This window comes from Cnephaeus nilssonii (assembly GCF_951640355.1).
Source record: "Cnephaeus nilssonii genome assembly, chromosome: 19".
Classification (NCBI taxonomy): domain Eukaryota; kingdom Metazoa; phylum Chordata; class Mammalia; order Chiroptera; family Vespertilionidae; genus Cnephaeus; species Cnephaeus nilssonii.
This window is the reverse complement of record NC_137090.1, coordinates 36,286,851-36,431,029: the sequence shown is the minus strand read 5'-3', so window position 1 is coordinate 36,431,029 and position 144,179 is coordinate 36,286,851. Positions and strand designations below refer to the sequence as shown.

Sequence of the window (144,179 nt, the reverse complement as noted above, 5' to 3'; positions counted from 1 at the left end):
CAGGCAGGCAGGGGAGAGCAGTTAGGGCGACAGGCCAGCAGGGGAGAGCAGTTAGGGCAAACAGGCTGTCAGGGGAGAGCAGTTAGGGGGATCAGGCTGGGAGGGAGGTGAGCGGTTAGGAGCCAGAGGTCCTGAGGGGTCCCAGATTGGAGAGAGCGCAGGCCGAGCTGAAGGGACCCCCTTCCCATGCACGAATTTCATGCACTGGGCCTCTAGTTGTTTAATAACATGCTATTTAGCCTCTATGTATTTGAATGTTTTTCAGTGTTTTTACTGTAGTTGATTTCTAATTTCACTCCATTGTGATCTGAGAAGATGCTTGATATTATTTCAATCTTCTTGAACTTGTAGAGACTTGTTTTGTGTCCTAATATGTGGTCGATCTTTGTGGTCTATTTTTGAGAAGAATGTACATTCTGCCACGTTGGGGTGAAATGTTCTATAACTGTCAATTAAACCCATCTGATTCAGTGTGTCCTTTAGAGTCGCTGTTTCCTTGCTATGTTTTTGTCTGGAAGATCTATCCAGTGAAATCAGTGGGGTGTTAAAGTCCTCTACTATGACTGTATTGTTGTTGATCTCTCTTTTAAAATCCTCTAGTATATATTTTTTAATATAATTAGGTGCTCCTATATTGGATGCATATATGCTTACCAGGGTTATATCCTCTTGTTGGATCTATCCCTTTAGTATTATGTAGTGACCTTTGTTGTCTCTTGTGATGACCTTCATTTTGAAGTCTACTTTGTCAGATATGAGTATTACTACTACAGCTTTTTTTTCCCTTTCCATTTGCATGGAAAGTTTTTTTTCCCATTCCTTCACTCTCATCCTGTGTGTGTCTTTAGTTCTGTGGTGGGTCTCTTGTAGACAGTATATAGGTGGGTCATATTTTTGTATCCATTCAGCTACCCTATGCCTTTTGATTGGAGCATTTAATCCATTTACATTTAGGGTTATTATTGATAGGTATTGCCATTTTAATTCTGTATGCCTAGATTTCTCTCTCTGTTTGTTCTTCTCATTACAGCAGTCCCTTTAGCATTTCTTGTAATGCAGGCTTGGTGGTGATATAATCCTTTAACCTTTTTTTTTTTTTTTTTGTCTTGGAAGCTCTTTATTTGACTATGTATTTTGAATGATAGCCTTGCGGGGGGCAGGAGGGCATAATCTTGGTTTCAGATCCTTGCTTTCCATTACCATGAGTACTTCATGCCATTCTCTTCTGGCTCAATGAGAAATCAGGTGTTGGCCTTATGGGAGTTCCTTGCCAGGTTGTCTTTAAGATTCTCTCTTTGTCTTTAATTTTTGGCATTTTAATTATGATGTGTCTGTGTGTGGGCCTGTTTGGGTTCTTCTTTTTTGGAGTTTCTCTGTGCCATCTGAACTTGTGTGACTTTTTCCTTTACCAGGTTAGGGAAGTTTTCTGACATTATTTCTTCAAACACATTCTCTTTCCCTTTTTCCCTTTTTTCCTCTTCTGGCACACCTGCTATCTTAATATTGTTATGTTTCACATTGTCCCACAGTTCCCTTAAGCTGTCCTCCTGTTTTTTAATTATTTTCTTTCTTTTTAGTTCTTTGATTGAGTGTTTTTTCAACTGTGTCTTCTAATTCACTGATTTGATCCTCAGCTTCCCCTAATCTGCTGTGTATTACTTCCAATGTGTTCTTTATTTGTGTTATGTCATTCTTTAATTCCAACTGTTCTTTTTTCATAGTTACTATATATTTTTTCATGTTGTTGAGCATCTTTACCATCATTACTCTGAACTCTGTTTCAGACAAATTTCTTATCTCTGCTTTATTTATCTCTTCTTCTGGAGAATTGTCTTGTTTTTTCATTTGAAATGTTCTTTCATTTGGGGGTTGTTTCTTTGTCTCCTCATTTTGGCTGTCTGTTTGGGTTTGTGACTATGTATTAGGTAGATCCTCTGCACCTCTCAATCTTTAGTGCAGGACAGTGTCAAACTCTGTTTTATACTAATTAGATCAGGCAAAGACTCAAAGCCTCCAGAGACAGTCTCTGCTTATAGACTGATAGGATTCCAACTTGGATGGCCTCAGGTAATCGTCTCCAAGTGTGGGGAAAGTTTTTTTGAACTGTTGCTTCTGCCTGGAGGCTAATTGTTATTTTTAGTTTCTTAAGTGGCCTCAGGGCAAGGTGTTTTTCAATAGGGTGAGTCAGCTGTCTTCCCCCCAGGCAAGGCAAATGTCAGTGTGGGAAATATGTCCTCTGCTGTGAGGGAATGACTCAGCACAGGAAACTGGAGGTGTCTGCCTTCTGAGCTCTAACCCCCAAGTCCCCAATCCTTCCTCCTTCTCACACAACTCCAGTACATTCCACACTCCCTCTCAGAGCATGGGGATGGGGGAAGAGAGGGGTCTCCACAGGGAATTTTGTGTGTTGGCCCTTAAAGAGGGGGCCTGAACTTTCTGCTGTCATTCCCTGGCAGACAGCAACCCTGCTGCTTTTCACAGCCAGGTGTTATGTGGGTATTCCTCTCAGTTGTGTTGCTCTCTGGTGGGGGTCGAACTTGGGGATTAGATCCCAGAATATTTAGTGGCAACCCCCCACAGCTGAGATATCTCTCTGAAACATCAATTGCTGTCTGTGGGTGCCCAGTCAGCTCTTTAGTGCCTCTGCCCCTCCTACCAGTCTCTATGCAGTCTCCACTTTCAGTCCTTGGGTATCAGGGTTCTCTCCTGTGAGTCTTCCACTGATTATTCAGGAAATTTTTCTGTATTTTAGTTGTAATTCCAGTTTGTTCCTGGGATCATGTCTGTGCAGCATCCACTTATTCTGCTGTCATTTTTAAACTCTCCCATATATTAAGTTTTATTCTATACGTAAATATAAAAATATTAACACATGACAATTTATATTAATATCAACTAGTAATGAAGTTGTAGAAAGTGAAGAAACACTTTAAAGTACCATTTACTAAAGCACTAAACAATTAAATTCTTAGCTATAAATATCACACAGTATGTGCAAAGATTTATATCTTGACAATCACAAAACACTGATTAAAGAAATCACAGATGATCTGAAGAAATGGAAAAATATAATGGGAGATATTGGAAGATTCAATACTATTATTAAGACTAGAGGCCCGGTGTATGAAATTCGTGCATGGGGGGGCGTGTCCCTCAGCCCAGCCTGCACTCTCCAATCTGGGACCCCTTGAAGGATGTCCAACTGCCCGTTTAGGCCCAATTGGGATCGGGCCTAAACGGGCAGTTGGACATCCCTCTCACAATCCAGGACTGCTGGCTCTCAACTGCTCGCTTGCCTGCCTTCCTGATTGCCCTTAACCACTTCTGCCTGCCGGTGTGATCAACCCCTAACCACTCCCCTGCCAGCCCGATTGAGACCTAACTGCTCCCCTGCCAGCCTGTTTGCTCCTAACTGCTCTCCCCTGCAGGCCTGGGTCCCTCCCAACTGCCTTTCCCTGCAGGCCTGGTCGCCCCCAATTTCCCTCCTCTGTCGGCTTGGTCACCCCTAACTTCCCTCCCCTCCAGGCTTGATCACCCACAACTGCCCTCCCTTGCAGAACTGGTCCCTCCCAACTGCCCTCCTCTGCTGGCCATCTTGTGTCCACATGGGGGCAGGATCTTTGACCACATGGGGGAAGCCATCTTGTGTGTTGGAGTGATGGTCAATCTGCATATTACTCTTTTATTAGATAGGATAGAGGCCTGGTTTATGGGTGGGGGCCAGCTGGTTTGCCCTGAAGGGTGTTCCAGATCAGGGTGGGTGTTCCCTTAGGGCATGGGGCAGCCTGGGCGAGGGGCCTGTGGTGGTTTGCAGGCTGGCCACACCCCCTGGAAACTCAAGCGGAGGCCCTGGTATCTGGGGTTTATTTATCTTCTACAATTGATACTTTGTAGCCTGGAGGGGAACCATGCCTTCAGCTTGCTCCGTGGCAGCAGTCATTTCTGTTGGGATTTATGTATATTCTATAATTGAAACTTTGTAGCCTTGAGTGGAGGCCTGGGCTGGCCAGGGTGTGTGAAAAGCTTGGCTTCCTTCATCGCTGGGGCAACCCTAGCCTCCTGCTCTTTCCAGCTCCGTTGCTGCCGCCATTTCTTTTTGGATTTATGTATCTTCTATCATTGAAACTTTGTAGCCTTGAGTGGAGGCCTAGGCTGGCAAGGGAAAGTGGAAAGCTTGGCTTCCTCCATTGCCAAGAAAACCCAAGCCTCCCTCCTGCTGTCTGTGGCTGTAGCCATCTTGATTGGGTTTATTTGCATATTTGCTTCTGATTAGCTGGTGGGTGTGACTGGTAGGCGTGGCTTGTTGGTGTAGCGGAGTGATGGTTAATTTGCATATTATTCTTTTGTTAGATAGGATATGGCCATTTCTGAAACTAATCTAGAGATTCAACACAATTGCATTAGAGTTCCAATGAGGGGTACAAATAGACAATCTGATTATAAAATTTATATGTGAAGGAAAGAAACTAAAAAAGCAAAGTGGATTTTGGAAACAAAAGGACTCATATTGCCCTGGTTTCCAGATGTTAAGTTAAAGCTGGAAATATAGATAGGTATAGAGACTATAGAATAACTTATAGAGTCCAGAAATAGATCCACTCATGTATCATTCATTGGTCACTGACAAAAATCTAAAGACAATTCAATGGAAGATAGTCTTTTTAATCATTGGTACTTGAGAGATTGAATTTCCATATGCAAGAAAGAATCAAAATCCATACCTCACACTGAACATGGGGCAGATACTTAAAGATTTTAATGTGAACTGAGGAAGTTCCCCCAGGACATCCTGTGTCACAGAGTCAGAGAAGTCTGAGAACAGGAAGTCAGGAGCATGTAGAGCATAAATGAGGTGAAGTGGTTTTAAGTTGCATCCTCTAAAGCTAGTCAAAGTCAGTGTAGAGTTGGTTACTGTACCTGTGGCTGGAAGAAGAGATGAGGATGAGAGAATTAAAAATGGCACACAAGAAGTGTTTCATATAGTTCTCAAGGGAAATATGCTTATAACAATGGTTTCCTTGACAGAGAAGTTGAGCCTACCACCTGGACATTTTGAAGTTCTTATGTGAACCAATAGACAAAGAGCAATATTGTTATTCAGCTTAGGGTGACAATAATTATTGCAGATGGAAAACTAGGATGCTTTACACAACTGGATCAGAGAAGACCGTGTCTGAAATACTGTGAAATTCTTCTGTTATAGCTTACTATTGTCATGTCTAATAATGAATATTATGAAGATTATAGCAACCCAATAAAAGCAGGATCAACGAGGATGCAGATATTTCAGAAATGAAGGTCTGCATAACATCACTATGTAAAGAACTCCATCCAGCTGAGATGATGGTCAAAGAGAACATGGAATGTGTGATGAAAGAAGGAGTTATAAAAGTCAACCATGGTCTTGTGATCAATTGCAACAAAGGGAAGATGTGGAGACTAGGAGTTAATCTGACATACTTGTAGAGTAGTAGAGATAATGATAGTGGCCAGTGTATTAAGGTTTTCTTAAACAAGTAAGGAGATGCAGGTACCTCAATGGGATTAAAACTAGTTTTCCTTTGCAATATTTGATTGAGGAAGATTGAACATGATCTGGTAGAGTTTATCTTCTCTCTTACTCTATGTTTTCCACATACTTCCATATGGTTGGGTTATAGAGATCTAATGCGTGTTAGCTGTTGATATAATTTTCCCCTTGGATATGCTTATGAGGACGTGGGGTGTAGTGAAAGATTCTACCACCCTGAGAATCTTTCCAATATATGTATCTTTCATGGCATTTTGCTCAAAGAACATTGATTGCTTCTAATTGTCCACCAAGTCAAGCCTCCTACACTCCTAAGATATTTTAAGATATTCACACTCTGGTCCATGCTAGTTGGCTTCTCCAACCATTTTCTTTCACCTCTGAAAATGTAGGCTTCAGCCCCACAGGCCTAATGTCCATTAAACAGATAGTGTTAAGTCGTCCATACATGAGCTTCTCTCCTTTCTCAGCTTCCCCCAAACTATAGTCAGGTGTGATCAGTGACTATAAACAGTCGCTGTTCCAGGACTCTGAGAGCATGGTGCTAGAGCAGTCCTAGGTAATTACTTTGTACTTAATGAGTTCCTCTAGGATCTAGATTCCTCTGGGATCCAGGGCCTTTTCTTTTGGTCTAGGGATGTATAGGATGGGAGATGTGAGAAGGGATGTTGCAGGCACAGGTGATGACTACAGAGGCTGTTACTTCACATGCCTTAGTGTATAAAGAGGAGCAGAATCTCAGCCAAGTAATCACTCCCAGAAAAACTGGTTAAGTTGGGCAGTGGATGAACGGATGAATGACTTGGTTTCTTAGGGGCCTTCTAACAGGACGGTCTTGATTTCTCAGGTTGTGTGATGTTCTGCTGCGGTATTTTCAGGTATGATGACCCTCCTCTTCTCCACCTCTTAGCCTCTAAAACTTCCCCAAATTCTAAAATATTTTGATGAATGTCTACCAGTTACAATCCCTTTTTACAATAATAGCATCCATTACTTCCTATGGAATGTATTCCCACAATGTAATATAATTTTAATATAATGGCAACTTTTGAGGCAGGCTTTAATGAAATAGTTCTAGCACTTGATTTATTTTAGAATTACCTTGAGTTTTAAAAACCTTGGCACAGGACCCCTCTCATATATTGTGATTAAATCTGTCTTAGGGAGACCAGTGATCTTTATTTTTAATAGCATCATAGTTACTTGCAGTTTACTGTGTATTTGGTGGACAAGGATGGGCATCATCAGAATGCTAATTTACAAAGTATCTGCTTTCCTACTGAGTCAGAATCAGAGTTTTATTAGAACTCCCAGGTGATTTGCATGGACAATAATTTCAGAAGCATTGCTCTAGGAGATTTTTAGGTGCAATCCAAGCTGAGAGCTACTGACTAAGTGGGTGAAGAAGATGAGAGGCTCATTGCGTCATCAGTGGTAGCATCTGAAAGTTCTGTCTCTTGTTTGTCATCCCAGTTGTATGACTGACATAAGAGTCAGGTCCCATTAATTTACCTGGGAAACAAAATTCAGAGAAACCAGGTGTGTGATTCACCTGATATTCCCCCCTGCCCCCCGCCACTGTATTGTCAGTGCATAGTGTCCAAGTGTAAAAACTGTTAATGTGGCTGGATCAAACAGCATCAAGGCGTGGAAATCCCAGGAATTGGACTCATTGATGTCATTATTGAAGGAGTTTCCCACATCTCTTAATGTTTCTCCTCTGCTTTGTTTGTCTGCTTTGGAGGCACATTAAGGTGTCTTAGTCAGGATGCTCCAGAAAAATAGAACCAATAGTAGATCCTTCTTTCCTTTCTTTCTTTCTTTCTTTCTTTCTTTCTTTCTTTCTTTCTTTCTTTCTTTCTTTCTTTCTTCCTTCCTTCCTTCCTTTCTTTCTTTCTTTCTTTCTTTCTTTCTTTCTTTCTTTCTTTCTTTCTTTCTTTCTTCTTTCTTTCTTTCTCTTTCTTTATCTATCATCAATCTAACTATCATCTATCTCTATAAATAGATAGGTATGTATCTCTATTACCTTTATCATCTGTATTAGTGACAAGAGTAGTGAATCTCAGGTACCCTAACATTGTCCATGGGCACAAAAATCACATGCATAAATTATATAATAAAGTGTGATATTCAGTGTTAAATGGTTGAGGTTAGAGACTTCTCACTCTGTGAAAACTTAGTAGGAGTAGTGACTCTTACTTAAAGGACTTCTGCTGTCTTTAAAGTTGGAGGAATGCATGTCTCAGCCTGAAACACAAACCATAAATATTCATGAAACATCAGCCACATGGAAGACAGCTATAAAGCATTAATATCAAAGGCTCTGAGTGCTATGGAGACAAGCACAGCAGCAGTGGTCCTCACCTGGTCTGGAGAGACAGGGAAGGTTTAGCTGAATAAGTGACAGAGTAAGTGACATGTAATATACCTGGGGGATAAGTAAGGGCAAGCCCATTGAAGAGAGCGCAGAGGGAGGAAAATGTTAAGCAAGAGGAACAGCAAGTGCAAAAGGCTGGAGGCAAGAAGTTGTGACATTGACGTCCAGCATTGATGGAGAGAGGAATGGAAGTGCAATTGTGGGTTCAGATGAAACTGTGGAGGTAGAAAGAGTCAGGATTTGAGCACTTCTTAATTTAAATATATGTGGCATAAAATATTATATTAGTTCCAGGTGTACAATATAGTGATTTGACATTTATATACCTTACAATGTGATCACCACACTACCTCTAGTTAAGCACCTGTCACCATGCACAGTTATCCCAGTGTTATTGCCTTTATTTCCCTTTAATGGATGGGTGAAAAAGATGAAGCATTTTTTGGAAAGGAATCTTGCATTTATCTTAAGAACAATGGGGATCCATGAAGATTTTAGGGAGAATGATGATCAGATTTTCAGTGAGACTGAAAGATATTGTCAGAAGCAGGGATGGGAATTAAGAGGCTGATTCAATAGTATAAACAAGATAAGAGGTCAGTTGGTTTAGGGTAGTGAAAGTAGAGAAAAGGAATGGATGAATGCGAATTAAGTGGCAGAATCTATCAGACTTGTGGAAGGAGTGGATGTTGATGATGGGAGAAAGGTGGGAATGAAGGAAAACCCTCAGGTTTATGGCAGGAGAGCCTGGACCTCTTTTAATGAGATGTGGGGAATCAGAGGAGGAAGAGAATGGAAGAAGAGCAGGGTAGGGTCATGATTTGCTTTTGGGATCTATTGAGTTTAAAATGCTGTGATACATCTAAGGAAAGAAAATCATTGCATATACTCCTTTATAGATTAGAGCAGTGATGGCGAACCTCTGACATGCATGTCAGTGCCATTTCTGATGACACGCGGCCGCTGAGGCGGCCGCATGCCGAGGATGAAACATTTATGTTATTTAAACTATAAATATCGCGAAATAATGTCTTTTCCTCAAAGTGACACACTACCCGAGTTATGCTCAGTTTTTTGGCGAAGTTTGACATAGCAAGCTCAAAAGGTTGCCCATCACTGGATTAGAGAGACATATATATCTGAAGTTTAAATGGTAATCAAAGCCTTTGAAGTAGATAAGTGTTTCATGCTAATGTATGTAGAATTATAAGAGTACAGTGTTTAGGAAAAAGCCCTGAGGAACATCTCATGTAAGATTTTAACTGAGCCCTAGCCAGTTTGGCTCAGTGGATAGAGCATCAGCCTGTGGACTGAAGGGTCCCAGGTGAAATTCCAGTCAAGGACACATGCCCGGGTTGCAGGCTCAATCGCCAGTAAGGGGTGTGCAGGAGGCAGTTGATCAATGATTCTTCCTCATCGTTGATGTTTCTATCTCTCTCCCTCTCTCTTCCTCTCTGAAATCAATAAAAATTATATATTAAAATAAACACGATTTCGAATTAGCAGAAGACAATTACAGTTACTGAGGCTTTCTGGTCAGGCTGGTATGAGGAAAACTGATACATTATGTGTCTCAGATGCTAATGGATGAGAGTGTTTTAGAAAAGGTGGAACTTTATTATGTATTGAAGAGAAGTAAACAAAAATAAGTCATTTTTTTTATCATAGAGGTTCTCAGTATAGAGTTTTGAAATGCAGAGATTGTAATTATTGTGAAAAGTTGATGTAAAATATTTTTGTAAAGTACCTACAATATCATGTATTATAGAAATGTGTTCATTTTTAAATTCAGGTGTTAATGGATACTATTATTTCTTCCTCAAAGTACTGCAGACAGATATGACTGGAAGGAATCAAACTGCCATCACAGAGTTCCTCCTCCAGGGCCTGCCCATCAAGTCAGAGCAGCAAAACCTGTTCTATGCCCTGTTCCTGGTCATGTATGTTACCACTGTCCTGGGGAACCTCCTGATCATTTTCCTGATTCGCCTGCACTCTCAGCTCCACACGCCCATGTATTTGTTTCTCAGTAACTTGTCCTTCTCTGACCTCTGCTTCTCCTCTGTCACAATGCCCAAGTTGCTGCAGAACATGCAGAGCCAAGTCCCATCCATCCCCTATGCAGGCTGCCTGACCCAGATGTACTTCTTCCTGTTTTTTGGAGACCTGGAGAGCTTCCTCCTTGTGGCCATGGCCTATGACCGCTATGTGGCCATCTGCTTCCCCCTGCACTACACCACCATCATGAGCCCCAAGCTCTGCCTGTCCATGTTGGCGCTGGCCTGGGGAGTGACCACATTCCAAGCCATGTTACACACTCTGCTCATGGCCAGGTTATGTTTTTGTGCCGACAATGTGATTCCTCACTTTTTCTGTGACTTGTCTGCTCTGCTGAAGCTGTCCTGCTCTGACACTCAAGTCAATGACTTGGTGATATTTACCATTGGAGGGCTCATTGTTGTCATCCCATTCTCACTTATCATCACCTCCTATGTACGGATTGTGTTGTCCATCCTCAAGGTCCCTTCTGCTAGAGGTATGAGCAAGGCCTTCTCCACCTGTGGCTCCCACCTGGCTGTGGTGTCACTGTTTTATGGGTCAATTATTGCTCTTTATTTATGCCCATCAGCTGATAATTCTACCGTGAAGGAGATGGTCCTGGCTATGATGTACATTGTGGTGACGCCCATGCTGAACCCCTTCATCTACAGCCTGAGGAACAGACACATAAAGGGAGCCCTGGGAAGAGTCTTTTCAAAAAGAAGTCTTCTATTTCTGTATGATGGTAAAGTTTAGTATTTTTGAATTACTTTTTCCAGTAGACATATTGATATTAATATGTGGATATCAAGCCACACTTTTTTTCTTACTAATGATGTTTTAAAAATTACATTCTAAACAATTGTATCTTAAATACAGAGATGAATTGGAGGTGCATAGTTAAACTCGGAAAGGGGATCTCAGTTTCTTGTTAGCAAAGTCTTCCTCTTTATTATCCCATGTGATACTGAACCAAAGTTTTAAAATCTTTGAACCAATCTATATGTCTCCAGTTATTAAAAAAGTAATTTGTCATGTGTTTTTTTGAATCAAACTATTCTTTAAAAATACTTGCCACTATGGAATAAAGTTCAAATTTCTCACTTTCTTGATTACCTCTGCTGAACTGGACTTTTTCTTGTTGACTACAAATTCTTAACTTATGTCTTCCTCAGCAAGTGTTCACAATACCCTGTCTTTTAAACATGAGTCATCTGATTTACTTTCCTTTCTTTTGAATTGAAGCTAACATAAATGGGTTTTCTATATCCCGTGCCACATAGTTTAGTTTGTCTTTACCTGGGAGCTAGCTCATACCTCGAATCCTAAATGTTTCTTCCTCAGTTCTGGGGAAGGAGGCTAGTGTTTAAGGATGCCTCACTCTTGTTTAATATTTTGGAATTTATCAACAACTTTTATATCCATGACCTTAATCTACTCTTGTGATGAATTCTGCTCCTTTTAATGGAATTTACCACCATTTAAAAGATTTAAAAATGGAATTTGATGACTTGCTAGGGTCCCAGAGTGGGTTACTATTGAGCTTATTTAATATCCCAGTATATCTGAATTTAGGGTTTCTTATTTCCTCCCACCTCAGAAATAAGGGGAGCAGGCCTTCATTTTTCAACTTGAGCTCCATGTATGACACTGTCTAGGTTTACAACTGGTTCTATTTTTCTGTATTCTCTCCTCTAAGTGGTAGCATCTAAACCCATACTTTGAATCCTCTCATGTATTCTTACCTCCACATCTCTATCTGCAATCTAGACCTTCACATTTCTTAATTTTTATTTTCATCTTCATAGTAGATATCTCCACTTCAAGTACACTATTAATATCTTAATCTTAATATGCTAAAATGAACTCTTTATATTTCACCAATTTTGTTTTTTATAGTCTATTTTCAGCTTTATTAAGGTAAAGTTTATAAAAATTTTACACATTAAATTATACATCTTAATGAATGTGGACATATACTGTACATACACCCAAGATATAGCACCACAACCAAACATATTTGTCACTTCCAAGAATTTTCTTGTATACTTTTGTGGGTCTTTCTTTATTTTTTAAGAATACTTAACATGAGTTCTATCCTTTTAACATATTTTAGAGTGCACAATACCGTAATATTTGCCATAGGTACTATATTGTACAACAGATCTTAGAAGTTACTCATCTTAACCAAAAGAATCTTTATTTTGTTACCTATTGATAAATCTTTCTAATTTCCCCCTTTTTTCATTCCTTGACACCCACCACTTTATTCTGTCCTTTTATGATTTTGATTAATTTAAATACCTCATATAGGTGGAATCTATATTAATTTAAATACCTCATATAGGCAGTATGTTTTCTGTAATAGGGTTATTTCACTTAACATAATGTTCATCCATGTTGTCACAGATGTCAAGGTCATTTTTAAAATGATGGGCAATATTCCACTGTCTGCATGCATATGCCACATTATTTTATTCATTCATGTATTGATGGGCATTTGGGTTGTTTCCACATCTTGGCTATTGTGAACACAGGAGTGCAGATATCTCTTTGAGATCACGATTGCATTTTCTTTGGATATATACACTGAGTGGCCAGATTATTATGATCTCTGAACGCATAATAATCTGGCCACTCAGTGTACTTCTCTTGAGTACCTCATTTATTTGATATCAAAGATACTATAAATCGTGCATCTAATCAGTTTTCCTCTTTGCACTGGCTGATAGAAAGCTCAGGGCAAATAGGTGGTTGATCTCTAGCAAAAGTCTAGAATACTTTTGGTACCCATTTGAGATACAAATACACTGAGTGGCCAGATTATTATGCGTTCAGAGATCATAATAATATGGCCACTCAGTGTATATACTCATCCCAGAACTGAGATTTTTGGATCATATGGTAGTTTTGTTTTTATTTTTTGAGAAACTTCCCTACTGTTTTACATAGTGACTACACCATTCTATGTTCCCACCACCAGTGTATATGTGTTTACTTTCCCCCACATGTTCTCCCGCACTCATCTTTTAAAAATAATATCAATCCATCCAAACAGGTGTAAGGTTATATCTCATTGTGATTTTGATTTGCATCTCTTAAGATTGGTAATATTTAGCTTCTTTTTCAAATATCTGGAGACCTATGTATGTCTTCTTTGGAGAAGCACTATCCCCTTTGTAAAGAGGGATAATTATTTTTTTGCTATTGAGTTCTGGGAGAATCTCCTACGTTTTGAACGTTACCTCCTCATCAGGTAGATGGTTTGCAAATATTTTTCTCTTATTCTGCAGGAGACCTTTTCACTGTATTGTTTTCTTTGCTGTACAGAAGCTCTTAAGTTTGATGTAGCACCAATTAGTACTTAGGAATAAACCTAACCAAGATGTGAAAGACTTGTATACTGCAGAAAGAATTGAAAGCAGACATAAATAAATGTACAAACATGACATGTTCGTGGATTTGGAAAATTAATATACTAAAACATCCATATTCCCAAAGTGATATATAGATTCACTGCCATCCTTATCACAATCCTAATTACATTTTTTAAAACAAAATAGAAAAAATTCTAAAATTCTTATGGAACCACATTATACACCACAACGCCAAAGAATTCTTGAGGAAGAAAACAAAACCATAAGCATCACACTGCCTTATTTCAAACTACAGGGTGGGGCAAATGTAGGTTTACAGTTGTGAGTATGTGAGTTTATTCTTGTATTATTGTTTATTTATTATTTCATTATTTCCCATATAAACAACTATAAACCTACTTTTGCCCCACCCTGCATATTAAAAAGTTATAGTAATTAAAACTGTAAGATACTGGTATATAGATGGACATATAGACAATGGAACAGAATAGAGAACCCAGAAATACATGCATGTATATATGCGATCAACTGATATTTGACAAAGGTGCCAAGAACATGCATTCGGGAAAGGAAAGTCTCTTCAACAAATGCAGCTGGGAAAACTTGGTATCTACAAGAAAAAGAATGAAGCTGGACCCCTATCTTTTACCATACACAAAAATCAATTAAAAATAGATTAAGGACTTAAAGGCAAGGTCTGAAACTGTAGAATTCTTTGAAGAAAACATAGGGAGAAAACTTAAAAAAATATATTTGGTGACAGTGGTTAATAAAATTATATAGCCTTCAAGGGTATAATTCTATGACACATCATCTGAATATTGCATTGTGTGCTCATCACTCAGAGTCAGATTTTCTTCCGTCACCATATATTTGACCCTCTGTACCCTTTACTATCCCCAGCCCAGTTCCCTCTTAACAACCATACTGTTATCTGCATCTATGAGTTGTTGTTTTTTTTCTTGTTTGTTCATTTGTTGCTTTTATTGTTATACCCCCCCATAACCATATGGAGGGGTATAACACTAAAAGTAAAATCATATGGTTCTTGACTTTTTCTGCCTGACTATTGATTTTAGCATTATATTGTAAAGATCCATCCATATTGTTGAAAGTGGCAGTATTTCATCTTTTCTTATGGCTGAGTAGTATTCTATTGTACATACAGTATGTACCATATCTTCTTTATTCAGTCCTCTATTGAAGGACACTTTGGTTGTCTCCATGTCTTGGCCACTGTGAATAATGCTACAATGAACATAGGGGTGCATATATCTTTGCCAATAAATGTAAATTTTTTGGGTAGATGCCAGAAGAGGGGTTACTGGGTCATATGGTAACTTTATTCTTAATTTTTTGAGGAGCCTTCATACTGTTTTCCATAGTGGCAGCACCAGTTTACATTCCCACCAATAGTGAACGAGGGTTTGTTTTTCTCCACAACCTCTTCAACAGTTATTATTGTCTCATTGATACGGAATCTCATTGTAGTTTTGATTCTCATTTCCTTAATAGCTAGTGAAGTTGATCATCTTTTCATATACGTATATGTTGCTCTTTTGTATGTTTTCTTGGAAAGAAGAGTCTATTCAGGTCCTCTACCCATTTTTTAATTGGAGTGTTTATTTTTTTTGGTGTTGAGTTGTATGAGTTCTTTATATATTTTGGATATTAACCCCTTTTCAAAGTCGTTTGAAAATATTTTCTCCCATTAAATTTTTGGCCTTTTTGTTTGGTTTTGTTTGTTTGTTTGTTTTTTGCTGTGCTGAAGCTTTTTGGTTTGATAAAGTGACATTCATTTATTTTTGCCTTTACTTTAGGATCAAAGTAATAAAAACCTCTCTAAGATCAAGGTACACAAATTTAAGAAAGTTTTATTCTGTATTAAATATTAATACATTAAAATTTATATTAATATCAACTAACAATGAAGAAACACTTTGAAGTACCATTTACAACAGCACTACACAAATACTTAGGTATATATCTTACACAATATATGCAAAGATTTATATCTTGACAATCAGAAAACACTGATTAAAGAAATCACAGATGATCTGAAGAAATGGATAAATATAATGGGAGATATTGGAAGATTCCATACTATTGTTAAGATATGGATATTTGCCTGGCTAGTGTGGCTTAGTGGTTGAGCATCACCTATGAAGCAGGAGGTCATGGTTCAATTCCTGCTAAGGACACATGGTCAGATTTTGGGCTCTATCCCCAGTAGGAGGTGAGCAGGAGGCAGCTGATCAATGATATTCATCATTGATGTTTCTCTCTCCCTCTCCCATCCTCTCTGATATTAATAAAAACATATTTTAAAAAAGAATATGAAACTTTCTGATACTGATCTAGAGATTCAACACAATTCCATTACAATTTTTACTAATAGACAATCTGATGATACAATTTATATGTGAAGGCAAATACAATTTATATGTGAAGGCAAGAAACTAAAAAAGCAAAGTTGGTTTTAGAAACAATGAGCAAAGTAAGAGGACTCATATTACCCTGGTTTCCAGACTTACTGTTAAGCTTAAACCATCAGGAAATTGTGGTATTAGAGAAAACAGGAAAAATAGTTAGCTATAGAGAATATAGAAGAGCATATGGAGCTCAGAAATAGATTGACTCATGTATCATCCATTGATCACTGACAAAAATGTAAAGACAAGTCAGTGGAAAATAGTCTTTTCAACCATTAGTACTTGAAAGATTGGACTTTCATATGCAAAAAAGAATATCAATTCGTATCTCACACTCTATACAATTCACTCAACATGGATCAGATACCAAAATATTTTTATGTGTACGTGTACCTAGCAAGTTCTCCATGACATCCTGTTTCATGTTGTCAGAGAAGTCTGAGAGCAGGAAGTCAGGAGGGTGTAGAGCAAAAAGGAGGTGAAGTGCTCTTAGATTGCATCCTCTAAAGCTAGTCAAAGTCAGTGCAGAGTTGGCTACTGCAGCTGTGGCTGGAAGAAAAGATAAGTCTGAGAGAATTAAAAATGGCACACAAGAAGTGTCTCATATATTTATCAAGGGAGAAGTGCTTAAAACAATGGTTTCATTGATAGAGAAGTTGAGCCTACCACCTGGACATTTTGCAGTTCTTATGTGAACCAATAGATAAAGACCAGGGTGGTGATATTTATTATGGATGAAAAACAAGGATGCTCTACACAAATGAATCAGAGAGCACCATATCTGAAATTATGAGATATGCTATGGGTGACACTTCATATTTTCATGTCTAATAATACATGTTAATGAAAACTATAACAACCTAATAAAGGTACAATTAATGAGGATTCATATTCCCTGAGAATGAAGGTTTATATGACATCACTATGTAAAGAACCCCATCCAGCTTAGATTATGGCCAAGGAGAACATGGAAGGTGTGGTGAAAGAAGGAGTTATAAATGTCAAACATGCTGTAGTGATCAATTGCAATATAGGAAGGAACTGGAGACTAGGAGTTAATCTGACACATTTGTAGAGTAGTAAAGATGATGGTGGTGGTGGATGCATTAAGGTTTTCTTAGAGAGGTAAGGAGATGGAGGTACCTCAATGGGATTCAAACTGGATTTCTTTTTCAATATTGGGTTGAGGAAGATTGAACATGATTTGGGAGAGTTTATCTTTTCTCTTATTCCAGTCTTTGCCATATATGGGCATATAGTTGGGCCATAGAGATCTAATGTTTGTTAGCTGCAGATGTATCTCTCCCCTTGGTTATGTTTATGGGTAATTGGGTTATAGTGAGAGATTCTACCACCCTGATAATATTTTCAAAATATGTTTTCAGGGTACTTTGCTCTGATTGTGCACCAGGTAAAGCCTCCTACACTCCTAAGATATTTTAGGATATTCACTCTCTGGTCCCTGCTAGTTGGCTTCTCCAACCATTTTTCTTCACCTGTGAAAATGTAGGCTTCAGCCCCACAGGCCTAATGTCCATTAAACAGATAGTGTTGAATCGTCCATACATGAGCTTCTCTCCTTTCTCAGCTTCCCCCAAAGTATAGTCATGTATAATCAGTGACTTAAGCAGTCACTCTTCCAGGACTCTGACATCATCGTCCTAGAACCATCCCGGATAATTACTTTGCCTTTAATGAGTTCCTCCAGGATCTAGATTCCTCTGGGATCCAGGGCTCCTTTGGTGTAGGGTTGTATAGAATAGGAGATGTGGGAAGGGCTGTTGCAGGCACAGTTGATGACTACAGAGGCTGTTACTTGACATGGCTTAGTGAATAAAGGGGGAGCAGAATCTCAGACAAGGGCCTGAAATAAATCACCCTCAGACAGTCTAAGTTGGGCAGCAGATGAATGAGCTGGTCTCTTGGGGCCCTTCTAACAGGATGGTCTTGACTTCTCAGGTTGTGTGATGTTCTGCTGCAGTATTTCCAGGTATGATGACCTTCCTCTTCTCCACTTCTCAGCCTCCAAGACTTCCCCAAATCCTAAAACGTTTTGTTGAATGTCCACCAGTTACAATCTTTTTTATTAATAATAGTGTCCATAAATATTACTTCCTATGTAATGTATTCCACAGTGCAATATAATGTTAATATGATGACAGGTTTTAATTCAATAGTTCTAACCCTTGCTATATTTTAGAGCACCTTGAGTTTGAAAAACCTTGGCATAGGACCCTTCTCTAAATTTGTCTTAGGGAGACCAGGGTTCTTTATTTTTAATAACATCATAGTGACTTGCAGTTCACTGTGTCATTAGTGGACAAGGATTGGCATCATCAGAATGCTAATTTACAAAATAGGTGTTTTCCTACTGAGTCAGAATCAGTGTTTTACTTGAAGTCCAGATGATTTGCATGGACATTCATTTCAGAAGCACTCCCTTCAGAGATTTTTATGTGCAATCCAGGCTGAGAACTACTGACTTAGTGGGTGAAGAAGATGAGAGGCTTATTGCATCATCGGCGGTAGCATCTGCAAGTTCTGTTCCCTATGTGTCATCTCTAGTACACAATTGGCACAAGAGTCAGGTCCCATTAATTTACCTGAGCAACAAAATTCAGAGAAACCAGGTGTGCGATTCACCTGATGTTTACCTCCACTGTATTGTCAGTGCATAGTGTTAAAGTGTAAAAACTTTCTGTGTGGCTGGATCAAACAGCATCAAGGGGTGGAAATGACAGCAACTGGAGATTCCCATATCGTGTAGTACTTCTCTGCTTTCTTTGTCTGCTCTGAGGCACCGTAAGGTGTCTTAGTCAAGGTGCTTCAGAGAGATAACATCAAAAAGTGATTATCTATCTATCTACATATATATCTAGCTAGCTATATAGCTCTATTCCCTTTATTATCTATATTAATGGCAAGAGTAGTGAATCTGTGGTACCCTAACATTTTCCATGGGCACAAAATCACATTCATAAATTCTATCATAAAGTGTCATATCCAGTGTTAAATGCTTGAGGCTCTGGAAAATTTAATACATGTAGTCACTCTTAAAAGGACTCCTGCTACCTTTAAAGTTGGATACATGTCTCAGCCTCAGTCATGAGTAGATATGGCCTTTCCTGTATGGATCTTACTATCTAGCAAGGATCAGGTATAAACCAACAATTCAACGGCTTTGAGGGCTATGGGAGCAAACACAGTGTGATGTGAATCATAGCAGTGGTTCTCATCTGGTCTGGGAGACAGGAAAGGTTTAGCTGAGCAAGAGACATGTAATATACCCGAAGGGTAAGTAAGGGCTAGACAGGTGAAGAGAGAGCAGAGGGAGGAAAATGTTAAGCAAGAGAAACAGCAAGTGCAAAAGGCTGGAGGCAAGAAATTGTGACATTGAGGTCCAGCATTGCTGAAGAGAAGAATGTGAGTGCAATTGGGGGGGCAGATGAAAATATGTTGGCAGAAAGGGTCACTTCATAATTTAAATATATGTGGCATAAAATATTATATTAGTTTCAGGTGTACAATATAGTAATTTGACATTTTATATACCTTAGTGAGAGATTCTACCACCTTTCAATGTGGTCACCACACTACCTCTAGTTAAGCATCTGTCACCATGCACAGTTATCCCAATATTATTGGCTATATTCTCCTTTACTGGATGGGTGAAAAAGATGAAGCATTATTTGAAAGGAATTTTGCCTTTATCTTAAGGACAATGAGGAGCCATTGTTCTTATGGACTGTAGGAAGCATGATGATCGGATTTTCGGAGTGGATGTTGATGATGAGAGAAACGTGGGAATGAAAGAAAATCCTCAGGTTTATGGCTGGAGATCCTGGAACTCTTTTAATGAGATGTGGGGAATCAGAGGAGGTGGTGAGGGGAAGAGGAGCAAGGTTAGGTCATGATTTGCTTCTGGGATCTATTGAGCTTCAATAGATCCCAGCCAACGGAAGAAAATCATTAAGCAACTGTATATACTCTTATAGATTAGAGAGACATATACATCTAAAGTTTAAATGGTAATCGAAGTCTTTGAAGTAGAACAGTGTTTAGGAAAAAGCCCTGAGGAACATCATCATGTAAGATTTTGACTGAGCAGAAGACAATTACAGTTACTGAGGATGCCTGGCCAGGCAGGTATGAGCAAAACTGATACATTATGTGTCTTGGAAGCTAATGGATGAGAGTGTTTCAGGAAAGTTAGAACATTATTATGTATTAAAGCAAAGTCAAAAAATGAGTCATTTTCAATCAGAGTTTCTGATTATAGAGATTTGAAATATAGAAATTGTAATAATTGTGAAAAGATGATGTAAAATATTTTTGCAGAGTACCTACAACATCATGTATCATACAAATGTGTTCAGTTTTAAATTCGGGTGTTAATGGACACTATTATTTCTTCCTCAAGGTACTGGAGACAGATATGACTGGAAGGAATGAATCAAACTGCCATCACAGAGTTCCTCCTCCAGGGCCTGTCTATGGAGTCAGAGCGGAAAAACCTGTTCTATGCCCTGTTCCTGGTCATGTATGTTACCACCGTGCTGGGGAACCTCCTCATCATTTTCCTGATTCGCCTGGACTCTCAGCTCCACACGCCCATGTATTTGTTTCTCAGTAACTTGTCCTTCTCTGACCTCTGCTTCTCCTCTGTCACAATGCCCAAGTTGCTGCAGAACATGCAGAGCCAAGTCCCATCTATTCCCTATGCCGGCTGCCTGACCCAGATGTACTTCTTTCTGTTTTTTGGAGACCTGGAGAGCTTTCTCCTTGTGGCCATGGCCTATGACCGTTATGTGGCCATCTGCTTCCCCCTGCACTACACCACCATCATGAGCCCCAAGCTCTGTTTCTCTCTGGTGGCGCTGTCCTGGGTGCTGACCACGTTCCATGCCATGTTACACACTCTGCTCATGGCCAGGTTATGTTTTTGTGCCGACAATGTGATTCCTCACTTTTTCTGTGACTTGTCTGCTCTGCTGAAGCTGTCCTGCTCTGACACTCAAGTCAATGACTTGGTGATATTTACCATTGGAGGGCTCGTTGTTGTCATCCCATTCCTACTCATCATCACCTCCTATGTACGGATTGTGTTGTCTATCCTCAAGGTCCCTTCTGCTAGAGGTATGCGCAAGGCCTTCTCCACCTGTGGCTCCCACCTGGCTGTGGTGTCACTGTTCTTTGGGTCAATTATTGCTCTTTATTTATGCCCATCAGCTGATAATTCTACCGTGAAGGAGATGGCCATGGCCATGATGTACACTGTGGTGACGCCCATGCTGAACCCCTTCATCTACAGCCTGAGGAACAGAGACATAAAGGGAGCCCTGGGAAGAGTCTTTTGTAGAAAGATATTTTCTCGTTCTTTATGATTGTAACACTTGATAATTTTTTCATATTTTTATTTCTTAGATATATTAATTTTGGATTATTATTCCAGATATTTTCCCTCACCATGTTAACTTCAATTAAAATGACATGCTTCACAATTGCTCAGTTTATAAAAGAGATAAATTGGAGCTGTGCAGGTGAACTGGGTAAGCGAGTCTTTGTGACATCTTTGTCTTCCCAAACCCAGGCAACCTTAGCAAAGCACATGTTAAGAAGTACCATTTTAAGTGATCTATATGACTTACATTCTTAACTATTCATTACAGTATATTATTTTTAAAATCAGAACTCTGCTTTGATGGCAGTAGCATCCTATGTAATAAAAGAGAAACATGTGAATTGACTGTACCTCCACTACGCTCACCAGCCAATCAGGATTGAGTATGCAAAATAATCTAACAAAGATGGCGGGTTAATTTGCATGCACAGGCGATGGGCAGAGAGCAGAGGGGAGAGCAGGTGGAGAGTGGAGCAGCTTGGGGAACTTGGCTCCCCAGCCGCCAGACAGAGAGCAGAGAGGGAGAGCTGCCAGCTTGGAGGACTTGGCAGAGCAGGAGGCTGTGGGATGGAGAAAGAGCAGAAAGGGAAAACTAAGAGTGCGGGGAGCACCAGGAAATCTGGGAATAGTAGTTTTTGTGGCAGCCTCAGGACCGTAAGTGGAAGCCCAGGGAGGAGGGGGCACCAGGAATGCTGGGAATGGTAATCTGGTGGCAGAAGGATCTCCTAGACACTAGAGCAAAGTGAGCCTGGAGCAAGTTACTGTTGCAGTGGGGGATGTAGGGAAAGCAAAGGTGAGAGACATAAGTAAAATCAGAGTGTCTAGGAAAAATTAATGGGAAGATATCCTAAAACTTCCAGGAAATCTCCACCAATAAAACAAAGAAAAAAATAAGCCTCTATAATTCTGTGAGCAATAAACCAAACTGGGTTGGGGTCTCAGAAAATTCGCTCATATGATTGCAAAGACAGACAGAAACTCCCGGGTTGGAGAGGGTTCCCCTGAGGGCACCCAGGTTGGAGAGGGTGCAGATCGGGCTGAGGGACCCACCCCCTATGAACGAATCTTTGTGCACCGGGCCCCTGGTTTAAAAATAATTCTCTATACTCTTAGGTCTATACTCAATATTTCAGCTCCTAGTTTCCCTCCAAATGCCTCCTACATACCTCTCCCAGCACAGGTCACATAGTTTATCTGTTAACGGTTTTCCCCCCTCTGATTTATTTTTGTGTCTACCTTGTGTTTTCTAATCTGAAATTGATATTTATAACCCTTTTACGGCATGAGTAGATTTTGTCTTTACATGGGAATAATGAATTCTAGGAGCCCTAAAATTTATTTCCCTAGGAATGTGAAAAGATGGTAGAAACTAGTATACAAATTCAGAGTGGAAGGATGCATCTCTTCTGTTTGGTAGTTTGGACCTCATAAAAGAACTTTTCATCTATATCTTTATTCTACCCTTATGGCATTTCTACTAAGTATAGATGATACTATCACTATTTTGAAGATGGAAAAATATGGCATTCAATTACTAGTACTTGCCAAGTCACACTGTGTGTCAATTGTTGAATTTATGTAAGATCCCAGACTATGTGATTCTATGGGTTCTTCTCATTTTCTTCCACTTCAATGAGAAGGGGAGCAGGACATCTGTAATAGTGCCAACAATTTAAACAAAACAAAAACCTCCTAGCTCTGTTTGTGGCATGGACTAGGTTTCCAAACTTGGTCCATTTGTATCCTTAGTTGTTCCCTCTAAGTGATGGCATCCAAACCCACCACTTTAACCTTCTGGTATATTCTGGCAACCTCCACATCTCCATCTGAAGCCCAGACCTTTCTCCAGAACTTCCAGGTGTTATTCTCATCTGCCCGTGGGTATCTCCACCTGAGGGTCTATGAACAGTTCAATCTCAACATGCACATCATTGACCTCTTTATGTTCCCCCAAGTGTGCTCTTTGTCCTTTATTCTATACTTTGATTTTTTTAAAACTAATTTTTTTGGATGACAATGGTTAATAGGATCATATTTTTATTAATACCTTTGTTGGATTACATCTTCAAGTCATTTTTTCACTTTATTTTTATTGTTGACACTATTACAGATCTTCCCCTCCCCCCCCCCCTTTTACTTGCCTCCACCCATTCCCTAACCCCCTTCCCTCTGGCCATCTTCAAGTCATTTTAAAAATAAAAATGTTACCTGAATACTGTATTTATTGAATTTTCACCTATTTTAGATTTTCCTTTTGTATTTGTGTTTCCATCTGAAGGACAACTTGGCTAGGAATAGACTTTTGAGGACATTTGCTTTCCCGCTTAACCTCCATTTTCCAAAGTAACTATGGAAAACTCTGAGGTAAGGCTGACTACTCCCTCTCCCCTCCACCCCTTATCTGGCCATCTTCTTCCCCCCTTGAAACTTGTAGGATTATTTCTCCAAACATGAAGTTTAATAATTTCATCAGATTTTGTTTGTGTATCAATTTTCTTTTGTTACAATTTTCTAATAACACATCAAATGCCTTTTTTTTTAGGTTGGTATTATAACATTTATTAAAATAATGCCATGGGTTAATAGAAACAGCAAAGAACCAAAGAATTAAAATGCAAGCTATGTAAAATCCCATCAAATACCTTTTGAATTACAAGTCTTTCATCTTTCTTCATTTCAAAAGAGATTTCTACTATCATATCTTGGAATATTATTATTGACCCATTTTTTCCATTCTCTAGTAAGACCAATAAATTTGTTGTTGTTAATCCTCACCTGAGGATATTTTTTTTGCATTGATTTTTAGAGAGAGTGGAAGGGAGGAGGAGGGACACAGAGAGAGAGACATTGATGTGAGAGAGAGACACATCTATTGGTTACCTCCCACAGCCTGCAACCGAGGTAGGTGCCCTTGACCAAAATCGAACTTGAGACCCTTCAGTCCATAGACCAATGCTCTATCTACTGAGCAAAACTGGCCAGGACAAGATCAAATAATTTTTATAGCAGGTCTTAAAGGTATGCACTACAATCTATCTACATATAAAAAGGATTATTTTATACAAATTAAAAAGTAAAATATAATTTATAATATTACGCTTCTGTGAATATTATTAGTGTAGAAATAAGATTTATATTTGAATTCATAGACTGAAAAAAGGGAAAAATGTCATAACACATACACAAAAGTAAAAAATAAAATACTATATCAATCAACCTATGACATTCAAAAGAAAAGTTACAATTTCAAATTAGCTTGTCTTTCTTATACTGTATTAATTGCTCAAGTCTGTCCACATTTCATTTGCTCATATTTATATCACTTATCAACCTCTCTCTCTCCCTCTCTCACGGCCTCTCTTCCTCTTTCTTCTCTTTTTCCTTCTTTTTTTAAAAGTGGCTGAGTCATTTGAGATAGTTTTCAGACATCAAGACACATAGCCTCTAAATTCAGCATTCAGAATCTCCTAGGTTCCTCATATATAATCACAGTGTTATTATTGCAAACAAAAATGTAACATTAGTCCAAATAGCTCCAATGATAAAGCCTTCTTTGTATGAGAGATTTGTTAACATATGGTTTCCCTACCATACTATTTATTTAAAATATACAATTAAGTAGTTTTTTGTATATTTACTGAGTTGTGCAACCATCACCATAATCAATGTTATAACATTTCATTACCCCTAGAGAAAAAACATGTCCATTAACAATCACTACCCATTTCCCTCTATCAATCACCAATCTATGTCTCTATGGATTTGCCTTTTCTTGAAACTTCATGTAAATAGAATCATATAATAGGTGGATTTTGTTACTAGCTCTTTCAATTGGCATAATGTTTTCATTATATGTTGTAATATGTAACATTATTTCATTTATTTTTACTGATGAATAATAGTCCATTGTATGGTTACATCACATTTTATTTTTTATTTTATTTATTTATTTTAAATAATTCTTTATTGTTGAAAGTATTACATATGCCCCCTTTCCCCCCATTGACATCCTCTAGGCAGCCCCCATCCCTGCCCCAGGCCTTCACCACCCTATTGTTTGTGTTTACGGATTATGCATATATGCATATAAGGCCTTTGGTTGATTACCTCCCACCCAGCCACCCTCCACCCTGTTTCTTCCAAGTTTCCACACTCTGTTCCATGCTTCCATGTCTCTGGATCCATTCCGTTCATCAGTTTATTTTGTTACTTAGATTCCACATATGAGTGAGATCATGTGATACTTGTCTTTCTCTGACTGACTTATTTCACTTAACATAATACTCTTCAGATCCCTCCATGCAGTCTCAGAGGACAAGATATTCTTCTTTTTTAGTGCTGTATAGTATTCCAGGGTATACATGTACCACAGCTTTTTTATCCACTCATCTACTGATGGGCACTTGGACTATTTCTAGATCTTAGCTATTGTAAATTGTGCTGCTATGAACATAGGGGTGCATGCATTCTTTCTGATTGGTGTTTCGGGTCTCTCAGGATATATTCCTAGAAGTGTAATCACTGGGTCAAATGGCAGATGCACATTTAACTTTTTTTTTGAGGAAACTCCATACTGTTTTCCATAATGGCTTCACCAGTCAGCATGCCCACCAGCAGTACACGAGGGTTCCCTTTTCTCCACACCCTCTCCAGCACTTGTCATTTGTTGATTTGTTGATGGTAGCCATTCTGACAGTACACCACATTTTATTTATCCAGTCATCAATGGATGTTTATTTGCTCTTTGGGCCTATTGTGAATAGTGCTGCTATGAATATTCATGTACAAATATTTGTTGAGCACCTCTGTGTTGTTGTTTTTTAGGGGTGTACCTAGGGGTGGAATTGCTGAGCGATAAGGTAATCCTATGTTTCCCTTTTTGGGGAATCACTAAACTATATAGTTCACCTTCCCCCGTCTCCCAATGACCCTCCCCCCATCCTCTGCCCTCCTTCCAGAACTCGTGAAAAGCTCAGGCTCCCTCACCTCTGGCTTTTCCATATACTCTTTCTTCTCTCTGGACACTTTCATTCTCCTTTCCTAGAAGACTCCTTAGGTTCCTCTTAAACTTTATTGAGGGGAAAAAAAGGATGTTTTGCCTTCTATAGAAGGCATGGGCCCCATGCTCCTCACTCTCTTTCTGCCACCTTCCTGGTTCCACTTCCCTGCACAAAGTGCCCAGTAAGCTGCAGAAGCCAGCCCTGCTACAGAGCAGGAGTTGCTGGCCCCAGGCTGAGCCAGGGTCCGGACCAGAATCTGACAGTGAGGAAGCAGCACCAGAGCTGCAGGAACAAGATTCCACACAGGCCACTGCAGCAGGCCCAGCTGGCAGCCGCAGCTGAAATTGATGCAGAACCAGTCAGTAAAGCAAAACAGCGGGAGTGAAAAGAGGGCGTGGAAGGCTGTGTCCAAACTGGGTCTTTGACAGTTTACAGGGGTTTCTAGGGTCACTATCCGGAAATTTAAGAATATTGTCTTTGCCAGCACAAAAGCAGATGTGTATAAGAGCCCAGCTTCAGATACCTACCTAGTTTTTGGAGAAGGCAAGATTAAGGATTTATCTCAGCAAGCACAGTTAGCATCTGCTGAGAAATTCAAAAGTTCAAGGTGAAGCTGTCTCAAACCTTCAAGAAAACACACAGACTCCAACTGTACCAGAGCAGAGTGAAGAGGAAGAGGCTGATGAAACAGGCATGAAAATGAAGGACATAGAATTGGTCAAGGCACAAGCAAATGACCTTTCATTCTACAGGTTGACACTCTATCCACTGAGCCAAACCGGTTAGGCAATGATGGCAACTTTTGAGATAGACTTTCATGCAATGGTTCTGATCCCTTGCTTTATTTTAGAACCACATGGGAGCTTTATAGAATTTTGCACAGCACCCCTCTCAGAGATTGTGATTAATTTATCTGAGGGCCTCAGTAATCCTCATTTTTAAAAGTATCATACATCCTTGCAAATCCTTGTATAGTCTATGGACAATAGCACTGGTATTAGCTGAGTGAGTACTGAATTAAAAGTAGCTGTCTTCCTACTGAATCATAGTGTTTTACTTGAACTCCAGGGTAATTGCATAAACATTCATTTCAGAAGCACTTCCCTAGGTTTTTTTTTAAATGTGAAGTCCAAGATGAGAACTACAGACTTAATTGGCGAGGAATCTGAGAGGCTTATTGCATTATCAGTGGTAGCATCTGCAAGTTCTGTCTCCTATTTGTCATCTCCAGCATACTATCAGCACAAGAGTCAGGTCCCACTCATTAACCTGGGAAACAAAATTCCAAGAAACCAGCTGTGTGATTCACATGATGTTTTCCCTCACTGTGCTGTCAGTGCAGTGTCCAAGTGTAAAACTGTATATGTGGCTGGATCAAACAGCATCAGGGGGCAACAATCCCAGCAACTGGACTCAGTTTTGTCTTTATGAAGGAGCTTCCCCTGTCTCTTAGTGCTTCTTCTCTGCTTTCTTTCTTTGCTTTTAGGCACATTAAGGTGTCTTAGGGTGCTCGAGAGAAATAGAACCAATAGATTATCTATCTATCTATCTATCTATCTATCTATCTATCTATCTATCTATCTATTTATCTATCATCTATCTATCTAAATAGCTATATATCTCTGTTATCTTTATAATCTTTACTAGAGGCCCGGTGCACGAAATTCGTGCATGAGGGGGGGTGCCTCAGGCCAGTCAGCACCATTCAGACACCCTCGAGGGATGTCTGAATGCCCGTTTAGGCCCGATCCCACCAGGACTGTTGGCTCCCAACTGCTCGCCTGCCTGCCTTCCTGATTGCCCCTAACTGCTTCTGCCTGCCAGCCTGATCACCCCCTAAGCACTCCCCTGCCAGCCTGATTGATGCCTAACTGCTCCCCTGCCAGCGTGTTTGCCCCTAACTGCCCTCCCCTTTAGGCCTGGTCACCCCTAACTTCCCTCCCCTGCAGGCCTGGTCCCCCGCAACTGCACTCCCCTGCAGGCCTGGGTCCCACCCAACTGCCCTTCTCTGAAGGCCTGGTCACCCCAAACTTCCCTCCTCTGCTGGCCTTGTCACCCCTAACTGCCCTCCTCTGCAGGCTTGATTGCCCCCAACTGCCCTCCCTTGCAGGCCTGGTCCCTCCCAACTGCCCTCCCCTGCTGGCCATCTTGTGCCAGCCATCTTGTGTCCACATGGGGGCAGGATCTTTGACCAGATGGGGGCAGCTATCTTGATCTTGTGTGTTGCAGTGATGATTAGTCTGCATATTACTCTTTTATTAGATAGGATAGAGGCCTGGTGCATGGGTGGGGCCAGCTGGTTTGCCCTGAAGGGTATCCCAGATCAGGGTGGGGGTTCCCTTGGGGTGTGGGGTGGCCTGGGTGAAGGGCCTGTGGTGGTATGCAGGCTGGCCACGGCCCCCGGCGACCCAAGCGGAGGCCCTGGTATCTGGAATTTATTTACCTTCTACAATTGAAACTTGGTAGTCTGGAGCGGAGCCAAGCCTCCTGCTCGCTCTGTGGCCGGCAGCCATTTCCTTTGGGACTTATGTTTCTTCTATAATTGAAATTTTGTAGCCTGGAGCGGAGGCCTAGGCCAGCCAGGGCTGCAGAAGCTTTACTTCCTCCATTGCCAGGGCCAACCCTTGCCTCCTGCTCTTTCTAGCTCAGTGGCTGCTGCCATTTCTGTTTGGATTTGTTTACTTTCTATAATTGAAACTTTGTAGCCTTGAGTGGAGGCTTAGGCCGGCAACTGCAGGTGGAAAGCTTGGCTTCCTTTGTTACCGGGGAAACCCAAGCCTCCCTCCTGCTCTCTGTGGCTATAGCCATCTTGGTTGGGTTTATTTGCATATTTGCTCCTGATTGGCTTGTGGGTGTGGCTTGTGAGTGTAGCTGAGTTAGGGTCAATTTGCATATTACTCTTTTATTAGGTAGAATAATATTAGTGACAAATGTGGTGAATCTGAGGTACCCTGACATTTTCTATGGGCACAACATTACACCCATATATTCTGTAGTAAATTGTCATATTTAGTGTGAAAGGGTTGAGGCCAGTGAGTTCTTGTTCTGGGAAAATTTAGTAGGAGCAGTGACAGTCACTTAAAAGAACTTGTGCTGACTTTGAAGTTGGAGAAATGCATGTCTCAGCCTGAAGCACAGCCGATAAATATTTATGAAACATCAGCTTCATTGAGGCACTGTGCCAGGTGCTAGCCCTTTGGCACTCATGGCCTTTTCTGCATGGACTTTACTATTTAGTAGGAAAGACAGCTATAAACAAATAACCTCCATGGGACTGAGTGCTGCGGGGATAAGCACAGGATGCTGTGGAAACATAGCATTGGGTTCTCATCTGGTCTGGGGAGAGAGGGACTAAAAGAGGGCAAACCAGGGGAAGAAGCAGAGGGTGGAACAAATGTTTTTGTTTGTTTGTTTGTTTTGTTTTGTTTTAAAAGAATTTTGCCTGTATGTTCAGGGCAATGAGAATCCATGAAAACTTAAGGCAGAATGAGGATCTGTTTTTTATTTTAGAATTCCACAGTGTCAAAGAAGTGCATCAAAAGAAAGTGTCCAAGTATGAAAACAGGGAGATGAATTAAAAGGCTGTTCCAATGGTACAGAAAAGTTATGATGCCATCCTGGTCTAGGTTAGTGACAATTGAGATAAGGAGTTGACGAGAAGCAGAAAATCTATAGGACAGTTGGCAGATTGTATGATGGTGAGAGTAAAGAATGAAAACTCTCCAGTTTCTGACTGGAGAACCTGGATCTCTCTTACTGAGATATAGGAAATTAGAGGAGGTCAAGACTGGAAGAGAGAGGGGCAAGATGAGATCATGAATCTGCTTAATTTAAAATGTGTGTGATACATCCCAGGAAAGATAATCATTAAGCAAATGAGTATAAAGTTTTATAAGTTAGAGAGTCATCTACAACTGAATTTTAAATAGTAATCATAGCCTTTGGAATTGTTGAGTTTCCCTTGGTGGTATGTGTGGAATTCTAAGAGAACAATCCTCTCTAATAAAATTGTAATATGCAAATTAACCATCACTCCGCTACATAGGTCACGCCCACCAGCCAAGCCACGCCCACCAGCCAATCAGGGCGAGTATGCAAATTAACCCCAATCCAAGATGGCTACAGCCACAGAGAGCAAGGTTTCCCAGGTAACAGCAAGCCAAGCTTTCCATAGCCGTTGCAGGCCTAAGCCTCCACTCAAGCTACAAAGTTTCAATTATAGAAGGTAAACAAATTCAAACAAATGGCGGCAGAATGGAGCTTGAGAGAGCAGGCCAGGGTTGCCGGCGGCAACAGGGGAAGCAAAGCTTTCCGCACACCCTGGCAAGGCTCACCCGCTTAAGGCTACAAAGTTTCAATTGTAGAAGGTGAATTAACTGCCACAGAAATTGCTGCCGGAGCCCCAGGCTTGGCTCCGCTCCAGGCTACAAAGTTTCAATTGTAGAAGGAAAATAAATTCCAGATACCAGGGCCTCCCCTTGGGTTGTCAGGGGGCGTGGCCGGCCTGCAAACCACCACAGGCCCCTCGCTCAGGCCGCCCCACGCCCCAAGGGAACCCCCACCCTGATCTGTGACACCCTTCAGGGCAAACCAGCTGGCCCCCACCCGTGCACCAGGCCTCTATCCTATCTAATAAAAGAGTAATATTCAGATTGATCATCACTGCAACACACAATATAGCTGCCCCCATCTGGTCAAAGATCCTGCCCCCATGTAGACACAAGATGGCCACCACAAGATGGCCAGCAGGGGAGGGCAGTTGGGAGGCACCTGGCCTGCAAGGGAGGGCAGTTGTGAGGGACCAGGCTTGCAAGGGAGGGCAGTTGGAGGTGATCAACCCTGCAGGAGAGGGCATTTAGGGGTGACCAGGCTGGCAGAGGAGGGAAGTTGGGGGCAAACAGGCTGGCAGGGGAGCAGTTAAGCATCAACCAGGCTGGCAGCGGAGTGGTTAGGGGGTGATCAGGCTGGCAGGCAGAAGCGGTTAGGGGCAATCAGGAAGGCAGGCAGGCAAGCAGTTGGGAGCCAGCAGTCCTGGATTGTGAGAGGGCAGTCGGACATCCCTCCAGGAGTCCCAGATTGGAGAGGGTACAGGCTGGGCTGAGGGACAACCCCCCGCCGTGCACGAATTTCGTGCACCGGGCTTCTAGTGTTTATGAAAAGCCCTGGTACCTCAACATGTAAGAAATTGACAGAGCAGAAGCCAATTACAGTTACTGTGGCTTTCTGAGCAGGCAGATAAGAGGAAAAGCAATACCTTTTATGTTAAAGGAAATAGATAAGAGTGTTTTAGAAAGGCTGGAATATTGTTACCTGTTAAAGAGAATTGAAGAAAATAAGGCTTTTCCATCATAGGATTCTGATTATAGCGATTTGGGATCTAGAGATTATATTATTGTGATGAAAGTGACATAACATATTTTTGCAGACCATCTAATAGACCATATTGTACAACATATGTTTTATTTAAATTCAGATTTTAATGAGCACTGTTATCTCTACTTAAAGGCACTGAAGAAGTATATGGCAGGACGGAATCAAACTTCCATCACAGATTTCCTCCTCCAGGGCCTGCCCATCGAGTCAGAGCAGAAAAACCTGTTCTATGCCGTGTTCCTGTTCATGTGTCTTCCACCATCCTGGGGAACCTTCTCATCATTTTCCTGATTCGCCTGGACTCTCAGCTCCACATGCCCATGTATTTGTTTCTCAGTAACTTGTCCTTCTCTGACCTCTGCTTCTCCTCTGTCACAATGCCCAAGTTGCTGCAGAACATGCAGAACCAAGTCCCATCCATCCCCTATGCAGGCTGCCTGGCCCAGATGTACTTATTCCTGCTTATTGGAAGCATGGAGAGCTTCCTCCTTGTGGTCATGGCCTCTGACTGCTATGTGGCCACCTGCTTCCCCCTGCACTATACCTTCATCATGAGCCCCAAGCTCTGTCTCTCTCTGGTGGCGCTGTCCTGGGGGCTGACCCCGTTGGATGCCATGTTACACACTCTGCTCATGGCAGGTTGTGTTTGTGTGCCGAAAATATGATACTCACTTTTTCTGTGACATGCCTGCTCTGCTGAAGCTGTCCTGCTCTGACACTCGAGTCAATGAGTTGGCGATATTTATCATGGGAGGGCTCATTCACCTTATTCCATTTCTACTCCTCGCCATGTCCTATGCATGAATTGTATCATCCATCCTCAAGGTCCCTTCTGCTAGAGGTATTCACAAAGCCTTCTCCACTTGTGGCTCCCACCTGGCTGTGGTGTCACTGTTCTATGGGACAGTTATTGGCCTATATTTATGCCCATCAGCTGATAATTCTACTGTGAAGGAGATGGTCATGGCTATGATGTACGCTATGGTGACACCCATGCTGAACCCTTTCATGTACAGCCTGAGGAACAGAGACATGAAGGGAGCCCTGGGGAAAGTGTTTTTCAAAAAGAAAACTTCTATTTCTGTATGATGGTAAAACTTAGTATTTTTGCATAATTTTATTCAGTAGACATATTAGATTTAATATTGGGATAATAATCCACTCCTTTTTTAGTGTTGATGTTTTTAAAATAAATTACATTCTAAACAATTGTACAGTAAGTAAAAGAGACCAGGTGCGTAGTTGCACTCAGAAACAGGATCTCAGTGACTTGGTAGCAAAGTCTTTCGTTTTATTATTCCAGGTGATCCCGAGGAAGCATTATTTAAAATCTTTGAACTGATCTATGTGTCTCCAGTTATTAAAGCTATAATTTATCATGTGTTTTTTAACCAAAACTCTGCTTTAAAAATATTTGTTCTTTCAAGTCAATATTGAATAAAACACAAACTTCACACTCTCTTGATTACCTCTGCTAAACTGGCCTTTTTTGTTGTAGAGTACAAATTCTTAACTTACGTCTTCCTCTGCAAGTGTTCACAATGCTGTCTATCAGGATTGATTTTGCTGTGTCCAGTGATTTCGGGTTGTTGTCTGTTCATTTTCATTTGTTTCGAGGAAGTTTTTTTTTTTTTTAATTTCTTTCTTGATCTTGTTTGTAACCCATTCATTAAGAACATGCTATTTATCCTCCATGTGTTTGAATGTTTTTCAGTGTTTTTACTGTAGTTGATTTCTAATTTCACTCCACTGTGATCTGAGAAGATGCTTGATATGATTTTAATCTTCTTGAACTTGTAGAGACTTGTTTTGTGTCCTAATATGTGGTCTATCTTTGTGAATGATCCATGTGCATTTGAGAAGAATGTACCTTCTGCCACGTTGGGGTGAAATGTTCTATAACTGTCAATCAAACCCATCTGATTCAGTGTGTCCTTTAGAGTCGCTGTTTCCTTGTTAAGTTTTTGTCTGGAAGATCTATCCAGTGAAGTCAGTAGGGTGTTAAAATCCTCTACTATAACTGTATTGTTGTCGATCTCTCTTTTAAAATCCTCTAAAAGTTTTTTTTATATACTTAGGTGCTCCTATATTGGATGCATATATGCTTACCAGGGTTAAATCCTCTTCTTGGATCTATTGCTTTAGTATTATATAGTGACCTGTGTTGTCTCTTGTGATGACCTTCATTTTGAAGTCTACTTTGTCAGATATGAGTATTGCTATTCCAGCTCTTTTTTCTTCTTCATTTGCATGGAAAGTTTTTTCCATCCCTTCATTCTCATCCTGTGTGTGTCTTCAGTTCTGTGATGAGTCTCTTGTAGACAGCATATAGTTGGGTCATATTTTTGTATCCATTCAGCTACCCTATGCTTTCTGATTGGAGCATTTAATCCATTTACATTTAGGGTTATTATTGATAGGTACTTATTTATTGCCATTTTAATTATGTATGCCTAGATTTCTCTCTCTGTTCTTCTCATTACAGCAGTCCCTTTAGCATTTCTTGTAACCCAGGCTTGGTGGTGATATAATCCTTTAAACTTTTATTTTGTCTTGGAAGTTCTTTATTTGACTATCTATTTTGAATGATAGACTTGTGGGGGGAGTAATCTTGTTTTCAGATCCTTGCTTTCCATTACCTTGAGTACTTCATGCCATTCTTTTCTGGCCCAATGAGAAATCAGGTGTTGGCCTTATGGGAATTCCTTGCCAGGTAACAGTTTGATTTTCTCTTGCTGCCTTTAAGATTCTCTCTTTGTCTTTAATTTTTGGCATTTTAATTATGATGTGTCTGTGTGTGGGCCTGTTTGGGTTCTTCTTTTTTGGAGTTTCTCTGTGCCTCCTGAACTTGTGTGACTTTTTCCTTTACCAGGTTAGGGAAGTTTTCTGACATTATTTCTTCAAACACATTCTCTTTCCCTTTTCCCCTTTTTTCCTCTTCTGGCACACTTGCTATCTTAATATTGTTATGTTTCACATTGTCCCACAGTTCCCTTAAGCTGTCCTCCTGTTTTTTAATTATTTTCTTTCTTTTTAGTTCTTTGATTGAGTGATTTTTTTCAACTGTGTCTTCTAATTCACTGATTTGATCCTCAGCTTCCCCTAATCTGCTGTGTATTCCTTCCAATGTGTTCTTTATTTTTAAAATATATTTTTATTGATTTTTTACAGAGAGGAAGAGAGAGGGATAGAGAGTTAGAAACATCGATGAGAGAGAAACATCGATCAGCTGCCTCTTGCACATGCCCTACTGGGGATGTGCCCACAACCAAGGTACATGCCCTTGACCGGAATCGAACCTGGGACCCTTGAGTCTGCAGGCCGATGCTCTATCCACTGAGCCAAACTGGTTTCGGCTCAATGTGTTCTTTATTTGTGTTATATCATTCTTTAATTCCAACTGTTCTTTTTTCATAGTTACTATATATTTTTTCATGTTGTTGAGCATCTTTACCATCATTACTCTGAACTCTGTTTCAGACAAATTTCTTATCTCTGCTTTATTTATCTCTTCTTCTGGAGAATTGTCTTGTTTTTTCATTTGAAATGTTCTTTCATTTGGGGGTTGTTTCTTTGTCTCCTCATTTTGGCTGTCTGTTTGGGTTTGTGACTATGTATTAGGTAGATCCTCTGCACCTCTCAATCTTTAGTGCAGGACAGTGTCAAACTCTGTTTTATACTAATTAGATCAGGCAAAGACTCAAAGCCTCCAGAGACAGCCTCTGCTTATAGACTGATAGGATTCCAACTTGGATGGCCTCAGGTAAATGTCTCCAAGTGTGGGGAGAGTTTTTTAAACTGGTGCTTCTGCCTGGAGGCTAATTGTTATTTTTAGTTTCTTAAGTGGCCTCAGGTCAAGGTGTTTTTCAATAGGGTGGGTCAGCTGTCTTCCCCCCAGGCAAGGCAAATGTCAGTGTGGGAAATATGTCCTCTGCTGTGAGGGAATGACTCAGCACAGGAAACTGGAGGTGTCTACCTTCTGAGCTCTAACCCCCAAGTCCCCAATCCTTCCTCCTTCTCACACAACTCCAGTACATTCCACACTCCCTCTCAGAGCATGGGGATGGGGGAAGAGAGGGGTCTCCACAGGGAATTTTGTGTGTTGGCCCTTAAAGAGGGGGCCTGAACTTTCTGCTGTCATTCCCTGGCAGACAGCAACCCTGCTGCTTTTCACAGCCAGGTGTTATGTGGGTATTCCTCTCAGTTGTGTTGCTCTCTGTTGGGGTCCAACTTGCAGATTAGATCCCAGAGTATTTAGTGGCAACCCCCCACAGCTGACATATCTCTCTGAAACTTCAATTGCTGTCTGTGGGTGCCCAGCCAACCCTTTAGTGCCTCTGCCCCTCCTACCAGTCTCTATTCAGTCTCCACTTTCGGTCCTTGGTATCAGGGTTCTCTCCTACAAGTCTTCCATTGATTATTCAGGAAGTTTTCTGTATTTTAGTTGTAATTCCAATTTGTTCCTGGGAGCATGTCCATGCAGCATCTACTTACTCTGCCATCAGTTTTAAACTTTCCCATATATTAAGTTTGTATTCTGTATGTAAATATAAAAATATTAACACATTATAATTTATATTAATATCAACTAGTAATGAAGATGTAAAAAGTGAAAAAACACTTTAAAGTACCATTTACTATAGTACTAAACAATTAAATTCTTAGCTATAAATCTCACACAATATGTGCAAAGATTTATATCTTGATAATCACAAAACACTGATCAAAGAAATTACAGATGATCTGAAGAAATGGATAAATATAATGGGAGATATTGGAAGGTTCAATACTATTTTTAAGTTATGGTCATTTCTGAAACTAATCTAGAGATTCAACACAATTCCATTAGAATTTCAAGGGGGTCACAAATAGACAATCTAATTATAAAATTTATATGTGAAGGAAAGAAAATAAAAAAGCAATGTTGATTTTGGAAACAAAGTAGGAGGACTCATGTTGCCCTGGTTTCCAGATTTTAAGTTAAACCTGGAAATATAGATAGGTATAGAGACTATAGAATAGCTTATAGAGTCCAGAAATAGATCCACTCATGTATCATTCATTGATCACTGACAAAAATCTAAAGACAATTCAATGGAAGATAGTCTTTTTAATCATTGGTACTTGAGAGATTGAATTTCCATATGCAAAAAAGAATCAAAATCCATAGCTCGCACTCAATAAATTCACTCAACATGGGGCAGATACTTAAAGATTTTAATGTGAACTGAGGAAGTTCCTCCAGGACATCCTGGGTCATGGAGTCAGAGAAGTCAGAGAGCAGGAAGTCAGGATCATGTAGAGCATAAATGAGGTGAAGTGGTTTTAGGTTGCATCCTCTAAAGCTAGTCAAAGTCAGTGTAGAGTTGGTTACTGCACCTGTGGCTGGAAGAAGAGATGAGGCTGAGAGAATTAAAAATGGCACACAAGAAGTGTTTCATATAGCTCTCAAGAGAAAAGTGCTTATAACAATGGTTTCATTGATTGAGAAGTTGAGCCTACCACCTGGACATTTTGAAGTTCTTATGTGAACCAATAGACAAAGAGCAGTATTGTTATTCTGCTTAGGGTGACAATAATTATTGCAGATGGAAAACTAGGAAAATTTACACAAATGGATCAGAGAAGACCATGTCTGAAATACTGTGAAATTCTTTTGTTATAGCTTACTATTGTCATGTCTAATAATGAATGTTATGAAGATTATAGCAACCCAATAAAAGCAGGATCAATGAGGATGCAGATATCCCAGAAATGAAGGTCTGCATAACATCACTATGTAAAGAACCCCATCCAGCTTTTATGATAGTCAAGGAGAACATGGAATGTGTGATGAAAGAAGGAGTTATAAAAGTCAACCATGGTCTTGTGATCAATTGCAACAAAGGGAAGATGTGGAGACTAGGAGTTAATCTGACACCTGTGGCTGGAAGAAGAAATGTAGAGTAGTAGAGTTAACGATAGTGGCTGGTGTATTAAGGTTTTCTTAAAGAAGTAAGGAGATACAGGTACCTCAGTGGGATTAAAACTAGATTTCCTTTTCAATCTTGGTTGAGGAAGATTGAAGAAGATCTGGTAGAGTTTATCTTTTCTCTTACTCTATGTTTTCCACATACTTGCATATGGTTGGGTCATAGAGATCTAATGCGTGTTAGCTGCTGATATATTTCTCCCATTGGGTATGCTTATGAGGACTTGGGGTGTAGTGGAAGATTCTACCACCCTGAGAATCTTTCCAAAATATGTATCTTTCATGGCATTTAGCTTAAAGAATATTGATTACTTCTAATTGTCCACCAAGTCAAGCCTCCTACACTACTAATATATTTTAGGATATTCACACTCTGGTCCCTGCTAGTTGGCTTCTCCAACCATTTTCCTTCACCTCTGAAAATGTAGGCTTCAGCCCCATAGGCCTAATGTCCATTAAACAGATAGTGTTAAGTCGTCCACACATGAGCTTCTCTCCTTTCTCAGCTTCCCCCAAACTATAGTCAGGTGTGATCAGTGGCTATAAACAGTCACTGTTCCAGGATTCTGAGAGCATGGTGCTAGAGCAGTCTTAGGTAATTACTTTGTACTTAATGAGTTCCTCTAGGATCTAGATTCCTCTGGGATCCAGGGCCTTTTCTTTTGGTCTAGGGATGTATAGGATGGGAGATGTGAGAAGGGATGTTGCAGGCACAGGTGATGACTACAGAGGCTGTTACTTCACATGTCTTAGTGTATAAAGAGGAGCAAAATCTCAGCCAAGCAATCACTCTCACACAAACTGGTTAAGTTGGGCAGCGGATGAACGGAGGAATGACTTGGTTTCTTAGAGCCCTTCTAACAGGACGGTCTTGATTTCTCAGGTTGTGTGATGTTCTGCTGCAGTATTTTCAGGTATGATGACTCTCCTCTTCTCCACCTCTCAGCCTCCAAGACTTCCTCAAATTCTAAAATATTTTGATGAATGTCTACCAGTTACAATCCCTTTTTACAATAATAGCATCCATTACTTCCTATGGAATATATTCCCACAATGTAATATAATTTTAATATAATGACAACTTTTGAGGCAGGCTTTAATGAAATAGTTCTAGCACTTGATTGATTTTAGAATTACCTTGAGTTTTACAAACCTTGGCACAGGACCCCTCTCAGATATTGTGATTAAATCTGTCTTAGGGAGACCAGTGATCTTTATTTTTAATAGCATCATAGTTACTTGCAGTTTACTGTGTATTTGGTGGACAAGGATGGGCATCATCAGAATGCTAATTTACAAAGTATCTGCTTTCCTACTGAGTCAGAATCAGAGTTTTATTAGAACTCCCAGGTGATTTGCATGGACATTAATTTCAGAAGCATTGCTCTAGGAGATTTTTAGGTGCAATCCAAGCTGAGAGCTACTGATTAAGTGGGTGAAGAAGATGAGAGGCTTATTGTGTCACCAGTGGTATCATCTGAAAGCTCTGTCTCTTGTTTGTCATCCCAGCTGTACGATTGACATAAGAGTCAGGTCCCATTAATTTACCTGGGAAACAAAATTCAGAGAAACCAGGTGTGTGATTTACCTGATATCCACCCCGCCCCCTTCCACTGTATTGTCAGTGCATAGTGTCCAAGTGTAAAAACTGTTAATGTGGCTGGATCAAACAGCATCAAAGGGTGGAAATCCCAGGAATTGGACTCATTGATGTCATTATGGAAGGAGTTTCCCACATCTCTTAATGTTTCTCCTCTGCTTTCTTTGTCTGCTTTGGAGGCACATTAAGGTGTCTCAGTCAGGATACTCCAGAGAAATAGAACCAATAGTAGATCTATCTATCTATCTATCTATCTATCTATCTATCTATCTATCTATCATCTATCTATCTATCATCTATCTATCTATCTATCTATTTATCTATCTATCTATCATCTGTCTCTATAAATAGATAGGTATGTATCTCTATTACCTTTATCATCTGTATTAGTGACAAGAGTAGTGAATCTCAGGTACCCTAACATTGTCCATGGGCACAAAAATCACATTCATAAATTATATAATAAAGTGTCATATTTAGTGTTAAATGGTTGAGGTTAGAGACTTCTCACTCTGTGAAAATTTAGTAGGAGTAGTGACTCTTACTTAAAGGACTTCTGCTGTCTTTAAAGTTGGAAGAATGCATGTCTCAGCCTGAAACACAAACCATAAATATTCATGAAACATCAGCCACATGGAAGACAGCTATAAAGCATTAATATCAAAGGCTCTGAGTGCTATGGAGACAAGCACAGTGTGCTGTGAAACACAGCAGTGGTCCTCACCTGGTCTGGAGAGACAGGGAAGGTTTAGCTGAATAAGTGACAGAGTAAGAGACATGTAATATACCTGGAGGGTAATTAAGGGCTAGCCAGGTGAAGAGAGAGCAGAGGGAGGAAAATGTTAAGCATGAGGAACAGCAAGTGCAAAAGGCTGGAGGCAAGAAGTTGTGACATTGACGTCCAGCATTGATGGAGAGAGGAATGGAAGTGCAATTGTGGGTCCAGATGAAACCGTGGAGGTAGAAAGGGTCAGGATGTGAGCACTTCTTAATTTAAATATATGTGGCATAAAATATTATATTAGTTTCAGGTGTACAATATAGTGATTTGACATTTATATACCTTACAATGTGATCACCACAATACCTCTAGTTAAGCATCTGTCACCATGCACAGTTATCCCAGTGTTATTGCCTATATTTCCCTTTAATGGATGGGTGAAAAAGATGAAGCATTTTTTGGAAAGAAATCTTGCATTTATCTTAAGAACAATGGGGATCCATGAAGATTTTAGGGAGAATGATGATCAGATTTTCAGTGAGACTGAAAGACATTGTCAGAAGCAGGGATGGGAATTAAGAGGCTGATTCAATAGTATAAACAAGGTAAGAGGTCAGTTGGTTTAGGGGAGTGAAAGTGGAGAAAAGGAATGGATGAATGGGAATTAAGTGGCAGAATCTATCAGACTTGTGGAAGGAGTGGATGTTGATGATGGGAGAAAGGTGGGAATGAAAGAAAACCCTCAGGTTTATGGCAGGAGAGCCTGGACCTCTTTTAATGAGATGTGGGGAATCAGAGGAGGAAGAAAATGGAAGAAGAGCAGGGTAGGGTCATGATTTGCTTTTGGGATCTATTGAGTTTAAAATTCTGTGATACATCTAAGGAAAGAAAATCATTGCATATACTGCTTTATAGATTAGAGAGACATATATATCTGAAGTTTAAATGGTAATCAAAGCCTTTGAAGTAGATAAGTGTTTCATGCTAATGTATGTAGAATTATAAGAGTACAGTGTTTAGGAAAAAGCCCTGAGGAACATCTCGTGTAAGATTTTAACTGAGCCCTAGCCAGTTTGGCTCAGTGGATAGACCCAGACTGAAGGGTCCCAGGTTAAATTCCAGTCAAGGACACATGCCCGGGTTGCAGGCTCAATCGCCAGTAAGGGGTGTGCAGGAGGCAGTTGATCAATGATTCTCGCTCATCGTTGATGTTTCTATCTCTCTTCCTCTCTGAAATCAATAAAAATTATATATTAAAATAAACACGATTTCGATTTAGCAGGAGACGGTTACAGTTACTGAGGCTGTCTGGCCAGGCAGGTATGAGGAAAACTGATACATTATGTGTCTCAGACGCTAATGGATGAGAGTGTTTTAGAAAAGTCGGAACATTATTATGTATTGAAGAGAAGTAAAAAAAAAAAAGTCATTTTTTTTTTTTATCATAGAGGTTCTCAATAGAGTTTTGGAATGCAGAGATTGTAATTATTGTGAAAAGGTAATATAAAATAGTTTTGTAAAGTACCTACAACATCATGTATTATAAAAATGTGTTCATTTTTAAATTCAGGTGTTAATGGATACTATTATTTCTTCCTCAAAGTACTGCAGACAGATATGACTGGAAGGAATCAAACTGCCATCACAGAGTTCCTCCTCCAGGGCCTGCCCATCGAGTCAGAGCGGAAAAACCTGTTCTATGCCCTGTTCCTGGTCATGTATCTTACCACCGTCCTTGGGAACCTCCTCATCATTTTCCTGATTCGCCTGGACTCTCAGCTCCACACGCCCATGTATTTGTTTCTCAGTAACTTGTCCTTCTCTGACCTCTGCTTCTCCTCTGTCACAATGCCCAAGTTGCTGCAGAACATGCAGAGCCAAGTCCCATCCATCCCCTACGCAGGCTGCCTGACACAGATGTACTTCTTCCTATTTTTTGGAAGCATGGAGAGCTTCCTCCTTGTGGCCATGGCCTATGACCGCTATGTGGCCATCTGCTTCCCCCTGCACTACACCTTCATCATGAGCCCCAAGCTCTGTCTCTCCCTGGTGGCGCTGTCCTGGGGGCTGACCACGTTCCATGCCATGTTACACACTCTGCTCATGGCCAGGTTATGTTTTTGTGCTGACAATGTGATTCCTCACTTTTTCTGTGACATGTCTGCTCTGCTGAAGCTGTCCTGCTCTGACACTCGAGTCAATGACTTGGTAATATTTATCATGGGAGGCCTTACTGTCATCATCCCGTTCCTACTCATCATCATGTCCTATGCACGAATTGTGTCATCTAGTCTCAAGGTCCCTTCTGCTAGAGGTATCCGCAAGGCCTTCTCCACCTGTGGCTCCCACCTGTCTGTGGTGTCGCTGTTCTATGGGACAGTTATTGGCCTATATTTATGCCCATCAGCTGACAATTCTACTGTGAAGGAGATGGTCATGGCTATGATGTACACTGTGGTGACTCCCATGCTGAACCCCTTCATCTACAGCCTGAGGAACAGAGACATAAAGGGAGCCCTGGGAAGAGTCTTTTGTAAAAGGAAAACTCCCTTTTCTGTATGATGGTAAAACTTAATATTTTTGAATTACTTTATTTAGTAGTCATATTGATATTAATATGTGGATATCAAGTCACACTTTCTTTTCTTCCTATTGATCTTTTAAAAATTACATTCTAAACACTTGTATAGTACAGTGGTCGGCAAACTCATTAGTCAACAGAGCCAAATATCAACAGTACAAGGATTGAAATTTCTTTTGAGAGCCAAATTTTTTAAACTAAAACTATATTGGTAGGTACATTGTTATTAACTTAATTAGGGTACTCCTAAGCTGGCCTTTGCTAAAAACTCAAGGGGCCAAAAGCCGCATGTGGTTCGCGAGCCGCAGTTTGCCGACCACTGGTATAGTAAGTGGAAGAGATGAAGTGGAGGTGCATAGTTAAACTCGGAAAGGGAATCTCAGTTACTTGTTAGCAAAGTCTTCCTCTTTATTATCCCATGTGATACTGAACCAAAGTTTTAAAAACTTTGAACCAATCTATATGTCTCCAGTTATTAAAAAAGTAATTTGTCATGTGTTTTTTTGAACCAAACTATTCTTTAAAAATACTTGCCACTATGGAATAAAGTTCAAATTTCTTACTTTCTTGATTACCTCTGCTGAACTGGACTTTTTCTTGTTGACTACAAATTCTTAACTTATGTCTTCCTCAGCAAGTGTTCACAATATCCTGTCTTTTAAACATGAGTCATCTGATTTACTTTCCTTTCTTTTGAATTGAAGCTAACATAAATGGATTATCTATATCCCGTGCTACATAGTTAAGTTTGTCTTTACCTGGGAGCTAGCTCATACCTCGAATCCTAAATGTTCCTTCCTCAGTTCTGGGGAAGGAGGTTAGTATTTAAGGATACCTCACTCTTGTTTAATATTTTGGAATTTATCAACAACTTTTATATCCATGATCTTAATCTACGCTTGTGATGAATTCTGCTCCTTTTAATGGAACTTACCACCATTTAAAAGATTTAAAAATGGAATTTGATGACTTGCTAGGGTCCCAGAGTGGGTTAGTATTGAGCTTATTTAATATCCCAGTATATCTGAATTTAGGGTTTCTTATTTCCTCCCACCTCAGAAATAAGGGGAGCAGGCCTTCATTTTTCAACCAGGTATGGCACTGTCTAGGTTTACAACTGGGTCTATTTTTCTGTATTCTCTCCTCTAAGTGGTAGCATCTAAACCCATAATTTGAATCCTCTCATGTATTCTTTTTTTTAAAAAATATATTTTATTGATTTTTTACAGAGAGGAAGGGAGAGGGACAGAGAGTCAGAAACATCGATGAGAGAGAAACACTGATCAGCCGCCTCCTGCACACCCCCAACTGGGGATGTGCCGGCAACCAAGGTACATGCCCTTGACCGGAATCGAACCCGGGACCCTTGAGTCCGCAGGCCGACGCTCTATCCACTGAGCCAAACCGGTTAGGGCCTCTCATGTATTCTTACTTCCACATCTCTATCTGCAGTCTAGACCTTCCCATTTCTTAATTTTTATTTTCATCTTCATAGTAGTTATTTCCACTTCAAGTACTCTAGAAACACCTTAATCTTAATATGCTAAAATGAATTCTTTATATTTCATCAATTTTGTTTTTTATATTCCATTTTCAGCTTTATTAAGGTAAAGTTTATAAAAATTTTACACATTAAAGTATACATCTTAATGAATTTGGATATATAATGTACATTCACCCAATATATAGCACAACTAAACATATCCATCACTTCCAAGAATTTTCCTGTATACTTTTGTGGGTCTTTCTTTATTTTTGAAGAATACTTAACATGAGTTCTATCCTTTTAACATATTTTAGAGTGCACAATAACGTAATATTAACCATAGGTACTATATTGTACAACAGATCTTGGAAGTTACTCATCTTAACCAAAAGAATCTTTATTTTGTTACCTATTGATAAATCTTTCTAATTTCCCCCTTATTTCAGTCCCTGACACCCAGCACTTTATTCTGTCCTTTTATGATTTTGATTAATTTAAATACCTCATATAGGTGGAATCATGTAGTATCTGTTTTCTGTAAAAGGGTTATTTTACTTAACATAATATTCATCCATGTTGTCACAGATGTCAAGGTCATTTTTAAAATGATGGGCAATATTCCACTGTCTGCATGCATATGCCACATTATTTTATTCATTCATGTATTGATGGGCATTTGGGTTGTTTCCACATCTTGGCTATTGTGAACACAGGACTGCAGCTATCTCTTTGAGATCACGATTGCATTTTCTTTGGATATATACACTGAGTGGCCAGATTATTATGATCTCTGAACGCATAATAATCTGGCCACTCAGTGTACTTCTCTTGAGTACCTCATTTATTTGATATCAAAGATACTATAAATCATGCACCTGATCAGTTTTCCCCCTTGCACTGGCTGATAGAAAGCTCAGGGCAAATAGGTGGTTGATCTCTAGCAAAAGTCTAGAATACTTTTGGTACCCATTTGAGATACAAATACACTGAGTGGCCAGATTATTATGCGTTCAGAGATCATAATAATCTAGCCACTCAGTATATATACTCATCCCAGAATTGAGATTTTTGGATCATATGGCAGTTTTGTTTTTATTTTTTGAGAAACTTCCCTACTGTTTTCCATAGTGACTACACCATTCTATGTTCCCACCATCAGTGTATATGTGTTTACTTTCCCCCACACGTTCTCCCGTACTCATCTTTTAAAAATAATATCAATCCATCCAAACAGGTGTAAGGTTATATCTCATTGTGATTTTGATTTGCATCTCTTAAGATTGGTAATATTTAGCTTCTTTTTCAAATATCTGGAGACCTATGTATGTCTTCTTTGGAGAAGCACTTTTCCCTTTTTTAAGAGGGATAATTATTTTTTTGCTATTGAGTTCTGGGAGAATCTCCTATGTTTTGAACATTACCTCCTCATCAGGTAGATGGTTTGCAAATATTTTTCTCTTAGTCTGCAGGAGACCTTTTCACTGTATTGTTTTCTTTGCTGTACAGAAGCTCTTAAGTTTGATGTAGCACCAATTAGTACTTAGGAATAAACCTAACCAAGATGTGAAAGACTTGTATACTGCAGAAAGAATTTAAAGCAGACATAAATAAATGTAAAAACATGACATGTTCATGGATTTGGAAAATTAATATACTAAAACATCCATATTCCCAAAGTAATATATAGATTCACTGCCATCCTTATCACAATCCCAATTACATTTCTTAAACAAAATAGAAAAAAATTCTAAAATTCATATGGAACCACATTAGACATCACAAAGCCAAGGATTCTTGAGGAAGAAAACAAAACCACAGCCATCACACTGCCTTATTTCAAACTACAGGGTGGGGCAAATGTAGGTTTATAGTTGTGAGTATGTGAGTTTATTCTTGTATTATTATTTATTTATTATTCTGTTATTTCCCATATAAACAACTATAAACCTACTTTTGCCCCACCCTGCATATTACAAAGTTATAGTAATTAGAACTGTAAGATACTGGCATAGAGATGGACATATAGACAATGGAACAGAATAGAGAACCCAGAAATACATGCACATATATATGCGATCAACTGATCTTTGACAAAGGTGCCAAGAACATGCACTGGGGAAAGGAAAGTCTCTTCAACAAATGCAGCTGGGAAAACTTGGTATCTACAAGAAAAAGAATGAAGCTGGACCCCTATCTTTTACCATATACAAAAATCAATTAAAAAATAGATTAAGGAAAAGGCAAGATCTGTAACTGTAGAATTCTTTGAAGAAAACAGAGAGAAAACTTAAAAAAATAAATTTATTGGGTGACATTGGTTAATAAAATTATATAGCCTTTAAGGGTATAATTCTATGATACATCATCTGAATATTGCATTGTGTGCCCATCACCCAGAGTCAGATTTTCTTCCGTCACCATATATTTGACCCTCTGTACCCTTTACTATCCCCAGCCCAGTTCCCTCTTAACAACCATACTGTTGTCTGCATCTATGAGTTGTTTTTTTTTTCTTGTTTGTTCATTTGTTGCTTTTAGTGTTATACCCCACATATGAGTAAAATCATATGGTTCTTGACTTTTTCTGCCTGACTTATTGATTTTAGCATGGTATTGTAAAGATCCCTCCGTATTGTTGAAAGTGGCAGTATTTCATCTTTTCTTATGGCTGAGTAGTATTCTATTGTACATACAGTGTGTACCACATCTTCTTTATCCAGTCCTCTATTGAAGGACACTTTGGTTGTCTCCATGTCTTGGCCACTGTGAATAATGCTACAATGAACATAGGGGTGCATGTATCTTTGCCAATAAATGTAAAATTTTTGGGGTAGATGCCAGAAGAGGGGTTACTGGGTCATATGGTAACTTTATTCTTAATTTTTTGAGGAGTCTTCATACTGTTTTCCATAGTGGCAGCACCAGTTTACATTCCCACCAATAGTGAACGAGGGTTTGTTTTTCTCCACAACCTCTTCAACAGTTATTATTGTCTCATTGATATGGAATCTCATTGTAGTTTTGATTCTCATTTCCCTAATAGCTAGTGAAGTTGAGCATCTTTTCATATACGTATATGTTGCTCTTTTGTATGTCTTCTTGGAAAAAAGAGTCTATTCAGGTCCGCTGCTCATTTTTTAATTGGATTGTTTATTTGATTGGTGTTGAATTGTATGAGTTCTTTATATATTTTGGATATTAACCCCTTTTCAAAGTCATTGTTTGAAAATATTTTCTCCCATTCAGTTTTTGGCCCTTTTGTTTGTTTTTTGTTGTTGTTTGTTTGTTGTTGTTGTTGTTGTTTTTGCTGTGCAGAAGCTTCTTAGTTTGATAAAGTGACATTCATTATTTTTGCCTTTACTTTAGGATCAAAGTAATAAAAACCTCTCTAAGATCAAGGTCCACAAATTTATGAAAGTTTTTATTCTGTATATAAATATTAACACATTAAAATTTATATTAATATCAACTAACAATGAATAAACACTTTAAAGTACCATTTACAACAGCACTACACAAATACTTAGGTATATATCATACACAATATATGCAAAGATTTATATCTTGACAATCACAAAACATTGATTAAAGAAATCACAGATGATCTGAAAAATTGATAAATATAATGGGAGATATTGGAAGATTCCATACAATTGTTAACATATGGATATTTGCCTGGCCAGTGTGGCTTAGTGGTTGAGCATCACCTATGAACCAGGAGGTTATGGTTCAATTCCTGCTAAGGACACATGGTTAGATTTTGGGCTCAATCCCCAAATAGGAGGAGAGCAGGGGGCAGCTGTTCATTGATATTCATCATTGATGTTTCTCCCTTCCTCTCCCTTCCTCTCTGATATTAATAAAAACATATTTTAAAAAAGAATATGGAAATTTCTGACCTCAGGCCTCACCCCTGCCTGGGTGCCAGGCTGGGGACCTCAGGCCATGACCCCCGCCCTGGCGCCAGGGCAGGGGACCTGAGGCTGTGCCCCCCCTGCCTGGCGGGGCTTGACAGGGGACCTCAGGCCATGCCCCCCACCCAGTCTGGGCTGGGAGACCTCAGGCCACACCTCCCGTCCTGGTGCCGGGCCAGGGGACCTGAAGCTACATCCCCTGCCTGGCGGGGCTTGACAAGGGTGGGACTGGCCGGTCTGGATCTAGCCCAATGTGTGTGTGTGTGGGGGGGGGGGGCACCAGCCGGGTCTGGGTCTCACATGATTTTGAGGCACATGTGGGTGGGCAAGGACTTGACTCTGGGTCCTGTGGTACGCCCCAGACTCTGACAAGAGGAAGGTTTTCATATACATTTTACTGATTTTCTTTCATCCCTGACACTTCTATTATAGAGAAAGGGCAAATAGCAATATTAAATTATTTCCTCTAATTAATCCCCTTTTAATGTGCACGCATTTCATGCACCGGGCCACTAGTGATATTATAAACGCTGTTATGAAATTAAAAATGTACAAAAGAGTACTGCAGCTTGGTTTGAAATTTGTACTGTTTCTAAGAGGTAATATGCTAATTGGTCCTAACAGTGTCACAGTCACGACCGCTAAGGAGGAGGCTGCCTGCATGTGTGTAGCGGGGCGTTGCTCCTGGACTTGGGGTGGAAGCGGGGAGGTGCCCGGAGATAGTCCCATGCCTGGAAGGGAGGGGGTGAGAGCCTGTAGTGCCCACCTCACCAGTCCTTCGCCACCCACCGCTCACACTCAGAGCACCCCGCCGCTCACCTACCTGAGGAAGGAGCACAGCACAGCAGGTTTCCACACTCCCCTCCAGTGCCATGACAGGGCAGAGCCACCGCATTGCTCCAGAGATGGGGCAGAAGTGGGGAGGCACCCGTAGAAGGCAGGACCAGCCCGAGGTTACTCGAGGGACTGAGGGCAGGGCTTGAAGCGGCCAGAGAAGGCCAGAGGGGTTGGGGGGCTGGGCCAGGCATGCTGGAGGCCTGCATGGAGATGTTCAGGTGTCAAGGCAGGGCGACGGGTGGGTAGGCGGGTCGCGCGATTTCGTGCACTGGGCTCCTAGTTATTAATAAAATTATAGCTTCTTATGGGATAAAAAAAATGTCTGACCTTTTGGATGAGGTTAGGTGTTCTTACTCTTATCACATCCTGCATTTCCCCTCAGACAGCATTTGTGATACTTGGTAGTAGCTTATCTAGTTGTCATGTGTTCCAGTTAGATTGTAAGCTATCTGAGGGCAGGGACCATATCTACCTAACCATAGTTTTCCCACAGCACATGGTAGTTGCTCATTAAATATTTCTTGAAGGAATGCATTAATGAACTAATGGATTATGTATTTTTTGGGTGAATTGATCAACACATTACTTGCTATCATAGGGCTTAAAGTCCCAGTGAGGAGAAATGATTGGCATATATAGAAGCAATCATTGGACAGCATAAGGCAATGGTGATCAAGTGCTATAGTATTTGGTTCTGATAACTGCACATGGTAGTTGCTCATTAAATATTGAAGGCCAGAGCCGGGCCGGCGTGGCTCAGTGGTTGAGCGCCGACCTATGAACCAGGAGGTCACGGTTCAATTCCTGGTCAGGGCACATGTCCAGGTTGCGCATTCGATCCCCAGTAGGGGGAGTGCAGGAGGCAGCTGATCAATGATTCCCTCTCATCATTGATGTTCCTCTCTCTCCCTCTCCCTTTCTCTCTGAAGTCAGTAAAAATATATGTATTAAAAAAATATTGAAGGCCAGACACTGCAGAAGATGGAGAAGGGGGATATTAGCATGGGCTGTGATGGTCAGGGAAAGCTTCCCTGTGAAGGTCAGACTTGGGGTGAATCCAGAATTCTGTCTCTGGACATGATTCATTCAGAAACGTGAGTGAGGAAGGCAGGGTTGGGGGAAAGCACTGGGTTTGTACTAATAGATTTCTTTGGGACCCAGGGATCCCAGGGGGCAGGTCCTTGTAGAAGAAAAGAGCCAAAACACAATGGCAGGGACTCCGGTTGGAAATGTATGACATGGAAGTAGCAAACAGGAGGCAAGCTCTGAAGCCACGCTCAGACAATCTAGGTAAGCTGGGAGGAAGTTCAGAAGAGATAGTTATTCTAAAATCCTCTTTAACAGATATTAGGTTTCTATAAATCTATAGTGCAACTCTCTGTAGGATAATTTAGAAGTCCTCATCCTCGCAGTTCTAATAATATAAATTTCTAGGTATAGGTTCAGCTTATCATAAGTTGAGAGGAGATCCTCACTATTGGGTTCTAGTCTGTTCCTTCAGGGCCAGGAGCTTCTTCCAACTTGACAGTGCTCCTCCACACCTTCCCCACTGGCACTAAGTGCAGGGCTCATTGAAGGGGTGCGGAGTTGGGCAGGAGTACTTGGGAAAATACTGCCTCTTCATCACAGAATGAAATGATGGCAATACTAAGTCTGATTAATGCCATACTTTGTCTCACATATGGCAAGTTTTTTTTACATGTACTGTTTAATTTTTTGCCTTCCTTTGATGTGAAAAATTAGATACTTATATTCCTATTTAGCTGATGAAAGAATTCACATGAAGGAAAGTTAAGTTCCTTGGCCGAGTTCATGAAGCTGCTGTAGGTGTAGTAAGGTAAACCCAGGCTGACTGGCTCCAGGGTCCTAGCACTTAAATACTGTGTATGCCACACCAGGGTCATCCCATCTCAGCTGCTTATCCTGAATGTTCGCATTATTTCCTCTAATTAATGGAGGAAATAATTAGAGGAAATGTCTCCAGAATGTTCACCTCAATTCTATTCCCCTCTAACTCTTACTTCCCTGACTAATGTTCCCTGGGTCAATAAAGTCTTAAAAGAGAAAAAAGACAAGATTTTTCTGTGTGTTGGGATAGTATTAATTTAAGTAACAAAGAAATAAAAGTGGAGGAGCTATATTCCCAGTAGTTCCAGTGTCAGAAAGTGGATCCAGAGCTTTGGGGCTGGGCTTTAGTGCCTGTAGATGGTGAGAGAATTTCTGCTGCCTTCTAATCTTCAGCAACTCAGGCCTTCATGTTGTCCTGCAGTTTGAGCAGCCCCTGTGGGTCTAAACAGCCTCCAGGCATGGAACATGGGCTAGAACCAGTTTTGGGCTCACCATCATCACGTCCCCATATCCTCTGAGGTGGGTGGCTGACGGATGCAATAAGCTGGGTGGGTAGATAAGTAGATGGGCATACTTTCATTCTCTAGATTGTAGTGAAATGGAAATCACAGGACTCATAAAGATTTAAAGGATTTTGCTCTCCCTTTAATCTCCATTAACTATAATAGCAGACATGACCCACACTGCTCCCAGCAAGAAATTTCCAACTGTTCAAACAGCTTCAGGGCCTCGGAACTCAACAGTAGGTTGATTGTGCGAGATCTACCATCACCTGAGGGGGTATGTTTTTATTTATTGTTTAGAGAGAGAGGAAAGGAGAGAAACATCAGTTGGTTTACTCTTTCTTATACGTATATCATTAATGTTTTTTTATATTGATTATGTGTTGCAATGATGGTGCCACAAATATATTGACTTAAATAAAATCCAATTAACATTAATTTCACCTTTTCTTTTGGCCTTTTCAAGTATGCTTATTAAAAATTAAAAATTACACATGTGGCTCACTTCCATGGCTTGTATTTTATTGCTAGTGGATAGTGCTGTCTTAGACTAATCAACATGCTTCATTTTGATAGCCTCCAAAATTTTGATAGTTTAAATTTTTCACCACTATGTGTAATGTTGACTCTTGGTAAGATAGTTCTTTTTATTATGCCTATTGGGAAATTTTCAGAAAAAAAGCCCTCTGTGGGGCCTGAGACACCCTCCTTAATTATGATGCTTTTTCTTAAATTAGTCAGAACTGATCAGCGATCGTAATTACATGAGGTCACCAATGTCTCCATGCCTCCTCCAAGGACTAGGCTTCATATCTGCAATGAGGCAGGACACTAGGCAGAGTGCACATCCCTTGTTCAAACTTCCTTTGGTTTAAATGACATTTACCGACTTGTCCTATCAGTGTCCTAAGCAAGGTAAAAGGAGAGGATGTTGGGATGCCCATAAGGTCTGCTGTGAGTGAAGCTGTCCCAATGCCAACAGCCACCCAGTGTTGTTAGTGTAATTTCAAATATGATAAGCTGGAATTATTAATGTTTGACCCTAGATTTTCATATTGACTTCCATAGGTGGAATTGGTCTATAATTTTATGCTTTATGTCTTTTTTCCTTTTTCAGTAAGTTATGTAGCTTTTTAAAAATTTAATTTTAGGTTCTAGAATGCCTTAAGCAGAACCTAGGGATTATTTGTTTTTTGAAAGTTTACAAATCTAGAAAGTTCCCTGGTCCAAGGATTTTTTAAAATTGCACTATAATTTGCATATAGTACACAAATCTTAAGTGTACAGCTCACTGAATGTTACACCCATGTGTACACACTGCACAGATCAAGATGTAGGGCATTTATATTACTGCGGAAATTTCCCTTATGCCCTCTCTAGTCAATAACCCATATGTGTCTAGAGGTAACCACTATTCTGGTTTCTATCACCATAGATTAGATTTGTTGGCTCATTAACTTTATATGGATGCAATCATACAGCACTTTTCGAATTTCAGTTCTTTTTACTCAACATACAGATTTTTGAGATTTATCCATGTGGTTGTTTGAATCATTATAGTTCATTCTTTTTCATTGCTATATAGTATGTCATTGAAATGAATATGCCACAATTTGTTTATCCATTCTTCTGCTGATAAACATTTGGGTTTTTCAATTTTAGCTACTATGACTAAAACTTCTGTGGAAAATCCTATGATACACCACTTTGGGGACATTTGTTTTTATTTAGTTTGAGTATTTTGGAAGTGAATTTTCTGCAGGTAAATGTTAAACTTTAAGAAACTGCATTCTTACCATTGTATATTCTTACTAGTGATGTATGAGAGTGTTAGTTGCTCCACATCCTTGCTAACATTTGATATTGTCACTTTTTCATTTTAGCCAATCTAGTGGGTGTGTAGTGGTATCTTAAAATTTTAATTTGCATTTCCCTGATGGATAATAATGTTGACCATTTTCTAATATACTTGTTGTTGACCTAAGGACTTTTATTAGAGATAATTTTTATTTTTAAGTTTATTTCATATTTATTGCTCTTCAATGTTTTCTACTTTTAAAATATTTATTTTAATTATCTATATCATTGAGCTTTTTTTCAATTTGTTTTTGCTTAGAAAATGTCTTATCCAGATTTTCAAATTTATTTGAGAAGTTTTAGGAAGATTTAAAAATTTGTCTTTACAATATCCTTTTGTTACTATATCCCTTCCCCCCATTTTTCTTTTCTTTGATTTTGTTAATCCTCACCCGAGGATATTTTTCCAATGATCTTTTAGAGAGAGTAGAAGAGAGAGGGAAAGACAGAGAGAAAGATCAATGTGAAAGAAACACACACATCGATTGGTTGCCTCCTGCATTCGCCCCAACCTGGGCCTGGGCCAGGGAGGAACTTGCAACCAGGGTATGTATGTGCCCTTGACTGGAATGGAGATCTAGACCCTTCAGTCTGCAGGCCGACACTCAATCCACTGAACCAAGCCAGGCAGGGCTATATCCTTTTTCTTATTCCTAATGTTCTAATACTTAGTTTTATCTTTTAAAAATTAAATTGGCCAGTTTTGTCTATTTTGTTCATCTTTTGAAAACAGAACTCAAATAATTTTTATGATTTTACAGCTTTTATATTTTCCAATTTTTTAGTATATGCTTCTAGCTCTATCAGTCATTTAGTCCCATTAATTTGAATTTTTGCCACTTTTTTTCTTCCCTTTTCAGTTTAATACTTTATTCATTTATTTTCATTTTTTTCTAGTTTATTAGTAAAGACTAGCATCGATTTTTCTTCTTCTATGATGCAATCCGAAGCTAGAGGGATATGGAAGTGTTAGACTGCTTCCTGCTTACTTTCATGGGTGGCCATGGTGCAATTATGGAACATTCTTATAGAATTATGAAATATAATTGAGTTTGACCTACAACTTCACATGCTTTTATAGGTTTTTAAATTTTTATACTAGAGGCCTGCTGCACGAAATTGTGCACAGGTGGGGTCCCTTGACCTGGCTGGTGATCGGGACCCATAGGGGCTGTGAGAGGTTGGCTGGGGGGAGGGGTTAAGGGAGGTTGGCTGTGGGAGTGCACTGACCACCAGGGGGCAGCTCCTGCATTGAGCGTCTTTCCCTTGGTGATCAGTGCGCATCATAGCGACTGCTCCACCGGTTGCTTAGGCTTTCATATATACACTAAAGGCCCGGTGCATGAAATTTGTGCAGGAGAGGGGGGATCCCTCAGCCCGGCCTGCACCCTCTCCAATCTGGGACCCCTTGAAGGATGTCCTACTGCCGGTTTACAGGGATTGGTCCTAAACCGGCAGTTGGACATCCCTCTCGCAATCTGGGACCGTTGGCTCCTAACTGCTCACCTGCCTGCCTGCCTGATAGCCCCTAACCACACTGCCTGCCTGCCTGATTGCCCCTAACTGCTCCCCTGGCAGCCTGATCACCCCTAACCACCTCTGCCTTGGCCCCTGCCACTGTGGCTTTGTTCAGAAGGACTACCAGAAGATGTCCAGTCAACCCAGTCTAATTAGCATATTACTCTTTTATTAGTGTAGATATATAGGTATATATCTACACTAATAAAAGAGAAATATGCAAATTAACCATCACTCCACTACACCCACCAGCCAATCAGGAGCTAGTATGAAAATCAACCCAACGAAGATGGCGGTGGCCATGGAACTGGAGTGAGCAAGAGGCTTGGGTTGCCCCCGGCGATGGAGGAAGCCAAGCTTCCCACACACCCTGACTGGCCCTGGCCTCCGCTCAAGGCTACAAAGTTTCAATTATAGAAGTTAAATAAATCCCAGATACCTGCTTCCAGTTGGCCCTGGCCTCTGCTCAAGGAGGCGCTGAAAAAAAAAAAAAAAAAAAAGCCCCTTACCCAGGCTGACCACACCCCCATGGGGTGAGGGTCCCTGCTAGGGGGCGTGGCCAGCCTGCAAACAGCCATCAGCCCCTCACCCAGGCTTGCCAGGCACCCCAGTGGGAACTCCCACCCTGAATGGGGGTGTGGCTAGCCTGAAAATGGCCCTCAGCCCCTCACCCAGGCTGACCATGCACCCATAGAGTAAGAGTCCCTGCTGGGGGGCGTGGCCAGCCTGCAAACAGCCATCAGCCCCTCATCCAGGCTGGCCATGTCCCCCTAGCGAGGACCCTCACCCCATGGGGGCATGGCTAGCCTGCAAACCACCACAGGCCCCTTGCCCAGGCCACCCCACACCCCAAGGAAACCCCCACCCTGATCCGGGACACCCTTCAGGGCAAACCAGCCGGCCCCACCCATGCACCAGGCCTCTATCTATACTAATAAAAGGGTAATATACTAATTAGACTGGGAGACCTTCCAGGAGACCTTCCCGACATTCTTCTGGACAAAGCCATGGTGGCGGGGCCAAGGTAGAGGTGGTTAGAGGCCAAGAGGGGAGGGAAGTTGTGGGTGATCAAGCCAGGATGGGATGGCAGTTGTGTGTGACCAGGCCAATGGGGGGGGGGGGAGGCATTGGGGTGATCAGGCCTGTGGGGTGTGCAGTTAGGGGTGAGCAGACCAGCATGGGGGCCAGTTGGGGGCAAGCAGGCCGTCAGTGGGGGTCAGTTGGGGGTGATCAAGACAGCGGGGGGAGGGGCAGTTTGGAGTGAGCAGGCCAGCAGGGGGGCAGTTGGGGGTGAGCAGGCCAGTGTGGGGGGAAGGTGGGGGCAAGCAGGCCAGCAGGGGGCACACTGGCACGGGGGACAGTTGGGGGTGATCAGGCTGGCGAGGGTTATTTGGGGGTGAGCAGGCCAGCAGGCAGAGTGGTTAGGGACAATCAGGCAGGCAGGCAGTCAGGGGAGTGGTTAGGAGCCAGCAGTCACGGATTGCGAGAGGGATGTCCAACTGCCGGTTTAGGACCGATCCCTGTAAACTGCAGTAGGACATCCTTTGAGGGGTCCCAGATTGGAGAGGGTGCAGGCTGGGCTGAGGAACACCCCCTGTGCACGAATTTCTTGCACTGGGCCTCTAGTATATATATATATATATATATATATATATATATATATATATATATATATTTGGGAGAGGACAAATAAAATACTCAACCTTATGACTTTTGGGGTATTTGATTTAAAAAATATGTTTTTGAAAGTACTGAAATCTATATAAATATTCATACTGTAATACAAATTATTCTTAATTTTGAAAAGGTAAAACAAATGCAACATGAAAATGGGAAACCAAAGTATCATTTCAGAATTCCTCCTCCTGGGCCTGCCCATTGAAGCAGATCAACAAGTCCTGTTCTATGTCCTGTTCCTGGCCATGTATCTTACCACCGTCCTGGGGAACCTCCTCATCATCGTGCTCATTCACTTGGACTCCCACCTCCACACACCCATGTATTTGTTTCTCAGCAATTTATCTTTCTCTGACCTCTGCTTCTCTTCAGTGACCATTCCCAAATTTTTGCACAACATGCAGAGCCAAGTCCCATCCATCCCCTATGCAGGCTGCCTGACCCAGATGTACTTCTTCCTGCTTTTTGCAGACCTGGAGAGCTTCCTCCTTGTGGCCATGGCCTATGACCGTTATGTGGCCATCTGCTTCCCCCTGCACTACACCACCATCATGAGCCCCAAGCTCTGTCTCTCCCTGGTGGTACTGTCCTGGGTGCTGACGACTTCCATCTCTTTGTTGCACACCTTGCTTATGGCTCGGCTGTCTTTCTGTGCTGACAATGTGATCCCTCACTTTTTCTGTGACATGTCAACTTTGCTAAAGTTGGCCTGCTCTGACATTCATATAAATGAAATGATGATATTTATCTTGGGAGGGCTTGTTATTATTGTTCCATTCCTGTTGATCTTTTCATCCTATGCACGAATTGTGTCATCCATCCTCAAAGTCCCTTCTGCTAGAGGTATCCGCAAGGCCTTCTCCACCTGTGGCTCCCACCTCTCCGTGGTGTCACTGTTCTATGGGACGATCATTGGCCTCTACTTGTGCCCTTCAGCCAGCAATTCTACTGTGAAGGAGACTATCATGGCTGTGATGTACACTGTGGTGACACCCATGCTGAACCCCTTCATCTATAGCCTGAGGAATCAGGACATAAAGGGGGCCTTGCAAAGAATCTTTACTAAGTGGACAATTCATTTTTCTTTGAGACAGCGACTCTAAAGATTAAAGTATGTTTTCAAACAGTAGGTGTAATAATGACAAGGACTAGTATTCTAAAGTTCTAGCAGCACTCAAGTGTGGCACTGCTAACGCAACTCATAGAGCGCTTCTGGAGAGGAGTTCCCCCACATGTCACTAGGGGCGGGTCATTGTGCCTCTTGGGTTTATCACTGTATCCTACTTGTGATGTAGCACAAGGCTTGATGTGTAGCAGATGCTCAGTGGTTATTATTCAATCTTGAAGAAATACCACTCAACCTTGGTATTTATTGTACTTAAAAATTGTACAGTCATTCCTAATTCTCCAATAAATCCAAATGACTCTGACACTTCGGTACCTCGCTTCTGCCAAACATATCTATTCCCTGAAGAATATCTTCCAATTTATTATGTGCATGCTTTTTAAATTTTCACTCTCCAGAATAATCATTTCTCCTCTTACTAATCTACTTGGTTCTTAATTTTCTTAATTCACCTATTTATTGATCACATTCTAAAATGATCTTTTTTCTTTAACTGCACCAATCATTTGCCAGTTAATAACAAATTACTTCTTTTGATAATATCTATATTTTTGGAAGAGAATTCCTCTTTTGAATTAAAATAATATGCTATGGAATGGACCATTACATTTTGTTATGAATTGCTTAAGTTATAGACATTAAATGGTAGCCCCTATATAGGCTAAGGTAAAACAAATAATGACAGAAGGATTAGTATCTCTTATGACTCCCAGATAGATTATTTCCCCTCTGGAACATGATGCTGAAATTATTTGGTGCTTCATTTATTTCTTTTCTTACCAAGTGCTCTCTGATCTCTACAGTGCCTTGTGTAGTACACTGTGTCAGCTGGATGTAGAATAAATATTTATTGATTTGATTTGAATGCATTTTCAAGTTTTTAAAAATTAATTTATACCTTAAAAAGCTCACCTTTTACAAGGTTTCCTAATAATGACAAAATTGGCTTAATTTATTCTTCAAAAATTGTTTCTATTACAAAAATAATACATTCTCACTGGGAAATATCCAAACAATAAAGAAATAATAATAAGACAGAATGTGAGGGTCCTTCATGAATTTGAGGACTCTGTTTCCTCTCATGAGGCACCCCCACCCCCACCCCCACCCCCGTGCACGAATTTCATGCACCAGGCCTCTAGTATGAAATAAGTCTCTAAAACCAACTTCTATAACTTCCCCAACATCATTCACATTATGTGGAGATCTTTTTAAAATACAGATGTTGATTTAGTAGGTCTGGGGAAGACTTGTGATTCTGACTTTCCAACAAGCTTTCACATAAAGCAGATGCTGCTGCTTTGCAACCATACTTTGAGTAGCAAGGTTCTAGAAAATTTGTAGGAAAGATTTCAGAAAAAAAAATTAGAAATAATTTATTAAAAAATATAAAGAAGACTATACTGGATACCCCTTACTTATCATTCATTCTCCCTTAATTCTCTACCTATTTCCTTTTTTTGGAATTTTTCTCCCTTCCTTTGTGGATAGGTTTGATGGATCTGAATCCCAGTGTGAGGTTCTCCCTAGCTAAGGAGTGGGCCCAGGATCCAAGACAGGCCAGTTGGACACCCACTCCTGAGGTCCACATGTATATGGAGTTCACATCATCTATATATTCTCTTTGCCTTAAAATTATGCATTGAGATTCTTCCAAGTATTCAGGTGTTGCTTAAGTGCATGCTCATTACTGTATGACATTCTCTCATATTAATATACCACAGTATATTTTCATATTCTAACGATGATGGAATTTGTGTTTTCATGTGCTATTATGAATAATACTCTATGAATATTCTTTATATGTGCCCATTGGTATTGATTTAAATGAGTTTCTGTGATCATATTTTACATTCTCAAGAGCTCTTTTCTGGTATCTAACTATTCCTTTTTAAGGCCTCTTGTTTTTATTTCATAGGTTCAAAATCTCCTTTGTTTTATAAGGATGTTTATTATAGTTTTCTTTTTCTTCTTCCCCCACCCCACGTTACTTCTTTTTGTTTTTCCCCTTTTGCTTGCACTTTCTGTCTTGTTATTCCTTTCTCACACATGATATTGACTGTCCTCATTACTTAAGGCAGAGACCCCCAAAAGATGATTGGAAGCTCTGTGACAGGGTGAGGCAGTGGGACAATAGACATGACTGGACTATTTAATTGGTTGATCTCTAACTATTGGTATAGGAATGCATTTATCTTGTCCTTGTCCTTGGAGCTTCCTGAGAAATAAATCTAATGAGTTGCCTGTGCCTACATCTTTCCACTGAATTTATCATCCCATTTGAGAAAGGAAGTGGTGCTTCAGCTTCCCTGACTCAATCAGTGACCAAGAGAGAACAATGAGCTCTCCTAAATGTTCTTACTGAGGCACAAACCATGTCTATCTGCTACAGTTTCAACACTGCAGGTCAGAGACTACAGATAACAGCACCTGTGTCACTGGTCCAAAGTCTGTGTTCCCTAAGCTTCAAAAACGCCCAAACTCAAAATGTCAGAGTTTGGAGTAAGGAAAGGTTGTTTGATTGAGAAGGCATCACCTGAGAAGATGGGAGGTCTAGTGGTTTCTCAGATCCATTTGAATAAACTATAGAGTTCAGGCTTATTTTATGCCAAGAGAAGGGGAAATGGGAGGGGCAAAAGGTGATTGACCACCACAGACATCTGGGTGCCAGCAGGGATCCAAGAAGACTGTGCTAGTCAATGTGAGTCTGAGTCACGAAGTTCTTGCAAATCTTTAACAACATACTTCCTTTATCTCCTCAAGCCACAAGCAGAATTCCTCTAATGATTAGCATGTCTATATGCAAGACTAAGCAGAAGCTATTAGCCTGAGGCCATGGGAACAAAGCAGGCTTGAACAAGATGGAATCAGAGAAATCAAGTTTTTCATTCTACATCCTGACAAAAATCACCTCAACGAGTCTGAAGTAATTTTATTGTTTCCAGACCCTAATTAAAATTTCCCGACACAGCGGGGTTTGGCAACTCAACTTTATCTTTCTATTCCTTCCTTCCATTTGATGTAAAACTATTCATCACTGAACTGTATGAACCCTAACTGAAACTTTTAACACACCACTAGGCGGACTTTTTGCTTACTCCTCTGCCTATATAAGCATCCCCGTCCCCTTTGTGAAGTTAGAGCACTGTTTCACAGCTTCTTGAAGCTCTGCTCCCAAGCTAATAGTCCTCAGCAAAGCCCGTAAATAAAAATTTTTCTAATATTTTCAAATATTCAGGTTTTTTTTTCATTGACACTATCTATATCAACACCATGGCATCTTCCCTCCCTCCCTCCTTCCTTCCCTTCCTTCCTCCTGTCCTTCCTCCTTTTCTTCCTTCCTTCCTTCTTTCCTTCCTGGCATCCACCTCTCTACCTATTGTCTGGATTTTATCCTCCCTTGCCTGCCTTTTAGAGACAGTTCACTCTTGTGAAGAATGAGGAAATCCTTTTTTAAAGTCCATTTGAGGATGAAGTCAAAATAGAAAAAGGCAGTTTTAAGACCTAGAGAGAAACTGAGTTCTAGAAACTTTGATCCCTCGGACCTGTGAGAGGCTTTCTCCTCGGGATGGCAAGATGGCTGCTGCAGCAACTCTCCCTATTTTGTCTCTTGGGAGACAAGGAACCTTTCCCTCTACTTGGCTCAGCTTGAGGTCTAGGACTCACCCTGGTTGGACCAACCTGGGTCACATGCCCTTCCCTAAACCGATAACCTTGGAGGATTGAGGACACTGCTTGGCCATATTTGAGCTGGGATGCAGCCCAACCCAATACTCATGGGTTGGAAATCCATGGGAAACGCAAGGGAAATCAAGTGTGGTTATTTGGAGGATTTGAGGGATTTCGGGACTGAGCAAGGGAAAAGATCTAACCACAAGGTGGCAGTAGCACATGTAAATTCACTTGGGCAAAATTGACAGGTTTGCATGCATGGTCATCCCTCACAACAGCAGGCTGGACAGAGGCTACAGCCCCAGCCCCAGAGTTGCTGCTCAGAAGGGTAGGAGGGCAAGGCAACTCCCAGGGGAGAGAGTCATCTTTATTTTAAAAATAATTGGATGTGTAAAAATTTGAGTTTGATGTCGGGGGCTTTTGAACAAACAGGTCTCAGCCTGCAGTGAAGACAGAGCAAACAACCCAGAGGGCAACACCGAGAGGTCATATTTGTCTCATTTATCTAACAGGTCACCAAAAGAAACAGCCCCCAATCAAGCTGCATACGTGCCCATATGGCAAGATCTCCTATATATTAAGTGGGAAAACAAAACAAAAGGACAAGGAAAGAAACACCGAGATGTATTTTAAATCATGACTAAGGATGAGAAAAGGTCCCTAGACAAAGTAGGATCAGAAACCTCTCCTCGGCTCCTTTGATTATATAGGTTGCCAGTGGTGATGGGAGAGAGTTTCAAGTGCTGAGTGGTTACCTGGACCAATCGTGAGGCAAGGGGGCTGGGTGGGGCTGGGCTCATCTTCTGCTGAAGCATATGGGCTGCATCAGGGTGGGTGAGCTACGATGAATATAAGATTGCTGTTAAGAAAGGGAGAAGGGCGACATGGACAGAGAGCAAGCTTTGACCAAATGAACGCTGTAGTGTCTGAAACAGTACGAACAACTGGAATACTCTCTTCCCGCTCTTTCTTTATCCCATTTTCCTCACCTTCAACTCGGGTTATTGAGTGCATGTCTTAGTTTTCCTCATGACATGTGATTGGAAGGCAGAGAGGAGCCATGGTTTTTATTTCTTTTTATCTATCATGCATGGCAATGAAAGCCAGAAGAAGCACAATTAAAAGCTTAGCATTCTTGCCCAGCCAGCGTAGCTCAGCATAGCATCATGTAATAATATGCATCCAGGAGGATGTTTCGATTCCCGGTCAGGGCACATGCCTGGGTTGAGGGCTTGATCCCCTGTGTGGGACGTGCAGGACGCAGCCAATCAATGATTCTCTCTCATCATTGATGTTTCTCTCTCTCCCTCTCCCTTCCTCTCTAAAATCAATAAAAAGATATATATTTTTTTAAAGTGTGGCATTCTTCAAAACGAATCATTGGGTAGGGCATACTGAGTTTATTTTGGTAAGTTAAATTTTTATGGTTTTTGTAAATCTCTTGGTCAAAGGTAGGTCAGCATTGGCAAGGAGAGTTTAAAAATTTCCGCTGGAAATATACTGGAGTGCTCTGTGTATTTCAGCAGGGATGGGCAGTGAGTTTGTATTTTTCCAGTTGTGAAGGGAGTTGGGTGAGGGAATATGGTGACAGTTTAGTGTTTACTATGCATTGCCCCCTCTGGCAGCTCTTCTGCTGACCTGGCCCCTGACCCATTTAAGAGGTGTAGCAGGAAAGGCAGTGTGGGTATTCTTGAGGGTGCCTAGTAAGATCAATTGGGATTGAGAGAAGCCAGGTGATGTACCCTTAAACAAACTGGAAACAAATTAAGACAATATTACAATGTATTTTCTATCAGAATTCCACCCCTCCGGGGCTTTTGACATTTGTAAAATAAAAATTCTAACTATAAGAATTAAATGAGATAATATCTGTAAAGCCTAGTCTCTGGTTAGTTACTAAATAAATGGAAATAAATAGAGGTGGTTATTATTATTATTATTAACAACAATAAAACATACCGAAACTTATTTAGAAATATGCAATTGATGGAGTGGAGGACATATACCATAAATACATTTTTTGATTTAAATTAATTTAATATGTGCTGAAATTGAGCATTACAAATCAGTGGGGCAGGGAATGGAATATTTAATAAATAGTGTTGAAGCAATTGATTGTTCATTTGAAAAATAAAGACCTCTTAGGCCCTGGCCAGATAGCTGAATTGGTTAGAGCATTGTCCTGATACACCAAAGTTGCGGGTTCAATTCTTGGTCAGGGCACATATAAGAATCAACTAATGAATGCATAAATAAGTGGAACAACATATCTCTCTCTCCCCCCCCCCCCCCCGCATCCTCTCTTTCTAAAAATATAAAAAATTAAAAATTTAAATAAAAGAAAAAGAAAGACCTCTTGGATGCATATATTACACGATGTGCCAAAACAAATTCAGCATGGATTTAAGAGTTAAATACAATTGAAAAGACTAAGGGAACATATAAGTGAATATTTATCATAACTATTAATGAATGATAAGTTTGAGATCTTGTTTCCACTACCAAACCATGTCTTTAGCTCCTTGCAACTTTGCCTTTAAAAACTTAATTCTACCTCCCACTCCAGAAAGTGTCTTCAGTTCATACTGAAGGCTGCGTCCTTGATTTGCAGATCATATATTAATAAAACTCTCTTTTAATTTCTTCTGTAATTTTATTAACAGTAGATAGTTTAGCAATATGTATTGTTTTTTATGTCTATTTTTTATTGTTGATAGCATTACAGATACCTCCCATCCCCCCCCCCCATTTATTCCCCTCCTCCTCGCCCCTCCCCTCCCCACCAGATCTTCACAATCCTATTGCCAGAGTCCATGGGATATATATATATATATATATATATATGCCTAAGCGACCAGCCAGTAGGTATGACACACACTGACTACCAGGGGAAGATGCTCAACACAGGAGCTGCAGAGCAACAGCAACTTTGCAGAGTGCCCTCTCGCACTCTGGGACCCCTCAGGGGATGTCGAACTGCTGGTTTTGGCCTGATCCCTGCAGGCTAGGCTGAGGGACCCCACCTGCCAGAGGGACCCTGCTCACAGCAGATGTCCCTTGAGCCCCAGTGCCGCTTCAGGTGCAGCCTGCTGGGGAGGGACAGTGGGAGTTTGGCTCCAGGGCATGTCCAGCCCTTCTCGCCCAGTCCCACCCCACTGGCCACCTTCTAATTAATTTTCTTTCAATGTGCATGAACCCGTGCACCGGGCCTCTAGTAGGTATATAAGTTCTTTGGTTTATCTCTTCTGATTCTCCCACCCCCACATCAACAATGTATATTATTGATGAATAAAGATTCAACACAGTACAAAGGGGACATAAATGGGGATGGAAAGAGACTTTGTTTTGGGCGATGGGCATACGATTCAGTGTGATATTTTGTTGAGTTGTACACTTGAAATCTGTATGGTTTTGTGAACCAATGTCACCCCAATAAATTCAATTAAAAAAAGATTCAATCTAGTAAATTTAAAGATCTAATTGACTTTAATGAATGAATGAAGTCAATTATTAGGCAAGCATCCCACCTAGTAAATAGAGGTGCTCTGAGAAGCTGTATAAAATGGAAGGTTTTTATGAGCAGAACTGGGTGGGACTAGAGTTATTAGCAAAAAAAGAGAGAGGACTGTTTCAGGCAAGGTCACTTCCTTTGGGCAAGGGTCTTGTCACACAGATTATCTCACCAGCATTGATCAGAAAGTTCCAGACTGACTGCTTCAAGTCTCATTCCTGTGAGCAGCTGAAACTACAATCGTCTTAGTTTGCTGTCCTGGGGCAGTGACTCTGAAGCAGAATTTTTGGACTGGAACCCCGATTCTTTGTCTGCCAGAGTCTAAGAATGAATCCATGGACAGAAGGTGTTATAGCAAAGGTGGAGATTTATTGAGGAACAAGTACAGACTCCTACGTGGGGAGAGGGAAAGAGTGCCACAGAATAGACTCCCATGTAGGGAGGGGAAAAGGGTCCCACTGAGTTCCTTTCCCCTATGGCTTATAAAGGCTACAGATCTTGGTACCTTGATACCCCCTTTGATTGGTCACTATTCCCTTAGACTTGTTATTGTAGTAACTCCTGAGCTCAAAGATTGAACCTCACATGGGTTTTCCCCCACTCCTTCCTTATTGTTTTCATAATCCCTTTGGGCTTTCTTCTTCTGGATGAAGGGCTTCCTTCTCTTTATTTTGTAAATATAGACCTTTTGCTGTCCCCAGCTCCCTCATTCTATGGAAATGTACCTGTTGCAGCCTTTCAGCTCCCCTATTCTATGGAAATATAGACCATGTTTCCTTCATGGTCCCCTTAATTTATAAAATTTCCTAAACCTGTCCTATTTTACCTCTAAAATTCCCATTTAAACTCCACCAGGGGCTGTTGTTTCTTAAAAAAAAACAAGTACTTAGAGTCCTAAAATACTTATATCTCACATTAAAATATCTACTTCAGCCTGGCCGGCTTGCGGTTGAGCATCAACCTATGAACCAGGAGGTCATGGTTCCATTCCTGGTCAGGGCACATGCCTGGGTTGTGGGCTCAATCCCCAGAAGGAGGCAGTCAATCAATGATTCTCTCTCATCATTGATGTTTCTATCTCTCTCTCTCTCTCCCTTCCTCCCAGAAATAAAGAAAAATATTTTTAAAAATCTACTTCATAGTAGTAAAAATACCCCTATTATATACGTAAAAATAAATTTAATAAAAAGGTAGAAATCTAGTGAAGGCAAGTGGAGGGCAGGGATGGCTGGATGGAGGTGGACAAAGATAGTGGGAATGGGGGACATCTGTAATAGTATCAACAATAAAAATAATAATAAAAACAAAATAAAAGAAACGCATTGGGGAAATGTTATAATAATGTAACCCTCTAATGTATAAATAATTATTGTGTGAAATGTTTGCTGTATGGAAACCCCCAATACTCTGTAACTTCCAAAATTAATGAACACCCCACTATCTTGATGTAAAAGCTCTGAGCCCTTAAAGTGTAAACGCCCTGCTCCCAGCATAAGGCACACCGTCTGGCCCACACTGATAAGGACACAAGTTTTTTTTTACCACTGTCTATATAACCCTGAGACCATCTTCAGTTGAGATCTCCTGCCCGATAAGAGAAGGACTCCACGTGGCTCCGAGAGACAAGCCCCTGACTGCTCTGCTGTGTGAGCCTGAACTAACTGTGGCCGCCTGCTTGTCTCTGTTTTCGCTGTCTGTCCTTCAGTGTGCATCGCCGGGTGGCCTTTGCTGGAGCCTAGGACCCACTAGGAATAGGTAAATAAACCCGGTGTGATTGCATACTAATTCTGTCTTGTGTGTCATGTGTTCCGGTTCGGCTCAGCTGTCTAGACATTGAAGTACCAGGGGATAGGCCGTTATTGCTGACTCCTGGGACAGGAAAAAAAGGTGGAAACTCTCTTTTTCAAAGCCTATAAAACTCTTCCCTGGAAGTAATACTTGAATAAATGGACAGACCATACCACGTCCTTATCTGGAAGGATCTGATATTGTAAAGCTGTCAATTATTCTCAAATTATCTATAAATTTAATGCATTCTCATTAAAATTCCCTTGGTAGACGATTTTAATCAGAAAAATGAGTCTATAGTTAAAAAGTCAGGGAAAACATGTGAGACTAGTCAAGTACATGTGGGAGAAAAGAGAGTGGTGATGAGATTGTGAGGATGGGATGTGAATAGAATATTCCAGAATGAAATGTGAATACTTACTCTAAAGCTCCAGTGGCTGAAGCACTGTGGTACCAACACAGAAAGGCGCAACAGAATATAAAGTTCAGAAACAGACACAAGTATATAAAAACACTTCATGTTTGACAAAAGGAGGTACTTCAAATGACTGGGAATGGTCTTGGGACACAAGCTCTAGAGCTATAAACACAATGTTGTATTCCTTGTCACTTCATGCGCTAAAATGAATTTTGGATGTCAAAAATGTAAAGCATAACATAAAATCAGAAAATGAGCAGTAGAAAAAATATATGAGTATTTATATAGTTGCGATGGGGGAAATAATTTCAAGTGTCACAGCAAAGACAGAAGTCATAAAGTAAAATACTTTGGTACTTGGATACATAAAATAAAACAGTGAGGATGTCAAAAACAGCATTAGTATTAATGAGACACAAATACACAGAAGGAAAATCTTTGCAGTATATATGAAAAAGAGTTAACACTTGCATCAACATAAGAAAAGCTCAGTCTTCTTACAATCAAAGAAATGCAAAAAAAACAGCAATAGAAATAGTGATTCACATTGTAAAGATTTTTTAGAGATGATAATAACTAAGGTTGGTTGGGGTTAGGCAATTGTTCAATCTGTCTAGCTGATAATTTGTCAATATTCATAATGAGAAGGAAAACTCCTATTTTGTAAAACTACTGTTTGGAATTAAAAAAAAAAAAACTTTGCTTTAGCCTGCTTGAATAATGAGAAAGATAAACTTAGCTGCCTGACCTTGTAGGCCAGACACTAAATATGCCCATAATCTCAATGCAATGCCAGGTGTACTTTTTAATTGGATAGAACTGTGTTGTTTTCAAGGCCAGCAGCGAGATAACCACTAATGCACATAGGGATGGCTCTTTAATAAAAAAGGAAATTCTGCTTATAGCTTTGCTTAGAATTTGAATTCATTTTCTCTAAGCCCACCGCGGTGAATAAAGTGAGTCTCTCCAAACTCTCCTCCTGCATTGTTTGATTGTTCCGAATCTCTGTAACAATAAAAGTCTTGAAAATATATACATGCATATGTATATATTTGGTCCATTCAAGGAAATAGCTATGCAAAGACATATCAAAGCTTTGCCTTTAATAGTGAAACCTGGGAACAACCTGAAGGTTCCAGATGGAGGGCTTGATTAAAGAAATGTTGATGCAGTTATAGTGATAGAGCCACACAAACAAGGAAGCAGGTGCATTTATTTAATATGGAATTGAAGAAAGGCTAGGCTGGGATGGGAGGAGGTGTGGGAGAACAGGAGGGTTCTGGGGTGTGAAGAAGGGTGGAAGAACACAAAGCCAAAAATCAGACACAGAGTGAAGAAATGGGAGCCCAGTGTTTGCTGGGAGGCTGAGACGCATGCTCATATTCCCTCACTTCACAAGTTTGCTAATGAGTCTGCTAAGGATGCTATTAAAACCACTCATCACTAATTGGCCTCCTACACTCTCCTCTCTAAGGTCTAGTTCCTTTCTGTCTAAAGGACCAAAAAGAAAGCAATTTTCTTCCCCCTGGCATCCCTTCCCTCTGGCCTTATTAGCAAAGATGCCAAAGTCAATTAGCAAATCCCCAGTCTCCCCAGCCCCTAGACCAATTATCCTGAACTCACGTTTGGAAGCTAATTAGAGGATTCTGTTTGTGGAACTTGCAAGGACTTCATTCCCCAATCCTGGCCCTGGCTGTTACTGAGGGAACCTTCATTAGAAAAGTTTCCGGAGGCACGTGCCTCCTGAGACCCTGTGGAGCTGTGGAAGTTAGCAAAGTTTATCACATAGCAGCCTCTTGTCTAACAGACCAAAAGTTACTGAAGTGTTTGGGGGCTCAAGAGATTAATTATGGGAGGGAGGGGTGGGGCAGCAGCTTCTACAGATCTGAGTCTTTTACTGGCTAATGGTAAGGAAAGTTTTTGAGGGCCAGTGTGATTCAAAGGGCATAATGCTGGCCGGGAAGGGTGGAGTTTTGGGTGGGTGGGTGGGTGGGTGTGTGGGGGGGTGTAAATTAATGCTTTGGTCTTTATTAGAGAGAGAGCACAAACTCCAGAATATGGCAAATCTTATTTGAAATCCAACATAATTTTAACATCTTTTACATTATACTTGTCCACTCAATAATTCTGCATTTCAATTCATTTAATCCTCAGAATAATCATTTGAAATATTATGATTCCCATTTTATAGATCAGAAAACTGAACTCACAGAGAGGAAATGCCTGCCCAGTGTCACACAGTTAGCCAGTAGCATTGGTAGCCCACAAGCCAGGTCTGCCGGTTCTTCAGTCCAATGCCATCTGCACTTGACCACAGCTGCTTTAATGCATGGGCTTCTCAGCTCGCTGCCTGGCACATAGGAGATGCTTGATTCGTATTTGCTTTTCCTTATATCCTGGCTGAGACAACTACCTGTAAATACCAAATAAAGGTTTAGACTTTTAAGGCCTTGCTATTATTTCCTCAGATCCTACAAACATAAACTCTGAAAACAAGGGTAGATATTTTCTGGCTGATGTTCCGAGTTTCCTTCTCAAGCTCACTTCTTTCAATTTATTATTATTACCTCCCAGGCCTTCACATCTCTGCCTGGGTCACTGCTACCACCTCCAATCTGGGCATCTCTCCAGTTGCCAAAGCCCAAGAGCCCACTTTTCCCCATCAGAGATCCACTGTGCATGAATCGTTCCTGGGTTTAAACCTGTTCGCAACCTTATTGCCTGTCCATTTAATTGCCCATGGCCCATTATTTCCCTCCAGCCTTCTGTATCCTGTGTGATTGAGTATTAACTATGTAGTTGGTGAATGAAAAAAAGCTCAAGATAGCCCTAACCAGTTTGGCTCAGGGGATAGAGCGTCGGCCTGCGGACTGAAGGGTCCCGGTCAAGGGCATGTACCTTGGTTGCATGCACATTCCCAGTAAGGGGTGTGCAGGAGGCAGCTGGTCGATGTTTCTCTCTCATCAATGTTTCTAACTCTCTATTCCTCTCCCTTCCTCTCTGTAAAAAATCAATAAAATATATTTTAAGAAAAGCTCAAGATACACGCAAGGGACTAGTTTTATGGTTAAAGGCATTTAATACTTAGAGAAAATGATCATGTAGACTTACTAGTAAGTAGAAGAGACTGGTTAGAACTCAGGTCTCCAGATGTCCTGTCCAAGGCCCTCTTCACTCAACTGTGTTGCATTTCTACTTTCAGAGTTTTGTTTCTGAGACTTATTGCATCCAGAGTCAGTATTGATTGCTCTGTTAGTTTAGAATTCTTTGGCGATTTACTAGAGACAGGCAGGCAGGGAGGCAAAAATACTGGACTAGGACTCAGCCCTTGGAGGCTGTCCTATCTGCTAACTCTATAGACTTTGAAAAATCATTCAGCCTCTCTGTACCTCTGCTTTTTTAACTGCAAAGTGAGGACAATAAAAGCTGGCCTTCTTACTGTCTCATCCTGGCCCTGGTTGTGGGTGGCACTCAGCTGTGCAGTTGCAATATTCAAATGAGAACATAGATGTGAAAGTGCTTTGTAAATACTAATGGAATAGCAAGAGAAATCGTACTTAGTTATAATTATCTTCATTCATAAGAGTGCCTTTCTCTGTGCTGAACACGTGTAAGCCTGCAGCTGGTAGAATGGATGTGGGGGTAGGAGGCATTGTTGAGATGTGTATGAGGGCATCTCCAAGCAGACATATGCAGGTGTCTACTGAACTTGACAGATGAAGCCTGGATGTCCTCAAAGGTTCACAGGTGTGTTGGGGGGCGAGGAATCACTTTTTAAGTTATGTAATTGTCTAACCACTCTGCTGTATCCATAAAACTAATATAATATTGAATGTCAACTGTAATTGAAAATTTAAAATAAATTTTATTAAAAGTTCACAGGTGTGTTGAAGACTGATACAACACATTGGACACATGTTTTTGTTTTGTTTTGTTTTGTTTTGTTTTTTTACCAGTTATCTGAAGTCAGGGTGGCTGGACCAGAATATCGCTGGAAATTTCTTTTAGTGCCAGGAGGCCACAAACCTATGTTTGAGACACAGGGAATTGTAAAAAGTCTACATCAGTCCTCACCAAGATTAGTCACTACTGTTAACTGGAATTACATAAAAAAAGATTCAAAATCAAGCAACAGTGGCAAAGGTGTTGGGGGCAGAGATGTTGCAGGTGGTTCAGGATGAGGGTTGGTGTGGAAGGGAGGCTGGAATTAGTACTTTCAGGGCCAGGGGAGGAAGGAGGGGGATGGGTCCACTGGGAGAATTTCTTAGATGGCTCAGTTTGGGTCATAACTCAGAAGAGAGGGGGTGGACAAGATGACCAGTGACAGCTTTATATCTCTCCCAAGCCTCTGATTCTTGATCAAGTGAACCCAGCAGCCTTCTATTGGATGGACAGGACAACTTACTATTTGCCTCAAAGATGAGGGTGACAGAGGACACTTTGAGGGCTGGAGAGAAAACACTACAGTCAAGTCACCTTACCCCCACCCTCCATATGTTCACCATTAACACTTGTTAAAATTTATTCTTTGTTTTTAAAATTACAGAGTTCAGTGAAAGACTTCAAATAAGAGGGAATGAAGTAGAAACCAAAATACCTTCTCCATTTCCCATCTTCCCAGTGCCATTCCCCTCCACAGAGAATCACCATCCATCCACAGTTTGGGGTTGATCTGGGGACCTTCTCTCCCCACACATATACATGCCACATTATCATCACTTTCTAAAGGTAGCAATATGTGCTATACACCTTTTCATGTCAACACTTTAATTCTTTTTAAACAAAAATATACCTTTTACTAAAGTTATTTACATGAAACATGAGTTACTCATATTCGCATAGCAGAGTTAAAAACCATTCACTTCAGAACACGACCTAAGGAAAGACGAACACCTTTTGGTGACTTGTGACCACTCAGTTATTCTTAGGTACCACCTCTGCAGTGTGCTTCACGTGAATGGCTCCCAGCCTTTGGAGATTAGAGGATTTGCACCCTGGTGCTCTATGCTTAGCCTTTGTTAGCAGAAGACTCTTTGCAAGAAGATTCTTTGCAAGAAGGAGACATGTCTTTGGCTTTGGCTTCAGGCAGCCTTAAGGGTTCCATGCTTCCCTCCTCAAGCAATTAATAAGCCTGTTAGGTAAGGTCACTCTTCTTAGACTTCCAACTTCTTGGCTGGGAAGTGCCTGAAATGATTCTCAGAAAAATTATAGAAATGGTCTCAAAAGCACGTGAAATCTCTGGATTGCCTTAGTTTCATCCTTTTGGTAAAATCTTTATTTCCACTATTTATTCACTGGTAAATTCCAAAAAGTATCTCCCTCTATTTTTTCTTTTCTTAACAGTTCCCCCTCCCCCCACCCTTTAGTAATCACCTATACATACATATTAAACAGAATGTCCAATATAAACCAGTGTATTTTCCACTAAAAATAAAAACAAAACTTACTATTCTGAATGCTTCTTCTCATGACACACAAGATTATACATTCTCATGTTTTTGGTGTAAAGTTGTGAGAGTCATTCCATGAAGTGAAAGGAAAATGTGTTGATGATCGGTCAGGAAGGGGACATTGGTTTTGGGAACAGATATTTGATAACATTGCTCTGAAGAAGGTGCTGACATGTCCCAGTACCCTGCACCTAGGTATGTTAAACCCCAATTTAATTCCACAATCTCAGGTTTATTTTATTATATATTTTTGTAAAAATTGATTTTAGAGAGAGAGAAAGAGGAATATTGATGTGAGAGAGAAAGATGGATCAATTGCCTCCCACACATGCCCTCACTGGGGATCAAACCCAAAACCTGGATATGATCAGGAATTGAACCTGCCACCTTTTGGTGTATGGGACAATGCTTCAACCAACCAAGCCACACTGGCCAGGGCCCAGGTTTATTTTCTGAAGAACAATCTTTAAAGACCAGACCCCATATTCTGGTACAAATATATTTTATCTTAAAAGGGAAGGGCAAACAATTTGTTTTTATTAAGATTTCAAATATATTTCAATTGCACAGTCATTAAATTAAAAAAAATACAAACCAGTTCACTTGTGTCCTATTTCTTGACCCACATTATAATGTTCTCCCATCTGTATTTAATTCATCTTCTATCAGCAACTTATACATGCTTTTACTTAAGCATTAGCCTTTCTCCCTGCTCTAGGGCAAACCATATTCTACCCTGGCCCATACTATCTACCTTCCTCGCATCCCTCAGCCCACCCCTGAAATTCCCCCTGCCCACATCAGGCTTTCAGCATAAGAAAGTGGGGTATGTCCAAGGAGGAAGGGGTGTCTGAATGCCTTCTCATTCAGGGGGCCTCTTTCCTGTCAGCACCCTCTTCAGGGCACCCTGCACATCAGGGTTCTGGAGGCTGTAGATGACTGGGTTCAGCATCTGGCTGAAGATAGTATTGAGGATCCCAATCCCCCTTTCCATGTCTAAGGCTGAGACTGAGCCCAGATGCGTGTAACTGAAGAAACTGGTTCCATAAAAGATACAGACCACAGTGAGGTGGGAGCCACATGTGGAGAAGGCCTTCCTCCCCTCAGCTGAGGTGATTCTCAGCACAGCAGCTGGGATGTGGGCATAGGACACTGAGAAGAGGATCATGGGGATCACCCCCATGAAAATGCCACCCCCCCAAACAAAAAGCAGTTGCCTGTTGAGATGAATGCTGGAGCAAGAGAGCTGGAAAAGAGGTAGGAGGTCACAATAGAAGTGGTTGACCACATTGGGGCCGCAGAAGTCAAGCATGGACACAGCCACTGTGTGCGTCAGAGCATTGGTGAAGGAGATGGTGTAGCAAATACCCACCAGGGCACCCTGGATTTCACAGATCATGCGGCTGCTATAGATGAGGGGCTGGCAAATGGCCAGGTAATGGTCATAGGCCATGGCTGTCAAGAGATGACAGTCCACACTGGCCAGAAGGTGGAAGAAGAAGAGCTGTGAAATGCAGGATGCATAGGGAACTCTGCATTGGTGGGCTAGGAGATATGCCAGCATTGGGGGAATGGTGATAGTGATGCACTCAATGTCCAGCAGAGACAGGCTCCCCAGGAAGTAGTACATGGGAGTGTAGAGTTTGGGCTCCACAGAGATGGCAGCCAGAATGCTAACATTGCCCCTGACTGTGACTACATAGGCAAAAAGGAAGACAGCAAAAAGGATGGGTTGCAGTCTTCTGTTGGGCCAAGAAGGATGAACTCAATGACACGTATCCTGTTCCCTCAGGCACCTGGCTCCATAGGCCACTGCTGAGAGTGGTAGTGGGAGGCGACTTGAACCTGCCAAAGGGGGTGAGAGGCACACAGTGGAACTTAATTTGTGTCTACTGAATGCTGAGATTATGTGCCCTGATCACCTACCAATCAGAATAGATACCAGCCTAGAGCTTAGCAGGCTCCTGGAGGCCCCTACCATGCCAGACATTGAAGAATAAAGATATAAAATCTTTAAAATAATCTATGAAATATCTTCATGATCTTCTATGAGTTCAATCATTCTTAAAGAGGTCCAAAAAGTATTAACCATAAGAAATTTGTCCTCATAAAAATTTAAAACCCCTACTCATCATAGGACAACACTTTTTAAGTGGAAAGAAAACAACAAATTAGAAGAGGTTTGCAGCACATATAGCTGTCCTGGAGTATCCAGAATATATCCAAAATGTCTACAACTATAAGAACAATGCGAGAAACCCAGTGGAAAATAGACAAAAGATGTGAACAAGGATTTCACAGAAGAGGAAACACAAATGTTCCAGCTCTGCTACATTCTAGATGTACATCAGATGAGTTACTAAATCTCTCTGAGCCTCGTTTCCTCCTCTGCAAAGTGGGGCAAATAATGAAACCACATCAAAGAGTTATTGGGAGGATTAAGTGAGATCATGCACAAAAGTACAATAAATGTAAGTGATCACTATTATTATTAATTTGTTGATCCTCTACCACAGTGGTGGGCAAACTGCGGCTCGCGAGCCTCGGTTTGCCGCTCTGTTGACTAATGAGTTTGCAGACCACTGGGATAGGGGCTTAATCACAAGGAACAACAACAGCCTGTAATTATTGGAATCGAGAGTCTAGGTCAGTGGTCTGCAAACTCATTAGTCAACAGAGCGGCAAACTGTGGCTCGCGAGCGACATGTGGCTCGCGAGCCGCAGTTTGCCGACCACTGCGCCTACCAAGTACTGTAAACATGTTTTAATTTAATTTTCAGACCAACCTTGGGTGGTCAGAGATATTGTTCTCATTTCACAGATAAGAAAACTGAAGTCCAGAGGAGTTTAACATCTGGTCCTAAGTCACACATTAATAATTGAACTATACATCACGCCCATGCTTTTCTTATCACACCAAGCTGCCCTAGCAAAGTATGAGAAGTTGGGGTTCTGCAACTAAGGAAATATAAGGTCTACATGTATTTGGTGAGCAGTAACTGTTTCATCAAGGAGTAGAACAGTGAGGGAGGGCTAGGCACCTCAATACATTCATTAATCTCATCACTAGGACCCTCAACTTCTAAGGGCCTACACTAGAAAATCAGAGTGGGGGATGACATCTCTGGAGATCTCATGGTCCCTTCTCACACACCCAGTTTTTCCCACTGTCACTTTCAGAATCATTATGGACCACTCCCCCTCCCCTCAAAGTGGCCCCCACTAACAAGGCCCTAATGGGGAAGACATTGCATTCTTGACGACTCATTCGGAAACGTTGTGGAGCAGGCTTCTTTTCTTGTGCCTCCTCTCATCTCCAGGTCAAGGAAGCTTTGGGGTGGGCTGCTGTCTGCTCAGAGCCTTTCTCTGGGCCAGGAATCTGGGAGAGCAAAGCACTCAGTCTGGACTGTGGTTGAGTCCCAGCTCCACTGTTAGCGCCAAGGGTGACTTTGAGAATATGGATGAACTTTGCACTGTCCTTGTGAGATAAATGAGATTAATAACACTTCCTAGTCACCTCATGAAACCAATCTGAGAGGTGGAGTAAAGTTGGATGTGAAGCCTTTTGAGAAAAGGAAAAGCATCACAAAGTTGTGAAGCATCATTACTGGGTTCATTAAGGGCTGGGTTGTTTCTAGGTCTGTGGCTCCCCAAACCCCCAACTTTTCCTGAGAGGGCTAATTTTGAGGTCCCCAGCCGATGGTACTGTAGAGAGTAGCACCTCACAACAGAGATGATCTCATCTCTCTTTCACTCATTTTCTTACATATGGCCCATCCTAGCTTCCTGCGGCTCAGGCCCCCACAGTGCCTCACCCTCTTCCTTTCCCTGCACCAGAAACCTCTCTGGCTCTGCACCCGTAACAAGGTGAGTCAACTCCAGGGCCCCCTTCAGCTCCCTAATACTAGAGAAGGAACTTGAGTTGTTACAAAGTAAGTCAAACCTAGTTCACTAAGGATTCAGTAGGGGAAAAGGGTCTTGCTCAGAGTAACGCATCAAGTGAGGAAAAGCCGGTCCCTTCTATGCCAGACCACTTTGCCAATGCCTCTCATTCTTGGATGAAGTCTGCTTTCTGTTTTTATCAGTGAGTATGAGGACATTCATCAAATTGAACCTTCCTGCTGGACCCATTCCTCAGGTAGCAACTGTGGGCCACACCCTGCATCAAGGCCCTGATTGATTCTTCATCATCAGAAGTATAAAGGATTTAGCTGGAACATCAGATCAGGCAGCCTGGGCTCATTCTGGACATCTGAACGGTAATCTAGGATAACCTCTTCAGTTAAGTTCACCAAGGTGATTTGTTTAAGATGGACTTCTTAGATGAGAGGCCAGTGGTCACCCTAGAATCTTGTTGGTGACCCTAGAATCTTGTTAGAAGCTACATCTCTACAGAGTGAGGTTATATAGCATTTCTGTGGGGTGTCCTCTTCTTGCCTAGCCTTATTTATTTATTCATAGAGGCTATCCCTTCCTAGCTGCCAAATTCTTCTGGGCTGTTTTCAAAAAAAGACGGATGTCAGTGGATGGATTGTTTTAACTGCTGTCTGAATTATTCCTGATGCCCCATCTAGACAAAGGCAGTGGAAAGTCCTACAGCAGTACTTCTGGCTTTTTACTCAGAATTATACCTCCCTTAAATCATACCACTTCTTCATTGTCTTGCATAAATGCCAGCTCATACAGAAAGCCTTTCCTAACTGATAGCCTAATCTGATACTCCCTTTCACTGAAAACTTGTTTGTCTTATGGTCTTAGTTGCTAAGTTCATCCATTTATTTATTTCAGAAATATTGAGCACCTACTGTATGCAAAGTGTGATGATGAGCATTGAGAATGCGGAGCTGGGTCAGGCAAAAGTCTGTCCTGAAACCACTTAGAGTGGGTAAAGGATTAGTGGGGTGCTCTAGAGAGGTTAGCAGATATAAGCACTATGAAGTATACAAGTAAAGTGCTGCAGGAGTTTAGGGAGAGGAGTTTGATATGGAGAAGGATCGGGGCAACTTTTATAGAAGAGAAACACTTTAGTTGAATCTTAAAGAATTTGAGCACTTGTAGTTAGTGAGAGAACATTCCAGATAAAATAAACAGTTTGAGCAAAGATAGGGAGGTATGAAATAAAGAGTGTGAAACCTTATAACTCAAGTTAGAGTGAATTTGGGAGGGCAATTGGAAGGCAGTTTAATTATTCTTTAATTATTTGATATGTGTGGGAGATGTTTGGCTCCCATTGATATGTCAATGCAGGTAGTATTTATTGAATGAGTGTAGATCTAGATCTATAACTAGACCCAGAAGGTGACACAACAAGAATCATGGATTTCAGAGATTTTAGGAGACACGGCATCAGATTTCTCACTCACATGGAATCCTCTATGCAGGATCCCCTAAAACTGACAGTCACACAATATGGGGACCTAATTTGGATTCTGGGATGGAGGCTTCCACCACCTATCCCAGCTTGTCTGCAGTGGCTGCTTTGCCTTATTTGCATATGTAAAACAAACTTTATAGAAAAGAGGATGTCTGTAGGGCCTAGAGGAGTCAGTTGTTGGCCAAGAGAGCAGGGGATGGAAGAAGACAGCCAGAGGCCTGGGTGGTTTCTATGGACTGTCCAGATAAAACAAGAGGCTATTCATGGCAAGAACTTTGCAAGATACTCTAAACTTCTATAATTTGTCATTGTTTTTATGCACTATAAATAATTTTCAGAAAAACGGGTAACATGGGAAAGACTCAGGTTCTATTTTGAGAGTAAAGCAAGAAAGAGTGATGATTATGATGGTGGAGGGGTGGTTGCAAAGGCAGGGGAGGGAGAAGACTGTAGCCTGCCTTCGACAGTGGAAGTCCAGGGGATACAGCATTGAAGAGGCATGAAAAGCAGGCTGGCGTCCTTTGGGCCAGTGGTCAGCAACAGGTGGTCTGCGGACCACTGGTGGTCTGTGAGGTCTGAAAGGTTGGCGACTGCTGCTTTGGGCAATCATTGGAGAAAACAGAAAGCAGAGGGCTGGGAGGCAGGGTGTTGGTGCCTGAGAAGTGCCTTTAGGAACCTGCAGTTCTGTGACATTTGGTGGCAGATTTAGAAAAACTGAATCAGTCAGACATATCAGAGGACAGGTTCTCACAGGATGGGTGAGCGAGGAGAGCCCGGAGTTAACTGAGAAGCATAATGAAGGGAGACAGGTGCCGATTGTAACTGTGATCTACCTATCCAAAGAGCCTGCTTGTTCACAAGCTGGTTGGGACAGGTCTGTATGCGAACAAGAGAGCCTGAGGTTTGCAAGGCACAGCCACAAAGTGTGGGAATAGGTTTCTCAGTCAGAAGAGTGGTCCAGAGCAGCTCCAGAGAGAACTGTAGAAGAACATGGTAACTATCAGGAGTGCCCTTGGGGACTTGGGTGGAAGCAGCCATCTTGGGCTGGTCCGACCAGTGGACACATTTCTGGTGGTCTCATAGCTGTTTGGGGTTTAGTAAGCATACAGCGGGATGGCCCAGCAACAGGTACTTAAAACAAAAAAAAAAAAAAACAAACCAGACATTTGGCCTGGCCAGTATGGCTCAGTGGTTGAGCATCGACCTATGAACCAGGAGGTCATGGTATGATTCCCGGTCATGGCACATGCCCAGGGTTGCAGCAGGCTCAGTCCCCAGTGGGGAGAGTGCAGGAGGCAGCTGATCAATGATTTTCTCTCATCATTGATGTTTCTATGTATCTCTACCTCTCCCTTCCTTGCTGAAATCAATGAAATATATATGAAAACCAGGCATTTGATAAGTATATTTGGTATTTATTCTAATGCCAACAATTCTAACCCCAAAATGCTTCACCATAGTTTCCTCATTAGTATATTGAGGGAGCAGATACTCTCCAAGATACCAGCCAACCAGGTCCTTCCCTGACTCAATGATATTATAAACATGGTATACTGACTATAACTACATGTACTAATAAAGCCATTATAGAGGTTATAGTAAAAATATTTAACAAGCACCAGACTGCTACTCTGTACCAATGGATTCTGGCTGAATATTATCCACAGTGAATTCCACCATGACTCAAGGTCTATGTTATTGATGGGAAACTGACATTGCATCTTGGATTTGTTATTTCTCAATATTTAGGAACTTTTTTTCATTATTCCTACATCATGATGAACACAGTTGCAGATATCATAGCTTTTAATTATTATTATCTATGATGCTTTTAATTACACTTTTAAAAATTTACCTTTACTGTTGAAAATATTACAGATGTTACCACCCTCCTCATTGGCTCCCTTCACCTGCTCCCGTACCCTTCCCAGGTTTTCCCCACACTATTTTCTGTCCGTGGGTTATGCATATACTGTATGCAAGTAAATTCATGGATTAATCTCGTCCCTCCTCTCCCTTCTTCCCAATGAAATACGTCAGTCTGTGGCATGCTTCAATGCCTCTGATCTTTTTGTTAATCAGTTTATTTTGTTCATTACATTCTACATATAAGTGAGATCATGTGGTACTTGTCTTTCTCTGACTGGCTTATTTCGCTTAGCATAATAGTCTCCAGGTCCATCCATGCTGTCTCAAAGGATAAGAGATCCTTGTTACAGCTGCATAGTGTTCCATTGTGTAAATGTACCACAGTTTTTAAATCATTTCATCTACTGATGGGCACTCGGGCTGTTTCTAGATCTTAGCTATTGTAAATAATGTTGCAATGAACATAGCAGTGCATATATTTTTTTTCTGATTGGTGTTCCTGGCTTCTAAAAATCCTAAGTGTTTCCATGTACTAATAATGTTACTGGGTACTAGAGTTTTAAAAAAAACAAAACATAAAAAAGACAGGAAAAATGCAAAGGAATTAGTTTAATAAATAAAAAATAAACATAGTCTTAAAGCATCCATCTTCTGCTAAAACACATACATGAAGAATAAAATAGGCCACAAGCTTCAGAAACTGGTAAGTAATTTGGCTGGTTTTTTTTTTTGTTGTTGTTGTTTTTTTTAAAGGAAACACAGTGGAGCAAATGTTATTTCTTCATAGAGCAGTGAGGCAAATTTGAATCCATATAGCAGTCTAAACCTTTACTTAATCTGCTGGCTTAATCTTCTGGAAACATGACAGAGAGGAGCCATTGAGCTCCTATTGCTAGCCTTTGAAGATCTCTGTAATCTGGAAAAAACAGAACATTAAAAATATATGTTTATTATTATAAAAGTACTCAGATTCACTCTAGATCATTTGAAATGGTCATTTTTCTAGGAACCCGTGCATATAATTCAGGTATAAGCTTATTTCGTGCTTTACCTTTCATTTTATATGATTAAATTTATCTTACAATTGGGACTTTTGGGTTTTATAGCTGACCCTTGTTGGCATATAAGGTATCTATAGACTTGTATATAATTTTAAAAATTTAACTTTCTAATGCTGTATAATAAAAGGCTAATATGCAAATTGACTGAACAGTGGAATGACCGGTCGCTATGACGTTCCCTGACCACCAGGGGGCAGACGCTCAACGCAGGAGCTGCCCCCAGCTTGCAGGCCCCAGGCCAGCCAAAGTGGGTGCCAGTGGGGGGCCCCCCAATCACCCTGCTGTTTGCCCCACAGAGGGAGGCGACCTTCGGTGGCAGTGGGCAGGGCTGGTGAGCAGTTGCGCACCAACCATGAGCTGGCGTCTGGCTGAGCAGTGCTCCCGCTGTGGGAGCGCACTGACCACCAGGGGGCAGCTCCTGCATTGAGCGTCTGCTCCCTGGTGGTCAGTGCATGTCATAGTGACTGGTCATTCTGGTCATTCTAGTTGTTCCGTCGTAATGGTCACTTAGGATTATATATATATATATATATAGAGAGAGAGAGAGAGAGAGAGAGAGATTATCAATGAGAGTAGTATAGAATAATTCCATTTTTTGGCTATTAGTATTAAGATTTGCTAACTTTAAAAAATGGGTTGAAAAGCTTCCATTTTTTTTCTAAGTAAGAAAAGTTTGTTACATGATAATTTTATTTACATTGATAATTTAACATAATTTGTATAAGAAATATATGAGCCTGGAGCCTACACGTGGAAATACATTATTGACGATATATTTTCCCTTGTAGCTAGTTTACGTGGTGTGGGCACTGTCCTTGAATTGATTGTTAAAATTTAGGAGTAGGCAGTATTCCATTATTATTTTATTTATTTTTGATCTGTGGTTATACCACCTTTTCAATCCCTAGTTTTGTGTATTTTTACATTTTTATTGATTAGATACTTTCTAGGTATTTATTTCTTTGTACTATTTATAAAAGGACTTATAATCAATTCTTTAATTTCTTTTTAATTACCATCTGTTAATTTCTACTTTTCCCATTATTTCCCCCCAAAATCTCATATAGGTTGTTGATGGGAGGACCTCATTCCTTGAATCTAGGGAACAAAGGAAATAATAATTTATATATCTTTCACGAGGTCATAGGGGTGGGGGGACCAAGGTACCAGGCAACTCACCTAGAAGCTGGGTAAAGACTGAAGTGAAGACAGAGAGAGGGTTAATGAGTGAGGTGCAGCCTACAGACTGGGAAAATAACCACTAAGACACTTGAGCATTCACTAAATTGGGCAGACTGGTCCCTTCCACTATGAGATGTCTTCTTACAGGGACTCATGGAAGCAGAATCTGGGGCCAATGGAACAGCCGTTACTGAATTCATCCTGCTGGGCTTGGTGGAGACACCGGGGTTGCTACCACTTGTCTTTGTGCTCTTCCTCTTTGCCTACCTGCTCACAGTTGGGGGCAACCTCAGCATCCTGGCTGCCATCTTGGTGGAGCCCAAACTCCACACCCCCATGTACTTCTTCCTGGGGAACCTATCAGTGCTGGACGTTGGGTGCATCACTGTCACTGTTCCCTCAATGTTGAGTCGTCTCTTGTCCCACAAGCGTGCAGTTCCCTATGGAGCCTGCCTCACACAGCTTTTCTTCTTCCATCAGTTGGCTGGTGTGGACTGCTTCCTGTTGACAGCCATGGCCTATGACCGATTTCTGGCCATCTGCCGGCCCCTCACCTATAGCACCCGCATGAACCAGATGGTCCAGAAGATATTGGTGGCTGTGTCCTGGGCTTGTGCTTTCACCAATGCACTGACCCACACTGTGGCCATGTCCACGCTCAACTTCTGTGGTCCCAATGTGATCAATCACTTCTACTGTGACCTCCCACAGCTCTTCCAGCTCTCTTGCTCCAGCACCCAACTCAATGAGCTGCTGCTTTTTGGTCTGGGTATCCTCATGGCAGGTGCACCTGTGATTCTTATTGTCACCTCCTACATCCATGTGGCAGCTGCAGTCTTGCGAATACGCTCTGCTGAGGGTAGGAAGAAGGCCTTTTCCACATGTGGCTCCCACCTCACTGTGGTTGGCATCTTCTATGGGACAGGCATCTTCAGCTACATGCGTCTGGGTTCAGTGGAGGCTTCAGACAAGGACAAGGGGATTGGCATCCTCAACACCGTTATCAGCCCTATGCTGAACCCACTCATCTACAGCCTCCGGAACCCTGATGTGCAGGGTGCCCTGCGCAAAGTGCTCATGGGGAAGCGAGCCCTTGCATGAGCGGTGTCCCAGGAGGGTAGAATCACAGCACCTGGTCCTTTTCTTTCGTAGATGCTTGAGCCAGATGATTTGTTAGGAGTGAGACTTGTTGTCCACCAGGAGGCTCTCCCTGATAAAGGGTGTGCAGGTTCTGTAGATCAGAATCCTTGGCTCATTGCCATTTTGTCCTAGCTACCCTTTTCACTTCAGATGTGCTTCCCTGCCATGTGAGGACACAGTGGGAAGGTGGCTTTCTGCAACCCAGGAAGCTCTGTATCTTGGGAGATTGGTGGTCCTACAGGCATCCCTTTGTTTATTTTCTGCCTGGGTCCCCAAAAATGCACCAACAAAGATTCTCTCCAAACTGGAATATGGAAAGTCGCTGCCTAGTTCCAAGTATTAGCACACCCTCCTGTCAGGCTTCCCCTGGAACAGCTCCCCCAACTGCTCTTACACAGAATTCCCTACAAGAATTCAGACCCAGTGCAGTATAATTTGAGACACTGATTTCCAGTGCCCTGTCTACAATGCAAGAAGCTGGGGTATTTAACAGTGCAGAGTTTATAGTTTGTTTTAGGTGTTTTCTTTTTTCTAAAATGGAAATATCTATTGATTTAAAAATTTTCATTAGAAATTACGTTTATAAAAATAAAAACAAGACAAAATTTTAGCAGTGAAAAATTAAAGTAAAAAACTTCACCCCATTTGTTATCATCCTTAATAATTTAATTTTCAAGAAGAAAGAAACCACTGTTAAGAATTTGGTGCTTTTCCATTTTGTTTTTTTATACATATATAAACATGTTTATAATTTTTATATCAACATTAACATGTTTATGCAATATTAACATATTGTATATTTTCTATCAATAGGGGCATGTTATGTCATGTTTTATTGTTGACACAGTAGACTTTTTCACCAAATACCTAAAACTTACTTTATCCATTTTAATGACTGCCTAGTGTTAATTTATGAACCAACCATATTTTACTTACCATATTCCTTTTGTTGGAGTTTAGACTGTTTTTAGATTTACTGCAATTGTGATCAATAATATAAAGAATAGTCTTTAAATATGTGTTTCTATTATTTTGCAAGAATTGCCATAAAATAAGTTCTAATTAATAAGATTCCTAATTGAATAAATAAAAATTCCTAAATAAAAATTTAGATTTTTGATAAATATTTCCTTTTTAGCATACAAAAGTTTACACAATTTTATTATTCCAGTAGTGAATGAAAAGGTTCCCTATACCTTTGTCAACAGTGGCTATTGTCAATAAATTCTTCTAATTTTTGAGAATATAATGGTTGAAAAGTACCAACTATTATTTTAATATGCGTGTCTTTGATGTTCACATAAGGTTGAATATATTTTCAAATGTTTATTTTCCATGACATGGACTGAATTGTGTCCCATCAATTTCATATGTTGAAACCCTAGCTCCCAATGTGAGATAGGCATAGGGTCTTAGTAGGTAATTGGGGTTAAATTAGGATGGGGCCCTAATCAATAGGACTATGGCATTAGACGGGAGGAAGAAATAGAGAGGAACGCTCTCTCCCCTGCCATGTGAGGACACAGAGGGAAGGCAGATCTCTGTGAGCCAGGAGGAGAGCTCTCACCACAACCTGACCTCAACATTGGCACCAAGATCTCAGACTTCCAGCTCCCAAAACTATAATGAAATACATTTCTGTTGTTTAAACTACTCAGTCGATGATGTATTTTTTAATAGAGGCCAGAGCTGACTAATGCAATCCATTAGTATTTCCTCATTGGAAATTATTTTCCCCCCAAGATTGTACATTAGATTTTCAGAACTTATTCATCTTATAACTGAAAGGTGTACCCTTTGACCTAGGTCTCCCCATTTCTCCCCTTCTGTCCCCCCGCCCCCTCCAACCCCCAGTTCCTGGCAACCAAAATTCTACTCTCTGTTTCTATGACATTGGCTTAAAACAAAACTTTCCACATACAAGTGATACTGAAGAGATAGAAGAGGGATTGGTAGTTAGGGACGGGACCACGGGAGTAAAGGAAAATAGGGAAGTCCAAGAATAACAGGATATAGCTTGCTGACTAGTTGCTAACGCAACCTGGCTGGACAAAAACCAAGCTAGGAGGCAGTTGCTGGGACAACTCAACTGGGCAGGGAAGACCAACACCCTTAGACAGAGAGTTTCCCCTACTCCTATACAGAGTTTCCCCTACCTCTATACAAACAGCTTGCCTTAGCTACCTCTAGACAGAGAGCTTCTGCAGAAGAACCAATCAGAAGCCAGCAGGGCATATATATACCCCTAGACAGAGAGCTTCCACAGCAACCCACTAGGGTCCCCTCCATGCTAGAGTGAGTCTGTTTATCTCTCAGTAAACTTTCACTTACCTCTTTGTCCATGAACTCATTGTTCAGTTTTGCAAGACAACGAACCTGGCAAAGTCTGAACACAGCACTTTAGTTTCAATACCATACAGAACATGTCTCTCTCTGTCTGGCTTATTTCACTCAGCATAATGCCATCAAATTCCATCCATGTTGTCACAGTGGCAATAATTTATTCTTTTTGTGCCTGAATATATATTTTTATTGATTTCAGAGAGAGGAAGGGAGAGGGAGAGAGAGATAGAAACATCAATGATGAAAGAGAATCATTGATCGGCTGCCTCCTGCACACCCCCTACTGAGGATTGAGCTCATGACCTGGGCCTGTGCCCTGACCGGGAATCGAACTGTGACCTTCTGGTTCATAGGTCGACACTCAACCAGTGAGCCACACTGGCCAGGCCTGAATAATATATTTTTGTTTATAAATACCACATTTTTGTTTATCCAATCACCTGTCAGAGGGTAAGAAGGATTCCCCTACCAGCATAAAAGGGAGCACAGTGCTTCCAATACCCTGATTTCAGACATCTAGCCTTTAGAACTGTGGACAAAAAATTCCCATTATTTTAAGCAACCCAGTCTGTGGTCCTTTGTTATGGCAGCTCTAGAAAAGGATTATATCTGATCTTTATGTGCTAGTCAGACTAGGTTCTAGCGAAGTTACTTATATGAATAATTTAACACCTCAGATGAAGGTATGTTCTCCCAGAGATCATTCATTTCTTTCAAAGATGATTTGTTTCTGCTTCTGGTGGTCCCTGGCAGCTGTCTGTCTTAGTCTGTTCAGACTGCTAGAATATCATAGACTGGATGGCGTATAAACAACAGAAATTAATTTCTCACAGTTTTGGAGGCTGGAAAGTCCAAGACCAAGATGCCAGCAGATTCAGTGCCTTGTAAGGACCACTTCCTGGTCCATTTCATAGTTGGTCATCTTCCCATTGTATTTTCACACGACAGAAGGGATGAATGGCAGAAGGGATGAGGAAGTTCTCTGGGGTCACTTTTATAATTCTTTTCAATCCTCATTCAAGGAGTGAGGATATTTTTCCATTGATTCTAGAGAGAGTGGAAGGAAGTGGGGGAATGGAGAGAGAGAGAGAAGTGAAGAGAGAGGGAGACATCCATGTGACAGAGACACATATATTGGTTGCCTCCCACATGTAACCGGACTGACTGGAGGCGAGGACCAGACCTGCAACCATAGTATGTGCCCTTGACCTAGAATTGAACCTACCGCCTTCCAGTGTGCAGGCCGATGCTCTAACCATCAAGCAATGCTGGCCAGTGCTCTGGGTCACTTTTATTTTATTATTTTAAAAATATTTTTTTATTGATTTCAAAGAGGAAGCGGGGGGAGAGAGAGATAGAAACATCAATGATGCTGCCTCCTGCACACCCAAACTGTGAATCAAGCCCCCAACATGGGCATGTGCCTTGACTGGGAATCCAACCATGACCTCCTGGTTCATAGGTTGACGTTCAACCACTGAGTGATACTGGCCAGGCTTTGGAGTTACTTTTAAAGGACACTGATCCCATTCATGAGGCCTCTACCCTCATGAGCTAATTACCTAACAAAGGCCCCAGCTGTGAGCACCATCACATTAGCGGTTAGGATTTCAACATTTGAACTTTGGTGGGGACACAAAAATTCAGCCCATAACAGTGGCACTACCTGTCCAACACAACTTTAAACTGGTTCAAGGCTTTAAGATTTCTGACAACCAAGATCATGTGTACCTAAGCTGAAAATTAATATGAAGGCTGGTTCTTTTTTTTTTTTTTATTTTTAAATTTCTTTATTGATTAAGGTGTCACATATTTGTCCTCATCCCCCCATTCCCATCCCACACCCCTCCCCTTGGATGCCCCAACCCTCTGTTGAACTTAAGCATTGGTTAGGCTCATATGCATGCACACAAGACCTTTGGTTGATCTCTCCCCTCTCCCCCCACCCTCCCCTATCCTCCCTCTGAGGCCCGATAGTCCGATCGATGCCTCCTTGTTTCTGGTTCTGTTCTTGTTCATCAGTCTATGTTGTTCATCATTTCCCCTAGATGAGCGAAATCATGTGTCACTATAGATATACTTATAAGAATTGAATGTGCGACGAGCAATAATAGTTATGCTGACAGGCAAATGAATCAGTCTGTAGTGAGTTTCTTTCTGGACCAACAGTTCTTTTGAGACCCAATATCAATGTCCACCGGTTCCCTATGAGTACATGTCGGCACTGACCCCTCAGCTCTGGATGGTGGACAAATGGTGGTAATGCAGGTCCGACTCCCTCTGGTTTGGTCTCGGCTGGACCCAGGGGCACTGCTTCACCCGGATCCAGGGGCCCACGGCCTCGCCCGGACCCGGGGCCCAGGGCTCACCCGGCTCCAGGGGCCCGCGGCCTCGCCCGGACCCGGGGCCCAGGGCTCACCCGGCTCCAGGGGCCCGCGGCCTCGCCCGGACCCGGGGCCCAGGGCTCACCCGGCTCCAGGGGCCCGCGGCCTCGCCCCGACCCGGGGCCCAGGGCTCACCCGGCTCCGGGGCCCGCGGCCTCGCCCGGACCCGGGGCCCAGGGCTCACCCGGCTCCGGGGCCCGCGGCCTCGCCCGGACCCGGGGCCCAGGGCTCACCCGGCTCCAGGGGCCCGCGGCCTCGCCCCGACCCGGGGCCCAGGGCTCACCCGGCTCCAGGGGCCCGCGGCCTCGCCCGGACCCGGGGCCCAGGGCTCACCCGGCTCCAGGGGCCCGCGGCCTCGCCCCGACCCGGGGCCCAGGGCTCACCCGGCTCCAGGGGCCCGCGGCCTCGCCCCGACCCGGGGCCCAGGGCTCACCCGGCTCCAGGGGCCCGCGGCCTCGCCCCGACCCGGGGCCCAGGGCTCACCCGGCTCCAGGGGCCCGCGGCCTCGCCCCGACCCGGGGCCCAGGGCTCACCCGGCTCCAGGGGCCCGCGGCCTCGCCCCGACCCGGGGCCCAGGGCTCACCCGGCTCCAGGGGCCCGCGGCCTCGCCCGGACCCGGGGCCCAGGGCTCACCCGGCTCCAGGGGCCCGCGGCCTCGCCCGGACCCGGGGCCCAGGGCTCACCCGGCTCCAGGGGCCCGCGGCCTCGCCCGGACCCGGGGCCCAGGGCTCACCCGGCTCCAGGGGCCCGCGGCCTCGCCCGGACCCGGGGCCCAGGGCTCACCCGGCTCCAGGGGCCCGCGGCCTCGCCCGGACCCGGGGCCCAGGGCTCACCCGGCTCCAGGGGCCCGCGGCCTCGCCCGGACCCGGGGCCCAGGGCTCACCCGGCTCCAGGGGCCCGCGGCCTCGCCCCGACCCGGGGCCCAGGGCTCACCCGGCTCCAGGGGCCCGCGGCCTCGCCCGGACCCGGGGCCCAGGGCTCACCCGGCTCCAGGGGCCCGCGGCCTCGCCCCGACCCGGGGCCCAGGGCTCACCCGGCTCCAGGGGCCCGCGGCCTCGCCCCGACCCGGGGCCCAGGGCTCACCCGGCTCCAGGGGCCCGCGGCCTCGCCCGGACCCGGGGCCCAGGGCTCACCCGGATCCAGGGGCCCGCGGCCTCGCCCAGACCCAGGATTCAGCCTCACCCGGACCCAGGGGCGCACGGCCTCGCCCGGACCCAGGATTCAGCTTCACCCGGACCCAGGGGCGCATGGCCTCGCCCGGACCCAGGGGCACGTGGCCTCACCCGGACCCGGGGCCCAGAAGGCTGGTTCTTGCATGAATGTGATACTGCTCTAGCAGTTTTCCTCTTCTACTTGAGAATTATTTAAAAAGTATATTTAATTTTGTTGTGGATTTTTTATTGAGGTTTAAGCTTCTACTATTGTTTATAATTTTTTTATGTTTAGAAAAATGTTTCTGAATGATAAAGAACCTTAACACTCACACATTATATCCCTAAGCCAACAATGCAAGCCTAACTCTGGAGGGTCAACTCCCAATAGGACCACCAAGTCTGTAATTCTTCGCTACTCCGAGAATAAGTAGCAGATACAATGGGAGAGCAAGAGAGTGACGCTGGAGGTAGCAGGTGCATGTGGATCTCAGTGCTGCAGACTGAGCTATTGGAGTGGAGCTGAGGCTGCTATTACTGAGGGTTGAGTGCTTCAGGCTCAACCCTAGAGCACAGCCTGTGGTATATTTGAAACAGTATTTATCACAAACAACAGGAGCTAAAAGTATGTTGTTTGGGGAAGAGGGATTGATTGGAAGGAGGTGGGGGAGTAAGCCACATCACATAATTGTTGCGGTCATGTACCTTGGAATCAATCAGACAAATACAAGTTTGCCCCCAATTCCTCAAAGTCCTAACTCTGTGGCCTTAGGCAAATTACTGAATCACTCTGAATCTCAATTTGTTTATCTGTAAAATGAAAATAATAAAGGGATCTACTTCATGGAATTGTTTAAAGAGTGGATTGGGATTCAGTGCATTTAAAGCTCATGGTATGGTGTAGCATACATGGCAAGCACATGATAAATGCTACCAATTGTTATGTTAGTAACAACATTTGTGGTCTCTTACTAGGAACTTTGTGTATTACTTCATTTAATCCTCCCAGCAACCAGAAGAGGGGATATTACTCTTATTCCAAATGTAAGAATACTGGGGTCCAAAGGGGTTCAGTAGCTGCTAGTAACTGGAGAGCAGGTCTATTCCTCTACAAAGTCCAGAAGAACGTAGGTTCTCACAAGAGCGATGGCAGTAATTCATTGAGGAGGACATGAGAGTCCAAGGGCCGCACTCCACAACCTCTCCAAATCCCTGTCTTTCCTCCTCTCCACCACTAGGCTGTCATCTTCTAAGGTCCTGGCCCAGAACTGGTGGTAGGGTGCATCTTCCCAGAGGCCCCTGGGCCCTCCCAGCACAGCACAGTGCTTCCGCCACCTCTCGGAATCATTATGGAACTCCCACAGCACAGTCTCTGTGGCCCTCACTAACAAGGCCCTGGGTGAGAATGTACTTTGTTCCTGGGAATTCATTAAGAATTAGATGTTTGAAAAGGTTTCTCCAGTTTTTGTCTCCTTTCTTGGGTTTCTCCCTCATCTCCAGTTTAGGAGTCAGCTTGTCTCTGTCCACAGGTCCTATTTGGACTAGACATCTGAGAGAGTGAAGTTCCCTGGGTGACAAACAACTCCCCTATGTCCTAGGTGTTAAGTGGAGTTATTAAGGTAACTGCCCTAATTATCCTGCAGATTAATACTGGTATTGGGGTGGGGGATAGAGATGATGTTTGGAGAATTTCTAAATCACCACAGAGTCATGAGGTCTCACTGCTTGACCGCTGCAGTATCAATTAGGGCTTGTATTATCTACCTGTGCTTATCTCTCCCCCTATTCTCCTCCCCATCTTGGGCTAATTTTGAGGTCCCACGAGGTTAATACTATGGTGGAGAAGTCCATGTCAGAGATGATCTCAGCCTCTCTTTATCTAATTTCCATATATATATAGCCCCTTATCTGCCTCCTGAGTAGCTGATGGATCTTGGGCAGATTCTCAACCCCTTTATACCCCTTTTCATAAAAATCCACTGACCTCTGTGCCAAGGCAAGGTGAGTTCTTTCATGGCCCTCCCTCTGCTCCCATGTAAGAAAGAAGGGACTTTAGTGGTCACTGAGTGGTCAAACCTTCTGGTTTTACAGATGCAGCAACCAAGGTCTCATAAGCAAAATCAGGACTTGCTCAGGATGACATATCAGGTGAGAGGAAGAGCTTTGACCCAGAGATTGGGGTTCCTCCTTCAGGCATCTTTATCACTTCTCTCTCTTTTAGATGAAAGCTTGTTGTTTTTATTTATTCTGTTAGGGGTGAATGAGGTGAAACTCAGTGTTCGACTTCCATGCTCAGAACCCAATCCTTACTAGGCAGCCTGACCAGTTCCCTAAGACCAACTCTAGTGCATGAAGGGACTTCAGAGCAGGAAGTGGTCACAGCATAACAGACAGCCTGAAGAGTAAAATTGTCGGAGAAGGACCCTAAGAGTAGTGATCTTGAAGGGACCCCTTGACTCTGATCGCTCTTGTGATTTCATCAGCACTGATGTCCTGATGGATAGTCCAGTGGACAAACTCAGAAATTAGAAGTTCTCATGTAAGCTTCATCCTTTATTGATTGAAGACTAGACAGCAGCTTATGACCTACTTATTTTAAAGGAATATTTATTCTGATTATAGAAAACATGTGGGAAATTTATATAAAAAACCATGTCAGTGTGTGGATGGCTACAACTGCATGCCCCATCTAGACAAATGAAGGAGCCATCTCTACAGCACTAAGCTTGTGTCTTTTACACGACTCTACCGCCTCCAAATCAGATCAATTCTTCAAAGTCCAGCACAGATCCCAACCTGTCCAGAAGCCCTTTCCTCACTCCTGTAGGCCACAATGATGCCCTCTTTGTCAGAATATATTAATTTATCTATGAATGGAACATAGCTAAAATGAATTTATGCATATAGTTCTTAAAGTGGAATCAGTCTTGAATCTTATCCTAAAATGGACTGTAGGAAGTACAGCGAATGACTAACTGATTGGGCCAGAAGGTGAAGTGGTGAAGCCACATAGAAGACAAAGTGCAGCTGGAATGTTGAAGATGTAAATGTCACTTTAAGATGGGCACAGATCAGGGAGGTATTTCTGGAGGGGGGAGCATTTGAGCTGAGTTTAAAAAACTTTGACTATGTGATGTTGGAAGAAGGACATTCTATATAGAGGACATAGCATGAGCAAAGATGGGGATATAGAAAGTCACAAAGTTTGCAATCTGATGACATGGGTTAAAACAAAAAGGAAAATTAAAGGGCAGCTGCTGACTGTGACCATGACCCACCCAAGGCACTCACTTGGACTTCAGCTACTGCACCCTGGGGTCTACAAGGGCACAGCTACAGTGATTGTGGGACTGGGTCTTTGAGTCATAAGAATGAGTCAGAAATAGATTTAGAGAGAATTGAGGAGAGGGACATGGCCTTATGATTCTTGAGATACTTTGGGTTTCTTAGAGCAGCGGTGTGTGTAAAGGTTAAGAGCAGGCTCTGGAGTCAGACTACATGGGTTAAAATCCTGCCTTTGCCACTTGCTTTATGTGACTTATGTCCTCCCCACCCCCTATAAAACAGGAATTAAAAATGGTATCTATCTAATAGGAATAGAATAAATAAGTTAATACATGCAAAGCACTTAGACCTGTACAGGGTGCCTAGTCCCGAGTAAGTGTCTTGGTAACGGTTAGCTATGATTATTATCAGGGAATGCTCCCAGGAAATTCTGTCAGCATTAAAGATATTGGGGCAGCCTGTGCAGTGGAAATCACGGGGGAAGTGGTTTCTGGTTTCTCTTTTGTTCAGTTAGTTTACTGTGATGTGGCACTTAATAGTGATCATGCCCATGAGGTGGTATTTTATAAAATATTATTAGAATAAACCATAGTAATTGTAGACAAATCAGAAAGTGGAGAAGGTTAGAAGAAAGATAATAAAAATCACCTGTATTATTACTCAAATCACTGATAAATTTTGGTATTTCCTTCAAGTCTTATTTCTCTGTGTGTGAGAGTGTGAGTGTTGTTTTTTTTTGTTAGTATTAAAATAATATTATGTTATATAGTTTTGCAGTTTTGGGGTGCTTAATATTTTTCTGCTGCAGGGAAGTTTATATAGCATGAGAATATTTTATTCATTAAAGTTTAAACAAAATTTCTTTCAACAGTTTTATGAGCCTAGAGATTGCTACTAGAGTAATTATTTTTGACATTTTTTTCTCTGTTTTATTTGCATTTTGAGACTATTTTAAATATATTTTAATTTACATTTTTCTATAATTGTGCCTATTTTACTTAATTTTTTTATTTAAGTAATATAGAGCTATAGGGAGTATTCTTTTAAAATTTTTTTCCTGTGTGTCTCTGTCTGTAATATTTTCTATTTGTAATTGTTTGCATTTACCCATTTTTTCCCCTTGCTTATACTTACTTGCCCAGATATCAGTTTATTGGCTTATTTAAATGGATTTACTTTTCTTTTGTTTTTTTTCTAATATATTATTTACTCATTCATTCTATCACTCTGTCTCCCACTTACTCAATCTTCTTCCCCAGAGAAGACCAATACTTCCAGTGTCTTGAGTATTCTTCTCGATATATATTTTTAAATAAAAATTCATATTATATACTTTACTAGATCAGTATGCATGTGTGTGTTCTTTTCCTCCTTTTCAATGTAAACCAAAGCATACTGTATTCATTCTACAAGTTATATTTTACATTTAATAATATAGCTTTGATGTCTTTCAAATTAGCACAGACAGAGCTGTTTTCTATGGCTGCATAGTATTCCTTTGTAAGGATATACCATTATGAATTTAGCCAGTCCTCTAATAATGAACAGTTAGGTTATTTTCAATTGTTTGCTATTACAAACAGTGCTGCAACAAACAGCCTCACACATATGGCACTTTTCACATGTGCCCATGTTAGATAAATTCTCAAAAGTGGAATTTCTGGGTAAAAGGAAAGACACTTGTAATTTTGAAAAATATTGCCAAATTTCCCTTAAAAAAAAAGATTTTTATTGACTTCAGAGAGGAAGGGAGATGGAGAGAGAGATAGAAACATCGATGATGTAAGGGAACCATTGACTGGCTGCCTCCTGCATGTCCCACATTGGGGATCGAGCCAGCAACCCAGGCATGTGCCGTGATGGGGAATTGAACACTGACCTCCTGATTCATAGGTTAATGCTCAATCTCTGAGCCACACCAGCTGGGCCCCTTTTTTCCTTTTCAATTCTAACTGATAACTACCATGCAAATTCCCCTGTGGCCAATTCTAACCTGGAAGCATACAGGGAAATGTAATCCAGTTCAGCTAAATTGCTGGGATTTTGAAATTTTTATAGATTAGTCAATTTTTTAAAGTTTTTTTCTTTCTTTTGAGTCATCCTTGCACTATTAAAATTCCACATTTCCCCCCAATAGTTTTAATTTTGTATTTAAATATTTGATCCATTTAGAATTTTATTTTTGCAAAATATATGAGGTATGTGTACAACTTATGTTTTTCCAGGATAACTATGTTATTGCTTCTATTCATATAATTTATTGCATAATACATTTCCCCATTCATTTAAGATGCCACTTATATCGTACTAAAATCCTATATTACCTTAGGTCTATTCCTGTACTTGTCATTTTTTTTGGAGCTTATAAAATGTTATTTTATTTTAACTTTTTTTCTCAGCTTTTTTTGAAATGTAACTGACAATAAAATTGTAATATGTTTGAAGTGAACATACATGATGATTACATACATTTACACTGTGAAAGGATCCCTACAATTACATTAACACATCCATCACCTCATATAGTTACTTTTTTTTTGGTGAGAACACTCACGTTCTCTTAGCAAATTTCAATGATGCAATGCAATAAAATTAACCATAGTCACCATCATATACATTAGATCTTTAAACTTCATTCTTCTTTTAACTAAAAGTTTGCACCCTTTTACCAACCTCGCCCCATTTCTTATAGTTTTTTCTAATTTCTTGATTTGATTATTTAAACAATGTTCTTTCTTTTTGGTTTTTAATATATTTATTTAAGGTTATAAATTTTTTTCTGAACATTGATTTAATGATAACCCTTTATTCTGTGCCGGAGCCTGCCGGCATCAATGGAACAGTACCTGCAAGGGGGGGGGGTGAGGATAAGAAATGACAGACAGAGAACAGGATGGGATCGGGAGGATGGAAGCACTTCCCGCTTGCCATCCTGAGTTTATTTTTCTCCACACTTTTATACAGGGTCAGTTACATTCCATACATTACATCATTCCTATAATGTGGTAAGCGTGATTATATCCCTTTGTTTAAGGTTTCCTACTGACCTTTACAAAAAGTTCCTTATCTTGTCTAAGATCCTAACGGCTATACCTATGCACACACCTCTGACGCCACCTAAATTCCTTACCATCATATAGACTAGCCATGCTTCTTGCTGAAGGGTAATTACGCTTATACATTAACTGTGCTTAAAGGTTAACTAAGCTTTAGGGGGCTGAATGTGTGATTACTAACTATTGTGCTTAGGGGTCTCTAAGCCTAAGAGGGGGGCAGGATGTATGACTAACCTTGGGAACAGGCAGGCCACTTTGTGAAACCTGCCCTCTCAGGACTTTGTCAACTGAGGTCGCTCCTGACAATTCTGGTATGTGTTGATTTCATTATCTCCCCTTTTCCTCCCACAGATATTATTTATTTAGTTTTGTTCCCCTCTTTGGTCTACCTGTTTCTTAACAATTTTTTAAAATATTAGGATTTATTTGTAAAAATCATTTTTCTTTAAATTGGACTGTGATTAAATATTACTGTATGAATTATTTATTCTTTTAGAATTTGCTGAATTTCTAGTTTGAATATACTCTTTGGGAAGGGTGAATGTTTCATGGGCACTTGGAAAAGGTGAGCATATCAGTTCTACCTCTTGAATAATTAATTGTATTAAAGTCTCTTATAGCCTTACTTTTCTGTCAAATTAAGTCTATTATAAAATTCAGTAAAATCCACTAACTATTATCTTATTTCTGCCTGAAATCCTGAACTTTTTGCTGTATGTATCAATACCAGATATTTGGAGCATTCATTTGCATAACTATTATGTCTTCTGGCATCCTTATGATTCAAAATTAGGAGTGAGTTACTTTAGCATTTCCCTGTCTGTAATCAATGTAGATAGATAACTAGAACTGTTTTCTTTATCTCTCACCCAGGCTTTATGGTTTGTCTACAGCCTGCAAATACAGCTTGCCTGTGAGATTTGTCATTTACCTCTCCTCTGCTTCTTGAATCCAACTCAGAATCACAGAGGTAATGATGCCATACTATGCATCCTATTCTTATTATTGCAAAGAAAGGCTTTTGGGTTTATTCCCTAGTGAGTGCCCTTTTTCTATGGAGAATTGTACTTGTCTAGATTATCATGGATTTTATTCTTTCTGCCACTCTCCTATTTTATGTCCACCATTCTTGAAGTTCTCTGATCTAATTTGTACATCAAGAGATTTGAATATTTACCAATTTTTTTTGAAGATAGAATCTATATTTTTATTCTTGTTTTGTTTGTCTTGGGAAGAGATGAGATTTGAGAAGAGTAAGTTCCAGATTTACTCTGCTGTTTAAATAAAAAATACACTTTCCACTTATTTATTTTTCCCAAGAGTTTTGTCTTTCTAATATCTACAAATAGATTCTTTCACCTAAGACAGAGAGGGAGGTTTAGAGTGATGATATCACCTGTCCATATACCTGAGAATGAAGAAAAGCCATTGAGGTAAATGTGAGAGAGTTAATAGTCGTGGTGTGTCCTTGGGAATAAGAAAGTCGTTCCTTGGAGAGGCAGGACTTAATAAAGGGCTCAACACATAGAAAGGAGTCTATTTTAATCTTTTTGAATAAATATATCGAGAAGAATGATTCTTTATCTCCTTGGATGTTTCCTTGCAGGAACTAATGCAACCAAAATCTGGGGCCAATGGAACAGCTGTTACTGAATTCATCCTGCTGGGTTTGGTGGAGACACCGGAGTTGCTACCACTTGTCTTTGTGCTCTTCCTCTTTGCCTACCTGCTCACAGTTGGGGGCAACCTCAGCATCCTGGCTGCCATCTTGGTGGAGCCCAAACTCCACACCCCCATGTACTTCTTCCTGGGGAACCTATCAGTGCTGGACGTTGGGTGTATCACTGTCACTGTTCCCTCAATGTTGAGTCGTCTCTTGTCCCACAAGCGTGCAGTTCCCTATGGAGCGTGCCTCACACAGCTTTTCTTCTTCCATCTCCTGGTTGGTGTGGACTGCTTCCTGTTGACAGCCATGGCCTATGACCGATTCCTGGCCATCTGCCGGCCCCTCACCTACAGTACCCGCATGAGCCAGATGGTCCAGAAGGTACTGGTGGCTGTGTCCTGGGCTTGTGCTTTCACCAATGCACTGACCCACACTGTGGCCATATCCACGCTCAATTTCTGTGGTCCCAATGTGATCAATCACTTCTACTGTGACCTCCCACAGCTCTTCCCGCTCTCTTGCTCCAGCACCCAACTCAATGAGCTGCTGCTCTTTGCTGTTGGTTTCATAATGGCAGGTACACCCATGGCTCTCATTGTCACCTCCTATGCTCATGTGGCAGCTGCAGTTCTACGAATCCGCTCAGTGGAGGGCAGGAAGAAAGCCTTCTCCACATGTGGTTCCCATCTCACTGTGGTAGCCATATTTTATGGTTCCGGTGTCTTTAACTACATGCGACTAGGCTCAACCAAGCTTTCAGATAAGGATAAAGCTGTGGGAATTTTTAACACTGTCATCAACCCCATGCTGAACCCAGTCATCTACAGCCTTCGGAATCCTGATGTGCAGGGTGCCCTCTGGCGGGTGACCACAGGGAAGCGGTCACTGACATGATAAGGTCTCCAGTGTCACTTCCTTCTTTTCTCTTTTTGGACTAACGGAGAAATCCTGTGGGGCCAGTAGCTAGGACAAAGGATTCAGAACTGCTCTCTCTCTGAGCATAGGATTTATTTATTTTGGTAGGGGATAATAATTATTGTTTCTCCAAAGAAGCCCTGCCCAGCTATAGGCAATGGATATGCAAACTAATGTGTCAGTTCCCTCAACAAATTACAACTTCAGTCACTGTGTGGTCTCTTTTCTGGGTAGAAGTGAAACCTAGGGAGCCTTGAATGCTTACTGGTTCATATCCCACAGAGAATGGCTCTTTGGTTGGTTATAGCCTGGTTTTCCCAAAATATCCCTGCAAATTTCCCTACCAGGAGGTCGAGTTCAGGTATAGTTGGTCTGTTAATAAAACATAGGCCTAGAGATCAGGATTATTTCATTTCTCTCATCAGGCTTCTACAAGTCTAAAAATGCAGCTCATCTCTTTCTATCACATTAAGATGCCCTGAGATATAGAGGGGACAAATGGGGAGCTGTATGGTCATGTGTTCTCTAGTAACTCTGGAGAGCATGATCCCTGTGTGCAAAAAAAAATTGTTTTTAAATCCTCATCTAAGGATATATTTAATGATTTTGGAGAGAGGGGAAGGGAGAGAGAGAAATACTGATGCCCCCACTGGGGATCGAAACCACAATCTAGGTATGTGCCCTGACCAGGAATTGAACCCATAATCCTGCTTGTCCAGGGACATGTCAGAAGACACATTCTTCTTCTGTGTCCTCAGAGCTAGGCCCAACTGCAGATCTTGAAGTGACCCCATAATCCAGCTCCTACCCTTTGAAGCACAGGCTAGGAACACATCTGCCCACCCACTGACTTGGAGGAAGACACAGTCCCACAGTCCCACGGTCCCACAGGTAGGCCTGCTAAAATGGTCTGACTGTGGTTCTTGCAGAGACCCTATAACCAATATCCAACTTCAAAGAGACATCTCAGCAGTTTATTGGGACCAGCTCCAGGCACCCCTGCCAGAATGTTAAATTCTGAATCCTGAAAAGTGCTCCCATGTCAATGAACTCTTCCTATTCAGCCTTATATTCTACCTACTCCTTCATTTCTCATGATCCATTCCCATATTGCTCCTCTATAAATAGAAGGAACTTCCAGTTTATGCCAGGACAGATAACTATAAAGTTGGTGACTTAAAACAATAGAAATTTATTCTCTGATGGTTCTGGGGGCCAATCCAAAATGAGTCCTACAAGGCCAACTTCAAGGTGTCAGCAGGGAAAGTTCTTCCTAGAGGCTCCAGGGGAGAATCCATTCTTTGTCTCCTCCATCTTCTAGTGGATGCTGGCATTCTTTGGCTTGTGGCCACATCACTCCAATCTCTGTTTCCATCATCATATTGCATTTTTCTCTTCTGTAATAAAATATCTCTCTACTTCTCTTTTATGAGGACTCTTGCAATTACTTTTAGGGCTCTCTTGGATAACCTAGGATAAGCTCCCCAGTTGAAGACTTCTAACAATCTACAAATTCTTTTTACCATATAAAAAGATGATTTCAGGAATTCGGGCCTAGATATATCTGGGGGCCATTATTCAGCCTGCCACAGCCAGGCATGGGAATTCTTTTCAATGAGAAAATTATTTCCTCTTGGATTATAGATGGGATTTCCCCCCCTCAGAATATGGTTAGAACTAACTCTATTTTTTCTGGAGGCACTGTGGAGAAATGGAAGAAGTTCTTGAGGAGGACAAAAATCACCTCCTTTGCATGGTCGTCAGGTAAAAGGAGGTTAACTTCCTCTAGCAAGAGAGCAGAGATACTTTTACCAGTCAAGTTAAGGAGCGTGGGGGGTTCCAAATTCTCATGTTCAACTTCTCAAACATCCCCATTCAGGACTCAGGTCTCACTCTTTCCCTATCAGGGCTCTAAATTTAGCACAGGAGATGCTACATAGTCATCATCCCTTATAGCTCTACCACCCTTACAATTAGCTCCAAGGATTTTCAGCACTGTCTGCCTTGTGGCAGCAGAAGATTCATGTCTCATTAAGTATTGCCATGGAAGTGTCCTGGCTTTCACAACATACTTTGAATTGCTGGCTGGCTTACCTGGGCCCATCATTCTGTTTTGTCAAGACTTCCAAGAAAGTTAACAAAGACCACTCTTTATTCTTAAAACTCCCCTATTCTTATAATTACCATGGTTCTCATAATATTAGTGTGCTAGTACTGATACACAACCCAGTGTTTCACCTTCCACATGCACCTCATCCCAACCTACCATAAGCGAGTAATTATGCTAGGGGTTCACCAGCCCCACTTTCTCCAAGCGGTGGTGAATGGTCCAGTTCCAGAATTTCATTTGGAGGATATGCTTACTAGGGCTATCCCATGGCCAACTGTCAGAATTGGGCTCCCATCAAAGCAGAGCCCAAGACAAGATGCATGTGCAGTTTAAATAGGAAGTCATCTCAGAAGCAAGAGTAAGTTTATTTATTTGGAGGTGGTCCCAGGGAGCAAGACTGAGGCTATGAAGAGAGTGACACAAAGAAGGAAGACGTACCCCTGAGTGAGGGTCATTACCAAGGACCCTGCTGTGGACAGCAGAGTCTGGATTGTGCAAAAGCATATAGAATGCCTCTCAGAGTTGCCTGGTGAAGAGGCAGTGGGGCATTATCCACTGGTTCTTGTATCCTATTTTGAAGTTGTCCTTTACTCTCTGAGCTCCACACGTGCTCAGATCTAGTGAGCTTTTCCTCCCCCGACTCCCCATCACCCTTGCCCTCTATTGTTCAGGGCATTAGAAGATTCCAAAGAAGTGGCTATACTCTGTCAGCTCACAGTGAGCAGAAACCTGTAGGGAACTCTCCAACCCAGACAAGACTGAAATCAGAAGGGCCAAGCAAGACATGAGTCAGAACATCAGCTCTGAATGCTCCAGTCTAATCTACTTCATAGAATTGTTGTAAGGACAGATACAGACTCCAGGCATGTAAGGTTCTTCTATATTCCCGTGTCTGTAACAAGCACTCATAAATGTTATGTACTGTTGAACCTCTATTAGCAGCTTAATGAGTCTTAGTTAATTAATAATCTTCACTAAAAACCTGTGGTAGAAGATATGCTCATTTCACAGATGAGGAAACTTGTGGGATCCCCTTTCCACGTCCCACGTGGTCCAGGGTTCCGGTTCAGGGTTCAAGTTCTGGAGAAGGGCCGCACACAAATGAAAAGAGACTAGAAGAAATTTAATTTGGCGATATGAGGGGCCAGGCGGTAGTCCAACAGTAGCGGGAAAACTACTACTCTGCTCTGGCCCTGCCATCCCTTTTATTGAGGCTTTGGGGAAAACACCTTAGGCAGGAAATAACAGAAATATACACAAGATAAACAGAGGTGGAGGCTGCTTCAGCTAACAATATTTAATCTAAAGGGTGAGTGGTTAGAGCAATTTAATGTTGTTGACAGCCTTCCTGGCTTCCTGTCCACATCTCTCTATTAGTGAAACAGCAATTGGTTTCCGGCAGAAACTGAGTCCCAGAAAGGTGCAACAGCTTGCACACAGTCAAACAACTAGTAACCAGAGGAGCAGGTCTGTCTACAGTGCTTTTCTTCCTGCACCAGGCTTCTCTGCTGGGAGAGGAGAGAGAACTCTCTCGGGGGATGGGGTGTTGGGTGAGTAGTTACTGGTGGGTATATGGGTCGGGGGAACACATGTGTCCACCTCACACATCTTCTGTTTGTTAATCTGTGACCTTCACCAGGTCTTTCCATTTTCAAGGGCCTGGCCTAGATAATCATATTGGTAGGCAGCATCCCTGAGGTCCTTCTAGTAGTTATAGCTCTTTATCATCACTTCCAGAACCATTACAGGTGCCCCAAGGCCCAGTCCCAGTAGCCCCTACTAACAAGGCCCTGAGGGGGAAAGCACCACACTCCTGAAAACTCATTAGAAAAGTGGATTTGGAGAAAGCTTCTCCTTCTTTGCTTCTCTTCTGGGGCCTCCTCCTCATCCCAGGGCTAAGGTAAGTTTGGGAATGAGGTTGTTTCTGCTCAAAGGCCTTGCTTAGGGCTGGCCTCTGGGAAAGAAAACCCCTCCCTTAGGAAACCTGTATCTAATCTCAATTACACCTCTACTTTGCTGGGTGACTTTAAGGACACGGGCAAGTCCTGTAGGCCTCAACAACCCACCATTAAGTGGAATTTATATCAACTGCCCCAACTCCCTGCCATAAGGCCAGGCAGAGACAAGGCCTTTTTAAAGAAAATCTCACTACCAGAAGGTGTAAGGCATTGTTGCTATATTTATGAAGGGCTTGAGTTGTTTACAAAACAACTTGTATCTCTCCCCAGCTCTCCCCTCTTTCCTGGGAGGGCTAATTTCTGAGGTCTCCCAAGAGGATAACACCCTTGGATAGAGAAGCTGTCAGCTTGTTTTTCCTCATTTTCTTTTATATGCTGGCAGCTCCTCATTTTCTGAGTAGACAACTGAGGCTGCACAGCTCACCATCTTCTTCCCTGAAGGAAACCCACTGGCTGCTACGCCCATGTCAGGGTGAGTATTCTCAGGGATCCTTCCTTTGCTCTTCTGTTGGCATCAGCTCAAACCCAACTCTATGTAGTGCAACTGATGCCCCTAAAAAAGGGAAGCCTTTTTAGGGAAAGATCTGGGATGATAACACGGAGGTCCTGGTTCCTCTCTGGCCCCTTTGCCCATGCCCCCCTTTCCTGGATGAAGCCACCGGCTCTCTGTTACTCTTAGGGGACAGTGTGAAGGGGCTCCCTGAGCCTAGTTCACTGCCCAGGACGACTTCCTCAGGCAGCCTCGAACCTTCACTCCAGTCGCAGGCCTTGTGGAGCCTTTTCATCACTGGGAGGAACTGGTGGAGGTCCAGAGTAGGGAGCTGTCTTAGCGCGGTGAGGAGAACCTGGGGCTCATTACAAGGCCCCGAGAGTGGTCACACAGGAGGGCTCCTCATGTTGGGCAGCATGGTGACCCTCTCAGACCCTCTCACTGGATGATTGGAGGTCATCTCAGAATCCCACTGATTTCAGGTAAGTTGTACCTCTGGCCACCTGAGGGTTGGCAGCAGCTGTTTTGTTGTTCTTCTATCCCTGACTATAACTTACTTGTCTGGAAGGTTTCACCCTCCTCAGGGCCTTATTCTTTTGGGTGATTTACATGAAAATAAACTCATCAGTGTGTGAATTGCTATATTTCCTACCTGTTCCATCAAAACTAAGGAAAGCAGTAGTTAGTCCCTGCAGCAACCTTTCATCCTGCACTTGCCCCTCCCCTCCCCTCCATCAGACTAAGGCATAAAACTCTCTAGAAATTCAATATGTCACAAAGTCTTCCATGACAACTCCAGCTCATTTTAGAGCCCTCCTTCTCTGATATCCTATAAACACTGGAACCATCATTTATTTACCTAAGAAATATTGAGTACCTACTATGTGTGAAATATTGTGGTAAGTACTGCTATTGGAAAACTGAATCAGTCTCCAGAGAAGTAGAGCAGATATGCTTTTTAAAGAAGTGACTTAGCTAGAAGGTAAACAGTAATAATGTGTAGTGGTAGCTGAGATCTATCTATCTATCTATCTATCTATCTATCTATCTATCTATCTATCTAGAGACAGAGACAGAGAGAGAGAGAGAGAGAGAGAGAGAGAGAGAGAGAGAGAGAGAGAGAGACAAAGGAGAGAGAGGGGAGGGGGAGCGAGAGACACTTTTGAGATGGAGTTTTTTGGGTTTTTTTACAAAGAGTTTATTTCAGCAGCCAGTATTTGAGTCAAGTCTTCATATACTTGGCCATGTGGAGTTGGAAGGAAGCCATTGCAGGTAGAGAAAACAGCATGAGTAAAAAGGTAAAAACATCACGGGGTCGTAATCTAATGCCTACGTTAAAATAGACCCAAAAGGGAAAATGAAAAGTAGTTAATTACTCTTTAATATATGTAAAGAGCTGTTATTCATCTATTGATTTGTCTATTTGCAAAGCATTTATCAATTATCAGTTTCATAAATGGTGATTACCCCTGAAAAGGATCCCCTCTCCCAATCTCACCAACTATGTACCTTAGAATTTTAAGACTATTTTGGAGTTCACTGCATCCAACTTTTTATCCATGTGAGCTCAGGTCCTCATCACACTTTCCCTTTGGTTACAGTCCCCAGACTCCATCCTCTGATGCCAGTGTGTTCTCTGCCAGGGAATAACATTATTCTTAGTGAAGCTCTAGCTCTGCTTTTTCCATGGGCAGTAAAGGCACATAAATATATTTTGACCAGAAGTTTATTATACAAGCTGAAGAACTTAGCTCCATCTGGCTCTACATATGTGCTTGCTTCATGTGGGGACCTCTCCTTAGAGCTATTGGTCAATATACCATGCCCTAGGCAAGGACAAGTGGAGACTAGTGGCCTCCACTAGCAGCAACCACCTAGGATTGCCCCTAGCAGCAACCACCCGGTAGGTTATGTTGCAACTTATTATTTCCGAGGCAGGTATCAGATACTATAAAAACAAATTGTTTAAAATTAAGCTGTTATTCAAAGTCTAGAGTAAGAGCTTAATTAACAACCACAACACTGGAAATTTATTGACTACGGGATTTTGAATTTATATTTCAGAGTATGTCTCTCACCTTGGGAAAAATGTACTTGGCTAAAGTGTCCAACATCCACAATCATGGGGTTCATCTCCTTGATTCTTGCCATATCTTTGCTTCATCTTCACTATTTCTAAAATTCTTGAAACTAGGTTATATTTTAAAATGCCATCTAGTTTTACTGGAAATATCATTAAATTTTTATTTTGAAATCTGCTTATTGGTTTGGACTAATCCCTCAGAGTAAAATGGGGAAATTCCATCTTAATCTTACTACATTCAAAGATGAAGTCTGCTTTTATCTTAATGTATTTTCCCAAGTATTCTGGCCCTTTCAATAAAGAGAGTATGAGCCCTAACCGGTTTGGCTCAGCGTCGGCCAGCAGACTGAAGGGTCCCAGGTTCGATTCTGGTCAAGGGCATGTACCTTGGTTTCAGGCACAACCCCAGTAGTGAGTGTGCAAGAGGCAGCTGAATCCATGTTTCTCTCTCATCGATGTTTCTAACTCTCTATCCCTCTCCTTTCCTCTCTGTAAAAAATCAATAAAATATATTTAAAAAAATAAAGAGAGTATGGGAGGGACAGGGGATGGGGGTTGGGGGCATCTCAGCTAAGAGTAGGATAGAGGCTGTGAGGTGGTGGGAGGTCAGTGAGTGAGGTAGTGGGGAGTGAGAAATCATCAGCTGGAGCACTGGGAACTTATCAGGGAGTTGTGAACATAGGTGGTTCAAAACGTTTATGTTGAGTAAATACATTAGGTGGACTGATGCTTCCACACCTGGGACATTCCCTTACAGGGACTCATGGATCCAGAAGCTGCAACCAATAGGACTGCTGTTACTGAGTTCATTCTGCTGGGCCTCCTTGAAACAGAGAAGTTGCAGTCTGTGGTCTTTGTGCTCTTCCTCTTTGCCTACCTGCTCACAGTTGGGGGCAACCTCAGCATCCTGGCTGCCATCTTGGTGGAGCCCAAACTCCATACCCCCATGTACTTCTTCCTGGGGAACCTATCAGTGCTGGACGTTGGGTGCATCACTGTCACTATTCCATCAATGTTGAGTCGTCTCTTGTCCCACAAACGTGCAGTTCCCTATGGAGCCTGCCTCACACAGCTTTTCTTCTTCCATCAGTTGGCTGGTGTGGACTGCTTCCTGTTGACAGCCATGGCCTATGACCGATTCCTGGCCATCTGCCGGCCCCTCACCTACAGCACCCTCATGAGCCATTCAGTCCAGTGGATATTGGTGGCTGTGTCCTGGGCGTGTGCCCTCACCAATGCGCTGATCCACACTATTGCCCTAACTACACTCAACTTCTGTGGTCCCAATGAGGTGAATCACTTCTACTGTGACCTGCCACAGCTCTTCCAGCTCTCTTGCTCTAGTACCCAAATCAATGAGCTGCTGCTCTTTGGTCTGGGTTTCCTTATGACAGGTCTACCTGTGGTTCTCATCATCACCTCCTACATCCATGTGGCAGCTGCAGTTCTACAAATCCGCTCAGTGGAGGGCAGGAAGAAAGCCTTCTTCACATGTGGCTCCCATCTCACTGTGGTTTGCCTCTTCTATGGAACTGGTATCTTCAACTACATGCGTCTGGGTACAGAGGAGGCTTCAGACAAGGATAAAGGGGTTGGGATTTTCAACACAGTTATCAACCCCATGCTGAACCCCCTTATCTACAGCCTCAGGAACCCTGATGTGCAGGGTGCCCTGTGGCGGGTCCTTGTGGGGAGGCGGTTGCTGACCTGAGGGGTGACAGGGTCTCTCCTTTTCTGCCTTTTTTTGGGTTGAGGAAAATTTCCCATGAAGTCAGTAACGAGAGAAATGATTATGAACCATTCATTTATAGATCCTCATGTTGAAAAATTTTGTGTGATGTGTTTGTCCTGCAAAGAAACCCTGCATAATTTATTCATACAATAAACATTTATTGAATTGCTTCAATGACCCAAACACTCTTCTAGGGTATTGGTGAACAAAATAGACAAAGTATGTACACTCATGCAACTCACATTCTAATGAAGGGAGAAAAAAAGAAATGAAATAAATAAGCATCATATATGATAGATCATGTAGTGATACATACTGTAGAGAAAGACAAGTAGATAAGGGGACATGAGGTTAGGATCTGCAAAGCAAGTGTCCCTGGCAAGTTGTTACTTTGTTCCTGGCTATGCTCACTTTCCAGGTAGAGTTTAAGCCTTGGAAGCCAGGTAGTTCTGGGCAGCAAGGAAGGATTATTTGCTTAATCACTCCTTAATCACCTTAATATCACTGTGAAGTCTTCTTGTGGGAAATGTGAGGTTCCTTCTAGAAAAGAGTGCAGAATGCTGTTTAAAACCAGTGCCAAGGAATATCCTATTCTACTGTTCACCTTTCACCTCCAAGAATATCAGTTCCTTCTTTTTACTAACATAGAAATCCCATAGGATGTATAGGGGACAGGTAGGGCCTGAAGAGGGAAATAGCCTATTAAATAAAAGCTACATTAATGAATAAATGACATATCTTCAGGTCAGAAAAGGTATGCTTCATCTCCACCCTCTGCCATATTTCTCTCTCTTATTGAGTCATCTTCCTCACATATATGGTAAAGCCTTTGAAAGAGTAAGCATTTATGCTCCAACCAGATACCAAGACTTTTCAATGTAGAATGTCCAACATAACCTTCTCCTCCAAAGTCTTACTTTTCTCTCCCAAACCTCCTAGTTCAGAAAATATCCATGATATAGTCCCTGGGAGTGATGCTTCTTTCTGAATTTACTTACAGGATTAGTACAAAAGTGCAGCTCCAACCCAGAGAATTTCCTCTTCTTGGTGTTCATCCAGCCTCAGCTCATCCATTCCTGATTTGTGTCTCTTCTCCAGCCTCCATTCGAAGGCTACTTACCCTGTCCTGGAGGTTCTACTGTGATGTCCCTCAGCTGTATCACTCCTAAAACTGTTCCATGGCTACACCTGGAGCTCATCTGCTCTGTGATCTCTTCTTGGAGCCAAGGACCTGGAAGAATGAGCTGAAATGGGATGGGGAAAAAGACATGAGAGTGGGCAGTGGGACAGAATTGGGTGTGGAGGCATGAGGATGAGATGTGAGGATATAGGGAGGGATGAGACAGGATGGTGAGCAAAAGGGATGAACTGCTTCCTAGGGCTGAACCTAGAAAAAAGGATAGAAAATAAGGAAAGGACATGAGAAAATGGGATATGAAAAGAAAAGGACAGGAGAATTAGGAGTATCAAGCAATATGACTAAGGAATGTTGAGGTCAAAGATGGACGTGGAGAAAATGCAGAATGAGCGGGGATGGGAGATAAGAACAAAATTCATACTGTGGAATGACTTTCCTTTTGCTGTGGCCATGTAATCAATAGCAAGTTTGATGTTATTGTTAGCCCCCACCCTTCCCAGAAGGAAAAAAATGTTTAAGTTTTACCATAGGAATAATGATGCAAAGTTGTCTGGGAAGTCCTTCCTCTGGCTAGCTGACAACCTTAGAAGGTCAGGGGAGGACTGACGGATGGGGAGAGGGAGGGAAGATGTGTTTGGTGAGGGCTTATCCTCCACAGCCCCCCTCGTCCATCCAAGTCACCAGCCTCCTGCCTTTGCAGGCAGTGCCTGCCCACACAGTCTAATGAGCAGAGGGGAAGTGTGTCGCCTTCCTGACTCTTGGTCCTGCAGACACTGTGGGGTTGGAGAGAATGAGCTCGCTCACAGGCAACATTCTCGTGAAGGAAAACCAGGCATATGGGCTGTAACCGCTGCTCTGTGACCTTGGAGATTTCCTTTCTGTGGGCGGGCTTGTTTCTACCTACTCCATAAGGACCCGGGAGCAGATCATCTCTCCATGGTTCTTCACATTGAACTACCTTTGGTTACAGTATTCTGGATGAACTGTTTCCTAGGGCGGAACCCAGACAATATTTCAGGAGCATTACCATTACCATTTTCACCACTTCATTAGCCTCTGAGCATTTAGTACTGCCCCGCTGACTCATCTTACCTATTACCCCAAAGGGTAATCTATTACCCCCCAGGCCTTGGCATGCTTCCCCCTGAACATTCATCCTAACTCTTAAGGGTGCTTTCCTTAGAAATTGTTTCCTATGTTCTGCCTCTCCTCCAAGGCCAAAAAGGTAGGTTAACAATGGATATCATCTTTTTGAGATGTAGCTTGTAAATGGTTTCTCTAGCTTGCCTCAATTTGATGGATGCGTGTTTGGCTAAACAGATGTGTTACATTTTTATGTGGTCAAATCTGTCTTCTCATCATGCTTTTTTATTTTGTGTCTCATGTTGAGTGGAAAAGATGTTTTCCATCTTATCAGGAAGATAGGCTAGGTTGTATTGTGCTAACAAAACCCTAAATCTCAGTGGTTTGCAGCAGCAAACGTTAATTTCAGAGTCATGGAACTTCAATGATCACGGATCTGAAAAGAGTTCCTTTTTTTTTCTGGATTGTTCATCTTTTTTCTTCTTGTAAGAATGAGAGTAAGGACTTCTAAGCTCTTCTATGTCAGAGTGGAAACCAGAAGTCAATATTTTATTTGACAATGGCCTGTGGTGGACATGACTTCCATTTCCCCCTTTCTAACAGCTGCCAATTTCCACTGGTTCTGGGGAGTGTGGTTCAGGGACCCAGAGTGGAAGTATCAGCACATCTCACTGGCCTGGTCACAGAGATGATTGTTGTATGTGGACATGTGACTTCGTTAGTTTAATAAAATTCTTTATATTAGACCAGAAAAAAAAATTCTGGATGTTCTCAATTAAGTTAAAGCAGCGGGAGAGTGAGAGAAAGAGACATAGCAGATAGTCTGTTAATAGCTGGGAGCCAGCGGACTGAAGGGTCTCGAGTTCAATTCCAGGCAAAGGCATGTACCTTGGTTGCAGGCAGACTGGATCCCTGGCCCTCCCTGGCTGGGGCATGTGTGGGAGGCAACCAATCGATGTGTTGAAGCATAGTGGTCCCTCCTTTGGAAAAACTGCTGTTTGAACTACTCTGTTATTCTTAGTCTCTTATTCTGTAGGTCAACTCTGTTATTTTCAGACTGTAAAATAACTTTGTTTTTAGCTTGAAAATAGAAAAGATAAACTTAATTGTCTGACCTTGCAAGCTAGCCATCTACCTGATACGCTAATATTGATGCCAGGTACCTGTATAGATATGATACTCAAGGTTACAGGTGTCTGTATAAATATGATATGTACTCAAGGTTACAGGTGTCTGTATAAATATGATATGTACTCAAGGTTGCAAATTGTCTGTAAAATTAACTTACACAAGGACCCAAAAAGATAGAAAAAGAGAATGCTTCTTCCTTTGGGTGTTCAGAATTTGACAGAGGTAATCTGCTCTGAACCTACGCGCAATAAAAATGACTCCTAACTAATTGGCTCATTAAGGCATCTTGTCAAGCTCGCTGATTTGAGGTACAACAGTGTTTCAATGTCTCTCTCTCTCTGTGTGTCTCTCCCTCTCCCATTCACTCTCTCTAAAAATCGATGGAAAAATATCCTCCAATGAGGATTAATAACAACAAAAATAGCTGGGAGCCAGCTCACAAAGGACTGCTCCCATTTCTGAGTGTCGGTTGGAACCCTGAATTAACTTCTAGGCAGCTATTTTCATGATGATCTAAAAGAGAGAAAGAATACCTCTATTTTTAGTAGAATGTTAACCAGCCCATGTTGCTAAAGAAACACAATGTTACCTTTGCCTATTGCACTCAAGAGTTCCCGCAGCTTTCTCTCCTTTCTGAAACTTAACAGGCAAATAAACCCAAACAAAACAAAAACCACAGCTGTGTCCCTCTCCGGGTGAAAATGTAGGGGTGGATTTGTAGAGGTCGTATTTGAAAAACAGACCAACACTCTGAACAAAGAAAACTTTTGGCCCAGCAAGTGCTCTTCACCAATTTCGCCTAAGGCCGTGGTCGGCAAACTGCGACTCTCCAGCCACATGCGGCTCTTTGGCCCCTTGAGTATGGCTCTTCCACAAAATACCACGGCCTGGGCAAGTCTATTTTGAAGAAGTGGCGTTAGAAGAAGTTTAAATTTAAAAAATTTGGCTCTCAAAAGAAATTTCAATGGTTGTACTGTTGATATTTGACTGTGTTGACTAATGAGTTTGCTGACCACTGGCTAAGGAAACAATCAGGTAAGTGAACAAAACTTAAGACATTTACTATTATGTTGCAAGCAATGGGAAAAAACTGGAAGCAACTTTATACTGAATACTGAGAAGCACATTAAATGAATTCTGATAGATTTATTGAACTGCACACTGAACTACTGCATCGGCATTAAGTTGTAATATAGCCGGATATTTACTAACATAGATATTATTCTGTAATAAGTTATACAGAAGATATCCACCTGAAAATGGTCAAAATGCAGTTTTCTTTGCGTGCCTAAATTAACTTTTTGGAATGCAATAAGAATTAGAAAAATGCCAGCTCTACCATTAAACTGAATGAATGGGAAGCATATCGTGATTTGGAAATGAGGCGATTCTAAGGAGAAGCACAAATAAATTTTTTTTTAAAAGAAAGGAATTAGACATTTTAGAGACTGTGTCTGAACTCTTCCAAAGCTAATGAATACCAACAACCCATTCTTCTGCCTTCTCTGGCTCCCCCACTATATCCTTTGCCCTTTCCCCTCCCTTCTTCCTTCCCCTTCAGTCCCCTCCACTACCACTCCCTACTGACTTCAGGAATAATGAGAATAGGAATTCCAACAGCTCCCTTTGGAGAAAAGCTTGTCTCAGCGAGAGAGGAACCAGCAATTGTTCCTGATTTTCTCAATGACCCTGATGGGTTCACAAAGACATTTAACTGTTAGAACTTGTAATCCTGGCTCTTCCAATCTATGCCAATTAATATACCTCCTGGTTTCTGCAAGCAAATGTAACACAATTACTAAAAATGGTTTGCAAGAAAATTCCTGTAAAGAAGTCTGGCCACTGTTAGGATTACAGGAAACTGAAATAGGATTTAGGAAAAGAAAAACAAGCATAGGGTTGACCCAAGGATGTTTCCCCTTCTCACTGAGAGTTTGGGAGCAGTTGAAATGATCATAGAAAGGGAAGCCACTAAGAAACCTATAGATACGGGGGCTACTTTATTTGTTTCTAACCACGTCCAACTAATTGTCTTCTCCTTCAGAGTAAAGCTTCTGTACAAACGGCAGAAATATTTAACCAATATCTGTTTTTTAATCAAAACATATTTCCTTCCAACTAGAATATATATATACTAGAGGACCAGTGCATGATTGAATCATGTACGTGTAGGGTCCCCTACACACTTTCGCTTTCGATCGCGCGGGAGCTGGGTGCCTGTTTGCTGGTGCACCAGGCCTTTCAGAAGCCTCCGGCTCAGCGGAGGCTTCTGAAAGTCCTGGTGCCGGAGCCGGAGGCTTCTGAAAGGCCTGGTGCCAGAGCAGACAGGCACCCCGCTCCTCCGCTTTTGATGGTCCGCGGCGGGACGTGAGCTCGCTGCCCCAGAGGCCCCTTCTGTTCTGCAGCACAGCCATGGCGCAGACGCTGAGCTCGCGCTGCTGCTGGCGACGTGAGCTCAGCGTCCCACTGGCCCAATCGGCTACCCGGGCCACCCCGAATCCTGCCCCCTGCGCCTCCCGCTGGCCCAATCGTGGGCGTAGCGGAGTGATGGTAATTTACATATTATCATTTTATTAGGTAGGATAATATATTATATATATATATATATATATATATATATATATATATATATATATATATATATCAATCACCAGGCAAGATGGCCATTTCCTCAGTATTGAAAAGGAGCTGAGATTTGGAACCCACAGAGGTGCACCTCTGTCCACATCCCATCCAGGGTTGAGGGAGCTGGGCCCCCTGTCTTCTGAGCTCAGGCTTACTAGTATGCAGTTCTGAACCCAGCCTCAGTGGAAAATTGGGAAATTGACCTCAATAGAGTGGCAGATGCTGCCCAAGGTACCTGACATTCAGAGTCCAGAGTTCAGGAATGTTCAGGCCTTCCAGGCCAAGGCTCCAAAGTCTCCTAGGGAGTTGGTCTCCAAATTTACAAATCCTGACAGATTGCCTATTCCTCAGTATCCTGGGACCAGGGCGGGGGGGTGCTTTGTTCTGGGACACACACATACACACACACACACACACACACACACACACACACACACTAGATCTAATGACTTTGGCTGGAATTAGAAGAAAAGCAGACATAGAATAGGAAGAAAAAAGAGGCTGGAGGCATTACTGACAAGTGACAGTCCTCCTCCTACTTGATAGCTACTCCTCACATAAGCCTGAACATCCCTAAGAAGCATATGCTACTATAACCCATTGTGCAGGGAGTTGTAGAGACGGGCCCTGACAGGTACAGTGACTTATCCAGGATCAAGAAGAGGTAAGAATGAGGGGTTGAATTTGAACCTACGTCTGTCTCTTCAACTCTCAGACCCTGACTGCACCCAGACCAATCTAGGGGCTGTGGAGAGGGTGTGTTGGTGTCACTGTGTACACAGCTGGGCATTCCACGGAGAAGGTGGGTGAGCTGTCAGCAGCCCACAGGACTATCTATAGCTGTTATTAGGTGAGGGGAGGTGGAGGGGGCAATCCCAGGAAGTGAGGTCACTTCCTAATAGAACTCAGAACCCCCGTAACCAGGCACCCACTTTCTGGCAACAGCCCAACTGCCACTCACTTGGCAAGAGACAGTTGACAGTTCAACATGTTCTCTTGTTGTGTTCCCAGTTATCGGGGCTCTGGTTCCCGGAGACCCTGCAGTGAGAGTTGTTCCAGACTCTGTAGACGGTTCAACACTCGTGCCCGACATCTCTGGCCGTTTTCACAAAGATCCCGTCAGGTGAGAGAAGGTGGCCTGGGTCAGACCCATTCACACCAGGCCAGCCTCCTCTGTGGGCCAAGCCTGTGCAGCCCACATGCCTTCCCTTCATGTGGTGGGAAGAGGGACCTAAAGGGAGAACCCCAGGGCAGGAACAGCTTTAGGGGCAGTGGATAACCTAGAGGTCCTACTGTGATCACACCCCAGGGCAGGGCAGGGCAGGGCAGGGCAGGGCAGGTATTTGGAGATGGGCTTTCAGAGGGGTCTCTTATCTGTGCCAATGGGAATCCTATGCCCTCATGGAGGTCTGAGCAGATCACAATGTGTGCATGTCTGGAGTGGAGGGTCACAGGGGCAGAGAACCAGCAAAACAGGGCTCTGAGGCTTTCCCCTGGTGACTGGGAACTGTCTTTACAGAGCTCCGCACAGGAGAATGGACCGGAGCCGACAGATGGGGTCCTCAACTCCATGCCCCTGCAGGAGGCACGGATACCTGATATATCCACAAGTATGCAGCATGACCTCAGGGTGAGTGTAGGTGCCCAGTTGACCCAAACTCCAGAACCCCAAAGAGTCAACGGGACCCGGGTTCCAGAAGGCTCCCTGCTACTACCCTGAGATCCCTCCTAGCATCCAGTTTCCAAAGGAATCTGGATCCCCTTCTCCTCCAGGTCAGGAGCTGGGGTCTCCCTGGGCTGCACATTGTACCAGGATGGGGAAGGCTTATCACGGTGATCCATGTCTTCATTGCTGTGGCACCTGGACCTTATCCCCTTCTGTTGCCATGACAATGGTGCCACCCTGAACATACCACATGTCCTAATATCCAGACCCTACACCCCAGGAAAAGCCTCTGTGTCTCATATTACATTGGGATGTCTTGTCAGAAATCACACGGGTGACACTGTTAATAAAGCATGTGCTGTCTGTCCTAAGAAAATGACCTAAGATACTAATATGTTTCATATTCCTCACCTCCAATTCTACTTTTCCTGCCAAGAACCTTTTCTCTTATCAATGTGAAAAACTTTCAAAGCTGTGACAAAGTTTTGTGTGTTTATTTGAGCCAAAGTGTTGACTATTGCCAGGGAACAAAATCTCAATGGTTTGAGAGAACGCATGGGAGAATGACAATTTTGCGCCTTATGTTATAAATTACAAGCTAAGTGCAGACTTATGTGGGTTACGTGAACTCCATGGGTGATAGATTAGGGAGAGAGGAGAAAGCAAAGTGTGGAAATTCTGTGATTGGATAAACGGTAAAATGATAGGCACATACTACTTTTCCATAGGCGGATGTAGGATAGTTTCAAGTTGACAATGAACTGAATAACAATGAAGGGATTTTTGATCTCCACAGGGCACAGAGTGGTGCCTGTGCATGAGTTGTCCAAAATAAGAAAAATTCCTTTGATAATCCAAAGATATGTTATCATAGATGCAAAAAGGCAGTACATAGACTCTGTTAAGGTAAAGATCGACCTTTGTCTGGGAAGATGCCAGACTACAACATGACTACCCACCATGAGCTCCTTTGAGTTAGTGTTTTAATTTCAGACCATCGTTTGTAGTTACTTAAGGTCTCTTAATTGGCAAGACCTCCACGCAGAACATCCCTGAGCTAGTCAGGTTACCATGGGGCCCCTTTTCATCCACACATTCTCCTTTTGTTCATACATCAATACACATTATGCATTAATGATGAGTGTTAGTGTTTTATCTTGCTGAACAATGGACCATTGGGGATGAGGCAAAACTATAAACTTAAATGGCATTCAAGGTGGAATTTGTATTCAAAATAAAAAGGCAGGTGAATGGGAGGCCATGAGCTCCTATATGTCCTTGTTACAAAATATTCTGGATCAATTTTAAATTTTGAGCTACCATGAGCAGAGTCCTTTTGCTGCTTGTCTTAAGTTTTGGTATTTTGCATCTAGTATAACATTTACAACCAGGAACAAAAGCAACAATATTAAAGCAGTAACACCATTTAGGAATAGAAAATGTCTAGTGCTAGACTGAGGGGAATAAGCATCCTAGTCAACCAAAAATCACTTTACATGTATTATAATTGTTTATTAAGCTAATTATATGTTTTCCTTTTTCATCCACTGTCCCTTGTACTTATGATATGTTTGGCCAGATGAATTAAGACTCTCTACTCTTTCGTTATCATAACTGATCATCAGAGTGTCATTGTCTAGTAGGAGGGAAAAATGAGCAGGTATCCAAATTCAACTTTTCATGTGTAATAAGGGAGGGGCCTGGGGAAATATATATTGTTTCCATTAGGAATCCATAAAGAGGGTAATCTACACTAATAAAAGAGAAACATGCAAATTGACCATCACTCCACTACATCCACCAGACAATCAGGAGGGAATATGCAAATTAGAAGGACAAAAATGGCGGCTGCCCAGCTGCTCCAGGTGCAGAGAGGCCAGGCAGGGCAGGACGCCTGCTATGAGAGGGAGGGTGGGGGGTGAAGGGATCTACCGGAGCGGCACTCTGGCGCAGCAAAGATGAAGACAGCAGACTTTGGCCGGAGTCTGCAGCGAAGGAGCCAAGACGAAGATGGCAGACTCTGGCTGGAGATGAAGATGAAGGCAGCCTTCGGCTGGAGCAAAGGCCTGGGTTTCGGGTGCTGGAGGAAAACCAGTGCTGGAAGCTAAGGGAAGGAAGACCTATTGCACGAATCTCTTCGTGCAACGGGCCTCTAGTAACTATAAAATCATTTGATGTACATTCAATCAATAACAATGAACTGATATAAGAACAAGGTTTGAGCAGCAGTAATTTGTGAGCATCCAGGCCTTGTTGACTTCTTGGGCTAGCTGTCAGCCCCTATGGCCAGTGGTTTCTCATCCTTGAAAAGTCTTCAATCTCCATGGTGGATGGAGGCCAGTGTCAGAGACAGATGTCCATTTGTGGTTAGGCACCTGATAAGGTAACGTCCCTTTTAACACATTGGAGAAAGCCTTTAATTAATGTCTTTATCAATAAAAGAAAAATCTCCTGGTTGTAAGTTTTGGTCTTTGAAGTCTTTGTCTCTTGGGAGTACTGTGAAATGAACGTCACTAATTTATCATTACCTATAACCTTCTTAGTGAGTCATGGATAGTAATGTAGAATGTCTGCTTTTAGTTTTCCTCATATTTGGAAAATAAAATTATTTAAAAATCAGCAGTATTTTAAACAGAGTCATACAAACAATAATCATATTCACTTCATTTAGTCCAATACCCATTTTTTGTTTATTCTGATTATTTGCCAGTATTTTCATGAATTCAGTTATTCCTTAGAGTTCTATACATTTTCATTCAGTTCAAAGATATGACCTGCTTAGAAACCTGTAATTTAGAGTAAGTCAGAATCCTTTTGATGGATTTTTTCTAAAGATGTAACATTTGAAAATGCATTAGAGTAAAATAATAACTATCTATGAATGACAAAACAAAGTGGCATGGTTATAGATTAGATTATAATGCAATTGATAAAAAACATTGCTTGTTTAGTATGCTATATCATTTTAAGACAATAATTTTTGGAAAATAATTATTACTATAAAATGAGAGAGAATAATATCATATATATACATACATATATATTTAGCTTCAATACATAATTTCAATATAGAAAGAACAAATAATATATAAGATTTTAAAACATTGTCCATGGCTTCTTGTATTGAGCATTGGAAATAATTCATAAACTTCCAATGTTTGCGCCACAAATATCTGGAGTCCCACTGCCAGGCACCCTCACAGGGAACCATCCCTCTTGGCTGGACTGGTGTCGCTGACAAGTCAACTGTTACACCTGAGAGTTTCCTATTTGAACTTTTCTTTGAATCTTGGTAGGTCCCTCAGACGGCAGGTTGAAATCTTTAGAAAATCCATTTTAATAAAAGCATATGTATACAAATAGAAATCATTTTTATTTTTTAATTTAGCAAAGTTTCCCATGTAATTTCAAGCATATAAAATAGGCCTAATTTAGTTAAAAAACATTCCTTTAATAAGGATAGAGAATAAATCCTTGAGGTATTCCAGGGCCCATTGGAATTAACTCAAAGTCATTCTTTTGTTCAAAAAGTCTCTTTAAATGGAAACTTTGGGAAGGTTGTAAATACACATACACAAAAGCTTATAGCCTGGACTTTTTGTAAATTGAAGGAAAGCAAACACAGACTTATGGTAATAATTCTAAAAGACATTAATCACACTTAAAAACAGTTTTAATACTAAATATTTTGTCCAGACTACAGAATTTGCCTTAAATTACATAAGTATTTAATCTTTTTAGGCCAATAAACGATTATATGCTAGTAATGCCATCTGGAGGCTGAAAATTCACCACACATATCACATAGATAAACACATAATACACATAATTTGAATTACTAATTTTTACAGAGAAAATGCAAGAATATTTTTATATAAAACTTTCAAAAAATTTTATAGCCTATACCCCCTTATACAAACCTTTCCTCAACTTTCACAAACCTTCTTACCTATTCAGAAATAACTATCCTTAGAGAAACTTGCATTTGTCCTTTTCCTTCAAATATGACTTCCCATACCTTAAGCCTTCTATTATCACAAATCTATAATTGCTTCCAACTTAACTGGAACTTTTAACTCTTAGGAGCCTTAATTTCCAATGATAAGCACAAAAGTAAACAAATGGCATTCCTTAGATTGGCGTTGATGAACATATTTTAATCACACTCTTACACTCAAGAAACACACCTTCAACAAAGCACAGAACATTACATCAACGACTCCAAATCCATTTTATAGACCTTCTATAATAAAAAACCCCAAAGCAGGTGAACTTAAGACTTGTCTAGCAACCAATGTTTCAGTATTTCATGTTATTTCAAAATATCTAGATACTCAATAACTTTCATTAATACTTACTAAGTTAGAAAGAAATAGTTGAAATAAGCTAAAGTGATTTGGTAGGTGGGTAAGGTATTTTTTTTCTATTGGGATGAGACATATCTTCCAGAGATTTGTATTTTTAGTATATGTGCTGCCGAAGCGAGCACGAGATTTGTATTTTTAAAAATGACCTAGACAAGAGGTCTTGGTGAACTCAGGTATTTCCACTTCAAAGGTTCTGGGACTTTGGCTGCATAAAGCCAATTATCTACAAGCCTCTGAAATGAATAGGGGAATGGTTTGGGAAAGGTAAAAGGAGTTGGTGGGCTTTGAATTGTTTCTGGAGCCAAACCTCTGGCCCCTTGAAACCTTCATTTGTAAAACAAGGTTAGTCATTTTCAATACCTCAGGGACTGGGATGCCACCCAAATGTTGGCAAGGGACTGACAAAATCATTCACCCAGTTTTGGAATGTTTCTTTCTATTTGGGTACATTTTTCTAGTTTCCAGAATGCACATACCTCTGAGAGGTATAAAGGCTTTCAGGTATATGAAACCTCTGTCCATCTCCCTTGGGAATGGCAAAACAGGTCCTAGCTGCAAGATAGTCTTGAAATTAATGGTGCGAAGCCTCTCTGTCACCCACTTTATATTGAGACCAGGTAGGTGGTGTAACAAAAGAAGGTTGGATTCTTTCTTGAAGGACTTAGGGTCAAGTTTCTCCCATTTGGTGAATATGTACCCCAAAAGAGGACTCTCAAAGTCACTGTGGGCTGGTTCCCCATCTATAGAGAGACATAAGATCAAGCCACGTGTTACAGTCATCTCTGCAAGTGTCTGGGCTGTTTGGGGCCATTCTGAGTAGGGTGTGTACCTTGTGAAGCCATCTCCCAGGCTCTCTTGGAAGATAATAATGAAGAAAAGCTGATTAGCAAACATTTGGTCAGTCTCAAGGTTAGTTTCCTCCTGGAAGGTTCCTTTAAAATCATTAATTTCCCTTTTGGTTCAGTATCTGGTTCATTTATTCTAAATATATAACTATTCTGGGAAAAGCATATGTAAGCATCACTGATTTTATATAAAAAAAAAACCCTCCTCACCTATCAGGTGAATTGGGGCAGATTTGATTAGAAAACTATATATATGTTGTTCCATACCATGCCCTAGTTGAAAGGAAACAGGTTTTGATTAAAAAGCAGACATTTGTACAGGAGGTTTAGTCCAATGCAGAAAGCAATTAGTTGGGTGCGGTTAAGAACGAGTAAAGTAGTCCCAGTTTCTACAGTGGCTTTGGTGGCTTCCCTTTTTAAGATAATTTCAAATTTCCCAAACTATCAGTGAGAAGGGGAAACACTCTTGAAGCAACCCTATGCTTGTTTTTGTTTGTTTACTTTTTCTAAATCCTATTTCAGTTTCCTATCATCCTTAAAGTGGGCAGACTTCTCTATAGGAGTTTTCTTACAATCTTATTTAGTAATTCTGTTGCTGTGCTCCCAGAAACCAGGAGTATATTAATTGGGATAGGTTAGAATAGCCAGGATTACATGTTCTAACAGTTAAATTTTTTTGGGAAGTAATCAGGGCCATAGAGAAAATCAAGAACTATTGCTGGTTCCTCTCTGAGAGCAGCTTCTCTCCAAAGGGAGCTGTTGGAATCCTATTCTATCAGGAATATTAATGAGGGCTGGAGTCTGGGAGTTCCCAGCCTTGGAGGCACAACTTCCCATGTTAATTATGGGTGTATTTGTTGTCGTTGTTTTATATCTTCAGAGTCTAAGCAAATTTTCTAGGGGTGTTATGGAGTGGGTCGAAGTGTGCAGCTTATGGCTCCATGCTCACACCGCTCGAGTCTCATTCAGCCCTCTCATGTGCCTCAGCTTCTCTCCCAGCTATCTAAGGCAACCTGAAGGCCTCTAGCCAGTTTGGCTCAGTGGGTAGAATGCAGGCCCTTAGAGTTCTTGGGTTTGATTCCAGGTGAAGGGCATGTACCTCAGTTGCAGATCCCCGGCCCTTACTGGAATGTGGGGGGAGGCAACCAATCTATGTGTCTCTCTCATTCTCTCTCTCTGTATTTCCCCCTCCCTTCCTCTCTCTCTAAGCCCATGGGAAAAATATAGTCCAGTGAGGATAAATAAGTAAATAAAAATAAAAACCACAGGAAGGGCTAGGAACGCTGGTGGACCACGCCGTATGGGCTCTCCCCCGGGAAGAGCCAGTCAGTTGAATTACAGTTGAGTTGGAATTTCCCTATGGGGCTCCTGCTTGGCGTGAGGAGTCATCTCTGACAGCTCCGCAAAGATTCTTAGTTGCTTAAGAACAACTGAGATCCGGGTCAGAGGAGGATGCACCCCTCGGAGCTGAACAAGTTCAGCTCTCACTTATACAGTGAAGGTTTTTTTGGTCAGACTCTCAGAAAGCAAATCCAAATGAAAACCCAGAATTAAAAACCAGCCACCCATGTTTCCTCTTGTCTCTCCTTAGCCTTGGTTCTGTCAACCCTTAACCTTAGTTCCACGTTGAGGATTTAAAAATACAGCTCAAATAAAGTCAGACCCTCTACCACAAGCAAAGGAAGATTCTGGATCCAAGAGACAACTGAGCCAAATTCACCTGACAGGCAGGGAACTTGCGGGCCAATGGGCCCTTTTGTATGTTCGAGCACCGGGTCTGGGCCGCAGGGTGGTCCCGATGAGCTTCTTTGGAATCCTGCTGTAGTAAGCCAAGTAAATATCAATGTAAGCAGCATTCAACCCTGTGCAGAGTTTTTGTGAGTTTATTGGAGCCCACCTGTCAAGAATTGCCGGAAAACAAAATCTCAATGTATTGAGGGAGTGCTCCAGAGAATGGCAGTATTGCATCTTATTTTATACATTATAATAAAAAGTGGAGATGTATGTGGGTTACATGGAATCCATTGCTTAGGGAGGCAGGAGAAAGCAAAGCAGGGAAATCACTGGGATTAGATAAAAAGTAAAACGATAGACACATGCCTCTCTTATACAGGTGCCTACAGGCTAGTTAGCAGTCAGCAATGAACTCAATAGCAATGAGCAGATCTGTGGTCTCTGCAGAGCACAGAGCACTGCCTGTGCTTGGAGGTGTCCTAAAAAGGGAAATTCCATTAACATTCTGAAGGTGTGTTATCATAGATGCCAAAAGACAATAGACAGGGTCAGTTAAGGTAAAGATTGACCTTTGTCAGAAAAGACGCTGACCTAGCACATGACCACTCACCATAAACTGCTTTTAGATAACAAGTTTTAATTTCAGGCCAACTTTGTGGTTAATTTAGGTCTCTGAGTTAGAAAGGCCACCATGCAGGCCTTACCTGTGCTAGTCACAGGTGAGTGTGTGACCATTTTTCATCCACTCTCTCCTTTGATCACTTGTGTTCCACCTCTTGCCACCAATCATGTCCCTCCTCTGTCCCACCACAGGGGGAGAAACCATCAAGTACCTGTTTGCTGCAAGCAGCTGCAGCTTCCTCCTCACCTGCAGGCCTGGCCCGCTCGCCCACCGTGCTCAACACCCCAGTGCCCATGAACCTCTTCTCCACCTGGGAGGTGGACTGCTCCAGCCCCAGCTGCGTGCTCAGGTTGTGCAGCCTGACTTTAAAGAAGCTGGTGATCTTGAAGGAGCTGGAGAAGGAACTCATCTCCATGGTGATAGCAGTGCAGATGCAGGGCTCCAAGGGCATCTTGAGATCCCATGAAGTTATGCTGCCCACTAGTGGACAAGTGGAGACTGACCTGGCGCTGACCTTCTCCCTGCAGTACCCCCACTTCCTCAAGGGAGAAGGCAACAAACTACAGATCATGCTGCAGCAGAGGAAGTGCAATAACAACCAGATCATCCTGGGCTACAGGACACTGGCCACAGGTGCCATCCACATGGCTGAGGTGATGCAGCGACCCCCCGAGGGTGGCCAGGTGCTGAGCCTCAGCAGCAGCATCCAGGAATCCTCTATCAGGGTGGCTGAGATCTGGATTTCCTCCCTGTCCAGTCAGCCCATCAACTACAAGGACGGAACCATGCAGGCCAGCCCCAAGGCCAAGTCCACAAATAGCTACGCCGAGGGGAAATCTGAGAGCTTCTCTGAGTTGGAGGCCAGCTACAATGCGACACCCAGGCAGGACCTGGAAGAAGATGACTTTGACCTGAGGCAGCCCAAGAAGCAGCAGCGATGCATGCAACGAAACTTGAAGCAGAAAGTCATGGTGCTGCTTCCCAGGTCCAACATGTCAGAAGAGGTCCTAGACTCAGATCAGGACCCTACAGAGCATGTTCCCGAGGTGGAGGAGGACCTGGACCTTCTGTATGACAACCTTGAGAATCCCAGCAATAGTGGCCCAGACATGGAGGACGATGGCATCATCCTTAGCAACACCAAGACCAAGACCAGACAATACTTTGAAGGCCTGGCACACTCCAGCTGGCAGATGGAGATGAGGAGCATACACAGTGCCCGGAGGCAGAAGGAGCCTCCTCGGCTGGCCGACATGCCCGTGAAGGCCCAGGGCCCGGGCAGCAAGCTGTTCAGTGGCAGTGTCTCTGACTTGATGGCCTACAGCACCCCCGCCACCAAGGTGGACAAGACCTGTATCTTCTCCCTATCGAGCCAGCCCTTCAACCACCTGGACAGTGCCATGCCGGCCAGCACCAAGGCGGATAACTTCTCTGAAGGAGACTCTGAGATCGTCTTCTCTGAGCTGGAGGTCACCTACAATGCTGCCCACAGGCATGACCTGGAGAAGGATGACTTGGACATGGAGAAGCCGATAGGAAGAAGGAGGTCCATGACCAGGCAACAGAACTATCAGCAGAAAGTCGCAGCGTGGCTGCACAGGTTCCAAATGACGGAGGAGGTCCTGGACTCAGAGCAGGACACTGAGGAGCAAGTCCCCGATGTGGACAAGGACGTGGCTCTTCTGTTTTACAGGCTGGTGAACCCCAGCAACAGTAGCTCAGATATGGAGGATGATGACCGTCTCCTAACCCCTCCCCTGCCTGAGCTCATGACATACTCTGAAAGCCTGTCAAGTGGCCCAGATATGGAGGAGGATGACAGAGTCCTCGGCACCTCCAAGTCCAAGCCCAAGCCCAGGTCACACTTTGAAAGCCTGTCAAGTGACAGTGGCTCTGACTGGGTGGCCCACAGCATGCCCAACCCTGGGGAGCAGCCGGCACAGCCTGAGGACAGCCCGGAGGCAGAGACCTCTGCCCACGTCATGCTCACTAAGAAGCTGCCACCCAGCAGGTGCACCACCAAGACTGAGGCTCTGGTCCTCCCCTCCAGCAGCTCCAAGGGGAAGCAGCCCGCCTGCCGGGGCTGGAGCAGGTCCCTGAATAAGTCATCCAACAGCCTGATCAAGGAGCACTGCCCAGTCCCACAGAGCCACCTGCAGATCCCCAGGAAGACCGTGTACGATCAACTGAACCACATCCTCATCTCCAGTGACTGTCTGCCCAAGAACATCATCCTCATCAGCACCTCTGACAGGCAGGGGCAGTTCCTGTCGGACGTTTTGCAGCAGCACACGCTGCCCGTCGTGTGCACCTGCTCCATGGTGGATGTCCAGGAGGCCTTCAGCTCCATCATCTCCTGGATACAAAGATACTGCAACTGCAATACCGAGGCCCCGATGCCAGTGAAGATCGCGGTGGCGGGGGCTAAGCACTACTTCAGCACCGTGCTGCGGGTCTTTGTGGAGCAGCTGTCCCACAAGAACCCTGACTGGCTGGGCTACCTGCGCTTCCTGGTCATCCCGCTGGGTTCCCACCCTGTGGCCAGCTACCTGGGCTCTGTGGATTACCGCTACAACCACCTCTTCCAGGACCTGGCCTGGCAGGACATGCTCAACAATCTGGAGGCCCAGAGTTCTGTGCAGAACATTGTGTCGAGAATCACAGAGTACATCACAGGGGCCAACTGTGTCCACCAGCTGCCCATTGCAGAGGCCATGCTCAATTCTAAGCCGAAGAGCCCGGGCAAGTTGTCCTCGCAGAAGTTCATTCCCTTTGTGGGAGCAGTGAAAGTTGGAATAGTGGAACCAATTTCAGCCAGGTCAGGAGACACAGATGATGCGGTCCCCTCATGCTCCAACATGCTTTTGTCCACCGCCAGGGAGGCCTCACACAACCCAACCTTCTCCTCATCAGTGAGTGGAGGCCTACCTTCCTCCACTCAGGGTGTCAGTGCTGAGCTGATGGAGCTACAGGTGGATTATTGGATGGCAGCCAAGCCCACAAACAGGAAGAGAAACAGGGAGAAGGAAGACCTGCCTACCACCAAAAACACACTCCAGAGCACCTTCCGGTCTCTCCAGGTCAGCAGGCTGCCCAGCACTGGCGAGGATACAGGCACGCCCACAATGTCCATGACTGTGGTCACCAAGGAGAAGAAAAAGAAGGTGATGTTTTTGCCCAAGAAAGACAAGGCCAAGGACTTGGAGTCCAAAAGCCAGTGCATCCAGGGCATTGGCCGCTTGGTCTGCTCAGCTAAGAACCAGGAGAACAGGCTGCGGGTCCTCATTGATGGCGTGGAGTGGAACGACGTGACATTCTTCCAGCTGGCAGCCCAGTGGTCCTCCCATGTCAAGCACTTCCCCATCTGCATCTTCGGACATTCCAATTCCACCTTCTAGCCCTGCCCCTCCCCCTGCCCCTCCCCCTGCCTGGGCCAAGCCCAGAAGGACCCAGCTGCTTTTCTGTTAACAGTTCAGTTTAATACAGACACAGACCCTGAAAACACAGAGAAACTGTTTTAAGTTAGAATGTGCTCACAGCCTGGACCCTAAGGGGGTTGCCCCACTGGGACCTCCCAAATGCTCTGTTTAATAACCAGAACACTCCGGCAGGTGCGAGGTCAGGAGGGCACTGTTGAACTGGAGCATCATGGGAGGTGTGCTTTAGCCTCAGGATCCCCAACACTTTCAGGGAGAATGGTTCTGGCCTTGGAGACCTGCCCTTCCTGGAAACCAGGGCTCTGCTTCACCCTGGGAGCTGGCTCCAGCCTGTGCCCAGACTCAGTGCTGGGCCGCCAGAGGCAAAGGGCTGGCCTCCCATTGGGGCATCCGGAGCACAACATGGAGGCCGGCCAGCCCAACCTTGGACCCCAGCTGCCAACCATCCAAGTGGCCCCAGCACCATCCACTTATGGTTCCCAATGAACTCCCGCCTCACAGGGCAAGATAACAAAAAAGAGCTGCATGGTGCAGACCCACAGGCACACGGGCTGGACAAACCAGTGCCCTCCTTCCTGGGCAGCCACCCACCTTCGTCCCTACCTCTTCATGTTATCACAGAACATTCGCTGCCACGCAACAGGTGTTGGACCAGCTATTGACAAGGTGAGCAACCTGCCTCTCCACAGCACGGTGATCATTTGGCCACTTGCTGGCTGTGAGCTCTCAGGTCACTGCATCCCTCTGAGTGTTTGTTTCTAAGAATATGAGGTAAGTCAAGAAGCAACCTCATAGGGTTTTTGTAGGGACCCTGTAGGGTGTTCCCCTAAAGCTTTCTCTGGGTGCCTGGACAGTTGGTAGGTCTGCAGCAGGGGCTGTGGTTGTGCTAGTTGGTCATTTTTCTTCCTCAAATGTGATTCTTCTCGGGGCCTTGGGCTAAGCTCTTTTCTCATGTCATAAAGGGACTGGAGATTCTGTTATTGGTCCCTGTCCTGGGTGAAGCCAGAGCAGAGACCCCCGGGGGTGAGCATTGGGGTCCAGGCTCTCCCAGCTATCAGTGATGGGGCTGGTTTGGGCTCACTCATTCAGCAAATATATCAGAAGTCTGTCAGTTACAGTCATGTCTCTAGGCACTGACCATAATCCAGTGCTCAGAGCAGACCCCAAGCCTGCACTGTAGAGCTTCCTTCTAGGCGGGAGCGATTCAGGCTGCACAGGCTCGTAGTGTCCACAGGACAGCCGATGTGACGTCCTCCTGGCCTCCTCTCCCTATGGCTGCATCTTCCCATACTGTGAAGAGGAAGGTGAACCTCTGTTCCAGCAGAAAACGTGAGTCAGTTTTGGGTCAGAGCCAGGAGGGGGAGTGTGGGGAGTGTGAATTCAATGTGCTGGCAGAACCCTGGATCCCACTCATGGTGCGATTTCTACAAGAGGGCAGAGGTCTGAGGGCTTCTCCTAGAAAAAAGGGAAGGCGTCAAGGAGAGCTGTGCATGTGGATATGGGTGGTGTGGGAGAGCAGTGGAGCTCAGTGAGAATCAGACCCTCAGAAAATTTATACCCTTCTGTTCCTAATCCCAGCCCTGCCTGCACCCCTATCATGGGACCGTGCTCATTAATTTGGTAGAACCTTTTCAGTGGCAGTTTGGCAAGTATACCCCGCCCTGTGAGAGTTGAGTTTCAGTGGGAGGCAAAGAACCCCACAGGCAGCTAGTGAATTAGGCAGCACGTAGGTGCAGGAGCCAAAGTTTGAGGTGATAGGAAGGCCCTTGGAAGCCAGGGATGGAGACAGAGTTTGTTGGTTTGCTCATTGGTCAGCTATTCCTGGAACACCTACTGTGTGCCAATGAGTGACATGAACAGGGAGGACACCAGCCTTCCCTGTCCTCATGGAGGTGACTTTTTGGTGGGAAGGTAGTGGGAGGGGACAGGGACACTGAGAGAGCATGTCAGGTTCCCTGAAGAAGGGGACAGGTGGTTCCCTCATTGATCCAGAGCTGTCAGTTAGGAGGGCTTTCTGCCAGCCCCTCCTGAGTGACCAGGCGTGTCTCTGCCAGGACTGTCAGGTTGAAGGTGGACAAGGAGGAGGTCTGGCTTCTGGATGGGCAGGAGCAGCAGGCACAGGACCCCAGTTTCTCTGAGTGGTGCTCTGGGAGGGCCGTGTGGAAGGAAAGGCCAGGTCTCAGACTCTGCTTCCTACCCCTCTCTCCCCAGGGCCTTCTCCTGCATCCTGGGCATCTGGTTGGATCAGTATCCTCAAGATTTTAATCCGCTGCCAGAATTTCCAAGCCTGATGATGCTGTTGGCCTCCATAGAGCCAACTTTCCAGTCTCCGACCTGCCAAACCAGGCCCAGTGCCTCCAGTCATGACGGGAGCACCTGAGCCCACTGAGGCCGAGACAGGAGGAGGAGGCGGCCTCTGGGGGTGGTGTGGGTGAGTGTGCCTTTGGAAGGCACACAAAAGGCAGTGAGGGTGGTAACATGTCCTCCTCTTGGATCTGCAGAACCAGCTCCAGAACATCAGGAAAACCCTTCAGAGGCAACGCCACCCTAGTGATCTCTCCAGAGCCAGAGCCGGACCCAGGCCCAGCTTTCACTGAACTTCAAGAGGCAGAAGAACCACCTGCAGCATTTCAGCAACTCACCCAGTTCCTGCGAGGCCTGTGGTGCCAGATCCTGGGCCACAGCACGTGTCAGCTGCCATGGCAGAGAGGGCGCCCCCATCCCCATTTAGATGCACTGTTAAAAGTTTATGTTCATGTTATATATGTTTATAATTTTACTGTATTTTTAATGATATTTAGTAACATAGATTGTATTGTAGAGAACATTTAATGAAATAATACTAAACATAACCTTAATTTAGATTCTATAAAATTTAACCCTATTAACCCTCAGAACTTTGAGCAAGTCTGTTTTTCTGGACCCTGACCCACTCAGGGAGAACTGTCCTCACCTTCTCCATCTGCCCTTCCTGGAGCCAGGACTCTGCTTCCCAGGGAAGCTGGCTCCCCCCTGTGGCCAGACTCAGAGCTGGGTGGCCAGAGGGCAAGGGCTGGACTCCTATGGGGGCATCCTGAGCCCAACATGGAGGCCAGCCATCCTAGCCCTGGGCCTTCATGTTGACCCCAATATCATTCACTCGGGCTTCCAAATAAACTTGACCCTCAGAGAGCAAAAATAAAATAAAAGGATGTATAGTGCAGGCTGCCCAGGAACAGTGACTGGACAAACTGATCAAATACTTGGTGCCCAGTTTCCTGGGTAGCGTCCCCACATTCGTCCCCACCCACCTTTCTGTGTTAATACAGAACATTTGTTACTAACCAACGTGTGTGGGACCAACCATGTACCATGTGAGCCCTGCCCCTCCACAGCACAGTGGACACTCAGCCACCGGCTTGTCATCTCTCTGAGTGTTTGTTTCTCTGACCATGGGGAATACTGAGGCCCAGCCTCATAGGGTTATTATAGGGACTCGGGGGGCGGGGGTTCCCCTGGATAAAAGGCCCTCTGGGTGCCTGGACACTGGAGAGGTGGCTGGAGGGGCTTTGGTTGTCCTAATTGGCCATTTTCTCTTCTTCAAGAAGCTTCTGCCTTATTTGTGATTCTCCTCAGGCCTCAGGCTAAGCTATTTTCTCTTGTGATAAAGACATTGGAGATTCCATTAGGGGTCCCTGTCCTGGGTGAAGCCAGATTAGAAATCCCATGGGTGAGCAGGGGGACCCCAGGGTCACCCAGCTATCTGAGATGGGGCTGGTTTGGGCTCATTCAGTCAGCAAATGCCCTGCCCCCAGGACTGCCCTCTAGCGCTTCCTTCTAGTCAGGAGTGATTCAGTCACACTAGGCTGCACAGGCAGGTAGCATCCACAGGACAGTCAATGTGACTTCTTTCTCGAAGTATCGCCACATTTTCTCATATTTTGAAGCAGAAAGTGGATCTCTGGACCAGCAGAAAGAGTGAATGGGCTTTGGATCAGAGCCTTAGGGGAGTATGGGGACTGTGACTTGGAGAAGGTGGCAACACCCTGGATCCTACATATGGTGGATTTCTGTCAGATGGCAGAGGTCTGAGGGCTTCTGCTAGAAAAAAGGGAGGGAGTCAAAGAGAGCTGTGCATGCAGATTTGGGAAGTGTTGGGGAGTGGGGAGGGGTGTGGCTGGACCACTCAGAGAAGAGCTCCCAGAGGCTGGGGTTAGGCAGGAGCACAGAGCTGCTCAGGTCAGTGCCCATGGCCTGCAGTCTGGAGGACTTCCTGGGGTGGGGGCTTGAACTGGGACTTCAGTGATGGAGATGGGAGGTTCCCTTCCTTGGAAGGCACACAAAAGGCAGCCATGGTGGTAACATGTTCTCTTCCTGGATCTACAGAAGCAGCTCCAGAGCAAGATCAAAAAACACCTGAAGAGGAAACGCCAACTCTGGTGCCCTCTCCAGAGCCAGAGCAGTCTCCAGGCACAGCTGTCACTGAACTTCCAGATGTGGAACCACCTGCAGCTTGTGAGCAGCTCACCTCAGCTCCTATGAGGCCTGTGGTCCCATGTCCTGGGCCACAGCACGAGTCAGCTACCATGGCAGATGGGGCTCCTACACCCCCTTTAGATACAATTTAAAAATATTTGTGTTTATTTTATATATGCTTACAATGTTACTGTATTTTTCCCATGCTATTCGGTAACCTACAGTCTATTTTAAATAAAATGTAATGAAATACTCTTAAATATAAATTTAATTTAGATTCTATAAAATTTAACTCTACAATCCTTCATAGTCTTGAGCAATTCTGTTTCTTCTGGGCCTGCAGTGTGTTACAATGAGTTATAGGTTGGGGATAATTAGTCTCTGCAAGATGGCAGAGGTTTGAGGGCTTCTACGAAGCCATTTGCTCTACGAATGTGACGTTCTTGAGGCTCAGGACAATGGGACTTTGGGGGAAATTGACTGATGAGCATTGGGGCAGGGACCCTTTATGTCAGGGCTGCCCCTGGTAACCCACATTTTGTTTGACTTCATCTCCCACTGGCACATGGTCAAAGCCTGGTCTTAAGCGACCCCTGGCGTCCACGTTGCAGAATGCTGTAGGGTTTAACCAGCAGCAAGCAGTTCCTGAACACTGACTGCCACCTGCACCTGGAGAGAAACTCCACCCTGCTCCACGCACACTGAACAGCTCTCTGAGCCTCTCCTCTGTTGGCCCATAGCACTGAAGAGGGGCAGGGAATGTCCCAGGGCCCGGGGTCCACACTCATCTCCTCCACAGGCACCGCTTCCAAATCTCCTCTGGGGTCAGAACCTCTCTCCACCCTCAGCCCCTGAGCTCTGGTTCAGCTGGGCTTTTTCCTGAGGCTCTTCCGTCTCACCAGAGCCCAGAGGAAATTCTTTCTCATGCCTTAATGCTGAACAAGGTTGTGGAGACAGCCTGGCTTCTCCCTTTTCACCAGTCCTCTTCAGCGCTCCAAAACACCCTGGAGAGAAGGGACTAACACCCTTCTAGGCTCCTTGCTTTGGAAAAAGCTTCAATGTCATAGGACTAATGGGAATAAGCTTTGGACCAGGAACACAGTCCATGCCCTCAAGATGAGCAACTCTCTGGGCTGACACGGGTATTAAGGAAATTCTAGTGGGATGTGGTGAGTCCTACGGTTGACCTGGTTCCATAAGCATTGAGAACACGAGCCCATCTGGGGATCACACATAAGGCTCTTTAGGATGGGATTCCTAAAGCAAACCAGAAGATGAATAAGGATTTGTCTATTCACTTTATCCTGATTTTTCATGTGCCAAGGCAAATGAGAGAAGCATTGTGAGATTAAACAAAGGCTGGAGAAGTACAGGGAGGGTGGGTCTACCTTCGAGGCCATGGGAATTTTTACATTTAGAGTTGCTGGTAACAGTAGATGGGAGGGACCAGAATTTGAACAAATACATTTTAACAAAAAATGGTTTTAGAATAAGTCCTGTGTTCTGGAACTGCTAAGTACTAGAGACCAGTGGTGCTAACGTCTTTTCCATCACCATTCTCGTTGGAATACAGATATATGAGGACAATGACGTCATGTGGTTCCCAAAGCACAAGTGGGCTTAGGGTGACAGGAAGAGGACATTTCTTCATGGAGAAGTATTGTGTGTCCACTTCCAAAGAGAGTCCCTAAAGAGAACTTGCCATTTCTAGTCTGTGGAGATATAGGATATTAACTAGGCAAGCCAGGCATTGAGAGACATTTCAGGCAGAGGGAAGAATTACAAAAACGGAATTGAGTCAGGATACAATAAGGGATGTAGGGGTGGGGTTGCAAGTACTGGGATCATCAGGAGGTTGGTTCCCAGGGCAGGAACAGAGATGGCTGAGCAGAGAGCAAGTCAGACACCAGCTCTGGGAGCCCTGGCATGGTGGTTCCTAGCAGTGACGAGCATTCCTGGTGAGGAGGAGAGAAGGGAAGCAGATGATCCTGAGTTTGAGAGCAGGTGGAATGAGAAGGGTAAGGGGATGGGCAATAGTAAGGGGAGAGTGAGGTGTAGGCGGGGAGAAGTCAGACATGCCCTAAATGATGACAAGCTGCAGAGTATGGTGAGGACAGGATGTCCCTGAAGTGCAGGGAGGTGATGGTCTCAGCACTGAGGTGCTAATGAGACAGTGAGGTAGGAGGTGGAGGCGGCAACCTCATGGACAAGTACCGAGTTTCCTGCAGGTGGGACAGAAGGAGATTTTGGAGACAGTTGCCTACTTTGTCCCTAAAGAATGTGGCCTGATTGAGGGGTTAGTAGGAGACTGTGGCAGGAGGTAGGAGTGACACACCAGGATGATGGGGTCTCAAGGAGGGGGGCTGCTGAAGCAACAGAAGCATGTCTGGAGGTGGCCCTGTGTATAGAAGTAAGTGCTGACTGGCCTGCTGGCACCACGGAGACACCCTCACCTGTGGGGAGAGCCAGCGCTGCTCACGTAGCCCCTGTGTCCTGCTTGTTTCTGAAATCCTCAGCTGTGAGCGCCCTTTATGACCTTGAAAGGCCCAAGGGCAATGACATGACCCTTCCAATGACAGATAAAGGGACCGGTCATTTAGGATGCTCAGCTTGACCTCTCCACTCTTCCTCAGTGCCCTCTCCTCTCTAATCTCCTCCAGTCCTGTCTGCTCACTGGGAACCCCGAGGTTGTGTGGAATCCAGGCCTAGCTTTACTCCTCACACCTGGAGCACCATCACCAAGTGGTTTCCCCAGACCCCCAGGTCCTGGCTTTTAACAAACCATTGTGAGGATCAGCTCAGCGAACAGGGTGACTCCATCACCTCCAGAGGGATAGCCACACAGTGTTAAATACACACAGATGCACACTGAGAGGACACAGCTCAGGCGCCCAGGACACAGGAGTAGGGTTCCAGGCCTCTCCGCACAGCTGCGTGTCTCATTCCCAGTGACCACGTGTCCCCAATGACCTCCACGGAGCCCCTGCTTCACTGGTGCCCTCTCCCCTCTGTTTTCTGTGTCATGCTGGGGCAGAGCTGGCAGGTGTGAGGCACCATGTTGATACCTGGGCTCCTGCTCACTCACTGAAGTCCCTGGATTCTCAGATGTGGATCCAGACTCTGAAGGAACAGCATGGCTGGGGCCAGCAGAATGCTTTGTCCTGCTCACCCCTGGGACCTGGCACGTTGGCTGTACTAGGGAGCAGGGGCAGCTGTGGACAAAAGGCCCCGCTGAGAGAGAGGGTCAGTTATGCTGGAGGCCTGAGCGAGGGTACCCTGCTGGCACCTTCCTAGGTAAATCCCCTGGCAAATCCCACAATGAGACTCGCCCAGAAGTGGCATTTTTGACAGCAAATGTAGGCAAAGAAAAGCAGCAAAGAGGCCATATCTGGGAGAGGAGACACTTTATTGATACTCTGCGTCTCTGGAGGCCTCGGGGTGAGCTGGGCTGACTGGCTTTTCCAAAAGGGTGCCCCTCCGTGGCTCTGATTGTGGCAGTCCATGGCTGTGCCCCCACCAAGGACAGAAACTCAGAACACTGAACATGTCTTCACTCTTGTCCCTTTCCTCAAATATGGGACAAGTCATTTTCCAGAACAGCCCCACATCTAAGCTTAAGGTGACAGGGTGAATGGGCCCAGTTCCTCTGGGTCATGAAAGGGGCAAACAGGACCGTTGACAGTGAGCAGAATTTCAGGTTCCAATAGGCAGGGAGAGGGGCCAAGTCAGAACAGCCTCGTTTCTCTGTGGACAGAGCAGGCGCTGAGGGTGGGTGGGCGGGGTGATGGTGACTGTCACAGAGTTCAGGTTACGGGACAGTTGCTGAGCCTGGAGGTGAAGCCCCTTCAATCACACAGGCTTTTCTTCCCATAAGTGCTAAGATGCCTGCTGTGCCCCTGCTAGGCCTTGGGGATTGCATCAGTGAAAAAACTGACCTGCAGGTTCCTATCTCAGAAGACACACTTGTAGGGGATATAGACCTCCCACAATCACACACCTCTAACCAGACATGTGCAAGCAGCCAGCCTGGTGCTGCTGAGATCTCCTGCCGGTCACTGTCCTCAGGTCTCCCAGGATTCAGAGTCTGTTCCATGATTTTATGAGTGGACCACTTGCTGCCCAAAGATCCCTATCACCAAGATGGAGGTACATGATTGACAGATGTCTCTAATACATCACATGTAAGGTCAAAGACACTTTACAGAGAAAGATCTTCATACATGGCTGCAGGGAGAGAGGTAGGGATAGAGGTGCACACACGGTGGGACACATGATTGTACATGTCTGTGTCACAGGTGACAGCTGCCAGGCAGTGGATCATCTTATTTTTGTTACTTAGAGGGGATTTACATTAGCTTCCAAATTAAATTGAAGAAAAAAAATCAAATGAATATTCCTTAGAGAAATCTTTGAAGTTCATGAAGCACCTTCTGAAGAAGGCGAACTTGTCCAAGTTGGAAGTGGGTCAAGGTCATTGTCATGAGCTGCAAGTGCACTGCCCTCCAGTGAGACATGGCACACGTGTTGTGGGGTTCATGGTTCTGTCAGCAATAGAAGCAGACACCAAACTGAGCCTTTGCCTGGGCTTGCCTTTAGACCAAAATAAAATCGGTCAGAGTCAATATTTTGGGGTGCCTTCTAGTAGAAGTCATTGTCCTGTCATTTCACACTAAGAAGACACAGGCTTTGTCCCGGGTCTGGCATTTCACGGAGTCTGCATTGAGCTCCTGAGTCAGGTCCTGGGTTCCAGGAGAGAAAGGGCAGACAAGGTCCCAGCCCTTGGACTCCAGGGCGGGGGCAGGGAAGTTTGGGGACAATGGGCCTACATCACAGTGCCATATGTCTGGTTGAAAAAAATAGTACAAAAACCAAAGCATGTTGATGGAAGCCTTCTGATTAAACAATAAACAGTTTAGAAGATTAGAACATTACCCTCAACCTATTTGTTAATTTTCATCTACATTTAAACACAAACTTATTCCAAATATGGGGTCACCCTATATTCCCACTCCCCGTTCATTTAACATGAATATTATCCCTGCCCTCTAATACTTTTGACCCATGATTGCATGGCTGCATTGCACCTCTTATGATACACTGTACATAACTGACCTGCTGCCCACCTCCTGGCCAACCACATCTTGTTTGCTTCTGAAAGTGCAGTTCGGATGCTGTGAGCTCCAGGTAGCTTCCACATGTGGAATATTCACTAACCTTCCAGAGCACACGCACCCTATTCTTTTCCCTTAAAATGCCGGCACCTCTTGTCTTACCTCCTTCTTTAGATCAGAAGCTCATTCTAGACCAAGGTGCTGCTCAATCAGATCTCCATCCAGCTCTTAGCACAGCGCTTGGCATAAGGTGAACCCTCAGTAAAGAGGTGAATAGCACCTTAGTTCTAAATGAGTTACTCACTGTGGCAGAGAACTTTAATTGTTCATCAAATCCATTCACCCAACTTGGGGTGCACAGCTGGATGGCACATCCCAGCCCCCCTTGCCCAATGAGCTGCTGCTGTCAGTGGGAGAGGACAGGGACTGATGAACGCCATGGCAGACCTGGCGGGTATAATCCCCCAGCATGCACTTCTCTGTGACCTATCCCCTCAAACTGATGGAAGTACATGGGGGTGAGGTGCTAGGGATGAAGAAGGACCATGGTGGAAGAACTCTGGGTTTCTGAGTGACCACAGAAGGATGCATTCTCCCTCCGCATTAGCACTGGTATGTGGGAAAATATATAGTGACATGCTATGGAAATTTTGGGGGATTTTTCTGTAATCCAGCATAAGTTAATCCCCCTCTCTCTCAGTAATGATCTTGGGTGGGATTAGAAGAAAAGCAGACTCAGAGGAGGTGACAACAGGAAGGAAAAGGAGGTTGGAGGCACTACCTACATGTGACAGTCCTCCTCCTAATTTCCAGCTTCTCCCCACATGAGCCTGAACAGCCCTAAGAAGCACTTGCTGCATAACCCATTGTGCAGGCAGGAGAGAGACGGGCCCTGACAGGCACAGTGACTTATCCAGGATCCAGAAGACGTAAGAATGATGGGTTGAGTCTGAGCCCAGGTCTGTCGCCTCAAATCCTGGATCTTGGCTGCCACCAGAAGTTCTAAGGTACTGGGGAGAGGGGTGTGTTGGTGCCACTGTTTATAGATCAGGTGTTTTACGGAGAAGAGGGGTCCACAGACAGCACCCACAGGACTATTTGCATAGCTGTCATGAGATGAGGGGACTGAGGCAAGACAATCCCAGGTACTGAGGTCACTATCCAATAGAACTTGGACACCCTGTAACCAGGCACCCACCTCTAGCCCCACAGGCAGCTCACTTGCCACGAGGCATTTGCCAGTGCAAGATGTTCCCTTGCTGTGTTCCCGGTGATTGGTGCTCTTGCTTCCGGAGACCCCACATTGAGAGCTTTTTCAGACGGTGCAGGTGTTGGTTCAACCGTCATCCCGGATGTTGCCAGCTATCTTCAAAAATATGGCCTCAGGTAACATAACGTGGCCGGAGTCAGACCAGTCCTGGCTAGGCCACCTCTGTGGGCCATCCCTGTGCAGCCCACATACCCCCGGGACAGAAAGAGGTTGCTGGGTCTCGGATAACCTAGCAGTCCTGTCATGGTCACACCCCAGGACAGGGCAGGCAGATGGAGGCAGATGGGCTTCCAGAGGGGTCCCTTATCTGTGCCAATGAGAGTCCTAGGCCCTCAGGCTGTCACGCCTTTTCCTCTCCAGTGGAGGTCTGAGTGGATCACTGTGTGTGTGTGTGTGTGTGTGTGTGTGTGTGTGTGTGTGTGTGTCTGGACTGGAAGGTCACATGGGCAGAGAACTGGAAAAACAGGGCTCTGAGGCTTTCCCCTGGTGACTGGGAACTGTCTTTACAGAGCTCCGCACAGGAGAACGAAGAGGAGCTGACAGACGGGGTCCTCAACTCCATGCCCCTGCAGGAGGCACAGGTGCCCCATCCATCCTCTAGCGTGCAGGACGACCGCAGGGTGAGTGCAGGTGCTGAGGTGACCCAGACTCCAGGATCCCATGTAGTTGAAGAGAGCTCTGGGTTCCAGAAGCTGCCCTGTTATTCCCTCGAGATCCCTCCCGGATTCCAATTTCCAAAGAAATCTGAGTCTCCATCTCCTCCTCCCAACCCACTCTCACTGTCCAGCCCCTTTCAGAAGAGATGCAGTCACTGCCCACAAAGTCTTATGAATATGAGAAGAGAGACTTTGTACCATTTCACATCATGATCAGTCAAGAGTATTTGTGCATTTTTCTACAGACTTTTCCTATTAATGCCAATCTTTATGTGTCCATGTTGTCCTGACAATCCTTACACACCTTCTCCCACTCTTACACATCATCGTGATTAGTGGGGATGCTTATTTCCAAGAGGACATGGAGCTCAAGGTACCAAGTCTGTTGCTTTGCCCTTTGCTGCCCCGAGGATCACATACTCTTGGTCCCTCTTGGTCAGGAGCTGGGGCCTCCCTGAGCTGCACAACATACCAGGAGGGGGGCTTGTTATCAGGGCTGGCGATCCATCTCTTCAATGCTGTGGGAGCTGGATATGATCCTGTCCTGTTGCCATGTCAGTGGTGCTGCCCTGAACACCCCATTGTCCTAATATCCAGAACCTCCCACCCCAGGAAAAGCCTCTGTGTTCCCATCTTAGAATGGGATGTTCTGTCAGAAATCCCAGCATGACCTTGTTAACACAGGGAGGTGCTGTCCTCTGCTAAGAAATGACCTAAGGTACTAATGTGTTTCATCAGTCCCCACCCAGAATTCTACTTTTCCCGCCAAGTATCTTTTCTCATGTCAATGTAAGAAATTTTCAAACGTGTGAAGAATTTTTGTGAGTTTATTTGAGCCAAAGTGTCACCAATTGCCAGGAAACAATATCTCAATGGATGGAGATAATGCTCTGGAGAATGGCAGTTTTGTACCTTATTTTATACATTAAAATTCAAACAGGAGACCTACGTGGGTCCCATGAAATCCTCTGGTGATAGATTAGGGAGCCAGGAGAAAGCAAAGTGGGGGAAATTCTGAGGTTGGAGGAACAGTAAAATGGTAGACACGTACTTCTTTTACTTGGGTGTGTGCAGGGTAGTTAACAGTCAACAATGAACCCAATAACAATGAGGGGATGTGTGGTCTCTGCAGAGAGCAGAGCGGTGCCTGTGCTTGGAGGGGTCTGAATAAAGGAAAATTATGTTGACATCCCGAGGATATGTTTATTCTAGATGCACAAAGAAAATAAACTCAGTTAAGGTAAAGATTGACCCTTGTCAGGGAAGATGCAGGCCTAGGATGTAACTGCCCACCATAAACTGCTTTTATTTTAAAAGTTTTCATTTCAGACCATCCTTTGTGGCCACTTTAGGTCTCTGAGTTTGCGAGGCCGCCAGGTTAGCACATGGCCCCTATGGTCACTCCTGCCCCACCTATTGCCACCAATCACTGAGTGCCTGGGGGTTCAGTCTGAGCTGCAGCCCCCAAACCACCTGGCAGTTTATGAGCTGCCACTGATGGCATGTGCCCCCTCTGTCCCAACACAGGGTAGAAGTATGACCACTATGGGGCCTGCAACTACAGCTTCATCACCACCCGCTGGCCTAGACAGCACGCCAGCTGCCTGCAACACCCAGGTGCCCATAAACCTCTTTGCAACCTTGGAGGTGGACTACTCCAGCCCCACCTGCGTGCCCAGGCTATGCAGCCTCACGTTGACCAAGCTGCTGATTCTCAAGGCACTGTCCAAGGAGCTCACCTCCTTAGTGATTTCTGTGAGGATTAAGGACACAGAGTGCGTCCTGCGGTCTGATGAGATTGTGCTGCCCCCCAGGGCACCAGTGAAGATCGAGCTGGCTTTGACCTTCTCCCTGCAGTACCCCCACTCCATCAAAAGGGAAAGCAACAAGCTGCAGATCATGCTGCAGAAGAAGTTGCGTCTTGAAAACCAGACCATCCTGGGTTACCAGACGCTGGCCGTGGGCACCATCGACATGGCTGAGGTGATGCAGCGAGCCCCTGAAGATGAGCACGTTTTGAGCCTCTACACCACCAGCAGGGAGGCATCTGCCCTCGTGGCCAAGGTGAGCATCTCCTCACTGACTAGCCAGCCCATGGACCCCAAGGACAGCACCCGGCAGGCCAAGTGCAGTGTTCATGAAATCTCTGAGCACCAGGCCAGCCATGATCCCGGGTACAGGCAGGACCAGGAGGAGCAGGAGGACTTGGACATGGGAGAAGCCAAGAAGCAGCATGGAAGAGGATTAAGATCGCCATTCATGACCAGACAAATTGCCAACAAGAAAGTTGCTTCTTGGCTTCGCAGGGTCCAAGAGTGGGAGGAAGACCTGGACCTGCCGCAGGAGTCTTTGGAGAATGTCTCCAAGGGGGAGGAGGACTTGGATCTGCTGTATGACTCACTAGAGTATCCCAGTTACAGTGGCTCATGAGAGTGTCCTCAGGACCCCAAAGCCCTGGCTCAGGCCATACTTAGAAGATCTGTCCCAGCCCAGCTCTCAGATGGAGAGCTAGAGCATCCACAGTGCCAGCGCCAGAGGAGCCTCCAGGTCCAACCCACGTGCCTGAGAAGACGAGCCCCAAGCAACCAAGGAACAGTGTCTCAGACTCTGTGGTTAATCACACAGCCACCTCAGGGAGCAGCTGGCACAACCCTGGGACTGTCAAGTGTCAGAGACCTCTGCTCTGGACATGTTCACTGAGAAGCTGCCACCCAGTGGGCGTATCATCAAGATTGAGTCTCTCATCCCCTCCACCAGATCCCAGAGGAGAAGGTGGGCCGCTGGAACTAGAGAACATCCCTGAAGAAGCGGTAGGTGGCACAGCCAGGAACAAGCGGGCCCACAGCCTGGACAACAAGCATTGGCCTGACCCGCTGAGCCAGCTACAGATCCCCAGGGAGACGGTGTAAGACCAGCTGAACCACATCCTCATCTCTGACACCAGCTGCCCCAGAACATCCTCCTCCTCAACGCCTCCGACTGGCAGGGACAGTTCCTGTCTGAGTCCTGCAGCAACACAGTCCTGCAGTTCCCGTCTGAGTCCTGTCACCACAATTCCCAACCCCCAACTGGAGACCGGGTGTAAGCTGACACGGTCCTTGTACCTGAAGGGGCTAGCAAGGCCTGGCCCCCTACCCACACAGTTTTCCCAGGCCTGTTTGGATGGCGGCTATCAGTAGAATGAGAGCAACCATTCATGGCTTACCAAGGAGTCTGTAACTATTTACTGAGATTTGCTGTTCTGAGAATCTGCATGATTTGCTGTACCGAGAATTTGTCCTTCTGTTCTGCCTCTCCCTTAGAGATTAAGAGGAACAAAGAATACATTCCTCTTCACAGACCTCCTATTCAGTGTTTGTGTATAAAAGGCATTACACAGTTAATAAAACTACTTCAGTCTCTCGATGACTTGTAGTCCTCCCGATCCCACTGTCCTGTCTTTCTTTCTCTTCTCAATTCCCACCTCCCTACCTCAGCTTGGTTCAACCTGTTAGGCTGGCCCTGACACCCAATGCCATTGAAGATCATGGTGGCGGGGGCACTGCACTACTTCAGTGCTGTGCTATGGGTCTTCAGGGAGCTGCTGTCACACAAGAAGCCCGAATAACTGGGCAACTGGGTTCCCACCCTATGACTAGGTACCTGTGCTCTGTGGGTTACCGCTACAACTTCTAAGACCTGGTCTGGTGGGACCTATTCCCCAAGCTGGAGGCCGGGAGGGCGTGCAGGACATGCTGGGCATGTGATGAGAATCACACAGTACATCCAGCGGGTCAACTGTGTCCACCAGCTGCTCATCAAGGAAGCCATGCTCACCTGCAACAGAAGAGCCCCAACCAGGAGTCCTTCCACTTCATTCCCTTCATGGGGGTGGCGGAACTTGGAATAGTGGAACTGTCCTCGGCCATATTAGGAGACACAGATGATGTGGTCCCCTTGGGCTTCAGTGTGCTTTTGTCCATACCACCATAAAGCTCTTCGGCCAACAAGGAGGCCTTGCCCACCCCACCCACCTCCCCCAGGCAGGGCATTGATGCTGAACTGATGGGGCTTAAGGTAGATTATTGGATGGCAGCCCAGCCCTCAGACAGGAAGAGAGACTCGGAGAAGAAAGACCTGGCTACCACTGAACACACTCAAGTGGGCCTTCCACTGTCTCTAGGTCAGCAGGCTGTGCAGCCATACCCTCCATGTCCATGACAGGGCTCACCAAGGAGAAGAAGAATAAGGTTCTGTTTTTGCCCAAGCAAACCAAGAACAAGATCATGAAGTCCTAAATCCAAAAGCCAGTGCCTGGAGGGCATAGGCCGCCTGGTCTGCAGGGCCAGCACCAGCAGAACATGCTGCGGGTCCTCATCAAATGTGTGGTGTGGAATGACGTGAAGTTCTTCCAGCTGGCAGCCCAGGGTCCTCCCACGTCCAGCACTTCCCTGTCTGCAACTCCAGACGCTCCGACTCCACCTTCCAGGCCTGCCTGTGGCCCTGCTGACGCCAAGCACAGGAGGGCCCAACTGCCTTTCTGTTAACGGTTCAGTTTAGTACAGAGACCGACCCTGGAAACACAAAGAAAAACTGTCTGAAGTGTGAATGTGCTCACAGCCTGGAAACTAACTTGGTGCCACCACTGGGAGCCCCCAGCTGCTCTGCTGATTACCCAGAACTCTCTGGTGGTGGGAGGTCAGATGGGCCTCAGGATCCATAACACTCCCAGCGAGAACTGCACTCTCCTTCTTGACGTGCCCTTCCTGAGAGCCTGGACTCTGCTTCCCTGGGGAGCTGGCTCCAATGTGTGCCCAGACTCAGAGCAGGGCGGCCAGAGGTCAAGGGCTGGCCTCCCATGGGGGCATCCTGAGCAGAGCATGGAGTCCAGTCAGCCCAGCCCTGGGCCTCAGCTGCCAAACAACAAAGTGGCCCCAGCACCACTCACTTGGTTTACAAATAAACTTGACCCTCACAGACAAAAAAAAAGGACCTGTAAGATGGAGACCGCCCAGGCACACCACCTGGACAAATTGATCAAATACTCAGTGCCAACCTTCCTGGGCAGCGTCCCCACCTTCGTCCCCACCCACACTTCTGTGTTAATACAGAACTTTTGCTACTAACCAACGTGGGTGGGACCAACCATGTACCAGGTGAGCCCTGCCCCTCCACAGCACAGTGGTCACTCAGCTACCTGCTTGCTGCGAGAATTCAGGTCACTGCATCTCTCTGAGTGTTTGGTCCTCTGAACATGGGGAGAACCTAGGCCCAGCCTCATAGGGTTATTGTAGGGACTCCTTGGGGGTTCTACCTGGAAAGTGCTCTCTGGGTACCTGGGCAGTGGAGAGGTCTGCTGGTGGGGCTGTGGCTGTGATAATTCGCCATTTTCTTTTCCCCCTGACAAAGCCTCAACATCATTTGGGATACTCCTCTGAGCTTTGGGCTAAGCTATTTTCTCTTTTGATAAAGAGGATAGAGATTCCATTAGGGGTCCGTGTCCTGGGTGAAGCCAGATTAGAAATTCCAGGGGTGTGCAGTGGTTCCCCAGGCTCACCCAGCTGAGAGGGGGCTGGTTTGGGCTCATTCATTCAGGAAATAAATGAGAAGCCCTGTCAGGTACAGACACATCTATAGGCACTGACCATAATCCAGTGCACAGAGCAGATCCCAAGGCTGCACCTCAGAGCTTCCTTCTAGTCAGGAGTGATTCAGTCACACTGGGCTGCATAGACAGGTAGTGTCCACAGGACAGTTGATGTGACATCCTTCTGGCCTCCTTGATGTATTGCTGCATCTTCTCATGTTTTGAAGAGGAGGGTGGACCTCTGGACCAGCACAAAACGTGAGTGGGCTTTAAATCAGAGCCGTGAGGGAAGTATGGGGCTGTGATTTAGAGAAGCTGGCAAAACCCTGGATACCACATATGGTGGGATTTCTGTAAGAGGACAGAGATCTGAGGGCTTCTCCTAGAAAAATGGGGAAGAGTCAAAGAGAGCTGTGCATGTGGATTTGGGAAGTGTATGAGGGGGAGGGCATGTGGCTGGGCCACACAGAGAAGAGCTCCCAGAGGCCGGGCTTAGGCAGGAGCACAGAGCCGCTCAGGTCAGTGCCCAGGGCCTGTAATCTGGAGGACTTCCTGGGGTGGGGGCTTGAACTGGGACTTCAGTGATGGAGATGGGAGGTTCCCTTCCTTGGAAGGCACACAAAAGGCAGTCACGGTGTAACATGTTCTCTTCCTGGATCTACAGAAGCAGCTCAAAGCAAGGTAAAGAAACACCTGAAGAGGCAATGCCAACTCTGGTGCCCTCTCCTGAGCTCCAGGCACAGATGTCCCTGAACTTCCAGATGTGGACCCTCCTGCAGCTTGTGAGCAACTCGCCTCAGCTCCTGCGAGGCCTGCGGTCCCAGGTCCTGGGCGGCAGCCTGTGTCAGCTGCCATGGCAGAGAGGGCTTCCCTTCCCCAATAATAGCAGTTTTCAAAATGTTTGTGTTTATCTTACATATACTTTGAATTTGTTTTTTACTTATGCTATTGAGTAAAATCAAATGTATTTTGAATAAAATTTAATAAAATCGTATTAAAAATAAATTTAACTTAAAATTATATAAAATTTAATTCTATGATCTTTCAAAGTGCCAATTTCGACATCATTAAGTACATTCACAATTTTTGGCAACCATCATATCACAATCTTTCTCCAGAATATTTCATCCAGATCAATCCTGGTGGTAGCCAGTCATTGCTCACCCTCCCTGTCAGCCCCTGACAGTCCCTCATCTCTAAGTGTCCCCATAGATTTACCTTTTGTGGGTTTTCACAGAAGCACAAGAGGCCTTTCCTGTCTGAATATGTAATGAATCAGATGAGAAGACTGATTGTGATTTGGTGAGAATGAAAAAAATTTTTATTAAGAGGGAAAGTCCCTAAGAGGCAAACATTATGTGTAAAAAGAAGCCTCAATATGAAATATTTGTACTACTTTGGGGTATCGACCACTTTGAGAATTACGACACGAGAGTTAGAAACCATAGGGAAATGTCTGGGCAGTCAGTGTTTATCTGTGGGTAGTATTTTGTTCTACTACGCATAGTATAAAGATATGAAAGACAGATGTTTCTCTTTATCATCATATATTAAGTAATAAAATGTATGATTTTTAAGGTTGTAGAAAATTTTTTTAAAAAAATATGGTTTTATTGACTTTAGAGACAGAGAAAGGAAGAGGGATGAAGAGACAGAAACATAGATGAGAGAAAACCATTCCATGGCTGCCTCCTGCTGCCTATGGCAACCTGAGCATGTGCCCTAACCAGGGATCAAACTGGGAACTTTTTGATTCATAGGGCTACACAAAACCACTAGTCACGTGGGATGGACAGAAAGAATAATGTTTATTAGTTAAATAAGGATTTAAATGTGACCAAAAGAAGATATACTCACTCCTTCTACCAAGAAATAATTTCCATGAAAAAGAGCTTTCTATCTTTCCAGCTCAGTGCTGCAGTGTGTGGGGTGTTGCTGGGAGAGGGTATCAGGGCTGTGCTCCTGTGTAAGCTGACATCTCCACAGGTGGCCATAGCACAGTCTCGTTCCCCTCATTCATTCTCAGTGATCAACACAGACTCCTTGACTTGTCAGGTTCATGGCTAAGTTGTTCCATTGTAATCACTGAGAGGCCTGCCTCCAGGAGGGTAGGGCAGTGGATGTTTTTGTTTGGGGCAGTGACAGGCAGTGAATAACCATATCTTAGCTCTGTATACACAAGGGTATGCAAAGGACTTATTTAAATGCTCCCACACACTCTCACCATATCCCAAGACCAGAGGCAGCCACTCTAGAGCTGGCAGCCTCCTCAAACCCAAGGGCTCAAACCAAACAATGCTTTCAGAATTTGAAGTTAACTTTTTCATCCTGAACTTCAGCAACCCAAGGGTGCGTATAAAACAAAGGAGGCATGCAGGGCTTCTATCTTGGGAGACACACTGTGGGGGGAGGGGATACAAACCTCCGACAGACACACACCTCTAAGGAGAGATGTGCAAAGACAGCCGGACTGGTTCTGCTTTGATCTCCTGACAGTCCCTGTCATCAGGTCTCCCAGGTTGTAGTGAATTTCCACAGTCTTTGAGCAGATCACTTGCTGCCCAAACATTCATATCACCAAGATGGCTCAACATGATAGACAGATGTCGCCAATACATCACATCTAAGGTCAAAAGATACTTTGCAAAGATAAACATTTATACATG

At 43.4% G+C, this 144,179-nt stretch overlaps 6 protein-coding genes and 3 pseudogenes across 10 annotated transcripts; 8 read left to right on the top strand and 1 right to left on the bottom strand.

Annotated features, from left to right (window-relative positions):
- Window positions 1-9,746: 9,746 nt before the first annotated feature.
- LOC307115541 (olfactory receptor-like protein DTMT) lies at window positions 9,747-10,690 on the top strand (annotated as a pseudogene). Its single transcript has one exon. The product of its transcript is annotated as an olfactory receptor-like protein DTMT (transcript).
- Window positions 10,691-20,213: 9,523 nt separating this feature from the next.
- LOC307115512 (olfactory receptor-like protein DTMT) lies at window positions 20,214-21,140 on the top strand (the record flags this gene model as incomplete). The annotated part of the gene is made up of 1 exon (XM_079798711.1): window positions 20,214-21,140. Exon 1 carries the CDS (start codon window positions 20,250-20,252, stop codon window positions 21,138-21,140), a length of 891 nt encoding a protein of 296 aa, XP_079654837.1. The 5' UTR covers window positions 20,214-20,249.
- A 4,602-nt stretch (window positions 21,141-25,742) lies between these two features.
- Window positions 25,743-26,943, top strand: LOC307115474 (nascent polypeptide-associated complex subunit alpha-like; annotated as a pseudogene). The gene is made up of 2 exons: window positions 25,743-25,773; window positions 26,350-26,943. The product of its transcript is annotated as a nascent polypeptide-associated complex subunit alpha-like (transcript).
- Window positions 26,944-31,677: 4,734 nt separating this feature from the next.
- LOC307115472 (olfactory receptor 1E5-like) lies at window positions 31,678-32,619 on the top strand (annotated as a pseudogene). The gene has a single exon. The product of its transcript is annotated as an olfactory receptor 1E5-like (transcript).
- Window positions 32,620-41,439: 8,820 nt separating this feature from the next.
- Window positions 41,440-82,595, top strand: LOC307115471 (uncharacterized protein; the record flags this gene model as incomplete). Its single annotated transcript, XM_079798679.1, has 3 exons — window positions 41,440-42,378; window positions 56,448-57,029; window positions 81,642-82,595. 3 exons carry the CDS (start codon window positions 41,440-41,442, stop codon window positions 82,593-82,595), a joined length of 2,475 nt encoding a protein of 824 aa, XP_079654805.1.
- Window positions 66,010-97,413, top strand: LOC307115698 (olfactory receptor 3A1; the record flags this gene model as incomplete). 2 transcript variants are annotated; one of them, XM_079799066.1, is made up of 4 exons in its annotated part: window positions 94,945-95,164; window positions 95,350-95,418; window positions 95,727-95,823; window positions 96,460-97,413. In XM_079799066.1, exon 4 carries the CDS (start codon window positions 96,466-96,468, stop codon window positions 97,411-97,413), a length of 948 nt encoding a protein of 315 aa, XP_079655192.1. In that variant the 5' UTR covers window positions 94,945-95,164; window positions 95,350-95,418; window positions 95,727-95,823; window positions 96,460-96,465. The 2 variants fall into 2 exon arrangements, with proteins under 2 accessions (XP_079655193.1, XP_079655192.1); XM_079799067.1 differs by lacking the exons at window positions 94,945-95,164; window positions 95,350-95,418 and adding an exon at window positions 66,010-66,107.
- On the bottom strand, window positions 72,871-73,814 carry LOC307115699 (olfactory receptor 3A10-like; the record flags this gene model as incomplete). The annotated part of the gene is given in 3 exon segments (XM_079799068.1): window positions 72,871-73,757; window positions 73,760-73,796; window positions 73,800-73,814. Coding segments are annotated over 3 exon segments (939 nt in total).
- A 7,407-nt stretch (window positions 97,414-104,820) lies between the features above and the next one.
- LOC307115701 (olfactory receptor 3A2-like) lies at window positions 104,821-105,786 on the top strand (the record flags this gene model as incomplete). Its single annotated transcript, XM_079799069.1, has 1 exon — window positions 104,821-105,786. The coding sequence occupies exon 1, from the start codon at window positions 104,839-104,841 to the stop codon at window positions 105,784-105,786; it is 948 nt and encodes a 315-aa protein (XP_079655195.1). The 5' UTR covers window positions 104,821-104,838.
- A 15,489-nt stretch (window positions 105,787-121,275) lies between these two features.
- LOC307115697 (phosphofurin acidic cluster sorting protein 2-like) lies at window positions 121,276-124,416 on the top strand (the record flags this gene model as incomplete). Its single annotated transcript, XM_079799065.1, has 2 exons — window positions 121,276-122,277; window positions 122,866-124,416. The coding sequence occupies exons 1-2, from the start codon at window positions 121,312-121,314 to the stop codon at window positions 124,414-124,416; spliced, it is 2,517 nt and encodes an 838-aa protein (XP_079655191.1). The 5' UTR covers window positions 121,276-121,311.
- Window positions 124,417-144,179: the final 19,763 nt, after the last annotated feature.